The sequence below is a fragment of the Salvelinus alpinus genome, chromosome 35, assembly GCF_045679555.1.
Source record: "Salvelinus alpinus chromosome 35, SLU_Salpinus.1, whole genome shotgun sequence".
Classification (NCBI taxonomy): Eukaryota; Metazoa; Chordata; class Actinopteri; order Salmoniformes; family Salmonidae; genus Salvelinus; species Salvelinus alpinus.
The window spans coordinates 14,312,793-14,434,688 of NC_092120.1; the positions used below are offsets into that span (position 1 = coordinate 14,312,793).

Below are 121,896 nucleotides of genomic sequence, written 5' to 3' on the forward strand. Positions count from 1 at the left end.
CTAACATGACCCCCCATTTTCTCCAAAACACAATACAATATAGGCAGGATACTTGTCCACATGATTAAGCACGTATTTAATGTAGCAAAAATGACATTAACTCATTTTCGACCAAATGAGCAGTTACTTGCTTTTTGCTTGGTAGGGCAGTTTTATTGTCACATACAATGTCAAAGATCAGTGAAGGGGACATTGCCCTGCATAGGGTGCCGTCTTTCAGATGTGACGTTAAAACGGGTGTCCCGACTCTCTGTTGTCACTAAAGATCCCATGGCACTTATTGTAAGAATTTGGGGTGTTAACCCCGGTGTCCTGGCTAAATTCCCAATCTGGCCCTCATACCAACATGGCCACCCAACCATCCCCAGCTTCCAATTGGCTCATTCATCCCCTCTCCTCCCACTGTAACTCTTCCCCAGGTTTTTTTTCCCTTTTCAATTTAACCTTTATTTAACTAGGCAAGTCAGTTAAGAACAAATTCTTATTTACAATGATGGCCTACCCCGGCCAAACCCGATGACGCTATGCCAATTGTGCGCCGCCCTATGTGACTCCCAATCACGGCCGGATGTTTTACAGCCTGGATTCAAACCAGGGACTGTAGTGACACCTTTTGCGCTGAGATGCAGTGCCTTAGACCGCTGCGCCACTCGGGAGCCCAGTTGTTGCTGTAAAAGACAATATGTTCTCAGTCAATTTACCTGGTAAAATAAGGGGAAACTTGAAACTTCGAGAGAGAAAGAGAGATACTGTAAAGCGAAAGGGAGTGAGGCTGCCTGGGCTGGGTGGTGGGGGCCAGCAGGCTGCAGGAATGCTCTGCATGCCTGTCCTCTGAATGACCCCTCCTCCCTGGAGTGTGGGAGATACTGGGTAATTAGCCTCCTTTAACATTGGAGCTATGGTCCCGTGAATGGGGTTAGCAGTGGCATTGAGGAAACTATTAAGTGTATTTACAGTGTAAAACACCCACATTCTAATATTTTTATATTTGTTCTCTCAGTCAACCCCCATCCGGTTTATATTCATTCCCAGTTGATATTTCTGAGTTAATCCCCCACTCCTCCTATTTTCTTTGGTTTCGTTTCCAGTTGATGTACCCTGCAGTTGGTGCTGTTATGTTGAAATTGCTCAGATTTTTTTCTCCCTTTTTCCCCCATCTTGATGGCCTAGTTTATCTCTCCTGCACTAGATTTAATTATGGTGCTCTCTCTCAGTGAATTTGTCTTCCTTATGTCAGGAATGAGAAATGGAAGAAGACATGGATTAAGAAAAATGGAAGCTAAAGAGTATTGATTTTCCAGAGACATGGTAGGTTAGATAACAAAATGCCAATACTGTGACATCCTCCATATTAGTTTAATTTTCGACTCTTGTCATTTTATTGAATTCTGAGTGTCCTTTCAAAAGAGACAATTGAAGTGTCCTTTTCTGACAGTTACAGGTTCTGAATTTGCCTTAACCACCTTTTCGCTTACAAAACCACACATTCTCAGGGAAAATATATGCATAAAAACAACACCACAAATTAGCTTTAAAGTCACACACTGTGAGATGCATAATAATGTAATGGTGTGCCAAATGTGTGTAGTCTTTTTGGTTAGGAAAGGCAGTTGTACTACTCATTGAAGTATTTAACGTGCCATATCTGTTCTTTAAAATCAAGGGGTATACTTCTTCAGTTTAAATTACCGTAAATCTTACAGACTGGGGCTTTAAGGTTCCTTATCTGAGATTGCCTTGTTATTTTAGGTTTTACTTAAAGCAGAGGAATTTTACATATTTCAAATTAGAATCTACATACCTCTACTGACCTTTCCTTTCTATTTCAGTCCAACGCTATCTTTAGCTTAAAGCTCTATCATTTTCTTATCATATGTTTTCTGCTGATGTGAGAGCATAGAGAGTAGCCTTTGAAATCTTTGTTATAACACTGTTCAATCTTTGAACTGCTTATCTATCTCACCCAGCCAAGATGTACACTTACAGAAACATTTAGTAAAATGTTTAAGTATAGATTACACAATTGGCTTTACTGTGGAAAAAGAGTAGGGCCTAGGTCATTAATATTAGGCCTACTTTCCAGATATGAAAGGCAGCCTAACTTCCACTTATTCACAGGCTGAGACTTAGATGATTGCACATGGTTGCTGGATAGCCTACATTTAGAAAAGTATGTTTTTGCAAGTATCTATTTTATATGATTCTGTTCTATTTCATTATATTCTATCGTGTCAGACTTCCCAAATACATGTCATTTCAATAGTCAGTAAAAAGTGTGAAATCAATGAAGAAAGTCAGAATCCTACAACTTCCTCGCACACTGTACCACCATTTGACCTAACATTCTACACAAGCGTGCACAAAATATTGTCGTCCATCTCGTCTGGTGAGGGAATCCTTGTACTTGGTGATGTCAGACAGTGTTTGGGTCATTTGAAGGTTAGCGGCCGCCAAAAAGGTTCATGGAAAGTTCACCCGCATATATTAGGTAATTCAATCGCTCCCTGTGACATAACTAGTATGAAGTGGTTGTGTAGAGACAGCATAACCCATTCGTCAATAAATGGGAGCTACGAACTCCAAAACAAACTTTGTTATGTAAAATAGCCTACTATTCTGTTTTGTCGGGTTTTCACGAGGACTGACTATTTTGCTGTGCCCCCTGCGCGCGATGGACGCAAATATTTTTGAATTAATCCGTCGATGGAAATATTCTCTCGGCGCGGGCAATCAGTAGATATTTTTGCATCGACTCAAATTAATAAAATATATTTTTGGTCAATTTCAAACTTTTAACAAAAATGTCCATCATACGCTTGACTGAGAGGGAAAACAGAATCCTACTTGGGCGTGCGAATTAAGGACAGTTGCATTCCATTTGTTCCATTTTTCCATTTCTTTAGATCCTGACGCATCTTGATAAGGACTCGGCCTTACACTTATGTTATAAAAAAAACATGTTTGACTATATGGATTTTCTCGCAGTTGGTCCAGGGGAAACGCTGGACTTCTATACTGCAAGTCCTTGTATGCTCCAGGAACCATCTCAAACCGCATGCTTCACTGGACTAACAGAAACGGATTGGCAAATTCATCGGTTCGCGCAATGTAGGTGAAGCTTTATTTATATTTGGTCTATTTTACGTAATAATCCCTCAGTTGCCAACTGTTTTACTCTTTACTAAATCGAAATATTTGTTTGAAAGACTGAACGTGGGACTTGACATGATACATCCAGTTGTATCTTCTTCTTACACCTTTGATGCACTGTTTATAATATAGCCTATTCCTGCGTCAATTATTCGTACATTGTAGCCTAAACTGTTCCCTGTTCAGTCCTGTATCATTGCATCTTTAATCCAAAAACAATGTAAACATATTTATTTAGGTCATGTTGTATGGAGGCTACCATCTTTTTTCCAGAGGCTGTAGTTCGATGGCATTTCTTCATATATCTTTCTGAATATGTAATTGATGGCATATCTAGTTCAAATGAACAAAAATGATACAATTATTTCAGATATAGGGCTTACATCAAATTCAATAGTAAAATCAAGCTTAAACAAAAAATAACACACAACAGCATTTATGTAGGCCTACACATGAAAGTTAAAGGTGCGGTCTGCAATATTTACAGATTGTTATGGTCATTTCAATTAATGATACCCATTGAATCTTGAAGAATAACTTATAAATGCCTAATGCGTTCAGTACAAGTGTATTACGCCACTATAACCCAAAATATAAGGTTGCTTTTTTTACTCCATTTGTAAATAATGCCTTTGTAAACAATGTATAGTTCAAAATATGCTTCAAACTATAATGTTGATATAACTGTCAGTCCTTGCATCCATAGCTTCATTGATAATCGGAGAGTGGGTACATTTCTCCAGCCCAATCCCTCAGCTTTATAGCAAACCAAGTGACAGGGCTGCCATTTGGCTGAAAAAAGAAGGACAGATTGTGGCTTTATAGCAAAGGAATAGGGTCAATATTGTTGTTATTTTACATATGCACATTGTTTGCTTTGTTGCAACCGATGATTGCATTAGTTTAATATTGGCAAGCCTACCTCCTAGTTTATGGAATGAATTCACCGTTGTGCAATCAATCAGTATACTTACTTGTTATCCTAAATCAATAATTCATGGATTATTACAGTGAACCCATTGATAATGAATTGGCCATAAAATCTGCACTCTTATTTGACTTGTCACACCTCTGTTGTCACCTACTACATTCACTGTTCCTCTTTATTAAATGTTTTATTTAATCTTTATTTAACTAGGCAAGTCAGTTATTAAGAACAAATTCTTATTTACAATGACGGCCTACCCCCGCCAAACCCTAGCCCGGACGACACTGGGCCAATTGTGCGCCGCCCTATGGGACTCCCAATCACAGCCGGTTGTGATACAGCCTGGAATCAAACCAGGGTCTGTAGTGACTCCTCTAGCACTGAGAAGCAGTGCCTTAGACCGCTGCGCCACTCGGGAGCCCATTTCCTCAGCTAGTTGTTGATATTTACAGATCAGATTAGGAAGTCAAATTCCATTCAGATACCTTTGGTTTCCTCTATCTGATGGTTGATCTAGCTGTCTCTTTGGAGGTTTTAATTTATGCAACACCGGTGTGCTTCTGACAGTCAGTCTCAAGGGCTTCACAGGACATTATGTTCCATATATTCTCTGCGATTTCAAAGGCATTTCGAAGGCAGCACCAAAGCCTGTTACAACATTAGACCTTCTCTGGCAGCGCTCAGTGTTTGTAGTTGGAGCACCATCTCAACCGAAGCACAGCCAATGTGGTCAGTGGTCAGGACGGTCACTGGGGGTCACCGAGGGTTCAGTGGACGGTCACCAACAGGAGGTCAGACGAGACCCAGACTGCTTGGCTTGTCTCACCCACAGCAAAGTAGTTGTTGGGAAACAATAATATATTTACCTCATTCATCACTTTGGCTATTATATGAGTACATTAATGTTGTATGGCCAGCGCTGATATCCTATTGACTATAATTATTGTTCCTGTTTACAGGTGTAATGTTAAGGGTGTTTGGATTTCACTGAGCAATTGGCCTACTCACAACACACAGACATTCCCTCACTACAGATTGCCTTTACTTTAAGCATCCAGCCCTAAAAGTCCCCCAAAAGACCTCAGTGAGAGTGTGATAGCATTGTAAGTCGCTCTGGATAAGAGCGTCTGCTAAATGACTTAAATGTAAATGTGATAGGGCGCGGAGAAAGTGACTTTCCTTTGACATAGTGGAAGCAGATCGTGGCACAAATCTTAAAACGTTACTCTTTACCAGTTTCTTTCTTATTAATAAATGTGGGTGAGCACCTCCCTCCCCCTCCAAATCACTTAGTCTAGCTTAATATTCCACTGCTTCATCAGTCAGTTGATCTTGTGGCATGCTCCACCATTGTTTCGCAGTGGAGAGAATACTTGCTAATGGGTGTGTTCTCTTGTTTGACCCGGCGAGGGTAGGTTCAACTGGAGGCCATGGGTTCAAGGGGATGGATATAAGGACATTTTCTATTTTTGTCCCCTCAATTTGGCTTTTATAGTGATCTGTCACTGATCTGGCACTATGTGCTTTTATGGTGGAGGTGATAAGAAGCCAGCAGGGATGCTTACCCTGTCACAGTGGGGGCTCTCTATAAAACTGAAGAGATGTCTTAAGAGTGTCTGCTGTCGTCATTTCCCCACAAAGTATGGCATTGGAATAGTATGACTGTATCTTGCCTCTTCTTCACCCTTGCACTCTCTGTGAAAAGGACGACACAGAAATCTGAAAAGAAAACCTGAACATTATCTCAGTCAGATATGCCTATCAACACATGGCCTCAACATGTCCACGGGAACACAAGTGGACTTGGCACTGTGGGCTGACATGATCTGTGTTATCAGCTCAGGTACAGTAAATTCGTGAATCGTTTTCCATAGAGATAGTTCTATTGCTGAGTTCTTCAGTACAATGTTTACCAGCCGTAGAAATTAGTACTTGTTCTCCGATAAAAGATGCCCAAGCACTTTTCTGTTATTTGTTTGGTTGAAAAAACAAAAAAATGGTTTGAATGCTATGTTGCGTAGTCACTTTGCAGAATGTTTACTGACCATAGAAATAACTATTGGTCCTCGAATATAAAAGAGGAGGCCCAAAGACATATTCCAATTTGTTTGATATTTCAACAGTTTTTAGGGATTAAATACTGTTTTACTTCAACACGTTACTGTTTGAAGACCATTAAGCTGCATAAATTCGATGTATGACTGCATTTTCAGCAGCTGCATTGGAATTTTCTCCATCTCCCAGCTTTGTCCTAATATTACTTTCCTCTCCTCCTTGTCTCCACGGAAGAGATTTTTGTGGATTAAAGTGACAGTAAAACGATGAAAACTCAGTCACAGTTTATGATAGAAAGACGATAAGGAGGCCATTTCAGAGTTTATGCAGTGGCAGCCCTCATCTCACTCCCAACACTCAGTGCCTGTCTTTCTTCCCAGCACCTCATCATCCCTCTCTCACTCTCTTCCTTTCTACCTCTATCCCTCCTGTGTGTCAGCAGCTGTGGAAACCCAGAGCTCCAGCTCAGAGGACCTGTTCGCCAGTCCTCTCTCACCTCCGCCCCCTCCTCGCACCTACAAACCCTGCTTCGTGTGCCAAGACAAGTCCTCAGGCTACCACTATGGCGTCAGTGCTTGTGAGGGCTGTAAGGTAAGGGACCAGACTGATCATGTACGTATCGCGAAAACCATCTGACTGCTCAAATTATGAATAATTCCACTTTTATTTCTTCAGCGTTTTCAACGTATTCAGCATGTTCATTTCTACTTTGGAGTTCAATCCCAGACCTAATTTACCTGTGATGTGGATATGTAATGCGAGAAACTGCAACAAACACCACACACACACACGATTCCCACTATTCTCTGTGGTTCTCAAATGTCCCCCCTCTATCATCCTTTGATGGTACATGGCAGTGAGCTATAGTGAGTAGGTGTTAACACAATTGTTCATGAAAGCTAGGCCGATTGGCCCTTCGCTCGAGCTGAATGCTCGGGCAACAGAAGGCTCCACAAAGAGAAGGTAAATAATTGATGGGCAGCACTGTGAACAAGACCAAGAGCATGGAGGAGACCATGACTACAGATGACATTCTCTCCTCCTCATCTTTCAGAACAAGATGAAAGGCAATGATCCTAATTATAGATTAAGTGTGAGATCACATCTGTGTTAGAGATGAGAGTGGCGTTAGTTACAGAGTTGTCTCGCTGACTGTTTAAATCAGAAAGTGAGCATGGAGCTTATCTCTCCTGCCCTGGAGGGGGACCTCGTATAAGGAGCTGCGTGAAAGAGATTTGTCGATTGTTCGTTTTCTCAACTGTAGCAGGTCGAAAGTGGAAATGGCATGCTTTAGAAATATCAGTTGGTGTCTGTTGATACACGTATTGGTCAGACCTGGCAGATCTATTTAGATGTCCAAAATAAAAATCAGATTTTATTTTACTCCAAAAGAAATATAGCATATAAATCTATTTACATGTTTTATTTAACCTTTATTTCACTAGGCAAGTCAGTTAAGAACAGATTCTTATTTACAATGACTGCCTACCAAAAGGCAAAAGGCCTCCTGCGGGGACGGGGGCTGGGATTACAAATAAAAAAGAAAACTTCTGTTGCCCAGAAGTAACCAAACTTACAATACAACTATGTAACGTTACTCAACCTACTGTTTTTAACCCTAAAGAGTAGACTCAAGGCCACTAGGGACTGTTTGACTGCCGTGTTTACCCAGAGCAAACACTAGTATCACTAAAGGGCCTGAATCTTGGCCCTGATAAACTGCTCATGTGTCGGGATACTATTGACTGACTATGAACAGGACGCTGCGTCAGACACAACACGTGTGGTGTTACCCTGCTACACCCTATACTATTGACTGACTATGAACAGGACGCTGCTTCAGACACAACACGTGTGGTGTTACCCTGCTACACCCTATACTATTGACTGACTATGAACAGGACGCTGCGTCAGACACAACACGTGTGGTGTTACCCTGCTACACCCTATACTATTGACTGACTATGAACAGGACGCTGCGTCAGACACAACACGTGTGGTGTTACCCTGCTACACCCTATACTATTGACTGACTATGAACAGGACGCTGCGTCAGACACAACACGTGTGGTGTTACCCTGCTACACCCTATACTATTGACTGACTATGAACAGGACGCTGCGTCAGACACAACACGTGTGGTGTTACCCTGCTACACCCTATACTATTGACTGACTATGAACAGGACGCTGCGTCAGACACAACACGTGTGGTGTTACCCTGCTACACCCTATACTATTGACTGACTATGAACAGGACGCTGCGTCAGACACAACACGTGTGGTGTTACCCTGCTACACCCTATACTATTGACTGACTATGAACAGGACGCTGCGTCAGACACAACACGTGTGGTGTTACCCTGCTACACCCTATACTATTGACTGACTATGAACAGGATGCTGCGTCAGACACAACACGTGTGGTGTTACCCTGCTACACCCTATACTATTGACTGACTATGAACAGGACGCTGCGTCAGACACAACACGTGTGGTGTTACCCTGCTACACCCTATACTATTGACTGACTATGAACAGGACGCTGCGTCAGACACAACACGTGTGGTGTTACCCTGCTACACCCTATACTATTGACTGACTATGAACAGGACGCTGCGTCAGACACAACACGTGTGGTGTTACCCTGCTACACCCTATACTATTGACTGACTATGAACAGGACGCTGCGTCAGACACAACACGTGTGGTGTTACCCTGCTACACCCTATACTATTGACGTGTTTCACAACATGATTCTGGTTGCATTTGGCCTGTTGTTTTTTATTTCTCTCATTTCATTGTGATCGTTTGATAACAGTCATTCATTATATATGAAGTATTTAAAAGTAATTTTTTTTCTCTTTGCATATGGAAAACACATGTTGATGTTAAAGGGATACTTGGGGATTTTGGCAATGAGGCCCTTTAGCTACATCTCCGGAGTCAGATGAAATCGTGGATACCAAAATTCCGAAGTGTCCCTTTAAGGTCCTCATTTTAGAAGGATATATGTATTCAGAGGGTGATGTAATAACACTACTACGCCACCTCCAAAGACATTCGAGCTCCTTTCAGACGTCTATAGAATGTTAACTGCTGGTAGCTGAAAGTACAAGGGAGATGTCTTCTCTATTGAAAACATATTATTATCCTTTCCGTTGGTGCCTCCCAGGGTTTCTTCCGTAGAAGTGTCCAGAAGAACATGGTTTACACGTGCCACCGGGACAGTAACTGCATCATCAATAAGATCACCAGGAACCGCTGTCAGTACTGCCGGCTACAGAGGTGCTTCGCCGCGGGCATGTCCAGGGAGTGTAAGTGTCAATAATATTTCAGAATGTCTCCACATTTTGGTGTGTTACAAAGTGGAATTAAAATTGATTGTGACAATATGTAACCTTCTGCATAGTGCAACTTTAATTGTCATTTTTTTGTCAAGGATCTACACAAAATAATGTGAAATGTCAAAGTGTAAGAGAAATTATACTTTTTTTTACTTAATGGAAAATAAAATGCTCGTATATTTTGATGAGATAAGTATTCAACCCCCTGAGTCAATACATGTTAGAATCACCTTTGGCAGCGATTACAGTCTTTCTGGGTAATTTGACTTAAAATCGGCTTGAAAATCTATGGCAAGACTTGAAAATGTCTGTCTAGTAATGATCAACATCCAATTTGACAGATCTTGAAGAATTTTAAAAAGAATAATGTGCAAATATTGTACAATCCAGGTTTGCAAATCTCTTAGAGACCGTTTTGGAATATTTTTCTTCTGTACAGGTTTCCTTCTTTTCACTCTGTCATTTAGGTTAGTATTTTGGAGTAACTACAATGTTGTTGATCCATCCTCAGTTTTCTCCTATCACAGCCTGTAATGGCGTGTGTGTAGGTGGCAGGGAAGTCAGGCGCATGAGAATAGAACTTGGTATAAATGGAGTGGTTTAATAAACTTAACAAAACTACAAAACCAAAATTACAGAATAAATAAAAGTGGGTACAAGAACCCGTCACACACCAACACATAATACACAAACATACAAAAAACTATCTTCGACAAGGACATGATGGGAAACAGAGGGTTAAATACACAACATGTAATTGATGGGATTGGAACCAGGTGTGAAGGAAGACAAGAGAAAACCAATGGAAAATGAAAATGGATCAGTGATGGCTAGAAGATCGGTGACGTCGACCGCCGAACACCGCCCGAACAAGGAGAGGGACCGACTTCGGCGGAAGTCGTGACACAGCCATTTAACTCTGGAACTGGTCTCAAATCCCCATTAGCCTCATTGTGAAATCCCTGAGCGGTTTCCATCCTCTCCGTCAATGCTGCCAAGGACGCCTGTATCTTTGCAGTGACTGGGTGTATTGATTCATCCAAAGTGTAATGATTATTGCACGCAGAGTTAGTTTTAACTCAACAAAATGTGGAAAACGTCAAAGGGTGTGAATTGTTTCTGAAGGCACTGTACCTAAAAACCTGTCTAATCATGTCAATGCTTGCTGCCCGAACGTTTTCCAAGAAAACTAATTCCACCTCCGCTGTCCAACACATGAAAGCACTTCAAACACCATTGCCCAGAAGGCGCACTGACCCAGATACAATCTCTGTTGTGGGTAGGGGGTGGTGTCATGGTGATGGATGCCTGCTATTCTGAATGTCATTCATCTCTTCTACCCAGCATGTCAGCATTACATACATCCATCAGCACACGTATCAGCCTTGTGGCTGGAATGTAACGGCTACTAATATTACTGTATCATTGTCTGCCGTTGTCACTGACTGGTATGTAATGCAGCCCAGAGTGAAGGTTATACACAATGATTGCAGGAAGTAGGGCAGACTAGAGTAGACTATCCATTGACTGCACAGATCTGAGGCATGTGTCTGTCTGAGGAGACCAGGTGCATAAGATGGATCTCTCCCTGAGATCCGGCTTAGTGAAATGAGTGGCCTGTATTGAAAACCAATGGTTGAAGTACGTTGGTGTGATTTATAGATCAGTTGGAAGGTAACGTGACTATTTTACATTACTTAGACACTCATTGGTAAATGTGCATGGCTTGTTTAGAAAAATATGGTCATTTAACAGACTCTTTACTGTTAACACCTACTATATATTCTGCAGGTGTTGCCCACAAGGGAAATCACACCAGAGGTATTGTGTTACAAGCACCATGATCCAACCAACTTAGCTATTGCAACAAATTCAATTTCAAAACTTTTCTTGAGTTAGCTCCGTTCATATTTCATCCTCTCTTCCCAGCTGTCAGGAATGACCGGAGTAAGAGGAAGGAGAAGAAGGAGACTCCCAAGATGACCATCATCGAGACATATGAGCTGACAGCAGAACTGGGCTGTATAGTGGAGAAAATCTGTAGGGCTCATAGAGAGACCTTCCCTTCCCTCTGCCAGTTGGGCAAATACACTACAGTGAGTAACAGCCACTGCCATGTTAGCACTATAGATACAGTTGAAGTCGGAAGTTTACATACACTTAGGTTGGAGTCATTAAAACTCGTTTTTCTACCACTCCACAAATTTCTTGTTAACAAACTATAGTTTTGGCAATTTGGTTAGGACATCTACTTTGTGGATGACACAAGTCATTTTTCCAACAATTGTTTACAGACAGATTATTTCACTTATAATTCACTGTATCACAATTCCAGTGGGTCAGAAGTTTACATACATTAAGTTGACTGTGCTTTAAACAGCTTGGAAAATTCCAGAAAAAAATGTCATGGCTAATTGACATAATTTGAGTCAATTGGAGGTGTACCTGTGGATGTATTTCAAGGCCCACATTCAAACGCAGTGCATCTTTGCTTGACATCATGGGAAAATCAAAATAAATCAGCCAAGACCTCAGAATTTTTTTTGTAGACTTCCACAAGTTCATCCTTGGGAGCAATTTCCAAACACCTGAAGGTGCCACGTTCATCTGTACAAACAATAGCACGCAAGTATTAACACCATGGGACCACGCAGCCGTCGAACCGCTCAGGAAGGAGACGCGTTCGGTCTTCTAGAGATGAACGTACTTTGGTGCGAAAAGTGCAAATCAATCCCAGAACAGCAGCAAAGGACCTTGTGAAGATGCTGGAGGAAACAGGTACAAAAGTATCTATATCCACAGTAAAACGAGTCCTATATCGACATAACCTGAAAGGCCGCTCAGCAAGGAAGAAGCCACTGCTCCAAAACCGCCATAAAAAAGCCAGACTACGGTTTGCAACTGCACATGGTGACAAAGATCGTACTTTTTGGAGAAATGTCCTCTGGTCTGATAAAACAAAAATAGAACTGTTTGGCCATAATGACCATCGTTATGTTTGGAGGAAAAAGAGGGAGGCTTGCAAGCCGAAGAACACCATCCCAACCGTGAAGCACGGGGTGGCAGCATGTTGTAGGGGTGCTTTGCTGCTGGAGGGACTGGTGCACTTCACAAAATAGATGGCATTATGAGGAAAATTATATGGATATATTGTAGCAACATCTCAAGACATCAGTTAGAAAGTTAAAGCTTGGTCGTAAATGGGTCTTCCAAATGGACAATGACCCCAAGCATACTTCCAAAGTTGTGGCAAAATGGCTTAAGGACAACAAAGTCAAGGTATCGGAGTGGCCATCACAAAGCCCTGACCTCAATCCTATAGAGAATTTGTGGGCAGAACTGAAAAAGCGTGTGCGAGCAAGGAGGCCTACAAACCTGACTCAGTTACACCAGCTCTGTCAGGAGGAATGGGGCAAAATTTACCCAACTTACTGTGGGAATCTTGTGGAAGGCTACCCGAAACGTTTGACCCAAGTTAAACAATTTAAAGACAATGCTACCAAATACTAATTGAGTGTATGTAAACTTCTGGCCCACTGGGAATGTGATGAAAGAAATAAAAGCTGAAATAAATAGTTATCTCTACTATTATTCTGACATTTCACATTCTTAAAATATAGTGGTGAGCATAGCTGACCTAAAACAAGGAATTTTTACGAGGATTAAATGTCAGGAATTGTTTAAAAAAAGTATTTGGCTAAGGTGTATGTAAACTTCTGACTTCAACTGTATATATTACATGTATCATGGATAGATTTCCATGTAATTCTGTGGGTAGGCCTGTCTCTGTTGAGGCTCAGAAACACTATCCCTGTACCATAATCTAGTCATCTATGGATCATACTGGTTAATTGTTGAGATAATACTCAGAACTAATTGCTCTCGCTTTCTCTCTCTCTCGCTCTCGCTTTCTCTCCTACTCTCTTGCTCTCTCTCTCTCCTACTCTCTCTCTCTCGCGCTCTCTCTCTCTGTCTCTCTCCTACTCTCTCTCTCTCGCTCTCTCTCTCTGTCTCTCTCTCCTACTCTCTCTCTCGCTCTCTCTCTCAATGTTTCAAGTAATTATCTTTTTAGTTTTCTCATGATTTTCTCTCTCTTCATCCCCATCCCTCTCTTTCCACCCCCCATTCTCTCTCCCTCCATCTATCTATCCCCCCATTCTCTAATCTTTCTTTACCCCCCCCCCTCTCCATGTCCATGTATCTGTAGAACTCAAGCTCAGACACTAGGATCCAGTTGGACCTGGGGCTGTGGGATAAGTTCAGTGAGCTGGCCACCAAATGTATCATCAGGGTTGTGGAGTTTGCCAAACGGGTTCCTGGTTTCACCGGCCTGACTATAACTGACCAGATCACCCTCCTCAAAGCGGCCTGTCTGGACATTCTGGTGAGCTGTGTGTGTGTGTGTGTACGTCCACATCATCATCTCCAAAGCACATCTCACACCTCATCACCTGGTCTGTGTGCAGTTAGAAGGGTTCAGCCTCAGTGTGCTGTTTGGTGCAGACACTATGGATCTGCTGTTACATTGTCTATCAGCCTCAGTGTGCTGTTTGGTGCAGACACTATGGATCTGCTGTTACATTGTCTATCAGCCTCAGTGTGCTGTTTGGTGCAGACACTATGGATCTGCTGTTACATTGTCTATCAGCCTCAGTGTGCTGTTTGGTGCAGACACTATGGATCTGCTGTTACATTGTCTATCAGCCTCAGTGTGCTGTTTGGTGCAGACACTATGGATCTGCTGTTCCATTGTCTATCAGCCTCAGTGTGCTGTTTGGTGCAGACACTATGGATCTGCTGTTACATTGTCTATCAGCCTCAGTGTGCTGTTTGGTGCAGACACTATGGATCTGCTGTTACATTGTCTATCAGCCTCAGTGTGCTGTTTGGTGCAGACACTATGGATCTGCTGTTACATTGTCTATCAGCCTCAGTGTGCTGTTTGGTGCAGACACTATGGATCTGCTGTTACATTGTCTATCAGCCTCAGTGTGCTGTTTGGTGCAGACACTATGGATCTGCTGTTCCATTGTCTATCAGCCTCAGTGTGCTGTTTGGTGCAGACACTATGGATCTGCTGTTCCATTGTCTATCAGCCTCAGTGTGCTGTTTGGTGCAGACACTATGGATCTGCTGTTACATTGTCTATCAGCCTCAGTGTGCTGTTTGGTGCAGACACTATGGATCTGCTGTTCCATTGTCTATCAGCCTCAGTGTGCTGTTTGGTGCAGACACTATGGATCTGCTGTTCCATTGTCTATCAGCCTCAGTGTGCTGTTTGGTGCAGACACTATGGATCTGCTGTTCCATTGTCTATCAGCCTCAGTGTGCTGTTTGGTGCAGACACTATGGATCTGCTGTTCCATTGTCTATCAGCCTCAGTGTGCTGTTTGGTGCAGACACTATGGATCTGCTGTTCCATTGTCTATCAGCCTCAGTGTGCTGTTTGGTGCAGACACTATGGATCTGCTGTTCCATTGTCTATCAGCCTCAGTGTGCTGTTTGGTGCAGACACTATGGATCTGCTGTTCCATTGTCTATCAGCCTCAGTGTGCTGTTTGGTGCAGACACTATGGATCTGCTGTTCCATTGTCTATCAGCCTCAGTGTGCTGTTTGGTGCAGACACTATGGATCTGCTGTTCCATTGTCTATCAGCCTCAGTGTGCTGTTTGGTGCAGACACTATGGATCTGCTGTTCCATTGTCTATCAGCCTCAGTGTGCTGTTTGGTGCAGACACTATGGATCTGCTGTTCCATTGTCTATCAGCCTCAGTGTGCTGTTTGGTGCAGACACTATGGATCTGCTGTTCCATTGTCTATCAGCCTCAGTGTGCTGTTTGGTGCAGACACTATGGATCTGCTGTTACATTGTCTATCAGCCTCAGTGTGCTGTTTGGTGCAGACACTATGGATCTGCTGTTCCATTGTCTATCAGCCTCAGTGTGCTGTTTGGTGCAGACACTATGGATCTGCTGTTCCATTGTCTATCAGCCTCAGTGTGCTGTTTGGTGCAGACACTATGGATCTGCTGTTCCATTGTCTATCAGCCTCAGTGTGCTGTTTGGTGCAGACACTATGGATCTGCTGTTACATTGTCTATCAGCCTCAGTGTGCTGTTTGGTGCAGACACTATGGATCTGCTGTTACATTGTCTATCAGCCTCAGTGTGCTGTTTGGTGCAGACACTATGGATCTGCTGTTACATTGTCTATCAGCCTCAGTGTGCTGTTTGGTGCAGACACTATGGATCTGCTGTTCCATTGTCTATCAGCCTCAGTGTGCTGTTTGGTGCAGACACTATGGATCTGCTGTTCCATTGTCTATCAGCCTCAGTGTGCTGTTTGGTGCAGACACTATGGATCTGCTGTTACATTGTCTATCAGCCTCAGTGTGCTGTTTGGTGCAGACACTATGGATCTGCTGTTCCATTGTCTATCAGCCTCAGTGTGCTGTTTGGTGCAGACACTATGGATCTGCTGTTCCATTGTCTATCAGCCTCAGTGTGCTGTTTGGTGCAGACACTATGGATCTGCTGTTCCATTGTCTATCAGCCTCAGTGTGCTGTTTGGTGCAGACACTATGGATCTGCTGTTCCATTGTCTATCAGCCTCAGTGTGCTGTTTGGTGCAGACACTATGGATCTGCTGTTCCATTGTCTATCAGCCTCAGTGTGCTGTTTGGTGCAGACACTATGGATCTGCTGTTCCATTGTCTATCAGCCTCAGTGTGCTGTTTGGTGCAGACACTATGGATCTGCTGTTCCATTGTCTATCAGCCTCAGTGTGCTGTTTGGTGCAGACACTATGGATCTGCTGTTCCATTGTCTATCAGCCTCAGTGTGCTGTTTGGTGCAGACACTATGGATCTGCTGTTCCATTGTCTATCAGCCTCAGTGTGCTGTTTGGTGCAGACACTATGGATCTGCTGTTCCATTGTCTATCAGCCTCAGTGTGCTGTTTGGTGCAGACACTATGGATCTGCTGTTCCATTGTCTATCAGCCTCAGTGTGCTGTTTGGTGCAGACACTATGGATCTGCTGTTACATTGTCTATCAGCCTCAGTGTGCTGTTTGGTGCAGACACTATGGATCTGCTGTTACATTGTCTATCAGCCTCAGTGTGCTGTTTGGTGCAGACACTATGGATCTGCTGTTACATTGTCTATCAGCCTCAGTGTGCTGTTTGGTGCAGACACTATGGATCTGCTGTTACATTGTCTATCAGCCTCAGTGTGCTGTTTGGTGCAGACACTATGGATCTGCTGTTACATTGTCTATCAGCCTCAGTGTGCTGTTTGGTGCAGACACTATGGATCTGCTGTTACATTGTCTCAGCATACGTTTGTGCTGAAGACAGACACAGTGGTGGTGGGTTGTGACAGAGTGTTACCGCTGAAGGCATGTTTTATTCTCTTTCATCTCCCCATATCTTCTGGTTTTCATTGTCAACTCTGTGCTTCTCCAGCACCATCAAAGGTTGGTAGATTCTCACTAGCTGCACCATGGTGATTCACTCACGGCTCTATTTTCTCAATGGGAACTCTTTAATCTGAAATCAAAGCGTTATCATGTTTATTTTACATTACTGAGGTGGTTTCTAATGAGGCGTGCAGGGATAATTACTGTGCAGATTGATGGTGATTTAGGCCGTTTGTGAAACTTGACTCAGTGCCTTGCTATGATGTAGCATTATTTAAGCTACAAATGTTTTTTAAGGAGTTTTTAAGGAGTCTTTCTCTATCTCTCTCTACCTGATCTGTCTATCTCTGTCTACCTGATCTATCTATCTTTCTCTATCTCTCTCTACCTGATCTGTCCATCTCTATCTCTGATCTCTATCTCTCTCTACCTGATCTGTACATCTCTTTATCTCTCTCTACCTTATGTCTTTCTCTTTATCTCTCTCTACCTTATCTGTCTTTCTCTTTATCTCTCTCTACCTTATCTGTCTTTCTCTTTATCTCTCTCTACCTTATCTGTCTTTCTCTTTATCTCTCTCTACCTTATCTGTCTTTCTCTTTATCTCTCTCTACCTTATCTGTCTTTCTCTTTATCTCTCTCTACCTTATCTGTCTTTCTCTTTATCTCTCTCTACCTTATCTGTCTCTCTCTCTCTCTCTCTCTCTCTCTCTCTACCTTATCTGTCTTTCTCTTTATCTCTCTCTACCTGATCTGTCTTTCTCTCTCTCTCTCTCTACCTGATCTGTCTTTCTCTCTATCTCTCTCTACCTGATCTGTCTTTCTCTTTTTTCTTATGCAGACTCCATGTAGGTTTGTGTTTTACCTCTATACTTCTCTCTCTCTTTTTCTATTTGTCTTTTTTATTTTAATTTCCATCCCCCTCTTCTTGAACATGCATCTCACCATTGCCTTTTTCTATACTGACTATACTGTCCCTTTCTGTATGTCCTATACTACCCCTTATGTCCCCTTATGTCTACTGTAGATTCTGCGGATCTGTACGAGGTACACTCCTGACCAGGACACTATGACCTTCTCAGACGGGCTGACCTTGACCCGTACACAGATCCACAACGCTGGCTTTGGCCCGCTCACAGACCAGGTGTTCACCTTCGCCGGCCAGCTGCTGCCCTTGGAGATGGATGACACAGAAAGTGGCCTGCTCAGCGCCATCTGCCTGGTGTCTGGAGGTACTGCAACTATCCATAGCTTCAGTACAGGCAGAATGTTTCATATGGAACGTGAACTATCTTTTTTTTGTTTTATGAATAGATGTACTTTTAGTACATTTATTTGAAACTATTTACTCCAATAAATTAACCTCACTGTCGTTTTTGTGTATAGAAGTTTCTGTGGGTGTAGTTAAATTATACATATATCAAATCAAATCAAGTGTTATTGGTCACATACACATGGTTAGCAGATGTTAATGTGAGTGTAGCGAAATGCTTGTGCTTCTAGTTCTGACCATGCAGTAATATCTAACAAGTAATCTAACAAATTCACAACAACTACCTAATACACACAAATGTAAAGGGATGAATATGTACATATAAATATATGGATGAGCGATGGCCGTGCGGCTTAGGCAAGATGCAGTAGATGGTATAGAATACAGTATATACATATGAGATGAGTAATGTAGGATATGAAGACATTATTAAAGTGCCGTTATTTAAAGTGACTAGTGATACCTTTATTAAATCAATTTATTTAAGTGGCCAGAGATTTGAGTCAGTATGTCGGCAGCAGCCTCTCTATGTTAGTGATGGCTGTTTAACAGTCTGATGGCTTTGAGAATGAAAGCTGTTTTTCAGTCTCTCGGTCCCTGCTTTGATGCACCTGTACTGACCTCGCCTTCTGGATGATAGCAGGGTGAACAGGCAGTGGCTCAGGTGGTTGTTGTCCTTGATGATCTTTTTGGCCTTCCTGTGACATCGGGTGGTATAGGTGTCCTGGAGGGCAGGTAGTTTGCCCCCGGTGATGCGTTGTGCAGACCTCACTACCCTCTGGAGAGCCATGCGGTTGTAGGTGGTGCAGTTGCCGTACCAGGCGGTGATATAGCCCGACAGGATGCTCTCAATTGTGCATCTGTAAATGTTTGTGAGTGTTTTAGGTGACAAGCCAAATTTCTTCTGCCTCCTGAGGTTGAAGAGGCGCTGTTGTTCTTCACCACGCTGTCTGTGTGGGTGGACCAATTAAGTTTCAGCTTCACTACTGTGCCGTGGATGGGGGGGGGGGGGCTCCCTCTGCTGTTTGCTGAAGTCCACGATCTCCTTTGTTTTTTTTACGTTGAGTGAGAGATTATTTTCCTGACACCACACTCTCCGAGAGCCCTCACCTCCTCCCTGTAGGTCGTCTCGTCGTTGTTGGTAAACAAGCCTACCACTGTAATGTCGTCTGCAAACTTGATGATTGAGTTGGAAGCGTGCGTGGCCATGCAGTCATGGATGAACAGGGAGTACAGGAGAGGGCTGAGAACGCACCCTTGAGGCCCCAGTGTTGAGGATCAGCGGGGTGGAGATGTTTCCTACCTTCACCACCTGGGGGCGCCTGTCAGAAAGTCCAGGACCCAGTTGCAAAGGGCGGGGTCGAGACCCAGGGGCTCGAGCTTAATGACGAGTTTGGAGGGTACTATGGTGTTAAATGCTGAGCTGTAGTCAATGAACAGCATTCTTACATAGGTATTCCTCTGGGGATAGGGTAGTGTGATGGCGATTACGTTGTCTGTGGACCTATTGGGACGGTAAGCAAATTGGAGTGTGTCTAGGGTGTCAGGGAGGGTGGAGGTGATATGATCCTTGACTAGTCTCTCAAAGCGCTTCATGATGACAGAAGTGAGTGCAACGAGGCGATAGTCATTTAGTTCAGTTACCTTAGCTTCCTTGTGTTGGCTTTGTGTTGGCTTTGTAGTGGAGTCACACAAACAAACTAGATATGAGCTGAATTAGCAGATGAATGATGTGCCGGTGTCACACTGACAATGTCTCTCCTGTGTCAGACCGCCAGGACCTGGAGGAGCCGTCGAAGGTGGAGGTCCTGCAAGAGCCCTTACTGGAGGCCTTGAAGATCTACTCCCGTAAACGCCGGCCCAGCATGCCCCTCATGTTCCCCAAGGTCCTCATGAAGATAACCGACCTGCGCAGCATCAGCGCCAAAGGTTAGAGGTCAACTCCCTATCGGCTATGACACTTACTTTGACCTTAGTCTGTTGGCTTGGCTTCATGACTGTTATAACCAGGTGTTATGGCATATTGTGATTTTACAACAGCAGTGCACATCCAACCACATCCAGGGCTAATTTAAGGATGTAGTGTAAAGAGAGAAGTAGAAAATCAGGGGTGACTTGTAGAAGTCGGTGTGGGCAACAAATCTAGTCAGTGTAAAAACCCTTTAAGACATGCTGGGTGGAGGTGGGTTAAATAGGAGAAAATAAAGGAAATCTGCCTCTGATGAGAGTGATATAGTTAAGAGACACTTCGACTACTCTATAAAGTGTCATTGACATTTTCCCTTCTAATTACACAGGAGCTGAGCGCGTGGTGACGTTGAAGATGGAGATCCCAGGTTCCATGCCTCCTCTTATCCAGGAGATGCTGGAGGAGATGGAGAACCTGGAGAAGCAGAAGCAGTCTGAGGAGCAGAGAGCAGACAAGAACATCACACCCACACACTCTCCATGTCCACACAGTACATAGACACTGGCCTGTTTGAAAAATATACCTCCAGTGGGATGTTCCGGGAAGGAAATGATGAGGATGGTCAAATGTGAACGATACCAGTGAAAACAGTGTATTCAGAGTTGAATATATAAAGGGAATTGTAAATAGAATCATGCTACAGTACTTAGTTGTGACGTACATACCGAGAGAAAAAGAGAATACTCATAACTGGACGTGACTGGAGCTATAACAGGACCAGCCTGTGTGTTGGTCAGTATCATAAGGTGCTTAGAAGATGGTTTAAATACATACAGTGCATTGCAGTACTAGAGAGTAGCTTAACATATTAACCTCACACAGAGAGCCTTTCTATACGGATGGGAGTGGAATTCATGTGAATTGTGAATGGACATTCCATTGTGGTGCGACACAGTGGCAAGGCATGACAATGTGCATGATATGGATTCAGTTTAACTCTCAAAAAGGATGCATTTTTCGGAGGTCATTACTGGGTGTGTGTAGGTCACAAATGTACGAGAGATTTTAAAACAGGTACCTACTCTAAAGTAAGGGGGTTCACGTTTCCATTATTTAAAGTCTTGCATGATTGGCTTTGTTAAGTAAGTGCTATTACTCTCGCCATGTCAACACGTATTCTACATACCATTGTATGGTTATGTTTATCCCTATGATGAACGGCATGGTGCTTTTTTTGTGATATTGATTATGATCATATTTCAGATAGTTATTGGTCTATTAAAGTCTTGAAACTATATATACCCTGGGTGTGTCTGACTCATTTATTTTTTATATCTTTACAGGAGCCAGTACTCCATACAAAGGTTGATACTGCTCCTTGTGGTCTTTGTAGAGAATTACACTCATTACTGTATAAACACAATGAGATGACATATTCAAGAGTGGCTCAATAATCTAAAGCCAGGCATACAAAACAGGATTCTCCACAGCAATAGATCTATTTCCCATGTCATGGAAATACATGCAAGAGTTTCTATTAACACACAGACCAGAGTACACGAATACCTGTCTGTTAAAAGTTAAACATAGGTAGAAAGTGCATCAATCTTCATCTGAGATTTCCTCAGAGCATAGCTGTTGAGAAACAAATTAAAATGTACAATTCATAACATTTAACATAGAATATCATCTAGAAGTAGACTATTTAACTGTGCAAAAGTCCTCAACAACAACAAGCAAGTTATTGTATAGAGACATTAGGAACATGCCGTCTGATGCAGGTCAGACAAAACCAGAGATAAAGCTGTAAAATCACTATCCTGAGTCTACTTAGAGTAAAGAAAGTGTAACCTGGGAGAGAGAGCGGTCACAAAATAATCACACAACAGCACCCCACTGAGAAAGACCCTAGAAACGGTATAGATTTGTACATATGATCTACGCATGAGTACATTAGCTCAGTGCAAACACAAAGAAGAAAAACTCCAAGTAACCATACAGTTTCAATGTCTTAGGCCATAAATAGTCTAATATGCATATTGATAGAGAAGTATGACTGGTTTCTTTGACCCGAAATCAGTACTCTGACCCTATTTGTCTCTGTTTGAGCCTGTCGTGAAACACTTCCCCTTTATGTAGACTGTGTATCAAGGTTATCAGCCTCTCAAAGGAATGTAGTGCCAGCCCATTTCGACAGTGTGACTGGAAAACACTAGCATGCTAATAAAGACATGATATATAAAGGATGGAGGTCACTTGTTTGTCCCTGTTGCACCCTGGTCATTCCTCATTGCGTTCTATCCATTCTCCTCCAGAACCTCCTCTATAATGGCCTGAAAGGAATTATCACTTATACCATCCATATTTCCACTTTCTCCGTTTCAGCCAGACATAGACATGTCCAAAAATGTCAACTTCAACAGGCTAACTTACTGTATTTATTTCTATACATTAAAAAAAATCCCAGATACTAACCTACATCTGCTCATAGCTGATTCCCATTTTCCATATCACCTGTAGCACAAAGTTAGACTTGTTAGCAGATACATTTTAGGCTTGTAAACACATAGACAGAGTTATAGCAACCCCCATGGGAGACAACGTGAGTACACAACAATCATGTAGCTGTGGCTGTTGCCTCAGTACTGTTAGATTGCTATGTTAACCAGTATGCACTAGCACTGAGGTTAGCGTACCTTGCTTGGCAGCACCTAGATGGTCTCCTCCAAACGACTGGACCAGAGACCACCAGTCTGAGCCCGACTCCATTGGCTCTGGAGACCCCTAGAGCAGCTGGAAACAAAATGGAGATCAACACATACGGATTTAACCCGTTAGATGAACTAGACTGGTATATAGGCTTACAATGCCACGCTGACTACCGCAGTTCAACTCCAAAGTTGAGGCAGATCGCTCTAACGTTGTTGTAAGTTCCTGGTGTCTTGTACTTACCTTGTTAAGCTCCACCTTGAGACTGTAGGGACTGCTTCCGTAGTGGAACAGGGACATTTTGAATCTCTCAATCGCCCGCCGTTTGACACTGTGCTGAAGAGCTGGGGGAAGCTGAACATAAAATGGTGAAAAACAGTATGATTTTAAATATAATGGTTCAAATGTCTAGACATACTTTATACACCAACAAACTGGTATATCTCATTATATTACCGGAACTCTAAATCGAATGAAAATCTAAAGTACATATAGACCAGGTGATACCAGGAGTTTTTGGATGGGATCATCGATCTGCCGAACCTTCCTCTGAGATACACAGATTCCTGCTGACGCTATGAAACCCACATGTTTATCAGTTGAGTTGAACCCTTTTAACTAAAGAGTTAAAGGAGGAAAGCAGAACATCCTTCAAAATTACCCAATTTAGCTGGTCGGGGTTTTTGGCTTCAGAACAGCAAACTCACCACTGAGGAAAACAGGATGGTTATTTTATCACTTGACTGACAAACTGTTGTCATGACACAAACAGTATAGGCACTCTTCAGATGAAATGATGATATGGGTAATATTCAACAACATATAATATATCAGAGTACGATCATCAGACTCACCCAGCTAAGATTTGTTCATCTGCCACAGAAGCACTGATGCTGCTCTTTACCGGCCCTTTAACAATAACGAAGATCAATTGATTCCAATCCAAACATTTCACTTGGGAATACTCCTAGTAACTGAAAGATCTGAATTCAAGTGCTCACCAGCGTCTTTATACCCCGAGGCAGTGGAGATGTTGGTATGAGAGGGATCTAGATCTCCATCGGAGCCATTATCTATATAAACATATAGATCATAATCAACATGGTAGCAAATGTTTTATGAGAAACATAAATTATGGCCATATAATCCAGGGAAGATTTACCTTGGCGGTGTATTTTTTTGCTTTGGTTTGAGCTGTGGCCTAAAGAGAAGTATGGTACCATGGACTCATCAGTCCTACTAGGGGTTTTCTCCTGGTCTTTAGAGGAGTGGCGGCAGCTGCCCCTGCCCCGATGGCTCTCCAGGAAGTACTTCTGTGCTCGCTTCCTGTCTCGCTCCGCCCTCCTCTCCAAAGCATTCTGGGAGGTGTACAAGCTGTCCATGAACCTCATCATGATGTCAGAGATCTTGGAGCTGACTTCCACGATGTCTGGACGCAAGTCTGCGTCGGTTGTCAGGCACCTGAGGGGTATTATGGGAGTTATTTAGGTAGTAATCAGATAATGTAGCATCTTGTCAAGCACTGTCCATCATTGATTTGTGTGATGCAATGAGAGCCCTTTGCTATCCACATCAAAAATATTTAAGTGAAACATAAATTAATTCACTTTAACATCTTACCATTTAATCATGTCTGTGACTCTCTCTGAGAAAAGGCCTTGCTCCACTGGTTCATAGACTGCCTCCACAATCTACCAACACAAATCACAGTTTAGCAACAATAGCCTTAGGTACATAGAGAACCTATGTGAGTAGTGTGTGTGTATATGTGCGTTTGCGTGTCACCTTGGTGGCGAGGGAGAGCATGTTGCTGTTATAGAACGGAGGCCTCAGTGTAGCCATCTGGTAGAGGATACATCCGCTAGCCCAGACATCAGCCTTCTCCCCATACGCCTCACTCTTCACTATCTCTGGACTACACTCACACATATACACACACACAATAAGGGGCAGTTGTAGAGATCATTCAAATGATATTGGAGTGTCAGTCATGAAGCTTGCTAAAGGCAGTCGTACCTTAGAGACGACCTACTTCATCATCAGGACAGATCTACCTGAAATCTCCCCTGAGTAACTATTATACACAACTCACCAGGAGTACAGTATGGTCCCAACCACTGATGTTAGCTTGCTGTTCTCCTGTTTCTGTTTAGCCAGCTGAAATGGATTCAGGTCAAATGTTTTACCGACACGTATACCTTCAGGCATAAGGACATGATGTACGTAAAATGAATGGTAAGTGGTTTGCTGAAGAATTTGACTCATTCCCGTTTACGTGTGCCTCTGGTTTTAGTAGGAGATGCCATGAGGAGAGAGAAATAGAGCATGAAAAGGACAACTGTGATTGACTGACTGATAGTGACTTTGTCCCTTTCTCCCAGCATGACGTTATTAGGTCTTGGTGGATGATCCTCTTCTCCCTGTGCAGGTACCTTAAAGCCAGACACATCCGAGGAATTTCATCGGGAGAAAAAACCAAACAAGGATATGCACTCTTTAGTAAACAACATCATAGCATTGATTAATTCATTCCTTCATAGTAATTATCCAAGAGAGAATTCACGGTCACAGTAGCTTTGTTGTCAGTGCAAAGCAATGGAGGCCGATACTTACCTGGATGAATATGTCCCAAAGTCTCTCCTCTGTGAATTGCTGCTCCTTCTCTTTCAGAGAGTTGAAATGGTCCCAGAGGGGAACACCTTATATCGACTCCATGACAATGTACAGCCTGTCACCTGAAACAGTGTTCATAGCCATTTATAAAGCTGGTATTTTAATAATGTTAACTCAATATAGTGGTGTGTCTGATACTTACCTTCCAAGAATGTCTTGTGATATTTCACAACATTTGGATGGGTCATTTTCAGGGAACAGAGAAAAAGTGCTCATCATTCAAAAATATCTACTGACTGGTGTGTTGTAGGTAATACTGTATAAAACCACACGGTAGAATATCAACAAACAAAAGCTATGTGTGAGACATGAACTACTGTATCTGGCCGATAGTAAACCAATTCTAACCTGTTCCTTAACGATGGTGAGCTCAGAAACTATCTTCTCCACGTTGCTGTCTCTGGACTTCTTATCTTTGCCAAAGGCAGGGTTGTGGAGATACGCTTCCTTCAGAGCCAGAAGGTTCTGTCCACTCTGTTTCCTCACCTCTCAGCACAACCGCACACAACAATCAAAACCAAACCGGTAGAAAATATACCAGAAAGAATGTTAATGACGTGTGGAGTGATATTACGGTTCGCCCTTTATTTAAAGGGGGAGATCAAGCTGATCCTGACTGTTATAGGCCTATTACTATTTTGCCCTGTTAATCAAAATGTGTTGGAAAAACATGTCAATAATCAACTGACTGGCTTTCTTGATGTCTATAGTATTCTCTCTGGTATGTAATCTGGTTTCCGCTCAGGTTATGGATGTGTCACTGCAACCTTAAAGGTCCTCAATGATGTCACCATTGCTCTTGATTCTAAGCAATATTGTGCTGCTATTTTTATTGACTTGGCCAAAGCTTTTGATACGGAAGACCATTCCATTCTTGTGGGCCGGCTAAGGAGTATTGGTGTCTCAGAGATCTTTGGGCTGGTTTGCTAACTACCTCTCTCAAAGAGTGCGGTGTATAAAGTCAGACAATCTGCTGTCTCAGCCACCACCTGTCACTAAGGAGTACCCCAAGGCTTGATCCTAGGCCACACGCTCTTCTCAATTTACATCAACAATATAGCTCAGGCAGTAGGAAGCTCTCTCATCCATTTATATGCAGATGATACAGTCTTATACTCAGCTGGCCCCTCCCTGGATTTTGTGTTAATTGCTCTACAACAAAGCTTTCTTAGCATCCAACAAGCTTTCTCTACCCTTAACCTTGTTCTGTACACCTCCAAAACAAAGGTAATGTGGTTTGCTAGGAAGAATGCCCCACCTCCCACAGGTGTGATTACTAACTCTGAGGGTTTAGAGCTTGAGGTAGTCACCTCATACAAGTACTTGGGAGTATGGCTAGATAGTACACTGTCCTTGTCTCAGCACATATCAAAGCTGCAGGCTAAAGTTAAATCTAGACATGGTTTCCTCTATCGTAATCGCTCCTCTTTCACCCCACCTGTCAAACTAACCCTGATTCAGATGACCATCCTACCCATGCTAGATTACGAAGACGTAATTTATAGATAGACAGGTAAGGGTGCTCACGAGCGGCTAGATGTTCTTTACCATTCGGCCATCAGATTTGCCACCAATGCTCCTTACAGGACACATTACTGCACTCTATACTCCTCTGTAAACTGGTCATCTTTGTATACCTGTCGCAAGACCCACTGGTTGATGTTTATTTATAAAACCCTCTTAGGCCTCATTCCCCCCTATCTGAGATCTCTACTGCAGCCCTCATTCTCCACATATAACACCCGTTCTGCCAGTCACATTCTGTTAAAGGTCCCCAAAGCATATTATACGGGGCTTTACATTACATTCTAAATGTATTTAACAGGTAAAAGGAGACAGGAGAGGGCCCTTGAATGTACAGCTAACTGCCAAAATAATGAAAACACTTGAGTAAATGAGGGATAAAAAGTATATTGAAAGCAGGTGCTTCCACAATATTGTTACAGACACTTGTAGAATCTATGCCAAGATGCATTGAAGCGGTTTTGGTTTATGGTGGCCCAACAACCTTTTAAGACGCTATATGTTGGTGTTTACCTGTATGTTACGTATAGTCGTTTTTACAGTATAGTAGTTGTCTCACCGTGTAGAGAGAAACTTTTGCTTGAAGTGCCTCATAGACAGTGATGTCTCTCACATAATGTCCAACATCAATGAACATCTCAAATAAATCTGTAGGAAAGAGCCTGAAACAGAAAATGATTTTCATACATTTTCTGAAAGATGTCGGTTACATTCCATGCTGAAGAGGAAACGTAGGTTCCGAAATGCATAGCACTGTCAACATCAACAATAACATAATTACTATCATTGCAGTATAAGGACAAACATGACATGATAATTGTAATTACACCATTATCTAAAGCATGTGTAATACCTGTAGGGATATTGCTTTTGGTCCATTGAGAAAGCGTTGTGGCAGAATCAATTTCGCAATTACCCCATTCTCCTGATGAAGCAAAGAGAACGCATTTCAAAAATGTCCTTTCCACGAACACAATTCTGAATCAATATCATAGTCCTAAATACTGCCCAGTTCATTGACCATTCTAACGGCAGCCAACACTCTGTTTCTGTTTGTGGGTAGGTGCCCTTACCTGAACCACCTGATGTGCAGTGGTGTCATCCAAAACGAGCTCAGTCAGAGCCGCACAGCATGCTGCAATAAAGACAGACATTTACATAAGATTATGTTGGACGTAGATCCATCTGTAGGATCTATAGTCAACATATCCAGGGTACGTTCCTACCTGACTGTAGAGACATGGTGTCGTCCACACCCTCCTGCGGACTGAGCTCCTCACTGATGTGCTGTCTCTGGATGCGTCCTGCTGCATTGGCCTCGATAGAGGAGCGGTCCGAAACGTACGCCCGTTCACTGGAACGGTACATTACATTACAGAAGTCTACTGATCTGGGTTGCTTACCGCTTTCTCATCAACTTCATTTTCTCATGGTTATAATATGCACTAACCAATGTTTCAACCACTGTCTTTGACCCACTAAACTCTTAAGTAACTCTTGATTAATATATGTTCTAAAGTTTGAAATACTATTTTTATCAAGGCACAAGGCGAGACCCAGATGCAGACACAGGAGGCAGATGGTTGGAGTCTTACAGTGTTTATTAATCCAAAGGGGTAGGCAAGAGAATGGTCGTGGACAGGCAAAAAGGTCAAAACCAGATCAGAGTCCAGGAGGTACAGAGTGGCAGACAGGCTCGTGGTCAAGGCAGGCAGAATGGTCAGGCAGGCTGGTCAGGCAGGCGGGTACAGAGTCCAGAAACAGGCAAGGGTCAAAACTGGGAGGACTAGAAAAAGGAGAATAGCAAAAGGAGTATGGGAAAAACACGCTGGTTGACTAAACATAAAAGACAAACTGGCACAGAGAGACAGGAAACACAGAAATATATACACTGGGGGAAATAGGCGACACCCAGAGGGGGAGGAGACAATCACAGGAATAGGTGAAACAGAGACATGGCGTGACATTTTTAGCCTAACCAGAGGTTGCATACCATTTTCTCATAATCACAATTTTCTCAAGGTCATAATATGCACTACCTAGGCCTCACCCAATATACTGCATTTGACCCAGTGAACTCCTGAGTAGTCTATGCTCTCCATGAACTTTTATGATACTTCTTTAGTCTATCCAGAGGCAGCCTCTCACCTGTTGAGGATGTGGAGCAGCTGTTGCACCCCTCCCCAGGTGTGTATCTCGGCGCTGGTGTCTGGCTCCTCACACAGCTGGACCAGGACCCACACTACACTCCACATCAGCTTCAGGTGCTCCCCGGGCAGCAGCCTGAGCAGCACTGGCAGGCCCTCGCACTCCCTCACCTGCTCCCGCACCTGCCACACCGGGGAAAGCAGCCGCAGCAACTCTGCACTCATCCTGAAAGGGACACAAAGAAAAATGGATATGCAAAACACACATCAAAGCAAGACATTGGAAGGTGCATGTTATTGCTACTGATATAGTCGTGCTGTTGATGGGGGTGTAAGGCAAACTGTTTATTTTGAAGCAACTTTATTGCTTAAAGATGAACGCATAGTGTGTGACTGATTAGGGAGGTAGGCACTGTACCTTATGGACAATAAGTCATAATCTTGTAGTATAACAAGAAGATTCTCCACGATTGACAACTCTCCTATCTTCTCCTTGCATTCTGAACAAGGGGATAGATCAAGCGATGTATTTAAGTGTTAGCTACAGTGTATACTCTTACTAAAAGGTATGCATGATGTCCCAAGGTCCCTTTATAAGAGCAGTTACCTCTCAGCCAATGAGGTGAGTGCTAGGAGGGAACCTAGTAACACACTGCTGTCATGTGTTGATAGGAGCTTTACCAGGGTCTGAGCATGAGCATGAAATCTTATATCATTATATGCTCATTAGTTACTACTTTCCCAGACAGAAAGAAACCTATCCACAAGTAATGGGGATCAGACATTGGACTAACAGTCAGTTAGGAGTACAGTTCTTTATTTAACACAATCCTATAGTATATTGTACAAGGCAGTGCAATTTTTACAATTGTTTACCTTATGAGCTCCACTCTCAATAACCCACTGCCTTTGGTCCTCCACTGCAGACAGTTTCTGAAACATATCTATTCAGGAATGAAAAGACAAGGAATGATAAGGATGGACATTGAGGGAAATACAGGCTACTTTTTGGGGGGATTTGATAACTCACATGTCATAGTGACCAACTTCTCCATAGCAAATGTCTGCTTTCCACACTCCAGATAACTGCTGCACATCAACTCCATGTACTGGAGAGGGAGTGAACGGGACAGAAAGCGGCAACTATAAAAAGCAACACAAGCTGTCAGACTTGAAGGTTTTTAAAAATAGATTTAAAGTACATTTACCCTTGCAAGAAGATCAACAGCTTGGAGTTGATGAAAAACTCTCTGAAAAGAGAGGGTATGAAGAGAATTAAAAAATATACCTGAATTCAGAGTGTTGAATTGTCCTGCTTGCTTGTCAGGTTTTTGTCAACAAGTCATAAAAGAAAGGCAGCACAAGTCATATCTATTTTACATCATATGAAGTTGAAGGAAGAAAAGGACCATCATTCGTTTTACATGATAAAGGGGTTCTCTTATAAGCAATTGCAGACAGATGAGCACTCTAAGGACAGACTCAGGTGGTGCATGGTCGACCCAGTCACTACAACGGAAGTACACACACAACTGAGCAACTTTCAAGACCTTCATCAACAACATCAGCTGCACAAAAATTGTTGAAACTGCATGAGACTACATGCACAGTCTGTTCTTGACCAAAGAGGTAAGGATCTCCAAAAAGAGCATATGTTGAGGATGACTGTTGAAACAATGTTGATTTCTGGATGTTGCGGTGTTAGAAGGAAAGATGTGTAAGAAAAGTTAATTATGTGATCAATAATATTTAAGGAATCCTAAATGCATTATTTAGGGATATACCTGAATTTCTCCAGCTCAGGATCTTCAGAGATGATGTGAATCTGACTCCTATTTTTGCATGCATTATTTAGCTGGAGAGTGGTCTGGGATCTTCCTCCACTGTTGCGGACCTTACATGACTGTCTCAATGCTGCCACCTGGAATGTCAGGCAGCAGCTGGGATGTCAGGCAGACAAACCTGATCACATCATATTGTACACAAAATAGAGGGTTTGACATTCATATGAATTGACATGTCCTTACCTGGTGTCTGTGAGCATTAGTTTCAAGCAGGGACAGAAGTTTCCTGAGATCATCTGATTCCCTAAAAAGTGTTACCTTTTGGTCAATCGTTTTATTCCAGTCAAAACAGGATATCAGTTGTGTGCAAATATTTTAGTTGAAAATGTCCCCAAAAAAGTAGGCCTATTTTGACATTATGCATGTGCAGTATCTGAATTGACTGAACCTGAAATGACTTCAATACGACATACTTCTTGTCTGGTCCCTTTAACTTGTGGAGTAGTTTGCCTGCTCTTCTCACCTTTTTAAATGGGTTGGGCATTATACAAACTCCCTTCTGCTTCCATGGGTCATTACCTGAGGTTCAACTTCCGATAATTGACAAAGTATAACAATGCATTCAATATCATGGCATTTGGTACATTGTAACTGCTCTCAATATACAAATAAACATAGTCTGTTTTAGAAACATTAGCCTAGCGGTAGCTAGTAACACTGAACAACAACATGTGCGACATAGTTCGGGAATAATGCAGCCATCCACTACAAGGGAACACAAAACAAAGGACAAACATGTTTCCTTTGAGCCACTGAGCAGTCCCTTACCCTCCTTCACCATGGCAAATATGTAAGATACACCTGTTATTTTATTATTATTTTTCAAGCTTGTTTTCTCCTTCAATGATGCAGTTTATTCATGGGCATATTATGGGAAAGTATGTGCCCGAATTGGAAAAGGTCATACTGAATTTGATGATAGTTTTAACCAATAGGAGGAAGCAACATTATTATGTGGTAGTTTCTATGGATACAACTGACGCCTTTTTTTCACATTCCGTCACCAGATAATTTTGTCTTTGGAATGTAGTTGTTTGTTGTTCCCCTGTTATTATAGTTCAGTGGTTGTTCCAGTTTCACCAAGTGCATAAATAAACATATTAATACTAAATAACTGTATTTAACAAGTAGGTTTATAGCTCTTATTTTGATTAATATTTATTTTTCATAAACTACTAACCTGTGTGCATCGATCTATATGCAAAATAAACTTCCGATTTTGGAAAGTTAAGTAGATGCAGAGTTTCTGTCAGGTTTCTGTTGATGGAAAATACATCAAATTAAAACAGAGATTCTCTTAAGCAAAAATGTAATATTGTTGTCGCGATAGCATGTGGATAACTCAGGCAATGAACAAACTACCGCGAGATATTTGGTCCTTAATTTTTGCTATTCATAATCTCAGTACGCATTGTATCTGGCGTACTCTCCGTCGTTCAGGTGTGAAATTACGTCGGCCATAGTACGTAGGTATGCGCTAGTGGTAAGAAGCGGAATGTCGGGTTGTGAATGATCGGTTTCTGAGCGGCAGCGAACGTCAACATTATGGGTGAGCCTACTTACTGTATCAAAAATGTCCTAAAACTGCTTTGGAAATTACATGTATAGCTTGTTGTATCAGAATGGCTATTTTAAAGTAATGGTTGTTTGTGGCTTTCTAATTGTCTGAGTAACCAACGCCCAGTCGTCCCCCCCACCAGTTGTTGGATGAGTTGCTAGTTTAGCTAGCAGGTTAGCGTTAGCTAAGGCATTTCCTGTGTAGTTATTTTCTACCTCATCACTAATTACTTTCCTAAATGTTTACCTACCTAGTGGTTCATTCCAAAAGCGAATGTCTTATTCTATGTATCTGGTGTTTGTTAAGTAAACTCCATCGAGGTAACGCTAGCTAGCTTTTTTTCCAGTGTGTGGCGATAACGTCATGTTCACCACCTAACGTTAGCCAGCTGGCTTGTTAGCCTACGATTCAGAAAATGCTAACGCCAAGACCCTACCCTTAAATTATTGTCCCAGTATTCACCAAGCAAGCCATTGTTAATGGTTAGCTAGCAAAACAATAATGTCAAGCAATGTATTTACTTCCAGTTATTTCAAACACTTGATTTCCCCATGAGTTCGACACTGAAAAATAGATTGAAGTGTGTGTGACACCCTATAGTGTCGAAAACAGCAAACCAGAGTATGGTCAAGTGTGAAGATGGGGTATCTTTGGGTGTCTGCCTTTTCAAATTGGTTTAGGGTAGGACGAAGTGAAAGTGAGTCAGGTTTTTATTAAAGAAGGCCTATTTAAATTGTGGTGAAGATACACATTTTTCTCATGCAGTCATGAGTGTACACCTCTCACCACTTCCTTCAGTTGACCCGCAAACTGAAACGGAAACCACACTAGCTAGCATAATCGTGAAGAAGGATTTGTTACATTTTTCATGTAACAGTGTAAAGCAGTGGATGCTGTGGGAGGACGGGCTCATTGTGATGGCTGGAATGGAATATATGGAACAGTATCAAACACATGGAAGCCAGGTTTGACACGTTTCTTTTATTCTATCCATTACAATGAGCCCGTCCTCCTATAGCTCCTCCCACCAGCCTCCACTGGTGTACAGATAGTGATCTCACTCATACCATGCATGGACATAAAGAAGACATACAATTTGAACGATCATTTTGCACTGACATAGGCTTTCAATTGAAAATATTTGAACGACAGTCCAAGGCTAAGGGCATCAACAGAGATTGGACTCCGTTATACCCCATGGTGAAGCCAACAACAGTGAATAACATTATCATACTATCCAACTCTGTGATGTTATGCTTGCTAGCCTAAGCACATGTTATTTATCCCCAGGTTTTCCAGTTTGTGAAAATAATTCTGTGTTAGGATTATTGCTGATATTGACTGTTGTCGCGTGTGTTCTCTCCTTTGGCTCTTACCTCACGTTGGACCACATCGCATGATTATTTCCATAAAACAGCTGTAAGTATGGATGGATTGGTCAGTTAGGCCGATGTTGATTTGCCTGTTTATCAGAAGGACTTTATCCTAATTTTAAAGTATCCTAGGCCTGTTACATAACATTGCAAATGCTGTGGTGATGATGTTGTGCTCATATGTTACTTTCCAGCAACAAAAGAATCTGGAGGGGTATGTGGGCTTTGCTAGCCTTCCCAACCAAGTGTACAGAAAATCAGTGAAGAGAGGCTTTGAATTCACCCTGATGGTTGTGGGTAAGAAAATGCTGTTCATATATTGAGGTCATGGTTCAACCGAGTCATGTTTTCAGTCATTTCAGTTTACACAATACAGTTGACCAGGTAAGGCTGTATATGGTAAGTTAAATTTGTAGACAGGAATGTGTGTGTGACCACAGTTATGTGCAAGCAAAGTGTGTGCGTGTGTGTGGTTAACCTCCTCTCAGTCAACCTCTCATTTAACTTTTTTTCACATCTGCCTGCCTATTAAAATAGCTTTGATTTATTAAAAACTGCGCAGTATTATCAAAAATACAAGGGTATTTTTTTTTTTGAAGTACTTGGATGCGGTCGTTGAACTCGGCCAGGACCTTCATTTGCTAATCAGTCACTGTTTGGAGGGAAAATGTTTCTTTGGGTCAAACCATTTCCTGTGGTCGGCATAGCAGAATTTCTCCCTCACTGCTAAGAATAGTTTGTCTCGCAGTTCATCTCAACAACAGCCTCTTTCTGAGCCAGTCATGGGTTTATCATTGATTTTTTTTAATTTTAAGAAGTTAGGCTATACTTGTCAGTAGCCTATCTAAACATGCCTGCCTTGCCAGGCACTCGCATGCAACGGGGTTCCTCTTAAACAAGTCACCATGATTTACCCTGCTGTGTAAAAATATCCTTTAAAGGCAGTGTGTTGGATGGTGCCCAAGTTGGCTGTTGGGGCCCAAAAATGCCTTGACGATTTCGCCAGCCTGATTGCTGCAATGAGAATAATAATACGATTTTTAAAGTCCTATTTCTGCAATATCAGTTTTGTATACTGTTACAAACACACTGCCTCAGCAGTAGGCAGAGCCTGCTCCTCTACCCAGTCTTGAGGAGCTATGAGCCCATGTCACTGGTAATGTCAGAAAGGGCTGGCGTTATCAGCAGTGACTGGCACAGCACACTATGCCTCGCTGAGCGCAGCACGCCAACCTGTCCTGTTACATGGAAAACACTGGTGTGTTGATACAAACTAGCCGTTCATACTCATAGGAGTATGAAGATGGGCATTGAAATGCACGTTGTCAAGTGCAATCGCTCAACACTGAAATGGTAGCGCTCAACTCCCAATACTGTAGCCTGTAAACAGCAGCTCGTTAATGATCGAGGTCAGTGCCAGTGGTCATTTCCACTGCGTTAATGATTCCATTCACCAGGAGCATGGAGACCAGGCACACAATGGCTAGCCATACTAGATAAACGGGACCACACAGCCGGCATAAGGCATTCTCTAGCCACGTTCAGACTAGGAGCTGTTGTCCTAGCCCTTTACACAATCATTCAGATGGATGGTCGTCTTGGACAAATGTCAATGGCCCTCAATCAAAGACATGACCTTTGGGATTTATTGGCTGGGCTTTATTCGATGCTTCTACAGTACCATTGGATGCCTCTAAAGTTGCATGAATAGCTATCACACAGTGGGGTGTACCAGCTTTCAACATGTATGGTTAGCTGTTTATAATGTCAGTGTTCCCTTATATCTTTTAAATGTTGTGTTCTTGCTGGTATAGCTATGTGTTATACTGTGCACACTAGGCCAGTATGGTGATTTGAGTTGCATTGATTCCCTCGTTTTAAAATGACACTGACCCTAATGTAGCAACACTGTCATTAGGCTTTATGATCAAAAATAAATAGATTGTTTTACTGCAACTGTTTTTATTCTTTTTTCTAGGTGAATCGGGATTGGGCAAGTCCACGTTGATCAACTCTCTGTTCCTAACAGATTTGTACTCGTCAGAATACCCTGGGCCTTCGCACAGAGTCAAAAAGACTGTACAGGTAGTTTAAAACACTTCTGCTTAACAGTCCTGTATTCTCTTGTTGAATATCCTTTTTCCACCGATGACCATGTTAGTTTGCCTCAGTGTTGATGCCTTGGAATTTGAAACACATTCTGTGATATAGAGCAGACTAAAGTATTCATACCCCTTGACTTATTCCACATTTTGTGTTACAGCCTGAATTCAAAATGGATGAAAGCAAAAACTATTCGCACACATCTACACACAATAACCCATAATTATGTTTTTTGTTGTTGTACATTTTTGCAAGTGTATTGAAAATTAAATGCATGTTCATACGTTTTCACACCCCTGAGTCTCAGTCGATACTTTGTAGAAGCACATTTGGCAGCGATTACAGCTGTGAGTCTTTCTGGGTAAGTCTCCAAGAGCTTTCCATACCTGGATGGAACATTTGCCTTTTTTATCATTTTAATCATTTTTTAAAGCTTTGTCAAATTGGTTGCTGATCATTACTAGACAACCATTTTCAGGTCTCGCCATAGATTTTCAGTAGATTTAACTCGGCCACTCAGGAACATTCACTGTCTTCTTGGTAAGCAACTCCAGTGTAGATTTGGCCTTTAGGTTACTGCCCTGCTGAAAGATGAATTCATCTCTGTGTCTGGTGGAAAGCGTACTGAACCAGGTTTGCCTCTAGGATTTTGCCTTTGCTTAGCTGTATTCCGTTTCTTTTTTATCCTGAAACTTCCCAGTCCTTAATTAATGAGTACAAGCATACCCATAACATGATTCAGCCACCACTATACTTAAAAATATGGAGAGTGGAATTCGGTAATGTATTGGATTTGCCCCAAACATAACACTTTGTATTCAGGACAAAAAGTTAATTGCTTTGCCACATTTTTTAGCAGTATTACTTTAGTGCCTTGTTGTAAACAGGATGTTTTTGAATATTTGTATTCTGTACATGCTTCCTCTGTCATTTAGGTTAGTGTTGTGGAGTAACTACAATGTTGTTGATCCATCCTCCGTTTTCTCCGATCACAGCCATTTTAAATGCTGCAACTGTTTTAAAGTCACCTCTCCGGCAACTGAGTTAGGAAGGACGCCTGTATCATTTTAGTGACTGGGTGTCATGATACAACATCCAAAGTGTAATTAACAACTTCACCATGCTCAAAGGGCTATTGAATGGCTGCTTTTTCTTCTTCTACCCATCTACCAATAGGTGCCCTTTGCGAGGCATTGGAAAACATCCCTGGTCTTTGTGGTTGAATCTGTGTTTGAAATTCACTGCACGATTCAAGACGTTTCAGCTTTTCGTTTATTTAATCAGTTTGTAAAAAAGAATTGACCAACATTATTCCACTTTGACATTATGGGGTATTGTGTGTAGGCTTGTGACAAAAAAATCTCAAAATAATTATTTTTAAATTCAGGCTGTAACACAACAAAATGGCAAGGGGCGTGAGTACTTTCTGAAGGCACTGCATGTCATTTAGTAGAGAAACTTGGTCTCCAAAACGCAACGTTATCTCCACACAGATGCTCATCTGTTTTTCTGGTTCCTCTACATAGTTAGGTAATAACACAGTGTTAGACTGCATGTTGAAGCATGCAGCTAGAATGAGAGTCACCCACTGTCCTCAATGTGTGCTACACAATTGGGGACAAGGTGTCTTCCTGAGAGGTTGTTTTGGTCCTCTTTCCCTTCATTGGGATTGGCAGTATGCTCATTTCTTCTGTGTTGTTGCAAACACTCTCTTGTGGAGACAGGCGTTTTGCTGAGCGCATTGGGTCTGGCATTGTTAAATAGCCAGAGCTTTATATTCTTACGACAGTTCTTAGGAAAGTTGTATTGTTCACTATCTCACTGTCATACACCAAATATAGTAATAGTATGCATTTAGACAAGACAACTATTGAATGCTAATATAATTCTCTATTTCCCAGGTGGAGCAATCCAAAGTGTTAGTAAAGGAAGGTGGTGTCCAGCTCCTGCTCACAATAGTCGACACCCCAGGATTCGGCGACGCTGTGGACAATAGCAACTGGTACGCAAAGTTTGACAACTCCATTTTGGCTCCAATAAATGCATTGATCTTGACCCATTTGACATAGCTTGTGAACAGGTTTCCAGGAAGTAGTGACCATTTTGGCTCAATGTGTGTGGGTTTGTTTCCTCCCTGTGGCTGTATGTACCACGCAGCTGGCAGCCGGTCATCGACCACATAGACAGCAAGTTTGAGGATTTCCTCAACTGTGAGTCGCGGGTGAACAGACGACTGATGCCCGACAGCAGAGTGCAGTGCTGCCTCTACTTCATCGCCCCCTCGGGACACGGGTGAGTCTAGGTGGTAGGGAGAGAGATCGGACAGTGAATGAATGGCGAGGGCTGCTTAAGATTTATATAAGATTTATATAAGATTTCACAAGTGTAAAGTACACTACCCCATATTAGAAATTCCAATCATTTTTGGCTACTGCCTCTTAAAGGTTTTTTTCTCTCTCTTTAGGGTTGTTTTGCAGTATACATACATAGTTGTGTTTCATATGACTGATAGTGCTAAAGGGAATCGGCTCTGTCAGAGAAGGCTGTGTGTGACGTGGCTGTGGGGTAAATGGGGTGTGTGCATGCGTTCACTGTTCATACTCTGTTCTATGGGACGTTGTCCTTGCAATCCCCCAGTCAGTGTTGAGACAGGCTCTTAGAATGAGCAGCTTATGCTGGCCTCACACACACTGACCCCTCACACGCACACACGCACACACTCCTCACAGCACCAGCTGATATAGCTCACTCACACTCGAGTGCCTTGCAGGGTGACACTGCTAATGAGAAACAGCTGGGGAAAGTGTTCTGGGGACACAGACAATAGTTATTTGTGTTGTCATCGTTGATATTGCTTGTTTGTTTACACTACTAGAGCTCCATTGCAATGTTTCATTAGTTACTAGATTTAAGGAAAGAAATGTGAGCTTCATGGTTTGCTATGAAAATACTGGACTGAATCTGTCCATCAGCACCCCTACCCCACCATTTATGGTACTAATGTTATTATGCCATGTCTCCCTCCAGACTGAAGCCTCTGGATATTGAGTTTATGAAACGGTTGCATGAGAAGGTGAACGTCATCCCACTGATCGCAAAAGCAGACACTCTCACCCCAGAGGAGTGCCAACGGTTCAAGAAGCAGGTCAGTGGGCTCTGTCTGGGGGCTGGGCATCAAGGGTCTACCAACACGAAGACTTGATTGTTGCAGATCGAAATAGACTGTTTGGGCAGAATGGGCCATTTCCTATTCCACATACTGCTCCGACGATGCCTTCAGACTGTATGAATGTACTACCCAGAGGAAATTCCGAAGGGAGTTGATACCACATGATAAAGAACTGTCCCACGTGTCTTTTGGATTGTCATTGGGGTCCTTGTTAATAAAACATACTGAACGGTCCCCCAGATCATGCGGGAAATCCTGGAGCACAAAATCCAGATCTACGAGTTCCCAGAGACGGATGATGAGGAGGAGAACAAACTGGTGAAGAAGATCAAGGTATGACACAAATGTACTGCGAGTAGTTTTAAACACCATGCATGCACCAACGAACTTAGCCATTTAAACTGTGAGGCACTTAGCTACATCAGTCCCGCCTGGATATTGCGATCGCAATTAGTTTTTGCAAAATCAACAATTCCATGCTTATTGTGCGAGAGCGTGCAAATTACCAGTCACTGCACTATTACCACATAAAACACACACAAAAAAAAGAGTGCTGGACATTTTAACCAATAACTAACTTTTACAGCATAAAATGGTTCAATCAAGCAGCACGTCAAACTTTTTTCCAAATTGGTCAAAGTCATCACAAATTGCCGTGCGAAATATCTGAATTGCTGCAGCAAAACCAAATATTTTGGCCCACAACTAGCCTATCACAAAATTCTGGAAGGGCTGTTGCATATACACACACACACTCGTCTCACACGTCATTGTGTTATTTTTCTTGCAGGACCGTCTGCCCCTGGCCGTGGTGGGCAGTAACACCATCATCGAGGTGAACGGGAAGAGGACCAGAGGACGACAGTACCCATGGGGAGTGGCAGAAGGTACCAGGCATGATGGGAGATGTAGTTTGATCAGAGAAGGAAAATCGGTAATAGTAAGAGGCTCCTTCTGGAGAGCGGTTTGAATATGTATTGATTGTCTTTCCTTGCAGTTGAGAACGGAGACCACTGTGATTTCACCATCCTACGAGACATGCTCATCAGGTACAGACTCAAAACATGAAGTTACAACAATTGATAGAAAATGGGGAAATGACAATGCATTTTTTTTGTTACGTTGTCAACAACATTGACCATAGCCTCAACTTGCTAGGTTTCTAAGACTTGTTTTGTCTGTCTTTCTGTGTGCGTACAGAACCCACATGCAGGACCTGAAGGACGTGACCAATAACGTCCACTATGAGAACTACCGCAGCAGGAAGTTGGCGGCTGTCACCTACAACGGACAGGACAACAACAGGGTCAAGGGTCAACAGTCGACCAAGTGAGTCCAACAGCTACCAATGGTTCTCTATTAGGCATAGCCTAACTCTCTTTGTCAATGATCAAAGGCATATTTTACATGACAGATAATCTACTGGACATTTGAAATGTTTTATCATATTGATGTGATATTTAGGCTGTATATAAATGGATGTTATTGTCGTAGTGTTCTTGGAGGTATTTTTCCCCCCAATATAGGTCCATCATTCCAAATGCAGGTATTACAGCTTAAGGGGATACTTCGGGAGTTTGGCAATGAGGGCCTTTATCTACTTCCTCAGTCAGATGAACTCTGGGATACCATTTTTATGTCTCTCGTGCAGTTTAAAGGAAGTTGCTATCTAGCGTAAGCGCAATGACTGGAAGTCTATACCCATAGACTTCCAGTCATTGCGCTAAGGCTAGTTAGCAATTGCGCTTATGCTAGTTAGTATTGCGCTAGATAGCAACTTCCTTCATACTGGACACAGATATATAAAAATGGTATCCACAAATTCATCTGACTCCGGGGAAGTAGAAAAGGGCATGATTGCCAAAATCCATAACGATCCCTTTAAATTCCACACTGTTGCTCTCTTACACCGAAGACCCTGTTATGTACACCAACCACGCTCAGCATCTTAGCTCTTTACTGAGAGACACCCTCACACACTGCGGTTCCTAACGCACAGCTATGCACCAAACACATGCTACTACTGCTACTACACACACCGTTTCATGCCTCTTGAAAAGTGGTTTTGTTTCTTTGTGAACTTTTCCTTGTTTACCGTGAGAAAGTAGATGTTTCGTTCTTAGTCCATGTTTTTTGTTAGTGCGGTCAGTCCGTTTATTTTTTCCCGTTGTCGTAGTGCATGATTTCATCACAGCATGCTAAGTGTGTGTGTGTTTCTGTTTTTTTAGACATGACACAGGTGAAGGCATGTAAGTGGTCAATTTATGTTTCCTTAGATCATTATTATTATTTTTAATATACCTTTTTTCCTCCCCTGTCTGGGTTCTCTTTTTCCCAGTTCAGTTTTCTCTCCGTTCTTCCCCCTTATGTCGGACAATGTCTCAGGAACCCTGTAGATGCCAACATTGAGAAGTCAACTGGGAATTGATAAATATGCATATTACATTGCAAATACTTCAAATGTAATTAGCGTAGTTGGACTGGTGGCTTCTTCTCACTTTCAATTGCGTTTACTAACATTTAGCTAAGCTAACATCCCAAAGCACCACTATTTCACTACAGTTACTCACTAGCCTATGCTAACAGCTTAGCTAACTCAGCTCCGTGATTGCTTGGTGCTGGTCTTTGAGTCCCCTGCTCCAGAGCAAATTGGGGTTCTTCTTCCCTCTGCTTTTCCACATTTCAGTCACCACATTGTTGGGTCCTACCGTTCCTTTCATGCATAGATCCTTGTATGTACCAATTCCCTGCAGGAAAATGGGGGTGGCATTACTGTGCGGATTATTCCAGTGTGATGGAGGTCGGTGCACTGTAGGACTGGTCTGACTGTTTGCATGCATACGTGTGTGTGTGACCCTGCAGGAGCCCCCTAGCTCAGATGGAGGAGGAGCGGAGGGAGCACGTGGCCAAGATGAAGAAGATGGAGATGGAAATGGAACAGGTGTTTGAGATGAAGGTCAAGGAGAAGATCCAGAAGCTGAGAGATTCCGAGGCTGAGGTAACATCAGTCACATTGCCTTACTACACTACTGACCTCTACCGTATGGTTTGACTTCTTACTTCCTGATGCATAAACACTAACTTTTTGGTGGGTGTTGATGCACTGAAAGTCTTAGTGAGACAGTGAGTGGGGTGTGTTTTAATGACGTGTGTGTCACTGCCCCTCTCTGAAGTGTTACATTTCCAAATGCACACTTATTTAACCAGGATAGTCCTCTTAACAACAATTGTCACTTTTTCAGTGAGTCATACAGTTGTGATCATGCCTTTTCAATTTTTTTCTAAATGTCTCTTCTGCAGCTCTCGAGGCGTCATGAGCAGATGAAGAAGAATCTGGAGGCCCAGCACAAGGAGCTGGAGGAGAAGAGACGCCAGTTTGAGGATGACCGGGCCAACTGGGAGACCAATCAGCGCCTGGAGCAACAGAGACTGGATGCCTCCAGGTAACACTATCTGTCACGCACCTGAACTGGTGACTTTGGTTGTTACTAAAGTAGCTCTATTTAGTGTTGTCTGTTGGATAGAGAGAACAACTTAACTGGACACAATGGTCTTTGCAGAATGTAATACCAGCGTGTCCCACTAGATGTCACTGTATAATTATCTCAACCACTGTTTGTAAATGTTTGTCATTTTATTGCCTTATATACTATTCTCCTCTACAGGACTCTGGAAAAAAACAAAAAGAAGGGGAAGATATTTTAGAGACAGTCTGCAGAAACACCAAGTTGTACTTGTTGCCAATGTTGCCAGCTCGGACATCCGTGTGGGGCACCAAACCAACACCAAAGCTCTTGTACAGCCCAGCTGGGTCTGCATGTACTGTCACAATGACCGGAAGAGAGCTGCCTGTGGACTTCTCCAAGGAATGTGTTTACCTTAACCAAACTTACCGTCTTAGACAGGCCAAACCCATATATAACTGAATACTGCCCCCTTCCCCCCAAGGTTGCATTGTCTATTTAACAACTGATGTTTACCGTTTAATGCAGAGCAACAAAAAAAATGAACTGTTATACAATCATGTTTCAGTGGTTTTATTTGTTTACATGCACAAAAGATCTTCCATGATGTGGAAAAGGAAATGGCATTTACAAAATAATTTTTGTTTAGTGAAGTGTAACAGATAAACCTCATACTGAACAGCTCCCCATGCAATGTAGCCTAACACGAAACAACTGTCTTAGTCTCTCAACAGGAGTAATGGGAAATCTGGAGGCAAAAATGCACCTTGGGCTTTTTTATGGCTGAAGCTTTTTCCAAAATGTAACGCTTTCTTCTGATTTTAGCTAATTTCACTAGCCTTGGACCACCATTAACTTCATAAATGTTATATTTCAGTTAGTTTATTTTTATATATACTGAGCCAGCTAAAGTAATGTTTTTTTTGTATGGAGAATTTTTCTGAAGCTTTGACTAGTTTCTGAAGAGGATTGACTGTTTAAAGTACATTCAGTAGTCGTACAAAGAGCAAAAATAAATAAATGAAAGGAATGTTTCTGTAACTCCACATGTCATCAGATTATGTGGGAAAGGAAAGTCAACACCATATTTTGCTTTGGCTATGTACTCATCTGTATTTTTTTATTTGTATTGTACAAAGTCACTTAATAAAAATGTGATAGACTTGTAATGCAATGAATTCTGATAAGAGATGCATGTTGATACTGCATTACTACATTCAGAATACCTTTTATGTAGGCCTACTGAAATTTAAACAGTTTAAATGTGATACTTATTTTGCTCTGTAGTTTAGTATTAATCTGCTTTGTCTGCACCATATCGCCACCTTCATTCAGCGTGTCTCAGTTTAGTGGTTTTACTTTTGATAAGTATTCTGCCACATTACATGCACAATATGAATGTTTTCAGAGCACTAACAGGTTATTTGCCTGAATAGATTTGACATTTCACACCACAGTAATATGCATCTTCCTTAATTGTCTAAAGCAATTTTTGCAAGTACTTTTAATTTGATGCAAAATGTTTTCAAAATATTGGACATCACACTTGACTGAAACAATCATGCAAACACATTTTCAGTGCATCCTGGTACACACTTGATTCTTTTGATTCAAAGTTGTATGTAGCTGCTTTGGAGATTCATTAGAAGTTACCTGCAGGAATAACAGTAATCAACAGTATGTCCTAAGAGAAAAAAAACTCACTCAGAATAGTCAGACACTAAATGCTGGTATTTTACCTTGTTCCTCTGAGCTCCTTTTACCCATCAGTCCAACAAAAGACTCAAATTTCTGCCCTGGAAAAGAGGTGAGTAGGGCTATTTCAGACTGAAAAAAGTATATCTCCCACAGTGATCCCATTTTGACATTACACACCAGAGAGTCTTGCAGGAATTGTATATGAAGACCAGTTCCACCTTAGTGGTGTTCATACCTTTATCATATGTAATTCTATCATGCATTAGACTTTGTTGGCAATGACTATTTCAATAGCATTTAACTGAGGCTACTAGTATGAAGATATCAATGGGATACAAGGCACAGAGATCCTATTAAATGCAACACTTACTTCTTCTTGTTACCTGGGATTTTGCTGCAAAGAGTGGAAGGGAAAAAGCAAAAATACAGATGAGCTTTTGTAGAAAATAATATATGTCCTTTAAAATATTGAATTCTAACTAGAAAGTAGTTAGCATACCAGAGCCTCTTTTCCCCATAAGACCAAAGAATTTGCGTGACTCAGGTTTTCGAGTCATTCTTTTCAGGATTTCTTTGTATTGCTCAGATTGTGGCCATTTGCTCTGAATAAATAAAATACACAATTTAGCTTATTCATTTGAATGTAGCCTAGGCTAATCATGAGATGCAAATTATGAAGCCTATCACTGCCCGTGTCTGCTTCCTAAATAGTCCACATTTCCAAATGTACCGGACAGTGCTGAAACATTTTTTTATCTTAATATCGACAATGACACTAGGCTATAGTCAAATGTTTCAAACATATTTTTGCCAATTTGAGAGAAATGTCCTACCGTTTCATTTTCTTCTCTCCAACTGTCATCAAAATAGATTTTTTGGCTGAGGACAGTTGCCAAAACGAGGGAAAATACCATGATGAGTAGAATTATCTTCATTGTGTTAGCAGGTGTGCTGTGCGTAAAGTTGTTCCTCTTCATGCGTTTATTTTATTTGATGAGAGTAACTTCACTGATAAAACCAGACTAATGGCCTGAATAAATACTGAATTCCTATAATATCAATAGTTCAAAGATGCAGCCTGCTGGTATACCCCATGGAGCAAATTTTAACAGAGAAAGAAGTGCGTCTATCCATTGGCGTGACATTACAATCGGCGCGCCGGCGTTTTTATGCAGAGACAGAGCTGAAGTGGGTGTCAATGTCAAGCAGTTTTGTTGTAACATAATTAGGTCATATTATGAGTCAGTAGGTTTGTCTTTGTGTTTTATTCTGAAGGGGTAAACCACTGTTGCTTCTGTTCAACAGAGGCCTAAAATCTAAATGTCTGGAACAAGGCTAGCCTACTTTTCCTAATGTGCTGGGCTCACAATCAATCAATTCCATCCAGAAGTACAACATATACAAATGCCGTCAAAACGTCATATTTAATACATGGCAGCCTATTTATAGCGCTTTTTAATGACCCAAGGCCGCTTTATATAGTATAAAAGAAACACAAGAAAAGTTAAACAAAAAGTAGGGAGTAGTGCACAATAAAAAGAAAGAGTGTGATGTGTCAGAGTGAGCGAGAAAGCAGGTGTGTGTGTGAGAGAGAGAGCGTGCGTGCGTGTACAGTGAAATCCTTGAAACAAGCATAAGCACACATACAGTAATAATCCTTGCGTCTAAGACTTTTTAGCATTTATGGGCCACCGTACAAGTGCACGCGCCCACTTCATACATCCCTTGGAATAAACAAGGAAGTACTCGTTATTGTACTATCTGTCAACCCCTGGCTCAATGCTGTCAGTTTAAATCGTTTTTTATATTTTTTATACATATTTTGCATTTACACAGCAATGACCTAAGATACTGCTGTGTGCAAATTGATTTAGAAAATTATCGACATACCGCCACCGTTGAGGGAGGAACATATGGCTTGGTTATCATCAACTTTGGTGCTGTGCTGCTTAACAGTAACGTTAGGTCTACATGTAATTCAAATTGATGCAACAGCGAAAATGAGAGGGATGAAGTCAACTCATAATTTAGACCAAGACGAGCGTGCATTCTCACCATCTACATTTGCGCATAGCACCATCAACTTCAGATCCAAAATAACTCTTCAACAAGTCACGGTATTGGAGCCAGGTAACACAGCTCCAGCTTTCAAAGTGGTAACCCTTGATGGAGAATTCGTTTACCCGCCACTTGCAGGGTTGAAAGGGCCATTGATAATTCATGCTTTTACCAACAAGTCTGCCTTTTTGGAGTGCCTGTGGAACTCTGAGTCGTCATTAACCGACTTGGTCCAGAACCTACCCGAGAGCACCCAAGTCCTCTTCGTGTCTCTTGATGACAGCTCTGTCAACGATGCCTTATGGATGAGAGATCAAGTCCTTCGTGTAGCATCGCATAGGTAGCAACACAAATGTTTACTGTTGCTTGTTAATATAGAGGAGACATTGAACTGAACTGACATATTACAACTTTCCCTTCGTGTTTCTGTTCAACAGAAAGAAAGAGGTTTTGTCCAGATTGCACTTCTCCCCTGTTCCTGTATTTTGCTTAGGGAACTGGATTCCCAGTGTGCTGTACTCTTGGGGTTGTTCCGGACACAACTGTGGCCTTTCTCAGGCAATTTTTACCTCTACAGGTAGGGAATACTCTCTATGCACTGTACGACTGGTGCACTCATCAAAGCACCAGTGGAAGTTTCATTGTCCCTTGCATTTAGATCCCAACTGTTTGTGGTCCATTTAACTTTTGTTTTTGACTATTATTATTCTATCCCGGAGGAACATATTATAGTTCAGAGTTCTCAGGTTGTCATCAGTTATTTAATGACAGATGGGCCATGTATTTATTGTTTTCTATGTCCATCTTCTGGAAGTGATGTATTTATTGAAATGTTAATTACATGCAGTGTGGAACATGCCGGTGATTGTCAAGAGACTTGATGCGCGATACGATTGGCTGATGGGCTCCTGGAGCCAGATGAAACACCAGTTGATTGATGCAGGCGATGGATGTGAGCCCGCCCCCTCCGCTGCAAGTGCTGTTGCCTGGGTTTCCGAGGGAAACTGCTCCTTTTTCACCAAGGTCAGTTATGAGACAGAGAGAGGGATAGGTGGAGAGATGCGTGGAAACATTTAACTGCCATTTACCAGCTTTAACAGAAGAGTTGTTATACAGTAGCCCATAGAGTTTGAGAGGTTGTGTAAACACTCACAGACTTTCCATGTGCCTGAACTCGACATGAAGGAACACATTGACATTGTTTGTTTCCGTCCCTAGGTGAAGAACATGGCCAAGTCCAATGCCACAGGTGTCCTTATCCATGCAGGTCCTGGAAACCCGATCCAGGATATGAACTGTGTGGGAGACGAATGTTCTACGCCACTAGGCATACCTGCTGCCATGGTGCATTGCGAGCCCTCTGTAGCCCAGGCCCTTCGGTAACTAACACTGACTGACTCATACAGTGTTAGGTCAAGTTGCCTTCCTCACTTAACTCACTGGAAGCCATGCTTCCTCTAAGGATAATTGTGTTCTCTCAGTAGTCTTAGACGGATTACTCATGGAAATTATCTATCGACTCCTGACCTGATGAGATATGCGTGCAATGGTCAATAGAACCTACTGTGTATGTTATTTTACACTTGTTGATTGTCAAATTCTCAACCATTAATGAATATTGGACCAAATAAAGTTAATAAATGCATGTTTATATTCTGTTCTATGTTTTGTAGGTATGGGCACATGGTGAATGTGTCCTTTCAGAGTACCCCCTCTCCAAACTTCTTCATTGGCATTGACCAGCAGGGGGCACTGTCTGAGATGGGCTGGTTCCTCTACCCCTCCTTCAAGTTTATCAACTGGCAGGCCCAGTGGTAAGCAGTAAGCACACTATGGATTCCCCAGTTTATTACAGTAAACTGAAGACATCAGGAATTCATATTTCAGTATACTGAAGACATCAGGAATTTATATGTCAGTATACTGATGAAGACATCAGGAATTCATATGTCAGTATACTGATGAAGACATCAGGAATTCATATGTCAGTATACTGATGAAGACATCAGGAATTCATATGTCAGTATACTGATGAAGACATCAGGAATTCATATGTCAGTATACTGATGAAGACATCAGGAATTCATATGTCAGTATACTGAAGACATCAGGAATTCATATGTCAGGAGTATGTGAAGAAAGATAAATATTTTCATCTATTTGGTAATTGTAACCGTTCCCTCCTAGGTTTGATTTCTATGAGGGGCTTCAGACTAGACTCCGTGACCCAGCCTGGGTGGTCCCTGTGTTTGAGAAGGTCCAGATGCAAGGACAGAGTGGAGCAGTAGCCACTGTGAACCTGCCTTCTGGTAAAGAGACCTCATTGTATCTACCAGGTCATTTACACATACACTGAGTGTACAAAACATTAGGAACACCTGCTCTTTCCATGACAGGCTGACCATGTGAATCCAGGTGAAAGCTATGATCCCTTATTGATGTCACTTGTTAAATCCACTTCAGTCAGTGTAGATGAAGGGGGAGACAGGTTAAATAATGATTTTTAAGCCTTGGGAAAATTGACACATGGATTGTGTATGTGTGCCATTGAGACGGTGAATGGGCAAGACAAAACATTTAAGTGCCTTTGAACGGGGTATGGTAGGTGCCAAGCACACCAGTTTGAGTGTGTCAAGAACTGCAACGCTGCTGGGTTTTTCACACTCAACATTTTCCTGTGTTTATCAAAATGGTCCACCACCCAAAGGACATCCAACCAACTTGACACAACTATGGGAAGCATTGTAGTCAACATGAGCCAGAACCCCTGTGGAACGCTTTCGATACTTTGTAGTCCATGCCCCAACGAATTGAGGCTGTTCTGATGGCAAAAGGGGTGCAACTCAATATTAGGAAGGTGCTCTTAATGTTTTGTACACTCAGCATTTATGGTCGAGCCATACACTAAGTCGACAATAAATGCATCAGCTTTGGTATAGGTATTTAAAGGGGATCGGAATATTGAATTTTCCATTTCATTGTGTCGGTAGACATGTTGGATTTTGACATGCTGGAGTTGGACGCGTCTCTGTCGTGTCCCAGCGAGAGGGATGACTCCTGCGCCCACTGGGACCACACTGTGCAGCTGTTTGTGTGCTGTGATCATTTCAGTCCCCACTGCAACATGGAGATGGGGCGCTGGATAACAGCCTTCCGCAGGTATAGTCTGTGCATTTGTTGTCACTTGACATGGATACCATGTGACATGAGTCCCCAAAATGCATTTTGATATTTGTTAAGATCACTCAAGAAGGACAAAGCTGTTCCACTTCCATTGATGCAGATGTTTTTTTTAAATCTCCATATCAAATAATTTATGCGTAACAATGATGTACCTTACTGTGATTATTTTCAATTAAAATGGTCAAAAAGAAACCCAAATAGCTTCTTATCAAGAGCATTTCTCAAAAAAAATTGCTCGGAGTGGTCTAAGTGAGGGGCCTAATTGGAGGAGCCTAATGGGAGGGATATGTAACCTGAAAACTAGCTGTTATTGTCAGAGAGGTTTGAAACTCTTTATTGGTCTATTAACTTACACCGCTTGGTGATGTCACCAGGCAGGCCAAAACTCCACCCGTGCACAACAAGAAGAAATCCCAGGCAGTTTTTTCAAACAGCTCTCACACTAAAAGGCCATTATCATCATTTTCACAATTTCACACTATTATTCCTACTTCATAGTGTGGAAATGTACAGTGTCAAGAAAAAGTATGTGAACCCTTTGGAAATACCTGGATTTCTGCATTGGTCATACAATTTGATCTGGTCTTCATCTAGGTCACAACAATAGACTAACACAGCCTGCTTAAACTAATAACTCACAAAAAATTATTCATTTTCATGTCTTTATTGAAAACATAGTGTAAACCTTCACAGTGCAGGGTGGGAAAAGTATGTGAACCCTTGGATTTAATAACTGGTTGACCGTTCTTTGGCAGCAATAACCTTAACCAAATGTTTTCTGTAGTTGCGGATCAGAGCTGCACAACGGTCAGGAGGAATTTTGAACCATTCCTCTTTACAAAACTGTTTCAGTTCAGCAATATTCTTGGGATGTCTGGTGTGAACTGCTCTCTTGAGGTCATGCCACAGCATCTCAATCGGACTGAGGTGAGGACTCTGACTGGGCCACTCCAGAAGGCGTATTTTCTTCTGTTGAAGCCATTCTGTTGTTGATTTACTTCTGTGTTTTGGGTCGTTGTCCTGTTGCATCACCCGACTTCTGTTAAGCTTCAATTGGCGGACAGATAGCCTAACATTCTCCTACAAAATGTCTTGATAAACTTGGGAATTCATTTTTCCGTCGATGATAGCAAGCTGTCCAGGCCCTGAGGCAGCAAAGCAGCCCCAAACCATGATGCTCCCTCCACCATACTTTACAGTGGGGATGAGTTTTTGATGTTGGTGTGCTGTACTTTTTTTTCTCCACATATAGTGTTGTGTGTTCCTTTCAAACAACTCAACTTTAGTTTAATCTGTCCACAGAATATTTTGCCAGTAGCGCTGTGGAACATCCAGGTGCACTTTTGCAAACTTGCAGCAATGTTGTTTTGGACAGCAGTGGCTTCTTCCGTGGTGTCTGTCCATGAACAACATTCTTGTTTAGTGTTTTACGTATCGTGGACTCATCAACAGAGATGTTAGCATGCTCCAGAGATTTCTGTAACTCTTTAGCTGACACTAGGATCCTTCTTAACCTCATTAAGCATTCTGCGCTGTGCTCTTGCAGTCATCTTTGCAGGACGGCCACTCCTAGGGAGAGTAGCAACAGTGCTGAACTTTCCCCATTTATAGACTTTTAGGCTTTTAGAGATACTTTTGTGACACTTTCCAGCTTTATGCAAGTCAACAATTCTTAATCTTAGGTCTTCTGAGATTATGTTCGAGGCATGGTTCACATCAGGCAATGCTTCTTGTGAATAGCAACCTCAAATTTTGTGTGTTTTTTTTATAGGGCAAGGCAGCTCTAACTAACATCTCCAATCTCGTCTCATTAGCCTAGGGGTTCACATACTTTTTCCAACCTACACTGTGAATGTTTAAATGATGTATTCAATATAGACAAGAAACATACAATAATTTGTGTTATTAGTTTAAGCACACTGTGTGACTAAGATGAAGATCAGAACAAATTTGATGACCAATTTATGCCGAAATCCCGGTAACTTTTTCTTGCCACTGTATACTGAACAAAAATATAAACGCAACATGCAATCAATCAGCACATTTGTGGCCTGCTGGAGGTCATTTTGCAGGGCTCTGGCAGTGCTCCTCCTTGCACAAAGGCGGAGGTAGCGGTCCTGCTGCTGGGTTGTTGCCCTCCTACGGCCTCCTCCACGTCTCCTGATGTACTGGCCTGTCTCCTGGTAGCGCCTCCATGCTGTGGACACTACGCTGACAGACACAGCAAACCTTCTTGCCACAGCTCGCATTGATGTGCCATCCTGGATGAGCTGCACTACCTGAGCCACTTGTGTGGGTTGTAGACTCCGTCTCATGCTACCACTAGAGTGAAAGCACCGCCAGCCAGCATTCAAAAGTGACCAAAACATCAGCCAGGAAGCATAGGAACTGAGAAGTGGTCTGTGGTCACCACCTGCAGAACCCCTCCTTTATTGGGGGTGTCTTGCTAATTGCCTATAATTTCCACCTTTTGTCTATTCCATTTGCACAACAGCATGTGAAATGTATTGTCAATCAGTGTTGCCTCCTAAGTGGACAGTTTGATTTCACAGAAGTGTGATTGACTTGGAGTTACATTGTGTTTAAGTGTTCCCTTAATTTTTTTGAGCAGTTTATATATATGTATATAACATAGGAAAATCCCGTTTTTGACTCCACTGGGCCTTTTACCTCTGTGCCTATGGCCTTTACCACTTCAAAGCGATCCCCTTTGGCTTAAAGAAACGCTCCTGCAAATTATTTTAACAATGTTAATGTTCCTCCCCCAGAGGCATTGGGCGCTGGCTCACTGATGTTTCTCCTCTGGTGCCTCTGTTGAACAATGGGAGATGTACCTTCACCATGAAGACTGTGCCTTGGGCCATGCCCTGGGTGGTGTCTCTGAGTCTGAGATTCAGCCACACAAATCACTCAAGTAAGTTATAATGCCTACATAACACGGTCACAGGTGTTAGACCGCTGCGCCACTCGGGAATCCTAAGGCACTGCATCTCGGTGCTAGAGGCATCACTACAGACCCTGGTTTGATTCCAGGCTGTTTCACAACCGGCCATGATTGGGAGTCCATAGGGCGGCGCACAATTGGCCCAGCATCGTCTTTGTTAGGGTTTGGCCGGGGTAGGTCGTCATTGTAAGTGTGGCTCAGTTGGTAAGAGCATGGCGCTTGCAACGCCAGGGTTGTGGGTTCATTCCCCACGGGGGGACCAGGATGAATATGTATGAACTTTCCAATTTGTAAGTCGCTCTGGATAAGAGCGTCTGCTAAATGACTTAAATGTAAATGTAAAATGTAAATAAGAATTTGTTCTTAACTGACTTCCCATAGTCAAATAAAAAAATACAAATAATTACGCCTACATAACACTGTCATAAGACATTCATTCATACTTTACACTTTTTAATTAGTATTTTACTGTTCATTGTGTATCAGAATTCTTCTCTAAAATATATGTATATTTTTTACAGTATAAAAAAATGTTAAGTGATGGTTAGGCAATAGGACTGACTCTTTCGCTTAAAACCCCCAACATTAAATAGGTTTCCAATAGGTGGGTATGCCATTCTGTTGTGTAAAAGTTCTACTAGTGACAAAGCAATGGACAGAAATCACTCTTCTTGAGCAATTTAGACCATTTCTTCCCTCTTTCACACTGTGTAGAAAAATATGTGCACTTCCATCCTAAGCAAAGTGGAGTGTCTTAGAAAATAACAGGATGTTTGCAAATTGTTGCTGGAAAGTTGTCCTGGCAAAGGACAACCCCCCCCTATGAGTCTCGGCCACAACAGAGTAGTCATGGGGAAAAAAGTACTCCAGAATCAGCTTTTTCTCACTGCACAAATGCAATACTCTAAAGACAGTATCATTACAGTATCATGCTGTATTCTTATATGGTAATAAGTAACAGAATGAACTCTTCAAACAGATGTTATAACTAGATTTTGCTCTTGTTACAGCCAATCACTCAGACAAGCTTTACCCCTTTAAGCTGATGTCATTGTACAGTGGAGGCACCTTTGACAAGGAATACAACAAGAGATACCAACCAATCAAATTCACTGTCCCAGCCTCAACAAAAAAGGTATAATGCAGAATTGATATTACTTCTGTTTACATTTACTCATAATAAATGGTAATTGTCATAAACTGCATGTTCTTACATTTTTTAATATGCCTTTGTTTTAGTTAGTGCTTTGTCCATAATGTGGGTAAAAAGCTGCTTTACAAATCAAGTTATTATTGTAATCAGTCATTTTATGTACCATATTGTGTCTTAGGTGGAGTTGTATGCCGTAATCACAGGCCACGGGAGCGACGAGAACGGCTGTGGCGAGTTCTGTGTGACATCACACCACTTCCTCGTCAACGGAGCATTTAATAACACCCGTATTTTTGACTCGGCAGGTGAGAAATGACTAACGTTAGAGTTTGGTCATGCAGATTCATATAATCTTCCCTTAGACTGGGCCATAGTTACATTTGCATGAGGTTGTATTCCTCTGAGGGCAATTAAATTGAACCGCGGGACGATTTCTTTTCTGGATTGGATGGGCTGGGGTGGAACATTATTGTTTTTACACCGTAGGTAAGCCCAAGTAGATATTGTATTTCACAATACCATAATCATTTCATACCTTGATTACATTGAGACACGGTCACATAGGTCTCTTTATGTATTCGTGGGAATACTTGAACAGTTTTCCTAAATTAAAGGAATTAGCTAAATTCCTGGAAATTAGTGTTTTTTGCCCAAGAACAAAAATTATTTGTACAAATATTATTAGTAAAAATTTATTTTTGGGGGCCAAATGAAATCCCTATTAAATCCCTTTCAGCTGAATTTGGCCTGCAAGCTGCCTGTTGCTGACCCCTGTCTTAGGGCATTTGCCTGCTTGTGTCCCTATTCTTGTTTTAGTGAGTCAGGTGTGGTTCTTTTGTCATGCATTCCGTTCCAAATGAATGTAGATACTACCATATCAATGTATTATACTGCATTCACCATGTTTTTAATGCAGCGTTCTTTAACGATCCCATTGTCCTGACTGTTGTTGTTTTACTCTCCAGGTTCAGCCCTGGGGTGTGCCATGCGGGTGGGAGAGGGGGCGGTGCCCAACGAGCATGGCACCTGGCTGTACGGCCGTGGAGGCTGGTGTGATGGGCTACAGGTCAACCCCTGGAGGATTGACATCACCACACAGGTATAGAACTGTCACCAGACCGCGTCATGAATAGTTGCCCTTGCGGTTCGTCATCAGAAACCTCTTTGTTTAGCTAGCGGTGGATACGATCACATGCAACTTCAAATGCAGCTCATGCAAGTTAACAAACACATAATCGGATGGTTATCGTCTGCAACATCACAGATGTCATCAGAGGATTGATTAAATCACAAATAGAGCTAGTTAAAGCCAGAAGAATCATGCAGTTGTTGAACATAGCTATAGCCATCAGTCTTGCATGTTTTCACGGTCATCTCTCAGTCACTGTTAAGTTTGTCTGGGTCCTGACTAGAGGTCGACCGATTATGATTTTTCAACGCCGATACCGATTATTGGAGGACCAAAAAAAGCCAATACCGATTAATTGGTCGATTTTTATATACAGTGGGGAGAACAAGTATTTGATACGCTGCCGATTTTGCAGGTTTTCCTACTTACAAAGCATGTAGAGGTCTGTAATTTTTATCATAGGTACACTTCAACTATGAGAGACGGAATCTAAAACAAAAATCCAGAAAATCACATTGTATGATTTTTAAGTAATTAATTTGCATTTTATTGCATGACATAAGTATTTGATACATCAGAAAAGCAGAACTTAATATTTGGTACAGAAACCTTTGTTTGCAATTACAGAGATCATACGTTTCCTGTAGTTCTTGACTAGGTTTGCACACACTGCAGCAGGGATTTTGGCCCACTCCTCCCTACAGATCTTCTCCAGATCCTTCAGGTTTCGGGGCTGTCGCTGGGCAATACGGACTTTCAGCTCCCTCCAAAGATTTTCTATTGGGTTCAGGTCTGGAGACTGGCTAGGCCACTCCAGGACCTTGAGATGCTTCTTACGGAGCCACTCCTTGGTTGCCATGGCTGTGTGCTTCGTGTCGTTGTCATGCTGGAAGACCCAGCCACGACCCATCTTCAATGCTCTTACTGAGGGAAGGAGGTTGTTGGCCAAGATCTCGCGATACATGGCCCCATCCATCCTCCCCTCAATACGGTGCAGTCGTCCTGTCCCCTTTGCAGAAAAGCATCCCCAAAGAATGATGTTTCCACCTCCATGCTTCACGGTTGGGATGGTGTTCTTGGGGTTGTACTCATACTTCTTCTTCCTCCAAACACGGCGAGTGGAGTTAGACCAAAAAGCGAGCTGGGACCACAGTCTCAAAGAAAACCATTAGTAACACACTACGCCGTCATGGATTAAAATCCTGCAGCGCACGCAAGGTCCCCCTGCTCAAGCCAGCGCATGTCCAGGCCCGTCTGAAGTTTGCCAATGACCATCTGGGTGATCCAGAGGAGAAATGGGAGAAGGTCATGTGGTCTGATGAGACAAAAATAGAGCTTTTTGGTCTAAACTCCACTCGCCGTGTTTGGAGGAAGACGAAGGATGAGTACAACCCCAAGAACACCATCCCAACCCTGAAGCATGGAGGTGGAAACATCATTCTTTGGGGATGCTTTTCTGCAAAGGGGACAGGACGACTGCACCGTATTGAGGGGAGGATGGATGGGGCCATGTATCGCGAGATCTTGGCCAACAACCTCCTTCCCTCAGTAAGAGCATTGAAGATGGGTCGTGGCTGGGTCTTCCAGCATGACAACGACCCGAAACACACAGCCAGGGCAACTAAGGAGTGGCTCCGTAAGAAGCATCTCAAGGTCCTGGAGTGGCCTAGCCAATCTCCAGACCTGAACCCAATAGAAAATCTTTGGAGGGAGCTGAAAGTCCGTATTGCCCAGCGACAGCCCCGAAACCTGAAGGATTTGGAGAAGGTCTGTATGGAGGAGTGGGCCAAAATCCCTGCTGCAGTGTGTGCAAACCTGGTCAAGAACTACAGGAAACGTATGATCTCTGTAATTGCAAACAAAGGTTTCTGTACCAAATATTAAGTTCTGCTTTTCTGATGTATCAAATACTTATGTCATGCAATAAAATGCAAATTAATTACTTAAAAATCATACAATGTGATTTTCTGGATTTTTGTTTTAGATTCCGTCTCTCACAGTTGAAGTGTACCTATGATAAAAAATACAGACCTCTACATGCTTTGTAAGTAGGAAAACCTGCAAAATCGGCAGTGTATCAAATACTTGTTCTCCCCACTGTATATATATGTAATAATTACCTACCTACCACCGCTCAGTCAGACTGCTCTATCAAATATCAAATCATAGACTTAATTATAATATAATAACACACAGAAATACGAGCCTTAGGTCATTAATATGGTCAAATCCGGAAACTATCATTTCGAAAACAAAATGTTTATTCTTTCAGTGAAATACGGAACCGTTCCGTATTTTATCTAACGGGTGGCATCCCTAAGTCTAAATATTGCTGTTACATTGCACAACCTTCAATATTATGTCATAATTATGTACAATTCTGGCAAATTAATTACGGTCTTTGTTAGGAAGAAATGGTCTTCACACAGTTCGCAATGAGCCAGGCGGCCCAAACTGCTGCATATACCCTGACTCTGCTTGCACAGAACGCAAGAGAAGTGACACAATTTCCCTAGATAAAAGAAATTCATGTTAGCAGGCAATATTAACTAAATATGCAGGTTTAAAAATATATACTTGTGTATTGATTTTAAGAAATGCATTGATGTTTATGGTTAGGTGCAATGACAGTGCTTTTTTCGCGAATGTACTTGTTAAATCATCAACCGTTTGGGGAAGTAGGCTGTGATTCGATCATAAATTTACAATTTAACTTGAAATCGGCCCTAATTAATCGGCCATTCCAGTTAATCGGTTGACCTCTAGTCCTGATTTTAGCATTGACTATCGTGCTACAGAGCTTTTTGGTGCATCCCTCGAATGTGACGATTGCTTGTAAACGAAAAATGGCTTTATACGTCCTTTCCATATAAATAGAATTTATCATTAGATCTATCTTAATCATTCTATTTCTATGGTTATTTCATCCTCACCTCATACTGGAATGATATTGAACTATGAAATGATAATGTAACAATGTACAATGTTGTCACCTTCAAGTTCATACTAAAGAGGCATTCCTTCACCATGTAAACAAGACCATAACACATAGTCTTTGTAAATTTGCAAGCCTTTTTTTTGTGTTTTAGCTGCTATTTCTGACATTGAAAGAGATTCAAGACAAAAGTTTTGCTCATCTTCTATCACATTAAACTGCAGGGTTTTTGGTTAAGCATTCAAATTATAGATTTTTTTGCTACAGTAGGCATTTGTGTCCATTAGTTTGCAGTGGAGCGCCCTTCATGAAACTAGCCTATTAGATGAGTACAGCACTTGATCACTCATGAGTCCTTGGAAAGGCACACATGACCCTCTCTTTCCAAAGCTTCAGTTACATTTTATTCATTTGATACACACACATCATGTTCATGACCACTTCATTTAATTACCACAGGCTTCATTTGTAATCCATAGATATTACAGTATTGGGGCTGTTTGATTTACTAAAGTGTTTCTCCTGAGGCCTTGAATTATTTATTGTCTTTCTCAGCTGGACATGAGTGGGATTGAAGCCAATACTCTGCTCTACTTTGGCCTTTACAGTGGACAGGACCCCAATCCGTCTCACGACCCTGGCTACATTGTCATGTTCTCTTATCTGGTGTTCTACAAGTAGTCTTCCTGACAACCAGGTTGTCTTGAATGTGAATTGTAATGACTGTGATTGATGCGAATCATGTTAAAATCTTTATTTTCTTATCAGACTGCCACTTTTATCCAGTAATATTGTATCCTATTCTATGTTTGGGTGTGTCACCAACTTGCACTGTTTTCCCACTCAAAGAGTTTTCACTTAAGTTCGATACAAAGAAGACGTCATATTGAATAGCTCATTTTGCTCTTCAGAAAAGTTGAAGAAGGAGCTATTGTTATCTTGCTACTTAACCTGGTCAATTATGTGTAATTACACAAACTTAGCTTTTAGTGTCAAAATTAAACTTTCAGGTGATGACAAGACGCTTTTCCTGACGCAAGATCAACCACTTTCTGATCCTTCAATTATTCAAGTATCTCTTTTTGAATGGTTTACTTGCAAAGGTTGTAGGAGTGGGGGTTGGTTACATTTGCTACCACAGACATGAATGCATTAAACAGTGTAATCTTTCTTAAAATGTGAAAATATATCTGGATGTTCAAATTAACAACATTCTCTTTGTTCATTTAATTAACTTTAATGAAGGTGTGCAGTATTATAAACTAATATCCAGCAGTCAGTTTTCATACAAATGAGTTACTTATAGAAAAGTTAATCAGGGATAAAGGTTAGTGTTATGAACTTCTGCCACGTTTGTAACATTACTATTTAGTGTTCAACAGTATTTTTGGAAACCAATACGGTTCGCACTGCCCTTATTACTCCATCTTGAACATGAATAAATGGAATGGTTCCCTCACTGTATACTTCTTTCAAAAGCCCTAAGTCTCATTCACTTACAGTTAGCTCCAAGAAATGAGGGAGCTTATGTTAAACCAAAGACACACATATACATAGTTATGTAAATAGCTTATTGCCCCTGAGGGGATTCATTCAATTTAATTCAAGTTAAATTGAAATGGTGCCATGTTACCACCAACAGTTCCAAGACGAGAGAATACAAATCCAAAATAATTGTGATTGAACATTTGGTCCTAAAATTACCTAGTCCTCTCTTCGACAAGTTTTCTATCCCCATGTCAAAGTATTGGTGAAGAGATAAGGCACTGATATTGAAATTGACCCACCTTTGACCCAAATATATCATCTGTCTCATCAATACAATCAGGTAGATTTGTAAGCATTCAAAACAAGTCAACAAACGTGTGTTAGACCTTCACACAGGTTTTTTTGCAGCTCTTCTCCGACTCAAACTGGTTTTGGTTTCCCTGACAACCTCCGAACCAGAACTGGGCACAGGCGTTAGCCGTAGTGTCATAGTACCACTTCACAACATAATTCCTGCAAGGCCCAGGGTCCAGAATCTGTCCACAGCTCTCATCTGGGAAAAGGGAAGAGAAATGGAGGACATTGATTTTACTTGTACTGTAGGAAATATCAGCAAGGTGCTACACAGTAGTTTGAACTCTGGAAAAGCGCTATATCCAATCAATCAAATGACCTGGTATTAAAGCATCCTGGGGCAGAGGTGGAGAGGTTGAGGGGAGCCTGGGTAGCTTTACTACGGGAAGGGGCATCTGGGTGGGGGCCTGGGGGCCTGTCATGACCACACTGTGGGTGGGGTTCTTCATCTCTGACGGAAGAAGGAACTCTGGTAGGCGCTTGAAGGGTTCCCTGTCAAAGGATGGGACCCTGTAGGTCTCCGAGTTATCTCGGTCCCCAGTCTGGGGGCCCTGTGGGATAAAGACTCTGTCTGGCTCTCCTGGTGAACCTGGCTGTTTAAATGAGGGTAAAGAAATGGTTAAATGGATATATGTATTCTGTACATCTGCTATAGTATGTGATTGCACCTGCATAGGCTTGAACCTGAGTTATTGTCTATAATATGTGATTGCAATCAAAATCTTGACACACAGGTCCATGTATGAACGCATGCAAATTAACATGTGCACGTACTCACACTCAATTCATGGCTCATTTAGCGGAAATACAATTTTGGGCCCGAGTTCAGACACTATCCTTATGTGGGGCCTTTTTAGCAATCTTTTGGTTATGGTGAGAGCTTTTCCCAGATGAGAGCTGTGGACAGATTCTGGACCCTGGGCCTTGCAGGAATTATGTTGTGAAGTGGTACTATGACACTACGGCTAACGCCTGTGCCCAGTTCTGGTTCGGAGGTTGTCAGGGAAACCAAAACCAGTTTGAGTCGGAGAAGAGCTGCAAAAAAACCTGTGTGAAGGTCTAACACACGTTTGTTGACTTGTTTTGAATGCTTACAAATCTACCTGATTGTATTGATGAGACAGATGATATATTTGGGTCAAAGGTGGGTCAATTTCAATATCAGTGCCTTATCTCTTCACCAATACTTTGACATGGGGATAGAAAACTTGTCGAAGAGAGGACTAGGTAATTTTAGGACCAAATGTTCAATCACAATTATTTTGGATTTGTATTCTCTCGTCTTGGAACTGTTGGTGGTAACATGGCACCATTTCAATTTAACTCCTAATTTTCTTCACAATATTATGTTTTACAATGACATGATATATTGTACTGCAAAGCTTAGTGAGCTCAGTAAAACTCAGTAAATGTGCAGCCCTATTCTGATCATGACAGAACCATTATGTAAAGTGGAAGTGTTGTCATTCTCACCACCATCTGTGTTTTCTTGAAGTCTCCATTGAAAGTGGGCGTGTCGGTATCAGTCCTCTCTGGGGTTTCCCTGACAATCCCAGCTTGTCCAGGGGTTCCGGGGGAGTATCTGGAGCTGGGGATGGAGCTGAACTGGGCCCCACCGTCACTCTCACAGATCCGACTCAGCAGCTTGCTCTCAAGGGCTGGATGATCCAAGACAAGACAGTACCCTGATATTATTGGGACTAGGCAATAAGACACAGCTATGTAAAACGTACAGATATTTAGGACTATATTTTCTTTGGCTAGTTTTCACAGCACAGGTGTTTCTCTGGCTTTAGAAGTATTTAGTTCTATATTAACTCTTCAGATATAACTGTGGCTTTACAAGATCTTCCTTATAAGGAACATTAACTTCAGTAAGGATGGACATCAGTGAAAGGTACTTCCTGCTTACCAGGAAGTGTTCTGAAGTCATCAATCAGGTACATGTGTTCCCTGTCTGGGTCAGAGGCCATGAGGTGGAGCTCTTTCTTAAACTCCTCGTACAGCGGATCACTCTGGTTCACCACCCCGATGACAAATGTCTCAATGTTACTGTCATTGGCCTCTTTCACCGCTTCCTCCAGCCTCACAGTGTCCCTCTCGTCCGCCTGTCCATCTGTGATCACTATGGCCACTTTCCTCACACCGGGCCTGGCCGCCCGGAACACCTGGTTGGCCTGATGGATGGCGCTGCCCGTAAAGGTGCCTTCGCCCAGGTAGGTCATAGTGCGGACCGCCGCCTTCACCTGGTGGTGATAAATATTTATAAAATCTCTGATGTAGCCTGGTCCCAGATCTGTTTGTGATGACCATAGGAGTTGGCAAGACACCACAAACAGATCTGGGACCAGGCTACTGTATTAGAGAGTAAGATTTTTCATTTTGGACGCTTGAGAGAAAATCACCTTGCATTGAACATTTATGTCATATGAATTGAATGTTATCATTACAGAGGCCTCAAAGTTTTGAGAAATGTAAAACACAGTCTTGACCTGGTCCCGGCTGGCCTGCTGGTGCAGACTGACCACCACCATATTGATGTGGCTGTAGAGGACCACCCCCACGTGAGTGGTCTCCCGGCTCACGGAGGCGCGGCCGACCAGACCGTTCACAAAGTCCTTGACCACGTTGAAGTTGTCGGGGCCAACGCTCTCTGAGCTGTCAATCACAAAGACCATCTCCAGTGGGCTCTCACGGCACTTCACCCCACAACCTGGGGAAAGAGAAAGATTAATTGAAAGTCTCTGTAAACAGCCATTACAGGTATGGTATTGTACCTGATGTGTGAATTACCACACTAACCACATATAGATCTGACCAGTTTGGTGACCTCCTCTCTCTGTAAAAGATGGTAAAACACTTTAGTGCCTAGTCATTGTAATACTACAGTACGGAGGTACAGTGTACAAAACAGACTATACTTACTGTTAGGCCAGGTTCCCCCTTTTCTCCCAGTCTGCCCTGTAATTCAGGAGGTCACTCAATAACAAATATATACATCTGATAATGTCCATGCTTTTTCCAGATTTATAGTAAGACTAGTACCAAAGGTCCAGCAGCTCCTGTCTCTCCAGTCTCTCCCCTGTCCCCCTTTCTGCCTCGTTCACCCACGAACCCCCTGTCTCCCTGTAGGAATGGCAAAACTGCAGAACTTTTCTAGAACTTGGAAAGCATTATAATTTTGTCAAGTTCAAGACCATTTGTGAGACTGGATTTGGTTCTGGCTGCCGAGATTAGAGATTGGATAACATCTCTATATTTATTAAGCTACATGTTATGTTGTTTGTGTGGAGGTTCTTACCTTATCCCCTTGAATACCATGTCCTGGGGGCCCCCTGGGGCCCATGATCCCCTGGAATCCTGACTCCCCCTATCAGACAAAATCAATTCAGCAATTTGACCTGTGGAAACACAGCACTAGTATACTGTATGCCTGGCTGTACTATGACCTAACATGGCATACTAAATGGTCCTTTAACTGTACCTTTGGTCCTTGAATGCCCTCTCCAGGCAGTCCCTGGGGACCCGGTGCTCCAATCTGACCGGCTGACCCCTGCAGAGAGAATCATGTCATCTTGATGCTCCGCCAGTCATACGGTTCCTATCAATCTTTCTCAATCCTGTGTACTCCAATCATGATGGCTCATTTCTCCTCCTACACATTGATAAAATTATTATTATTGGTCTGAATAGGATTCATGACCTTGGGACCCATTAGCCCGACTCCTGGTGCTCCAGCTGGTCCTGTGGGGCCTGGAGTTCCCCGGTCTCCCTGAACAGAAAGATCCTCAGGTTAAATACTCACATATAGATCACAAAACAAACACATTGTTGCCCCTATAATTGGGTTAAGGTTATTTTGTGTCCTAAATAGAGTTTATGCAATCATTATACCGGAAAACTCACCTTAGGACCAGGTAAACCTTTTCCTTCTGGTCCAGTCTCACCTGTCAGTCCTGGTATTCCAGGGGTGCCCTAATAAACATGACAGAACATCCATTCATACAGTATTCAAACTAAATAGTCAGCATAGATCAATGAATATGATCATAATACTAGAGAAAATGGGGATAGTTACTGGAGTTCCAGGGAGGCCTTCCCCTTCAAGCCCAGGTGGACCAATGGGCCCTGGTAGCCCTCTCTCACCCTAAAAAGTGAGAGTGGTTTCACACCAATGGTCTTATGTGGTTCATTGGACATCTGAGAAATACTTGCACCTCCCAAATCAAACTGAAAGAAGCTGAATCAAATGACCTTCGGTCCAGTGATTCCTATTCCGGGTTCACCAACATGTCCGGGTGGGCCTACTGCACCAGGGTCACCCTGGAAACAAAACAACCCAACATAAAATAGAACACTGACATCATCCTTAAGATATGGTAACACTTTAATATCCTAATAAAGTGGTAACCAACAGTGTTGTCAATGTTCCTTCTCACCAGAACATACCTTCATACCGGGTAATCCCCGCCCAGGTGGTCCATTTGTACCTGCTCGTCCAGCACTTCCGGGTTTACCCTGAAACAGGAAACATTTTATAACAGCAGAACCAACCATGCTTTGGGTCAGTAGTGTTGAGCATGACTATTGTGCATGTGCTTACCTTGGCCCCCACAGGCCCCACAGGCCCTACTGCCCCTAGCTGGCCCCTGGAGCCCCGCTCCCCTCGGTCCCCCTGAGAGAATAGTCACAGATTGATTTCAAACACTCTTCCATACATCCTTTGAAATAGTGAAAATGCTTTAAGACTGCTGGTTTGTACCTTTTCTCCAGGGACACCTTTTCCGGGTGACCCATCAGGTCCCCTGGGCCCCTGTAACCCAATGTCACCCTGATACCATGTGAAATAAATACACAATACTGTAAACAATAAACACTGTGAGTCGACAGACTGGCATTAATGTAATGTCCTAGTGGTAATGACATTGCATCACAGCACACTGTGCCCACCTTCTGTCCTATGTCTCCATCCTCTCCAGAGAGGCCCGGAATACCAGGCAACCCCTCCGATCCTGGGTCTCCCTAGAGGAGCATTTACAAATCTCTTTTAACACAGTTTCACTTGATCTGGTTTAAATACTGTCTTACTGAACCATCAGACTTACTTTAGGCCCTGGCTCCCCGACACCTCTCTCCCCTGGGATTCCAGGCTCACCTGAGAAGCCTTGGCTTCCCTGCAGAACAAACAGTATATGTGGCATCATATTTACTAAATGAATATACTGTACGTTTGCGTCTTGCGTTCAGATCCAATACTTTTTTGCCTGACTCGTTTTTGCCTGACATTAGACTTCCTTTGACCATGTGACATTCAACCTTACCTTTTGGCCCATAAGTCCCACACCTGGATTCCCTCTGGGGCCTGGAGGGCCAACTGGCCCTTGGTTCCCCTGAAAAGAAGGGGACATTAGAAGAAAAATAATATGAGTATAAGTATGTGTGAGTATACAGTATGTTTGAGAATAGACAAATTGACATTATACAAAAAGATCTGACTGCAGTTTAATCAGAATGTACCTTTTCTCCTTGAATTCCTGCCCCTGGCATTCCCACCGGTCCTTGTGATCCAAGCTGTCCAGGATTTCCCTGAGAAAAACACAAGACCTCTCGTCAAATGTCATTTCACTGAAGGAATATGGGATCATTCTCAATGGATCATTGATCATTTATCCTCATACGGACCAACATAAGACCTCAACATAGTAATGTCCAATAGTCTTAAACTTGCTTTACCTTATCACCTTTGACCCCAACACCAGTGAGACCACGCTCACCTCTGGGGCCCTCGTAGCCTCGATCCCCCTGAAAAATAGATACTTGAGTCCACATTGATATTTAAAAAATGACATATTAATGGCCCGTTGTACTTACACCAGACTTCATTCTGACTTAAGGATGTGCACAGTTATACCTAACAGTATACATGAAACACTCAAATATTTGCCCACCTTTGGGCCAGGGAGCCCCTCCCCAACAGGTCCCTGGTTACCCTGTGCTCCAGCAAGTCCTGGGGGTCCCTGAAATAAACAAACAGTCTCATTATTTTTGACCCTCAAACAGTTTCAAAATTTACTGTCCAGTAAATGGCAACATTTAGTTTTGTTTTTAGATTACCATTGTCAAATCTGATCATATGAATCAGAGGTAGAAGGATAGGGTCATGTATAACGTTCCCATAGCGATCACTGTTTAGGTATCCAAAGCTGGCATCTACAGTAATACTTACTGGCTGTCCTGGCTCTCCAATTCCAATGGGACCAAGGGTTCCTGGTCTTCCCTGAATTCCTTTGGCCCCCTGAGAACAATGACACATTTCAACATTTATGTTATTTACATAAACTGTAAATGTATAGCATCATCTCTGTAATGGTTATTATTAGGTTACCTTTGGACCTGGGAACCCAATGCCAATGTCACCTGCTGGTCCAGATGCACCGGTGGGTCCTTGGTCCCCCTGTGTTAGAGGTGTACGATCACTGGGTGAATTTGTCAAAACGCCTACTACTTGAAACCCACACCACCAACAAGTTAGTCATAAAACACTTCTATTCCAAGTTCATACTGTAAGAGAAAACCCTTCCCCAGTGCTTCTCCACAGAGGAACTCTATCCATTCCAACAGAAGTCTACGAGGATAGAAAAAAAAGACAAAGGATCTTCATGGGATTTAATAACGCATCTGTCACTTGTTCCTGCTATACTTTATGTTCTTGATTACATCAGAACTTTAATTTAAAAAAATCTAAATAGCTAAATGGCTCTAAATCACTTGATTCCAAGGCCTTCCTTGTTTGAGAGGTCTGGTCAATGTGTGAGAGAAAGTGAAGGATCAGTATTTAAATAGACATGTGTAACGGATGTGAAATGGCTAGCTAGTTAGCGGTGGTGCGCGCTAATAGCGTTTCAATCGGTCACGTCACTCGCTTTGAGACCTTGAAGTAGTGGTTCCCCTTGCTCTGCCTTTGTGGAGCGGTGGGTGACTGTTGTTGATGTGTGCAGAGGGTCCCTGGTTCGCGCCCGTGTCGGGGCGAGGGGACAGTCTAAAGTTAAACTGTTAAATTGATGCTGTTGCTGCGGAAAAGGAGGAGGTCGAAAGGGGGGTGAGTGTAACGGATGTGAAATGGCTAGCTAGTTAGCGGTGGTGCGCGCTAATAGCGTTTCAATCGGTTACGTCACTCGCTTTGAGACCTTGAAGTAGTGGTTCCCCTTGCTCTGCAAGGGCCGCGGCTTTTGTGGAGCGATGCTTCGTGGGTGACTGTTGTTGATGTGTGCAGAGGGTCCCTGGTTCGCGCCCGTGTCGAGGGGACGGACGTAAAGTTATACTGTTACACATGGACAGAATGGTCAACTCAGCTCTCTCAATGACCAAGCAACACACTTTGACAATAGAGATGCTGTGTGAAAATGTGTTTGCATGTAGGAAAGTGTCATACAGTAGCACCCATGACTGTAATTGGCTGATTTCCTAGCAGCCCATGAATGTAATTGGCTGAGAATCAGCATGCCTACTTTAGGTCCTGTTTGGCCCTCCGGACCCTGCTCCCCGGGTGGTCCGTTAACACCCTGTTGAAGAAACCAAAAAAATCCAAAAATTACCTTAATGAATAAAAGCACAATGAAGTTGATTCATATAATGCACTGGTTCCATTGCAGTATCCTAACAGGTCCATGTGAAATGGTTTTGAAATGGCGTCTACAACAGCCTTTTTTCTCACTGTACAATATGTAGCTATTGTTTGTATAGAATTGATAGCCCAGAAAATCTAACTCATCCCTGATATCTGCCAAATCTATATTGTGAGGAGTATTTTACATTTTACAATGTACCAGTTAGTAGTCAATTCTTACAGTTGAACTAATGCAATACAAATGCACAGAACTATACAGAACAGAGCAGTAGTTTTGTTCCATTCTCAGGGCCTGGTGTCAAAACAACACTATCACTGATACCATGCCAGACGAGGGGCTGATAGTGAGGAGGAACAGTGCCACTGTACTGGCAACCCTGTCCTAGCAGCTAATCCTACGACACAAAGTCTGCTCCTGGAAAAGAATAATATCCTGCAAGCCTGGATTCACTGCTTTAGATACTCACATTAGCATCAGGATTAGGCGTAATCCAAAATTCACATTCCATAAGTGCATGGGTGGGAAAACGACAAACTCAACTTCCATTTTCCATGTTTGAGAATGAAAGGGAATAAGGGATGTCTGATTGACTTATATGCAGTCTGTTCTCAATGTCTGTAATCAGGACTCAGGTATTTTCACCCTGTCATCAAACAACATCTTAGTGAAAAAAGTACTCAGCCCTTGCTCTAAAGTGCATCATTCATTGAGAATCAATTAACCTATTCCATATGAACATACTGTATCATATGCAATCATGATTAAAACAAGGTCCTAAAAAGGTAGCGAAATATACCTGTTCATGTATTGAAGGAGTAAAAACAACAATGTTACACTGTACCTGGTCTCCTCTGGGTCCCCGTGGGCCAGGAGGTCCTCCAGGGCCCTGTAATATGACATCATGCTTCAGTTGGCACACACTGTAGAATAGATCACAATGTTGATTGAACCAAAATGGCACAGTAATCATTGTACTTACTTCATCTCCTTTTTCCCCAGGGGTGCCACAGTCTCCTATCTCCCCCTGAAATACAGCACAAGTTCAACCAATCATTGGCAAAACACTTTTAAGCAAGACAGTTGTATTCTGAAATGTCTTGAAAGCAGATGTCCCACCTTGCCACCTTTATAACCAGGACTGCCCTGTAAAGTAAGAACAACCGTGTTCAACACCCAGTACTGAAGGTATCTCAGTCAACTATGGACATGTGGCGGTTAGATGGAAGTTAATTAGAATAGAATGCCTCAGAAAATAATTACAGAATAAAGAAATACATTGTATACCTCAAGACCGTCACTTCCTGGTCGGCCACTGACTCCAGGTTCTCCCTTGTAGAATTGAGACAGTGTTATAAATGTGAGATCAGGATTGTATGTAGAACACTTAAGGTCATTAAAATAGTGAAAATCACTATCTTTTTACGACTTACCCCTGATCCTTTTGGACCAGATGGTCCTTCATATCCTGGATCTCCTTTTTTACCCTTGACGAAACACAATAAGTTAGTATATGGAGTCACTGTTGAATGAGAGTATTCGGTATTTCTTATGTTTTTATTTTGTTTTGTGTGGTGTGTCAGTCATACTGGGTTACTGCATAATCCTCACTGTAGACCTACATGTTCTGTTAAAAAATGTCTAGTGTACTCACTGGGTTTCCAGGAGTGCCTCTCTCCCCTCTTTCACACAAACACACTTTAGCCTGTGGACACTGATACAATGAAAAGAATACAAAATCAATCTTATCACTCCACCGGCTACTTCCAGTGCCAATGTAGGGTTTATTGTTTTGAAGTACTTACCGCCTCAAGCGCTATTGCACCCTGGATGGAAAAAAATACAAGAAGATTGTGTGAGATTTTTACCTAGAAACAATTCCAACTGTACCACTATTGACTGAACATTGTATTGTACCTGAGCAAGCCTTACTGTACATGAACAATGGTACAGATGGTCAAGACATTGTTCTAAGAAAGAATAAAACAACAGATGGGACAGGCGATAGAAGGCTAGATCACTTCCTGTATGTTTTGCTTAATAAAGCTGTTCTCTTTTAAACCTCCGCTAATGATGAATATGAATTAGAAAAACAATGATGGATTTTTGGAAAATGTATAATTCATGCTATTGTCTGTCCATAGACAGGTCTTGACCTCATTTAGACTATCGACAAATCTCTGTGTTATGGAAAATGCATATTAGGGGAAGAATTCCCCACACAGGAACAATTCTGCCATTGAGGTTTGAGCCCCCGCTTAGGACACAGACATGATAACAAGACAAGTTTATCTGAGGAGCTCAGAACTGTTGGACAGGGATGTTGTGCGCCAACTAACTTAGTTTCCCTCACTTTGTACCTTCACAAACCTCTGGAAAAAGCTGTGAAGTTCTCATACTCATATAGAAAAGACAGTGTGGAGGTACTATCATACCCATTTCACACTACAAACTAATGATCCCAAACCATACCGTGCTGGCCTGGTTCAGCATACCAATCATCTTCAACTTGAGTGTAGGGTGACTTTGATGACAGAACACTCACCAACTCTTTCAGTAACTTCTCCTCTAGCTGGGGGTCAGTGAGACTGTGGACGAACTGCTGGGCCGGTGTGCTGGCAATAGCCCGGAGTTTGGCACTGTTCTGGCTCTGGCGGGCCAGGTCCGACAACCCTACAGCAAAGAGCTTCACGCCACTAGCCTTAGCATCCGCCGCTGCTCCGATCACATCAGGGTTCCTCGGATGATCGGCACCGTCGGTCATGAGCACCGCCACCCTGACGCTGTCCTCCTTGGTCTCCTGGGTGAAGAGCTGTGTGGCGTTGGTGATGGCGTAGGTGGAGTAGGTGCCATGGCCAATGTAGGCCATGGAGCTGACTCTGCTGTGGAACACATCCAGGTCCTGCCAGGCAGTGAAGCTGTGCTCTACAGACACGGAGCTGCTGTACTGCAGAGCAGCCATCCGCAGCTTCAGGGTCCATCCAGACACCTGGAGCATGGTGAGACGAGTGCTGAAATGCAGAACAAAGGACTTCTGCTTCTCGAACAGGAAGGTCTTGGCGCTCTCCGAACTGTCCAGAATGAAGGCCACCTCCATGGAACATGTTGTCATGTCTGGGAGAGGGATACATGCATGTGTTTCACATGGAGATCGATTGGATAAACTTCAGGCCAATGTCAAAAGCAAATGAATATCTATACTGAACAGAAATACAGTATAAACGCAACATGCAACAATTTCAAATATTTTTGCTGAGTTACAGTTCATAAGGAAATCAGTCAAATTAAAATAAATAAATTAGGCCCTAATCTATGGATTTCACACAGTGATGTAAAATACTTAAGTAAAAATACTTTAAAGTACTACTTAAGTAGTTTTTTGGGGTATCTGTACTTTACTATTTATATTTTTGACTACTTTTACTTTTACTTCACTACATTCCGAAAGAAAATAATGTACTTTTTACTCCATACATTTTCTCTGACACCCAAAAATATTATTACATTTTGAATGCTTAGCAGGACGGGTGAAATTGTCCAATTCACGCACTTATCAAGACAACACATGGTCCTCCCTTCTGCCTCTGATCTGGCGGACATAGCCCCTGGCTATCCATACATTTTTAAAACAAGAAAAAGGTGCTGCCTGCTTTGCTTAATAGAAGGAATTTGAAATGATTTATACTTTTACTTTTGATACTTGAATTATTAGCAATTACATTTACTTTTGATACTTAAGAATATTTAGAACCAAATACTTTTAGACTTTTACTCAAGTAGTATTTTACTGGGTGACTTTTACTTTAGTAACTTTCTATTAAGGTATCTATACTTTTACAAGTATGACAATTGGGTACTTTTTTCACCACTGATTTCACATGACTGGGCAGGGGCGCAGTCATGGGTGGGCCTGGGGGGGCATAGGCCCATCCACTTGGGAGCCAGGCCCAGCCAATCAGAATTAGTTAGTGTTTCCGTACAAAAGGCTTTATTACAGCACAAGGTGCACCTGTGTAATGACAATGCTGTTTAATCAGCTTCTTGATATGCCACACCTGTCAGGTGGAGGGATTTTCTTGGCAAAGGAGAAATTCTCACTAACAAGGATGTAAACAAATTTGTGCACAACATTTGAAAGAAATAAGCCTTTTGTGCATATGGAAAATGTCTGGGATATTTTATTTCACCTCATGAAACGACCAGCCGCCTCCAACATAGTTTTAGAAATTTGGCAGTACGTCCATTTTTTTGGCAGCCTCACAACCGCAGACAACGTGTATGGCGTTGTGTGGGTGAGCGGTTTGCTGATGTCAACATTGTAAACAGAGTGCCCCATGGGTGGTGATGGGGTTATGTTATGGGCAGGCATAAGCTACGGACAATGAACACAAATTATTTTATTGATGGCAATTTTAATGCACAGAGACACCGTGATGAGATCCTGAGGCCCATTGTCGTGCCATTCATCCGCCGCCATCACCTCATATTTCAGCATGATAATGCACGGCCCTATGTTGCAAGGATCTGTACACATATCCTGGAAGGTGAAAATGTCCCAGTTCTTCCATGGCCTGCATACTCACCAGACATGTCACCCATTGAGCATGTTTGGGATGCTCTGGATTGACGTGTACAATAGCATGTTCAAGTTTCCGCCAATATCCAACAACTTCGCACAGACATTGAAGAGGAGTGGGACAACATTCCACAGGCCACAATCAACAGCCTGATCAGCTCTATGTGAAGGAAATGTGTCGAGCTGCATGAGGCAAATGGTAGTCACACCAGATACTGACTGGTTTTCCGATCCACGCCCCTACTTTAAAAAAAAAACATTTTTTTAGGTATATGTGACCAACAGATGCATATCTGTATTCCCAGTCATGTGAAATCCATAGGTTAGGGCCTAATAATGTTTTTTAAATTCACTGATTTCCTTATCTTTGAAATTGTTGCATGTTGTGTTTATATTTTTGTTCAGTGCATTCGGAAAGAATTCAGACCCCTTGAACTTTTTTTCGCATTTTGTAATATCACAGCCTTAATATAAAATGGATTAAAAATATATATGTTTTCATCAATCTACACACAATACCCCATAATGACAAAGCAAAAACAGAAAAACCTTATTTACATAAGTATTCAGGCCCTTTGCTATGAGAATCGAAATTGAGCTCAGGTCCATCCTGTTACCATTGATCATCCTTGAGATGTTTCTTCAAGTTGATTGGAGTCCACCTGTAGTAAATTCAATTGATTGGACATGATTTGGATAGGCACACAAATATTTATTTAAGGTCCCACAGTTGACAGTGCATGTCAGAGCAAAAACCAAGCTATGAGGTCGAAGGAATTGTCCATAGCGCTCCGAGACAGGATTGTGTCGAGGCACAGATCTGGGGAAGGGTACCTAAACATTTCTGCAGCATTGAAGGTCCCCAAGAACACAGTGGCCACCATGACTCTTAAATGGAAGAAGTTTGGAACCACCAAGACTCTTCCTAGAGTTGGCGCCCAGTCAAACTGAGCAATCAGGGGAGAAGGGAGGTGACCAAGAACCCGATGGTCACTCTGACAGAGCTCCAGAGTTCCTCTGTGGAGATGGGAGAACCTTCCAGAAGGACAACCATCTCTGCAGCATTCCACCAATAAGGCATTTATGGTAGAGTGGCCAGATGGAAGCCACTCCTCAGTAAAAGGCACATGACATATTTAAGTCATTTAGCAGACGCTCTTATCCAGAGCGACTTACAAATTGGTGCATTCACCTTATGATATCCAGTGGAACAACCACTTTACAATAGTGCATCTAACTCTTTTAAGGGGGGGGGGGGGTTAGAAGGATTACTTTATCCTATCCTAGGTATTCCTTAAAGAGGTGGGGTTTCAGGTGTCTCCGGAAGGTGGTGATTGACTCCGCTGACCTGGCGTCGTGAGGGAGTTTGTTCCACCATTGGGGTGCCAGAGCAGCGAACAGTTTTGACTGGGCTGAGCGGGAACTGTACTTCCTCAGAGGTAGGGAGGCGAGCAGGCCAGAGGTGGATGAACGCAGTGCCCTTGTTTGGGTGTAGGGCCTGATCAGAGCCTGAAGGTACGGAGGTGCCGTTCCCCTCACAGCTCCGTAGGCAAGCACCATGGTCTTGTAGCGGATGCGAGCTTCAACTGGAAGCCAGTGGAGAGAGCGGAGGAGCGGGGTGACGTGAGAGAACTAAAGAAGTGAAGACATGCCACTTGGAGTTTGCCAAAAGGCACCTAAAGACTCTCAGACCATGAGAAACAAGATGATCTGGTCTAATGAAACCAAGATTGAACTCTTTGGCCTGAATGCTAAGCGTCACGTCTGGAGGAAACCTGGCACCATCCCTACAGTGAAGCATGGTGGTCGTAGCATCATGCTGTGGGGATGTTTTTCAGCGGCAGGGACTGAAAGACTACTCAGGATCGAGGGAAAGATGAACAGAGCAAAGTACAGAGAGATCTTTGATGAAAACCTGCTCCAGAGCGCTCAGGACCTGACTGGGGCGAAGGTTCACCTTCCAACAGGACAACGACCCTAAGCACACAGCCAAAACAACGCAGGAGTGGCTTCGGGACAAGTCTCTGAAAGTCCTTGAGTGGGCCTGCCAGAGCCCGGACTTGAACCTGGTAGAACATCTCTGGAGAGACCTGAAAATAGCTGTGCAGCAACGCTCCACATCCAACCTGACAGAGCTTAAGAGGATCTGCAGAGAAGAATGGGAGAAACTCTCCAAATACAGGTGTGCCAAGCTTGTAGCATCAGACCCATGAAGACTCAAGGCTGTAATCGTTGCCAACGGTGCTTCAACAAAGTACTGAGTAAAGGGTCTGAATAATCATGTAAATGTAATATTTCATTTGCAAAAAAATCCAAAAAACTGTTTTTGCTTTGTCATTATGGGGTATTGTGTGTAGATTGATTAGGGAAAAAAACTATTTAAACAATTTTTTTGAATAATGCTGTAACAAACAACATTTGGAAAAAGTCAAGGGGTCTGAATACTTTCCGAATGCACTGTACATCTACTTAGAATAAATCACAGTTACAATGATTTAGACATTGATAAATTAAAATGTTCCTGTTGGCTGAGAAAGTTATTTGACTTCTCCAGCAGATTGTGCACCCTTTTTATTTTTTTTTTACAAAAGACAGAAACACCTTAAAGAGCAACTGAACGTAATAAGCTACTTTTCCTTTTGAAAACGGCCTGTGTGGCATCGATATGAGAAACATGTATTCAAGTGTAAATAGGATAATTTTAGACATAAAGTCAGTCCAAAACTTAGATTTGCGAGCTAATTAGGAAAAACACGGTATGTCACGGAACGAAGGTTGACTGTTATTTTCAGTCGCATATCCTAATGAGAATTGAAACCGAGGCTAAATCAGGAAGTTCAGCCCCCCTTTAACATGCACGGGGTGTTTAGATGTAATGTAGCCATATAGATAAAAAATAATAATGGATAAGCCACAGTGACTGACCATCCTCACTAACATGTGGACTTCATTTACCATTTCCTCCATCTCTGAGGACACTGTACTTTCCTTTTCTTCTTCTCTGACCTATGGCCTCGTGAAGAAGTGCCAACAGTAGAAGGAACAGAGCCACTCCTTTCCCCATGTTGTTCTTTCTCAACATTCACACCCTACACATAAAGAAAAAAAACATGTCGTATTCAAGTGTGACATCATTCTCTATGGCAGGTGTGGATGCGATCTCCTCCTCAATCACGATCATTGTTGATTCTCACCCCAATTGTTGGTGCACAGAATCAATGTACAGTACATGGGCCATGCAGAGTCACTGTATCAACTATGGGCTGAAGCTGGCAACATAAATGTACTTTATGAATTCCTGTAATGTTGTCAAATATTTATACAGAGCAATAAAAAAACGAAATGTTCAACTAAAACAACATGCCACATAATTTATGCTAATTTGTGCCTAGAAAACAAAGTCAGTGTAATCTATTTTTCATCTTTTACATCCCACAAGACAAAATAATTGGCCAACTACTCAAAAAGTTGTCATTTGATTTGAAAATGTGGATTTTTATCATCTTACCTTAGTTCTCATTTAAATACAGCCGCCGATTTAGGTATAATCATCTGGAGTGGTTTAGGAAGCAGCATCTCGTCCTGATCACCAGTTAGGACTAGTCCACGACATGAAGTGCGATGTCGCATAGGGATGGACAGCGCTCGGTTCCTCTGCAAGAATGTGTAGATTATTGTGCGCTACATGTCACTATGTATTATCTTTATGAAATTTCAGTTTTACAAACTCACAGATACTGAATAAATTGTAGTCACTCATAGGACGTGTATGTGACCAATACAATTTGATTTAGTAGCGCGCGTAATATTGTAGCTCTGACATTAATTCCTTATAACGTATTATGCTTAATTAAGCATTATAGAGGTGTAAAAAGCTGAGGATAAAAAGTTAAAACACGTTGTGGTTTCTTTAAACATTTCTCTTTCCCCACAGTCTACGTTTGAATCACGTTATTTGCTATTTAGAACTGTTTGTAACCTTTCTGCATGGTGATTATTTGGATGTTGTACATAAAAGTACCAACTGATACATGTTATGACGATTTTACTCTTCGCCACTTGCACACCTGCTAACTTGAAAAACAGGCATGATGTTTTTTTTCAATAGATAGAACAGGCTCCCCCGCATGTTCAAAAATCATTTAACGCCCACGTGGAATGATACTTAATTTGATTTGCAGTAGGATAAGACCAACCTGCCAGTACTACCTTGGGCTAACTTATGTCCCAACTTGTGTTCTGCATGTTTGATAAAACAAATGTATAATTTTTTGAAAATTAAGAGTGGTCTATTTGTTTCTCCTTCTCTAACTTTTCCGCGGACTCCCGGGGTCTGGGGACCCCAGTTTGAAAACCCTTGATCATCTAACAGATGTAAAAGCCTATTAAACATGCATATCTACTATTACAATATAATATAAATGTAGTCGTATCCCAATATCATACATCTTTGTTTGTAGCGCCACCTTCAGGAATTGACAGTGCCGTGTTCCTCAAAATTCTAACGGGTTTGTGCGTAACCGGACCACTCGAATAGCAATATGTTTTTCCGGGGAAATATTTTGGTGTAACATGAAAACAAGCACGGCTTTGGTTTGTGGTCGTCACTAGTTACCACAGCCACAAAATCATAAAGCCCGCCCATTTCTACAATTTATCTTCTTGAACTGTGATTTTAAACCTAACCACATTGCTACCTTTATGCCTAACCTTAAATTAAGACCAAAAAGCTAATGTTTGTTTTTATGAAATTTTACGATATAGGCAATTTTGACTTTGTGGCTGTGGTAACTAGTGGACACCCAGTTTTGTCCATGTTGACATGTCTAGCAATTTGTAAGTTTTTTTCAATAATTTGTTATCTTTATTAGTAGAAACACAATTTACGAATGTTTATTTGCGGTTGATCTGTTTTCTTGATACTGGTACTTCGGGAAGCTAATCTTGCGATGTCAAAACAATTGTAGCTAGCACTGCAGCTAGACAGATAACGTTAGCTACCTACTGTAGCTCGCTAAGATAGCAGACGTTCATATTTTTTGCTAACAAATCTGCTACAAAGTATCCTATATCCACATTTTGTTTAACTATTTCGCTAGATACAATGTTGCATTAACATCTTGTAATTTTAATGCAATTTAGGCCTATCGTTATTTTACGCCTTGGGATTGCTAACTAAATCGTCTGTTAGCTGTGCCACTTTTCACTAGCTAGCAGTTAGCGACCTAATATGTTGCTCCCGTGCTGCACATAATGGTAGTTAACTACATTGTGACAACATTTGTACAATAACTTCAGCTAAGTTTATAGAAAGTAGGCTCAACATATTCGTTTATAGAAAGTAGGCTAAACATATTAGTTTGCTCACTAGTAGACTACTTCCTAGATGTCAGTTGGTAACTTTCAGCTGTACTGTAAATGCTGTTTTCCCCCAGTATACCTAGTTGTAAAAAGCAAGAAGCTCTTCCTTTGAACAATGAGTGGCTCAAAGCCAGACATTCTGTGGTCTCCCCACCACGCCGACCGCTATGTCATCTGTGACTCAGAGCTTGGACTGTACCGCATCGGACCTGTGGGGAGCGGCGAGACCAAAGCCGGAGCTCTCCCCCTCTCTGAGGAGACCGCTGCTACCCTATTAGCGATCAACTCTGACACCCCCTACATGAAATGTGTGGCCTGGTACCCAAAGCACGAGCCTGAATGTCTGCTAGCAGTTGGACAGGCTAACGGCAGGGTAGTCCTCACTAGCCTAGGCCAGAGCCACAACTCCAAGTGCAAGGAGCTAATGGGGAAAGAGTTTGTGCCCAAGCATGCACGTCAATGCAACACCCTAGCCTGGAACCCTGTAGACAGCAACTGGCTAGCCGCCGGGCTGGACAAGCACAGAGCAGACTTCTCAGTGCTCATATGGGACATTAGCAGTAAGTTCTCCCCAGAGGCTAGTGTAGCCACCGAAAAGATCCGTCTCTCGTCAGGAGACACAGACTCTGGCCTAGTGGTGACCAAGCCCCTGTATGAGCTAGGCCAGAACGATGCTTGCCTGTCCCTCTGCTGGCTGCCCCGTGACCAGAAGCTGCTCTTGGCTGGCATGCACCGCAACCTGGCCATCTTCGACCTGCGCAACACCAGCCAGAAGACCTTCGTCAACACCAAGGCCATCCAGGGTGTGACAGTGGACCCCCACTTCCCAGACCGCGTGGCCTCCTTCTTTGAAGGCCAGGTGGCCATCTGGGACCTGCGCAAGTTTGAGAAGCCAGTGCTCACGCTTACCGAGCAGCCCAAGCCACTCACCAAGGTAACTTACTGGTATGCTTTTTTGGTCTGTTGTGAAATTGTTGTCCCCTGCCATCCAGTGTACAATCGACTTGCACATATCAGGAGTATACTTTTTGTGTGATAGCGTAATGCATAATTGTGCTATAGCCTACATGTTTTGGATGTAAGGATGTACAATTCACTTTCATTCCCAGGTGGCCTGGTGCCCCACGCGTATGGGCCTGTTGGCCACGCTGACACGCGACAGCAACATCATCCGCCTTTACGACATGCAGCACACGCCCACGCCCATCGGCGACGAGACAGAGCCCACGATCATCGAGCGCAGCGTGCAGCCCAGCAACAGCCTCATTGGCAGCTTCGACTGGCACCCCACTTCCCAGAACCGCATGGTGGTGGTTTCGGCCGCCAACCGCACCATGACCGACTTCACTGTGTTCGAACGTATCTCTTTAGCCTGGAGCTCCACCACTTCGCTCATGTGGGCCTGCGGGAGACACCTCTATGAGTGTGCCGAGGAGGGGGGCGTGGGAGGGGAGGGTACTGTAGAGAAGGACATAGCCACTAAGATGAGGCAGAGGGCCCAGTCCAGGTACGGTCATGATACGGTCCAGGTGTGGAAGAACCATTTGCTGGCCGGAGGGGACGACCCCCAGCTCAAGTCCCTGTGGTACACTCTGTTCTATATCCTTTATTATAAACTGGGTGGTTTCAGCCTTGAATTCTTATAGGCTGAAGGCCATTGTATATCAGACCGTATACCACGGGTATGACAACATTTCGTTTTACTGCTCTAATTACATTGGTAACCAGTTTATAATAGCAATAAGGCTCCTCTGGGGTTTGTGATATATGGCCAATATACCACGGCTATGGGCTGTGTCCAGGCACTCCGCGTTGCGTTGTGCATAAGAACAACCGTTAGCCGCGGTATATTGGCCATATACCACACCTCCTTGGGCCTTATTGCTTAATTACACTCAATCTCAACTGGACCTCGAAGCCAGCTTCACTGTCTTTTTTCATTGTTCGCCTCTAATCAAGGACTGATTTAGACCTGGGACACCAGGTGGGTACAATTAATTATCAGGTAGAACAGAAAACCATCAGGCTCTGGACCTTGTAGGGTAAGAGTTGAATACCCCTGGTTTATTACATTACTGGTGGTTACTAATTTCTAAACATATCTAGCTTTGCGTGATGATTCATGTGCTGTTTATTACATTTTTTGTTCTGTTTATTTTTAAGTAGACACTGTCCTTGTGTGAGAGACATGCCTGGCGTTCTGCTTGCACTGTAGTGATTCATTGAATTATCATTTGTCTTTGTGTTCTTACACCTGACATACTGGATACAATGTACATAGACTAAGTTTCTATATTGTATGTCACTGTTTGTACTGTGGTTCTTATGATGTCTCAGCGTTCCATTTCCTATGTAAGTATCACTCATGAAGCAGTACACTGAAGACATGGAGCAGAAACAGCAGGGGAACAAACAGGCCCTGGTCTATTCAGGCATCAAGAACATAGTCAAGTCCAGCTCAGGTAAGCAACCTAAAGATCTAGATCATCTTTAGGTCTATATCTAGGCTAAATATACAGGCTGAACCCTTGACAGTATTATGTAACATTCTACATAGGTACTGTAAGTTATACTACTCTTTTTCAGTGTTTCCCCTAGGTTTTTCTTCAAATTGGAGCAAAAAAGCCCCTGAAGTAACATTTGTATATCTGTTTCTCTCTACTCCACCAGGCACTACAGAGAACAGACGGTGCTGGAGCGGCTCAGACCGCCAGACGGACGTCCCCAGGTTCCACAGCGAGGAGCGCAGCCTTGCCCTGCGTCTGTGCGGCTGGATCAACCGAGGCCCCGACATCAACGTGGAGCCCTTCCTGCGCTCCCTGGAGGGGGAGGGCGAGTGGGAGCGTGCGGCCGCCGTGGCCCTCTTCAACCTGGACATCCGCAGGGCCATCCAGATCCTCAACAAGGGAGCCTCCGCTGAGAGAGGTACTGGCATGGAGTCATCTGGGACAGGGCTATGTAATGCATTTTTGAAGATTCTTTGTAAGGGCTCAAGAACTTGTTTGCAATATACACTGTATGTACTGTACACAGCATAAAGTATGCTACTAATTACTGCCTGGTCACAGACTGACAGAGAGACTAATTAGATATTGAGTGTTAACAGTACATGCATTGCCCTACTGTGCTCTTGCTGCTTGAAGTGTCACTTCCATCACAGCAAAAGTACTATAACATACTGCTAGGATTTCACCACTGTAAACAAAAGCAGTATACAGTCAGAAAGTATACCCACCAATATTAGATTTGGCTATAGTGTACAGTGGAAGCTCATAAACCAAGATAATAAACCAAGCTATCCAAGCGAAATAAACCAATCTTCCCCACCCTTCCTTCCTTGCAGGGGACCTGAACCTAAACGTGGTTGCCATGGCGTTGTCAGGTTACACGGACGAGAAGAGTTCCCTGTGGAGGGAGATGTGCAGCTCTCTGAGGCTGCAACTCAAGAACCCCTACCTGTGTGTCATGTTTGCCTTCCTCACCAGTGAGCCTGGCACATACGATGGAGTACTGGTACGCAGGGAAGGCGGTAAACCATTGATATAAACTGGGTTGCCAGATTTTTATGTGCATGATCCAATCCTTTATAACATTCATTATCATGTTAGGCTGAAGTACAAAGGGCTATAGTACCTGAATTGTCAAAAGGGGCTAGGGACCACGAGGGGGCCTCAGTGAGTTTTCAGGAAAACTACAAATGAATCCTAAATATCAGCAGCAGCATGAAGAGGGCAGTGTTTGATATAGTAGTTTGAAGATTCCAACGTAAGAAAAAAGTACAACTTAGTCATACAAACCTTGTTGTGTTTCCCTCCTTAGTATGAGAGTAGTGTGGCTATAACGGACCGAGTGGCCTTTGCATGCATGTTCCTAAACGACGCACAGGTAAGACCTCCTCCAGCAAACGCACGACAACATACACTAAATAGATAATAATCATGTTTTTTTTCACCGATTACCTGGTTCTATCTATTGAAAGGAATGTTTCATTTTCTCTGTGTGTTGTTATGTAGCTGCCTCGCTACATGGAGAAGCTGACCAGTGAGATGAAGGAGGTGGGGAACCTGGAGGGGATCCTGCTGACGGGGCTGACCAAAGACGGAGTGGACCTGATGGAGAGCTACGTGGACCGGACCGGAGACGTCCAGACCGCCAGCTTCTGCATGCTCAAGGTATGGTCAGAGCAGGGGCTGAATAGTCTTGCACAGCTCGACATCACACCGTAGAACGGTTGTAGTCGAGGCAACGGGCTGACTGACCTTGTGGTTCATACTACGATCACCTGTCCCATGTTGGCTAGAATTAGATACGTTTTGCTCAAGATCGATTGTTGGATCTTTTATCCAAGGTTTTTCCCACATTCAGGCTTATAGATTTGTTGAATCTTTAAGATTTGCTGGAGTTCAAATGCTTAATGATAAAACGAAAAACAACTGTAAAAGTGACAATACAAATATCATAGAAGCTATGCTGATGATGTGAGACTAACACAGTAACGGGAGCCCACTTCCATTCTGTTTCAAACTCAAATACCTTTGTCACTGTAAGGGGAGCTTCATGACCTAGTGTCCTTCCCTCCCAGGGTTCCCCAGGGGAGGTGGTGAAGGACCCGCGTGTCCAGTGCTGGATCGAGAACTACCGTAACCTGCTGGACGCATGGAGGTTCTGGCACAAACGGGCTGAGTTTGACATCCACAGGAGCAAGCTGGACCCCAGCTCCAAACCACTGGCACAGGCAAGGAAAGGGAACACTGCACTAAGAGATGGACAGTTGTTCATAGTTATTAATGTCTCTGTCTTTTGGTTTATCTGTTCATAAATCTTCACATGGAGGATGTGACTGAGTGACTAACTTGCTTGCAGGTTTTACATAAACTTAAAACACAATAATCAATATGATTATCCTGATTAATAAGTGATGCTAGTTGTTTATTTGTTATTGGTCAGCTAGATAATGATACACTGTATTGGACGAGTACATGAATCTCTAGCTTCATAAGCTTAACAAGGATCTCGATGCTATAACCTATTCATGTTGGCTTCTGCTAGCTCTAATTTAACCTGCCAGTCCTTATCACACTTGACCTTTGTGTTGTTGCCTGCTGCAGGTGTTTGTGAGCTGTAACTTCTGTGGGAAGTCCATATCGTACAGCTGCTCGGCCATGCCCCACCAGGGCCGCGGCTTCAGCCAGTACGGGGTCAGCGGCTCGCCCACCAAGTCAAAGGTCACCAGCTGCCCTGGCTGCAGGAAGCCCCTCCCCCGGTGTGCCCTCTGCCTCATGAACATGGGCACGCCTGTGTCCAACTGCCCAGGTACTGGACATGGTATATTCCACAGATAGGCTCTGGTGGAAGTTGCCTGTAGCCACAGATCTAGGATCTGTTTACCTTCCCCTAATCCTAACCATAAACATTATGGGGAGAGAATGAAAAACTGGTCATGGATCAGTGTCAAAGTTCAACTTTACCCTACTGTCACAGTTCTGCAGCCAGTCTAACTTCCTCATTACACACCCTATTATTTAAATAGGAATGCATACACACACTTCAGGGTAATTGAGTGAGAGAAATGCATACATACAGTATATTAGCTAGTGATACAATGTTGTTGTATCACTAACTAATACAAATCACACAGAAAATAAATAAAGCAGATCATTAATGTGATAATGATTGTAGATACTGATCTGTACTTTAGTTGGCTTATAAAACATCAACCAGATTATTAATAGTAATTTAGTTAACCTGTATAGCTCTTCATCACAGAAAATAATCTCAAAGCACATAAAAAGCAAAACAAACATTTGCATTTTATGGTTTATATTAGATGTGTGTAGTCATACAGCTGTTGTTTTTTTCCAGGCACGGGGAAGTCAGACGAGAAGGTGGATCTGGCCAGAGAGAACAAACTGGCCCAGTTCAACAACTGGTTCACCTGGTGCCACAACTGCCGACATGGCGGCCACGCAGGTCACATACTCAGCTGGTTTAGGTAAGAACATTACCGGAACGTTCAGATAACATTTTCTGTATCCGAGTAGTTTTGTCAACGGAATGCATCATAGGTCTTGTACGACGACCTCTCCTCAATGAAAGACAAAGGAGCTGATCGTGAACTACAGGAAAATGCGGGCCGAACAGTCCCCCAATAACATCGACGGGGCTGTAGTGGAGCGGGTCGTAAGGTTCAAGTTCCTTGGTGTCCACATCACCAACGAACTATCATGGTCCAAACACACCAAGACAGTTCTGAAGAGGGTATGACAATACCTTTTCCCCCTCAGGAGACTGAAAAGATTTGGCATGGGACCCCAGATCCTCAAAAGGTTCTACAGCTGCACCATCAAGAGCATCCTGACCAGTTGCATCACTGCTTGGTATGGCAACTGCTCGGCATCTGACTGTAAGCATGGGCCCATGCTTCCTGCCATCCAGGACCTATATACTAGGTGGTGTCAGAGGATGGCCCCAAAAATTGTCAAAGACTCCAGTCACCCAAGTCATAGACTGTTCTCTCTGCTACCGCACGGCAAGCGGTACCGGAGCGCTAAGTCTAGGTCCAAAAGGCTCCTTAACAGCTTCTACCCCCAAGCCATCAGACTGCTGAACAATTAATCAAATGGCCACCTGGACTATTTACATATACCCTCCCTTTGTTTTTCCACTGTTGCTACTCGCTGTTTATTGTCTATGCATAGTCACTTTACCCCTGTCTATATATACAAATTACCTCGACTAACCTGACTAACATTGTTGGTTAAGGGCTTGTAACTAAGCATTTGACGTTAAGGTCTACACCGGGGCATGTGACAAATAACATTTGATTTGATTTGGTAGCATTGTGAGAAGTCACATTTTCGGTGGTTTGTGCATTTTAATGGTTGTTTATTGATTTAACCTTTGGTTGTCCTCTCTGTTCCCCATAGGGACCATACAGAGTGTCCAGTGTCGGCCTGCACCTGTAAGTGTATGCAGCTGGACACCACAGGAAACCTGGTGCCTTCAGACAGCCACTAGAGGGGCCTCTGGTAGGGTCCATAGCCTAACCACCAGCCTAAAACCTGCCTGTGCACTCTGACTTCACTACGGCACCTACCAGTCGACACACCCCAGACTAAGCCAGGTTGCTGGGTACTGTTCTGGACAGGCTGCTTGAATAGTGTTAACACTGGGTGATAGCTTGAGTTGAATAAAAACTTAACATCTTTTCATAATCATATGGTAAAAGAGGCTAGATGTGTTACTGATGAATCAATGAATGTCTTGAAGGATTGTGACTTGATGCTTACTAATGATATTAAGGAGATCCTTAAAGGGATATATTATAAAGGTTGTGTTATAAACGGCCTCCTTTAACCAAACCTGAATCAGGATGATCCTTTAATTCCTATCATTAGCATATAGCCTTCATTTCCCCTATGCCTCAAATAAGCCAGCAGGTAAAGGATGTGATTGTGTGCCAATATATTGTAGCTATGTTTTAAGACTTACATTTTTTCAAGCTTTCTTTCTGGGTCACAATCAGACTGAGATATCTTGAAAAACATTGACAAAGTGATGAAATAAGGAAGTTAGTTACCCCAGGCAACAGAAAGAGAACAAATTGACAATGCTTTCTCTTCTGGTTACCCTGGCCTGTGCCACTCTTCATTTCACATTGTATGTCAGGGTTTACAGTGCAGGGGCAGGGAGGGGGGAAGTTGTCTGTGTATTCGCCTCCTCACTCCAGGCCTGTATCTTGTGAAAAGAGGCAGAGAAAAAAACAGCAGCTGCTCGGCACTCCGACAAGACCCTCCAGATTGTTCTCTTCATAAAGAACTTCAGCTGCTGGAACACCACTGAACACCATTGACTCAAAGAGGGCGAGAGCTGGAGCGCGAGAAGGCCCTCGGTTCTCTCTCCCCTGGACAAAATCGCGCACTAAATATGCATACACATATCAATCCGGGATGGGTGTCCAGACTCCACAGGGACGGCGATGTGTAAGATGCATTGTAAATGTGTTTTTCTTTCTCTGCCGCTTCCCCAATAGACTCTACTGCTTCGACTCGGGGAACCATTGTAAACGTGAGGGGCCTGCACCCGAGCTGGCTAATTAACTTGGTCATGGGGTAGGGAGGGGGCATGCGAGCTACTGTATTCTGTTTTTCACCACGGTCTCAGCGTCGGATATTTTATGGCGTACCCTTTTGTGAACCATAATGGAGTGGGGTTCACACATTTGGTAGGCGTGTACCGTTCTGAATAAAAAGTTACTTGAACTCAAGTCTCCAAAAATAGTTTTTGCATTTGCCTTTTGAAAACGGAATCATAGTAACGAATTGCTTCAATCTTTGGTGAAAATGTATGCCCTTTTAATTATAACTTTAGGCCTAAATCTTTGGTGTTCTCGATCATGTATGATGCAACCGTTACCGTTTTGTCTCATATTTAAAGTTGTCTAAAGGAAATAAAATACACAATGACTACCCAGTAATTATATAGCGGGTATACTTTAACTTGCCTGGTTAAATAAATACGTATATACATATAGCTTAGTCCTGGGACTATGCAAATTTGGTTTAAAAACTGAGGATCATATTTCATCAAATCGTGTCTGTCCTAGAATCAGGTTTGTCCAACAACATTTCGTCCATATGAATTAATGTCATTACATCACACATTATGTATTTAATTGTACAGGTAATTACACAAATATTGTAAAGTACATTTTTAAAACGAAGGTTTTGAGAAAGAAATTGGTCCAATCCTTATAATACATCGATGAAGTTATTGGCTGAAAGTACAGTCGATAGACAACATTGGACCAATGAGTAATGTTACTGTATAATTTAGCTGTCCAACCACATGATCAGAATTAAAGAGTGCAGCCCGCCCAGGTTTATCAGCCAGTAGTCTTGCGGATACAACTGTCATTTACAGTGGACATGGGGACGGTAGGGAATCGCCAAATATTAGGGAATATGTTTAGCTAACTGTACAAATTAAGTTTTTAAAACATATATTTAAAGTTCTCGACAAACATGCCCAAATAATACTTGTTTTAGTGTTCTTCGGGTAAGTTATTGCAGTAGAATTCGCCTTTTCAAGATGCAAGATAACTGCGAGATTGCTGCAAAATGAGCTCGAGCAGCATACGAGCTAAAATTAAAGGAAGTTAATCCTGTGTTTTCCAGAAGCGGATATCTTGGCGAAATTTTTCCTGAAAGTGATACGAAGCAGCAGAATGTCAGTTCCCACCAACTCGCTTCAACAACAGTCCACAGTCAGACGTAGCAATGCAGGGTCCCCCAGTTTTTCCAACAGCTGCCGTTTGCACCCCATCCGTGCTACCGTGCCCTACCAGCTCATACGCGGGGGCCAGAGCAGCCCGACACGCTCTCTGCCTCTCTCTGTTGGAGGCAACAATGGACAGACAAATAGCCGCGGGTCATCTCCCGGGTCATCTCCCCCAAGTGCGAATCTGAATCTTGGAGTAAATTGCACTGGCGCCACGAGACAGAGACTGTCTCCTGAAAATAGGGTCTCGCACTCACCTGACCGGGGTCCAAACTCACCCGTTTGTAGAGGTAAAATATTGTTATATTATCCACCTACCACATGCTACAATATCGATGTATGCAGGAAAAATGCTCCATTTTGCTTGCTCTTGGTGATGGTCAAGAGATTGTAGGCCTTTTGTATTCTTGTAATACAGTGTTTGCTATGCATTTTATAGCCTAATTAATTTTTACAATATTGATGGATTAGTGAGACTGACTGGGCCCTATTCAGTCACCTTGACACTGAATAGGGCCCTAGGTTTCTAAGGTAAGTCAAACACATGATTTGTCTTGTGCTGATTAAGGAAGCATATTAGGTTTTGATTGAATATATGGCCCCAGAGTTAGACAAAAGGGGAAGTAGGCCCATACGAAGGCCTACTACTACAGTACATCACATCGCTAATAAGGAAGCTTATAGTGTCCTCTCTTACACTCCTGCTGCTTATGGACTATTGACAGAAAAAGGGAGGAGATAATTGGCAGCAAGACATGTTTAAGGGTTGTAAGGGGGCCGTAGACCCTGAGAATCGTTGTTGCACAAACAGTCAGGTTACAGGTGTATGACCTACTCCCTTTCAACTGTACTGTATTGTACACATCGGGAACATATTGTGAGCCCTATGTTATGGAGAATGGAAGTGAGTGGTGTGACATTTCATGTCTCTTGGTTCAGCCTGAGCCGTTATTCCTTTCAGGAGGGTGGACTGAAGGGGGAGATGGGAGACTAGAACACTCTAAATCCTGTTTCTGAGACAGGCTCTCCTGTCAAATATTGATGTTGCCGCGGGTATTGAGACTGATTATATTTATCTTCCCCAACAAAAAAACTTCTGGAATTGGTGTATTTCACAGCAGTAAAATGCAAGACACACAAAGCATCCAGTTAATGTCTGCTTGCCTTTGTGAAGGCGAAATCTCTGAATACAGTTAGCTTTTCTGTCACAGCTTGGAGACTGCGTCGAACCTGCTGTGTGACTCCAAATCTGCATCCAGGACAATGTTGTACTCAATACGCAACCAAGTATTTTTACTACAATGACCTTCTGCACTTTACGAGTGCAGGTCATGAATCACCATGGTTTAACCAGTGACAGCCATGACGCTCCAGCTGTCTTGACGCCCTCCTACATCAGTGGAGTATAATGGCGTCCGCCTTACCTTTCCCAAGATGGCAGCCTCCTTGTCTTTGAGCTGCATTGCGGTTATTGTGGGGTTGGTAACTCAATGTTCGGGAAAATGACATGACGTGCCTTGCATTCCCTGGTCCTCAGAATGAGATGACCTTCAACCCTGAGCAGTGTCCAGTCACATATGTTGTGATGGAGACCCGCTGTTGGACGGCAGTGACCTCCCAGTCGAAACAAGGCTAGTTTGTTTCATGTGATGTCATCTGCTAGCTAGGGGTAGGAGGTGCATTGCATTGCGACAAGTGGAATTGGGATACCACTGGGAAGTGCACAGGGATGGAAATGGAAATATGTAGATGTATTGTTCATCTTTCATTGTCAAACGGAAATATGGAGCTATTTTTATTTGACCGTTTCCTCAGAATTGCAGGCTATTTGCAGCAAACACACTGAAGTGAATTTGTGGTTTTATCTTTCGAGGCATCTGACAAATTAAGGTTAAACATTAAAGTGGACAATACATTGTGTCCTTGTCAGCCATGCAGCTTTGTGATTGGAACATTGGAGAAGTTAATTAGTGGACATCTTCCTTTCAGTCAGTCAGCGTGTTCATTCGCATCACCCATCTCATCTGAGCTAGGTGGTGGGGAAAGGGTCGCAAGGACAACAGGTCAGGGTGAAGGCAATGGAAAAGGGTGACATTCCACCACATGATCTTTAGGTTCACACTATGACATCAGCCCCACACCAGGCCTTCCCAATGGTCTCAACAAAGAAACTCCCCCTCCCTGTCAAAGTGCCAGCTGTGCTGAAATGGCCTGCCTCATTGTCGCACGTCCCCAAACTGCAGAGTAAGAGTAAATTGGAAAACAAGCTTGTTGTTAAACCTAGAACCCAGCCCAAAATCTGTCAACTTTGGGAGAAAGTGCACTATTTTTGAAAAGGTTGATTAGAAAATTGTGAAAGGGACCGTATGCATACTAAAAGCCAGGAAATGATCTGACTTTATTTTGCTCTTGAGAGCCTAAATTTAGCAAAGTGGAGAGACAGTGGAAAATCACTCGGGCTAAATTTTCATGCTGTGTTTGGAGAACTTTGGCTACAACAATATTGATGGAAATCCACTCCCTTTTCCTCAGATAGTTTACCCTAAGTCATTGGGTTTACTTACTTAGCCAACATATTTTGGTTGATATGCTCAGACTTGGCTGATCATCTAGGCCCTAGAGCCCAGGTGGTGTGTAGTGGTATCGAAAAGGAACACTGCATATACACTTAGACAAGGAACAGATTGAATGAAGAATGTGTACCCTGGTCACCTCCTTCACCCCCTCAGAAGCTCTTTGATATGGAAAGCAAGGAGCTCTCATTGACTTTCAACAATCACAAAGCATAATACTGCTTACTAGCCTATGCGTTCACCCATTTCCTCTTTCATGTCTCCCTGCTTTAGAAAAACAGCACATTTCTGTGTTTGGGTTACTGCAGGAGGAATGTTGAGTGAATGCAGGCCATATTGCTGTTAATTGTGGTGTGGTTGTTAATGAGTTCTTATGTGGGTGGTGTGTGTTTAACTACTTTGGCTGAGAGAAGGCAGCTCCCATAACATCAGACCTAGCTTCAACACATCCAGATTCGTTAGGCCTAGTATATATCACTGTAGAGCACTGATAGTCAATAAGGTTAGCAATAGAGCCGTTTTATGGAAACAACAAGACGTTGCTGGCCAATTGTTCAGTATGACAGTGTGGGTGTGTCCTATACTGACCCTTGCTCTCCCCTCGCTCCTGTAGGAGAGAGGTCCAAACTGCAGGTGCGTAGCTCCAGTGCTATCCGTCGGACATCTTCCCTGGACGCCATTATGGGCCCGTACCTCACAGGCCAGTGGCCTCGTGACTCCCATGGACCCTACCCTTCCTGCATGAAAGACAAAGCCACACAGGTAACTGTAGGCCAAAGGACCCATAAAAGCTAATGATGCACATAATCATTTATTTAAAATGTTTTCTAAATCAAGTTTCTCTTCAGAAAAACACGTACTGGGTGTATTTTGACTACAATTTTCCTGGGTAGCAGCCCACACATCAGCACTCACTATTCTGGTCAAAGTGATTAACCGTTCCATGCAGTTTGAGAATGGGCAGATTTTTGTGGTTATGAACCCATATTGAATATGTATGATGATGGCAGGGCCATTGACCATGGCTGCGCTGTCCGTCCTAATAGAATCCTTTCATGTGGACTGAATGAGTTCCGCCCAGCCTCATTTACATGGCTTCTTCCCTGTAAACCTTCATTCACCTTGGGGCTCTTTGTTTAGTCTTTGGAAGTGGTGAGTGGGCCTCCAGGTTCAAGTAGCTACATATAGAATCAACGTTCCCCTAATGATGGTGTGGACTGCTTCACTTAAACCACTTCGATTAGGAAAAGCACAAACTCCCCAAGTACAGTCACAGACTAGCTACTTCCTGTTAACAAGATCTCTCCCATTACCCCAAATCGCCTGTAACACTGCAACAGCAAAAAAACTGGGACATAAAGTCTTTGTTGTAGCACACAATCTAGAGACGGGCTCTTTTCAGAGCTGGAATGTAGCTGTCTGTGGAGGTGAAGTTGTTTGCACCTGTCCCTCAGGCGATGGTTGGGGCGAGGAGAGGAATCCCACTGCTTACCACCTGGCCCTTGTGGCTGGCCCGTCTGCCTTTGTGTGGGAGTGAGGAGCGGAGGGCCATACATATGCTAATCACTGTTCCGGGATAGATCTGTCTGCCCCAGGCCCTGTGGTTACAGAACACAGAGAATGTTTGTATGAAGATTAAACAGACACACACACACACACACACAGGCATACCCACAAGCACACACAGACAGACAGAATGTATTGATTTAGTCTGGTGTGTGCACACACACACACCAGACTAAAGGCTGTCTTAATCTTCGTTTTTAGAATTGTGTTACACAGGCAGGATGTGGACAGTCTATTATCGATGACTATCAACTCGGCATCTTTTACTTATGAGTCGTTTAAAGTCAGCAGTTATGCACTACTGCTCTTTCCTTGTTCTTCAAGAAGCTTGAATCCATAATGAGCGTTTTATCTATTCTCGAAAAAATGTTCCTCATGTTTTAGACGTGCAAGATATCTGTAGATGAGAAGACCTACAAGGTCACAGAACCAGAATGTAATACCCTCATCAACTCAAATCAGACCAAATGATAGCTGTGGCATTCTATACTCTTACCTCAGCATGTAAACTAAACAAACCAACTTCAATTCCATTGGAAATCCATTGACGTTCAGTATCCCTGCTGGGAAATCAAATAGGATTTTAAGTGGGGTGAGAGTCATTTAACATGAGCTGTAGACTATGGGAAAGTAAAGTACCCTACCTTTATCTCACCAGAGCATTATCTGGCACAACACCTGGCAAACAACCCCACAAAACACACAAGACAGGCCAGGAAGTGCAAAAACTAAGTCGATAAAAGAGGCTTGAGGTAAACAAAGCTGGGAGCTCTGTGAACAGACACTTCATTTGTTATAAAAAATAAACATTTAAATTGTTATTACAATGATGATGGAGATAAGTAGCCAATGGTGTAAGCATTGCTATGTTCTTGTACCCTTCGAACTATTTGCTGAATGGTAGGCTTTAGTAGTACTGGAGAACTAGGCTACAAGTTAATAATACCCATATTACTTAACATCTCAATATAACTTTTTGCAAAGTTTGCACTTAGCATTGGAAACTTTCCTTTCACTATTCATTCAGCCCTCAATGTTTGGCTCTAGCATCAAACACCACAGCAATACCATAGCCATGTTCAACATGTTACTCTAAACGCTAGCACATCTGCCATCCAGCATAGTGGCCTCTTTATTGGCGCACAAGCACCCGTTTAAACCGTTTGTCCTTTCTGAAGAGCAATGTGCCAGTAGCCATAATGCATCACTAGTGTTCTTCATATTGCATATCATAGAGTGGGTCTTTTGTGTAACGTTGTGCGTTATAGAGGATGTTTTGTTTTTCGACAAGGGTCAAACGTAAGGCAGTACGAGGACATTGACATTTAAGATGCTTCACTCTACTGTACTGACCACGACTCCTTGGAGGACCAATGTCACTGTTGATATGCATAATCGAGGGGAAGTGCATCATGGTTGCAAACATGCTTTTGAAACATCCTGTCTCTTTTTGCATGTATTTTACATAAGTTAACCGTTTCGTTATTTATGTAAAGGTTGCATTCTTGTAGACACTAGAGCACTTTTCTCTATCTGCTGTAGTGGAGAAAGAGCAGACATTTCCCACAGACTTACCAGCTAGTAGTTAGTATGTAGTATGTCAGTCACCAACCACAAAGTAGCCTTTGGCAATCTGTCCTAATGTGGATTGTCATTAAAACTGTGAGAATACAACTTTAAGTAGTAGCTATCACACATATTATTACTGTTTTGTGCCTGCATCCTTCTTTATCCCACAAAGACAATTTTTGACTCATTTGATTGATTCCAGATGTGTGCATCTCTGGCGAAGGCACAGGGGTGATGATTGATTTCACCCACCTCTCTCTTGTCTGTTCATCTCAGGGAATTCCGGAGTCTTGTCTCTCAGTCCTGAATTCCATACAAAGGATGGGGATTGATGTGGGTGTATTTGTTTATCCACTGCTTAAGAGTATGCATATTTATATCTGTGTGTGTGTGTGTGTGTGTGTGTGTGTGTGTGTGTGTGTGTGTGTGTGTGTGTGTGTGTGTGTGTGTGTGTGTGTGTGTGTGTTTCAGACTCCTGGTCTGTGGATAGAGGAGGGAGGAGGGGAGCAGGGAAGCCCACACCAGCGGTCAGCCTCCTGGGGTAGTGCAGACCATCTGAAAGAGGTAGGTGCCACACTCAACCTTCCTAGCATATATAGCCTAGCCTACACACTCTCTGCATGACCTATGTCCCTAGCCAAAACAACTGTAAGGAGCGCTATCCTATTATTTGTAATCGAATACTGTAACCGATTTCAACACCATAACTCTCTGAGGAGTTTAATGTTAGACCAGAATAGCTGGTCTGTCACAAAACATCCAGCAAGAGTTGTAGTGTTGACATTATTGGAGCTGCACTGTATGTGCATAATCAAATATACTTCCAACAAGTTTTTGTCAGGGCTTTGAGGTTCAGCCATTACTTGAGATGTGTTTTATTTGTCAGGATATGAGGTTCAGTTAAATATTATTCTCCTGAAGGTTGGTTTCCGTGCGCGTAGCCTGGCTGAGTTAGTGGCTAGTTGGAGACCACATTGAGTTATTAGTTCTCTAGCTCTTCCAGACCACAGTCTTTATTTAACCTTCCTTTCCCTCTGTAGTCTAGTCCGTCGCATCTCGTTGGAGCTGGTTGTTTTGAGAGGGGAAGCAGGCACTGAACTTGTCTGCAGGGTGTAACAGCCATATCATTTCTCTCTCAGCTTGGCCCTGTTGATACTCTAGTGACAAGGATGAGCCTTATCTATCTCCATAAAGGCCTAGTCCTCCTGCAAACAACACATATATAAGCGTGTTACAGTCTGCTGGCTTTTGCTCAAGAGCAAATCAGCAAAACAATGGTATTGAGGCTTTTGAAATGGGCTGACTTACATAAGATAGGCCTGTTGTTAGATGAGCGATAAACACTAAATGGATGGAATGTTCTCTCACTATGTTGAGATGTTTCTTTTTGTTCTTGACATGATTATGATGATATGCTACTGTACTGTATGTACATGTAGTAACATATAGCAACATATAGTACATGTTTCTAAAGATACTAATAATCTAAGTTTATCTAAGTCGCCCGTTGTAGCATATAAAAGTAGCAATAGGTACATTTGGATTTGACATGTAGTCTTACATATATATTTTAGCTGACCCAGTCATATATAGCCAAAGGACAAATCTTCCCACCCAACGGTGAGTGGTACTATACAGTAGAGATGGGGGGAGAGGGAATCAATACAGTAAGAAGGGCTATTAAAATCTTACCCTACAAGGTCTGGATTTTTCTGTTCTACCTGATAATGAATTGCACCCATCTGATGTGCCAGGTCTAAATCAGTCCCTCATTAGAGGGGGGAGAAAACGCAGTGGAACTGGTTTCCAGGTCCACAGTTGAGTTTCAAGGCAGTAGAGTATCGCAATATTGTTTTTGTCGATTTTATATCGATACCGTTGACTCAAAGTATTGATTAAAAAAAATCAAAAATACAAGATAGCGTTAGCTAGCGCTAGTCAGGTGTTCCTGCGCCAAAACTCTGGTATTTATCATCCTATAGCAAGTTCTTCATCTTTTTAATTGTTTTTAATGATGAGCCAACATGTTTTGAGCACTTTTACCTCCAAAACTAATTTTGTCATGGTTTTCTCTTATCCGTCTGCAGCAGACATATAGTGAGCAACATGTTTGGAACCAATTTTTCATTTTTTCCCCATCGCAATAAAACCGCAGTATCCAATCGCAATACATATAGAATCATGATACATATAGAATCGCAATACATATCGTATCGCTCACCTAAGTATCGTGATAATATCATATTCTGAGGTCCAGCCCTTTAATACACTGAGCTTTACACTGCCCTGTTTGTCCTCATCTTCAGAAACCTCATATGGATTGCCTTGGCACTATTGCCTCCTATTCTGTACTCTCAAAGCAAGTCAATCCAGACAAACCACACTGTACCCTTCTATAATAACCACTGTGGATGACATGGTACTGTTCGAAAATAACCACTGTGGATGACATGGTACTGTTCAAAAAGAACCTCTATGGATGACATGGTACTGTTTAAAAAGAACCTCTATGGATGACATGGTACTGTTCAAAAATAACCTCTATGGATGACATGGTACTGTTCAAAAAGAACCTCTATGGATGACATGGTACTGTTCTATAATAACCTCTATGGATGACATGGTACTGTTCAAAAAGAACCTCTATGGATGACATGGTACTGTTCAAAAAGAACCTCTATGGATGACATGGTACTGTTCAAAAAGAACCTCTATGGATGACATGGTACTGTACTATAATAACCTATATGGATGACATGGTACTGTTCTATAATAACCTCTATGGATGACATGGTACTGTTCAAAAATAACCTCTATGGATGACATGGTACTGTTCAAAAAGAACCTCTATGGATGACATGGTACTGTTCAAAAAGAACCTCTATGGATGACATGGTACTGTTCAAAAATAACCTCTATGGATGACATGGTACTGTTCAAAAATAACCTCTATGGATGACATGGTACTGTTTAAAAAGAACCTCTATGGATGACATGGTACTGTTTAAAAATAACCTCTATGGATGACATGGTACTGTTTAAAAAGAACCTCTATGGATGACATGGTACTGTACTATAATAACCTATATGGATGACATGGAACTGTTGTAAAATATCCTCTATGGATGTAATAACCTATATCGATGACTTTATAATAACCTATATCGATGACTTGCAGGGCAGTACATCCTATAGAGTAGACATACTCTTTCTGTGTACTGTATAGCCAGGATTATAAGATCAGCATTAAAAGACCTCGCCTTAGTCTGCATTATACAACTGATTATGTTATGATTATATAACCAGTACAGAAACATAATAACCTTTTGACTTCACTTATGTTTGATCGTAGCTATATCCATAAAAGCCCTCTCTTTACAGATTTTTTTCAAATTCATTCTGAATCTGTGGACAAATCACTCTGAATGCTGGAGAAATGCTGTTCTGAGGAAAACAACAAAAAACAATGGAAATCCGAGGAAGCTCGTGGCACAACTTCCACATCGTGCATAATTTTCCATTGAACGCATTGCTCCTCGTTGATTATCCCTTATGTATTGCTTTGTACCTTTTCTAAGTGCATATTCTATTGAATTATACCTCAAATATAGCCTGGTGGTCCAGTCTATTTGTGCTTTAGCCAACTCCTCTCTGCCATGTATGGCATGAAACAACAGAAGTGTTGGCTACACAGCACATGCAGTATGTAACCACCAGGCTACCTTGAATGTCCATTGAGAACCATTCATTTTCTCTGAGGTAAACCCCCTGTCTTTCTCCAGCAGATTGCTAAACTCAGGCTGCAGCTCCAGCGCAGTAAACAGGTCAGCCGCCAGAGCAAAGACAGAGATCAGCAGCTGGGACTACACACCAGCACCACATGCCATCTCCAGGTGAGTTATACCCTACTGCTGCCTCCCTGTGTCTGCCACCCAGATCACAGGGCATGGTAGCATGGAACTAGTATGGTGTCTGCCCCAATGCTGTATTCACAGTGGGAGTGTCACTGTACCATGTACAACCTTAAATAAATGCAGTACTTATTATGGATAATACTTGATTGTAAATGTATAGACTAGGGTTTTGGTAGCCTGGCCAGGCTGTTTCTGCTTCAGGCAACATGTGTTTCCAAAACAACAATGTGGCTTTGCTGTAGTGCAGAATTGTTCAGTCACAATTCAGGCAATTGTTCAGGCATGTTTCCCGTCATATGAATGTGGTCAGACCACTTAAAATATATATATATATTTGATTTAAAGAGCTCTAGTTCACGAGTCCCTATTCTGACCAGACAGATGAAAAAGAGGAAGAGGAGGAGACGTGTCTGGGCATGCCCAGTTCCCAGTACTCTCTGTGTTTGTGGTTCATTCATTAATGGATCCTGAGCAACTGTAAACAAAGCACTGGGGAAAAGAACATAAACTAACTTTGACATGGTATGACTTTCACCTGTGGTAGATCAGTCACAGCCTATATTATTTTTGACCTCACTTTAACGTAAATCACATTCCATAGCAATATCATACACTGGAATACTGGGGAGAGCATACAATTGACGAGATGTCTGTTTAAAATGATCATAGAAAAGCTACATAACATTTCTACCACCACCCTTGGTTTGCCATGTTTTCCAGAATAAGGTGGTTTCCACAGCCCTGTCGAACATCCCAGTGCCAAAGTCCCTCATATCGAGAGTGCCTAGCAGCGTGGAGGGCATCAACCACGAGCTGGAGAATGTGTTCATCAGAGAGGACTGGAAGCAGGGAATACAGGTGGGAACACACACACACACACACACACACACACACACACACACACACACACACACACACACACACACACACACACACACACACACACACACACACACACACACACACACACACACACACACTATATTCTCACTCACACTGATTTAAATTGCTGAGAGTTGAGTAGAGCTGTAAATTGTGTGTGAATTAGGGCAGTAAACCTTGACAGGTTAGTGAAATGGCTCTCCCTGAAGCGTGTACATGGGTGCCCGCACGCACGCACACACACACACATATTTACGACCTGCAGCGCAGCAAGTCTTCTTCTGCTCAGAATCAGCTGTACTCTACAGCACAAGCAGAAGGGCTCTGAACATTTTCATACTGTATCATGCATTATCATCTGCTCTGGTATTCGCTTTTCTGCTTGTCATTCAAATACATCCACACATACTGGAGTTTACACGCAGTGTGATAATACTGAAATTAACTGAATGCATTGAATTGACTTACAGTGGGGAGAACAAGTATTTGATACACTGCCGATTTTGCAGGTTTTCCTACTTACAAAGCATGTAGAGGTCTGTCATTTTTATCATAGGTACACTTCAACTGTGAGAGACGGAATCTAAAACAAAAATCCAGAAAATCACATTGTATGATTTTTAAATAATTAATTTGCATTTTATTGCATGACATAAGTATTTGATCACCTACCAACCAGTAAGAATTCCATCTCTCACAGACCTGTTAGTTTTTCTTTAAGAAGCCCTCCTGTTCTCCACTCATTACCTGTATTAACTGCACCTGTTTGAACTCGTTACCTGTATAAAAGACACCTGTCCACACACTCAATCAAACAGATTCCAACCTCTCCACAATAGCCAAGACCAGAAAGCTGTGTAAGGACATCAGGGATACAATTGTAGACCTGCACAAGGCTGGGATGGGCTACAGGACAATAGGCAAGCAGCTTGGTGAGAAGGAAACAACTGTTGGCGCAATTATTAGAAAATGGAAGAAGTTCAAGATGACGGTCAATCACCCTCGGTCTGGGGCTCCATGCAAGATTTCACCTCGTGGGGCATCAATGATCATGAGGAAGGTGAGGGATCAGCCCAGAACTACACGGCAGGACCTGGTCAATGACCTGAAGAGAGCTGGGACCACAGTCTCAAAGAAAACCATTAGTAACACACTACGCCGTCATGGATTAAAATCCTGCAGCGCACGCAAGGTCCCCCTGCTTAAGCCAGTGCATGTCCAGGCCCGTCTGAAGTTTGCCAATGACCATCTGGATGATCCAGAGGAGGAATGGGAGAAGGTCATGTGGTCTGATGAGACAAAAATAGAGCTTTTTGGTCTAACTCCACTCGCCGTGTTTGGAGGAAGAAGAAGTATGAGTACAACCCCAAGAACACCATCCCAACCGTGAAGCATGGAGGTGGAAACATCATTCTTTGGGGATGCTTTTCTGCAAAGGGGACAGGACGACTGCACCGTATTGAGGGGAGGATGGATGGGGCCATGTATCGCGAGATCTTGGCCAACAACCTCCTTCCCTCAGTAAGAGCATTGAAGATGGGTCGTGGCTGGGTCTTCCAGCATGACAACGACACGAAGCACACAGCCATGGCAACTAAGGAGTGGCTCCGTAAGAAGCATCTCAAGGTCCTGGAGTGGCCTAGCCAGTCTCCAGACCTGAACCCAATAGAAAATCTTTGGAGGGAGCTGAAAGTCCGTATTGCCCAGCGACAGCCCCGAAACCTGAAGGATTCGGAGAAGATCTGTAGGGAGGAGTGGGCCAAAATCCCTGCTGCAGTGTGTGCAAACCTAGTCAAGAACTACAGGAAACGTATGATCTCTGTAATTGCAAACAAAGGTTTCTGTACCAAATATTAAGTTCTGCTTTTCTGATGTATCAAATACTTATGTCATGCAATAAAATGCAAATTAATTACTTAAAAATCATACAATGTGATTTTCTGGATTTTTGTTTTAGATTCCGTCTCTCATAGTTGAAGTGTACCTATGATAAAAATTACAGACCTCTACATGCTTTGTAAGTAGGAAAACCTGCAAAATCGGCAGTGTAACAAATACTTGTTCTCCCCACTGTATGTATGATGATCAATAACAACTGGGAATTATATAGTGCCCTGCTGTGGTTCTTGCACTCCTCGCATCCCTTCATCCTTCCCTCCATCTCCACCTCTGACCTCTCAGGCTTTGGACGTGTTGGACGGCCGCCGCGCCCCGTTTCAGCCTCATCGCTACGGCAATGGCGGTGACACACGTGACACGGACACCCAGGCCCCCTCTAGTGGCGGTTCCAGCCCCTGCCCCTTCACCCCTGACCCCCTCCAGTCCCCAGAAGGCAGCCCCTGCTCTACAGAAGAGCTTGACAAAGGTACTCCATTCAGATGTATTTTCTGACTTGCATGATCTATTACTGTAGTTCAATGCACACATTCAACAGTCTCCAGCCATTGCATGTCTCAGGAACATAGTTGAGCGATTGGAAATCCCGCTCACCGCCTCATGTCCTTTCCTACTGCTCCGCAAAAAAAAACGCTCTACGCTCACAGGAAAAAAAATCCAGCTCCAAATTCACCTCATTCATCAAAATCACAATTTAACCAACACCCATCTATTTTTGTGAATAACTGGACCTACCAATTGGTTTTTAAGTATTGAAACCAAACCATAAGGATTTGAATGTTAAACAGCATATAAACACTCTAAATAGACCAGGAGCCAGACAGGGAGCCTAAGAAGGAACAAATTATTTAGGCTATATTATTTCACGGCTACAGCCTACAAAGAAGTACATTGTGAAGCATTTGCGAATTTGACACAATAGGCTGGTAGGGACATAAAGCGAGCAGCATTTAAACAACATTTCGTTGTATTAAATCATTAAAGTCTATAAATTGCGCATTTAGGCTTTGAATTAAATACAAATTCAATGAAAAATTACTTGTTAGTGCCTTTGAATACATTTTTAGAAACAGGAGTTTGGCCAGTCTGTGGGTTCAGGCTCATGTGATGGTGCCTGGAGAGACAGCCAGCAGTGGAGAATATCCTCTCCACACTTGCAGAGCCACTGGGGGTGCTAAACACCCTTTAGGCCACTTGCCAGGCTGGGCAGAGATGCAGAGTTGTTTTTTTATTTATTTTTATAAGTAGGCCTAAAAGTTTTTAGGCAAAATAACCCAATCAAAACGGAAAGCTCCTTGAACGTTGGAATATGCCAGGCCTATTGGGCCAAAATCAATGATGGCCTATTGTATAGATAATAGAACAAAAATGAACGAAACGTTTAAGAGATCTGATTTTTAGTTCATAAATACTTTCTATAATGACGCACATAGTTATCTACCCACCTCATTCCTTTCTTTTAGCATGTGCACGTAGTAAGTACACCATCATACTTTTGGGATAAGTGTCTTTTCAGATTCCACAATCGTTAAGGACACTATATCACCACACTCCCTGTCTTGCTATTGGTCCTCATAAGTCACCTTGATTTAGTACCTGTGTGTTTTATCAGTTTCTTTATGAAAATATTTAGTGAACTCCATAACAGTAGCTAAAGCAAGTGGCTATTAGCAGCACACAAGTAGACTACAAATGCATGCTGGGGCGGGCATGCCCTGAGCTCCTGAAGTGATCTCTACTGGGGCGAAATTGGAGCGGGCGAGAAGGCCGACGCTCCAGCCTTTGGGAATCTTGCCACACGTTCCAATCAAATTGGGCATGCTCCGCTCACATCCTCTGTTCAGGAGTCCATTGATCAGGATTTGCTTAATGATAAATGGCTCACGCTGTATTAGTACTGTGCCGTATTAAATTAATCATCTCATTGTCTTTTATAGACAACAGATCTCTAACACACGTTCCTTTATAGGAACATAAGATCACCACACTGACCTGCTTATATGTTTCATTCTGTTTTCAGACAGCGGCTGCAGCTCTCCCCTTCCCAAGTTTGCCACCTCTCCCAAACCCAACAACAGCTACATGTTCAAACGGGAGCCTCCGGAGGGGTGTGAGAGGGTCAAAGTGTTTGAAGAGATGGTGTAAGTCTTCTTCACTACGTTGAGGGGTATTTCTAATTCGAATGCTTCTCAACTTCATAGTGTTACATGTTTTGGTTTCTTTTTTTAAATTGGTCTGATAGTGTATGTCCTTGTGCCACTGTACAGATGTAGGATCTTCATTTAGTTCTCCTGCAACGGCACGATCAAATTAAGATCCTACATCTGTAGGACTCTCTCACTGTAGGTGTTTCATATACACACTTTGGTATGTGATGATAAAAAGATGAAGACATTCTCCCTCACTTTTCCTCCCCAGGTCTGGTGTCTCCAAAGGCTTCCCTCTTTTTTCATGCCCAGACAAAAACAAGGTGAACTTCATCCCCAGGGGCTCCGCCTTCTGTCCCGTCAAACTCCTCTGCTCCTCCCACTTCACCACAACCTCACCCAGCCCTGGTCTCCATGGAAAAGGCAGCACATGGCCCGAGGACGCCATGACACCCAGTAGTTCCACTACTCTGGCCTCCACTAACTGGAGCTCGTCTATAGGCACAGACATGGTCAGTAGCTCAGACACAGGCGTAGGCATTGACACAAGCACAGATAACAGCACAGACAGTCTGAGCCCAGACATAGGCCCTAACACAGACGAACCGACAAGCACAGCAATGGTCCCAGACGGCCTGTCACCAGATTCCTGCTCCACTACACACATCCTTCTTACCAGCTAGTTCTCAGGTACAGTCCAGCTGCTGAGCATTAGCCTGGTCCCATGTCAGTTTGAGCTGTCTCGCTAACTCCTAGGGTCGCAATGACCATAGGAGGTGGCAAAACAGCACAACAGACCTGGGACCAGACTAGCTGAGAAGGCCTCTAGCTGAGTATAGCTCTTTAACACAACATTAGCCAGCAAGGAGGGCCTATCCTTACTAACCTAGCCTTCTCTTCTGAAAGGTGTGGCAGGCAACATCCTCCAGAAAGACTTGTTTTCTATTCAGAGGGTAGATTCAATTGTTTCATGTATTGTGTTCTGTAGCAATCAGCTTTATCAAAATCAATTAAAGAAATTGAGAAAAAAATAAGGGAATTAAGCAATGGGCAAGAGAATAACATGTATTTTATTGAATTTTGAAAATGTTTATCTAACCAGCTTATTTAGCTGTTCTGTGTTGCTAGTCAATATTACAGCATGGATAAGCTTTTTAATATAAAATATCATGCCTGTTTATATTGAAAACCCTATTGGGATGTCCTACAGTTATAATACAATGCTCCACCTTTCCCTGAATGTTTACAATTATTTCAGGTTTCAATCCAGTTTATGTAAACGCATGACAAAAAGCTGAAGACGATCTGAAAGTGACCAAACAGCCAGCTACAAAGCACAGTGTCCCCACATAGCCTTGTTTCAGGTCCCCTGAATAACCAATGAACTCAGGTCATTTGGAATGTACTACTACTCAAGCATGAACTTTGACGTTGCCTTTTATGGTTCATTCACGACATTACTCCAAAGACATTCCATAGTCTTTATACAAGTGCTGATTCTAATCTTTCAACACGACATATTAAAGGATTTCCATCGTTAGAAATGATAACTTGGTGCATGGGAAATCTGTAAAGATAGTTTCAAGTGCTTAAGAGACATTCAGGAGGTTATTATATTGTAGCTCCAAGATATCATCAGTATTATCTTTCACAGCCTGTTCAACCTCCCTAGTGATGAAATTGATTAAATTGATTAAAAATGAGCTATGACATTTAACCAATAAAATTGATCAAAATAAGGCCTAGATTCAATCGGATTAAGCGTTAACCAGCGGTGCTTTGAGTTTTGGCGGTGTCAGTTGTTACTGCGTTGAAGTTGTCAAATCAGTGAACAGCTGCTTCTGTGATCACTGCCACACCCGTCTCTCTGGCATTAGAAGTTCAGAAAGAGAAAGTGTAGGCTAAATAGAAATAATGACGCTCTAATTGAAAATCATTCAACAAAATGAGGACTTCTATTAGCCTAATCGAGGTATAGATTACGTCTCACATTCCAGTGTTCGAACTTGTAAACAAGGCTACATGGGATTTCTCGTAATGCTTCTCCATGCAGCCAATGGCCATGTCCACTTCAGGTATAATGCCACTGCGGGTGTTGGCTAGTGCGCATCTGATAGAATCTAGCCCCAAATTTTTTCCCCAGCATCAACAAAAAAAGAAATGAGCAAAAAACCAAAGCCGAAAGTGACTTTTTTTAAATACGAAATAGATAAGCAATCAACAAACACTTATAATTCTGTCAAATTCAGAATTAACATTGAGGCTAATGAGATATTTTCAAAGCACTTAATTCCAGGCGTGATAATAATCACTATATAATATTACACAGTACTATATAAAATGTAAAGCAAATACAAACTATGAGTATCCTAGTGTTTGATTTGACGTTCAATATGGAGTAAAATATTTCATGAAACTACAGGGCTGCATTCAATCCTTGTCGTGGAAGTACCGCGGGAATTATTGCCTTTGAATTTAAATCGAGCTATAACGTGGACCTCCCCCAATACTTCTACGATACGGATTGAATCCATTCCCTAAGTGTATTATGTATCTTCAGTACATTACGTTAAAACCCCTTGGCAATAATATCAAAAAAACTATGAAAGTAATTTTCAAGTAAAAACAGACAAAACCATTTGCAAAACAAACACAAACATATGCAACACAATCCACTCAAACCTAGATGTATATTTTGTCGGTAAAGATGACCGCTGCTCGATGACTAGTTTGAAATGATACTAACATTATTTTCAAAGTTCAGCAAGGCTTGCCATGTTCAGCACTAATATTTCATGCCTGTGTATTTCATGTTTTATGTAGACCTTGTGTTTTTACAATAAAGTAAGCAATAAAATCACTTGATGTTTGTCTTTTTTTTTAAAGCACTAGCTTTAAGCCCAGGCTTACTTAAGCCCAGGCTTCCAACAAGACAGGATTTTGGAAGGCTGGCCACTCGAGACTAGGCGCTCGATTCAGTCCTTATTGCCGAAGTTCAGAGCTATAGCACAAATGTAATTTAACGGCAACGTTCCTGCGTTCGTGGAGACTGCATTCACAGTAAACGCTGCATATGTCGTCTCAGTCCGACATTTCAAAGGGTGCTATAGCGCTGAACTTCAACGATACGGATTTAATCGAGCCCTAGAACCCCTTAAAACCTGGCTTATTAGTTCAGTTTTATGGTTCAGAGGAAGCCTACAGTGACAGCATATGCCTCAGGGATTCAGTGAGATAGAAATTCTGTCAGTTGAGAGAATGCACATATTCCACTATCTATTCAAAGCTAATAAACCAAAGAGGAAAAATAGTCTTGTGGTGGTTGTAACCTGACAATAGAGGAACAATAGCATAGCTTTGCAGCATTCAAATAAAGCAACAATACATAAGATAACAGGAATAAACAAGGCTTTAATGTAAACAATGGCAATAGTTGAATTCTAATAAGTTAGTCTCATTTAGCACATTTTTACTGACAAAATCAAAATGCACACTTCAGCACTCCACAAATAAAATATAATTCTAATAATTTTGTTTACAAGCTTAAAACCAGTCACCAATTACAACATATGTATTTTATGCAGGTTAGAATGTGTTATGCACATTTCTCACTCTTCCATAGGTTGCTCTCCAAGCAATAGAATACAGATTGTGTACTTGAAAGTGCAGCTAGTTAATAAATGTATACCTAGGCTGGGATGCAATCTGAGGCGTGTTATAGAACAGCGCACCAGAACAGACTAAGGTAATTTACGCTGGAGCCGACATGTGCAGTGGTTACCGTGAATAGGATTTCCACAAACATCTGAGGAAATGCCTTTTAAAAAGGTGCATTGTCAGCTGTCTAGTGCGCTGCTCTATAACACACCTTGAATTTATTCCAGGCCATCTCAAACAAATCAAATGTTAGATATGTTATTGTCAACAGTAACATATCGTGAGTACAATCACAATCAAATAAGGATTACACAAAACATGCAATAAATGTATGATCTATCAGACAAAACTGATACATATTTTACCCTTTCATACTGTATACTGATTTTCCTATTGTTGAGATGGGTGTAAAGGCCTCATCATTGTCACCACCAGAAACCTTACAGGTATACCCAAATGACAAGGCAATAATTCTGAAAAAGCTAATCATGAATCCTTCGTACATCCTTTGGTTGTTGAAAGCATCTACCCGCTCTGACAACTTAACTTATAAACATTGATAAATCATGTTAAACAAAGACACAAATAACATTTGTTTTCTTTTGGAATTCACGATTTCAAGCTCAATTGATTGATACCATTGAATACTTGTACAGTAAATGCCTCTCAGGGTCAGGGTAAAATTGTTGTTTAACTCAATGGTAAGGAGTAGGACGGGGGTTGAGAAAGAGATGACCCTAGAACAGATGTTAACAGCAAAATAACCATAACCTTGTTGTGCATTATGCTAACTTATAGCGTAGGAGCTTGCCCTGGATGTGAATCAGGTCGCAGGTCTATGCGTTGTGAAGCTCATGCTCCTGCCCACTCCTGCCTACTGCGTCTGGGTTCGACAGAGGGTCCAAGTCGGCGAACAGGTTGAACCAGGCTGAGAGGTCTTTGGCAGTCTCTGGAGTCTCTGGACAATCAGAACCAGAGGTAAAACATCTCACACAGTAAACTTGGATGTTGAATAGTAATGTCTTGTTTAATACAGGGCTTCATCTGACTCAGACATTGTGCTATTTATACCCAACAAGTACTCCGAAAGCATTCAAACACAGGTTCTTGTTGGAAACACAGCTTTTTTTTTTATGAGCTAAACCCTTTCAATTCTATTCATAGGTTTTACTCGTTTGGCCCAATCCTACCTCTCACTGCTGTTGGCCTAGAGGGGTTCTGATTGGCTCCAGATGATTGCTCTGTTGCCTGGGAGATGGGCTGTGGAATGCTCGTGGCCCAATCTGGAAGGGAGAGGCAGATTTAGACCCATCTTGAGGGGATACACATCGTTGCTTGATCCAGGAGACAATAAATTACTTTCACACAGAACTTTTGACTTTGTGCAATAGACAAGAATATTGCAATTATTGAACACTGCATGTCTTCACCAAATCCATGTATGTTCTCCAAAATACAATTGTCAGTCCATAACCATTTCAAAGGTCAAATAAGGGGTACTTATTTATATTTGTCCTGTTTCACGCATGCACAAGTATGTATGTACCCTGTACAAGTGTGGTGTGAAATGGAAACTTATTTAATAATACATTTAGATCCACATGAGGTTAAAAGATTATATTTCAGTATGACTGTTCACTTCACTAGCCCCCATGTGAATATAGACAAACACAAAAACAGATGAGGGACTACTGTAGTAGTCGCTGCCAGACCCAGAGAGAAATGGAATGGAAAGAGATGAGCAATTAGCTATGGGTAAGCGATTCAAATAGCCAGTGTCAAATAGCCAGTGCCTATTACTTACACAACTGTAGTAAAAAAATGTAGGGCCATTTTCTCGCAGCGTGGAAATAGTTAAGCTTGGTGAAAAAGAGGTTTATTTGTTGAAGTACTTATTCTGAGAGAAGAAACAAACTGGCCAACTGCACAGCCCTAATTATGTCATTTCTGGGCTCATCCATAAAATCTAACCAACCACAGGGTTGAATTGAATTACACTAATAATACAAATTGATTCAATTGTTTCATGCTTCATACTCTGGTCAGGGATTTCTCCTCAATTTAATCAAGGATGATCTTGTACATGCTCTCTCTCCACAAAATCCTGTGTTTTGGAAGAACTACACGGTGATGCTTCACATGGTTTGTTTTTCAATGAAGAGCAATGCATAAATATGCACAACAGTCTTGTATGATCTACAGTATTTGACCTCTGACCTGAGAGAGAAGATTGGAGGTTGTTCCTGTTCTGGTCCAGGAGGTGAGATGGGAGGAAGATGGAGGAGTCTTCCTCCTGCTGGGGTTCCACTAGGCCCCCTCTACTAGTGGCTCCGCTCCCCTGGTCCCCCTTACCAAACACCTCCTGCCACTCCTGTGAGAACTCGCCCTCATCCAGAGACGTGCTGCCCAGGATCTCATTCAACAAGGCCATGCTGTCCCTCTCTCCACCCTCCTCCTGCTCCTGACGAGAGAAGGCTGAGAGAAGATCCTCAGGCCCTGGAATAACCAATCGAATACTGTGTTATTTAGAGGTGGGCAGTGGGGCCTAATAATGGGTAGTTGATATGTTTTTGGGGGTAAAATAAGAAATAATTTCACATGATCTGTTCATATATTTTTCTCTGGTATTCATTTAGGACACACGTTGAGGTGGTGCTTCTGTATATTACCTGTCATTTGTCTATTAAGGTCAATGTCTTCAAAGAATTGTCCAGAAGGTGTCTTGGTTTGAGCTGCACAGGATGATAATGAAAAGTGCATGGTAACTTAATTTAAGGCCTAGATTCAATCAAATTTAGCGTTAACCCGGACTCCATGCAGCCAATGGCAATGTCCATGATAGGTATAATGCCGGCAGCCGCTTGTGGATTTGACAGCTCTAACACAGTTCCACCTCAGACACTGTCAACACAACAGCTATGCAGGTGTTGGGAATCTGATTTAATCTAGCCTTAAATCCATCAATATAGAACAAGTGTGCGTTACAATGGCACTATGGTTCTTTACCTTCTTCATTGGACTCTTCATTGGGATCTATTGAGATAAGTCTATGGATAACAACAAACAGCATGTTACATGTAGTGTACAGTATAGGATCCTGTGAAGCCTAATGTAAGACTTTAAATTAATTCTGTCACGTTGTATGGATTTCCACTTACTGGCCATCTGCAGTCTCCTCAAGATCGGTCTTTGTTTTGACTTTCTTCTCCCTCTTTTTCTTCGATCCCTGAGATGACAGTTTATCCATGGGGTCTTGGAGGCTCTGGAAGTAGAAGAATGACATACTGACAATGTCACAAGACATGACGCTAACAACGACACCTTGTGCTGTCATCTAAGTGAGGCCTTGTAGTGAAACACACAGTTCCTTCTTAATGTAAAGTACAACACTGTACGGACACATTTTGAGTATATCATAGATATAAAACAGACTATTCACCGATTCCAAAATCCTGACAAAGATGATACAGTTTATAGAGGGATTGGGCTCCAGAGTGGCACAGCGGTCTAAGGCACTGCATCTCAGTGCTAGAGACGTCACTACAGACCCTGGTTCGATTCCAGGCTGTATCACAACCGGCCGTGATTGGGAGTCCCATAGGGCGGCGCAGAATTGACCCAGCATCGTTGGGGTTAGGGTTTGGCCGGGGTAGGCAGTCATTGTAAATAAGAATTTGTTCTTAACTGAATTGCCTAGTTAAAAAAATAAAATAATCTAAGATATGATAGAGGCCTCCCTCACCTTGATTGTAGAGAACTCATAGTGCTGACAGCCCTTAAAGCTCTCATGAATGGCAGCCATAGTGTGAGACGTCTTCTCCCAGAAGTGCAACAGGGTGGTCTGAAACACACAAATACATATTAGCACCAGGCTGTAGCCAACAATTACTATTATGCAATACTTGCTATTTTACTTTCTGTGCATACACCACTCCTTGATATTCTGGTGTACCTGGTATGTGGTTAAAACATGAGAAAGCAGATTGCAGCGGCTGGCTCCTAATAAATCGACTTTTTGGCAGACATCATTCTTCAGTTTGTCAAAGCTTGTTTTAGTGGATCGCACCTGCACTTGAACCTGAGATGGAGAGAAGAGATATTAAATATTGCCCAACTGAAGACAGGATCATAACTTAGGCACGTAACATTGCACGGAATAATGATCATCACACATGAGAATACACAGATGTTGCAGGTGCAACTGAAGTCTTTCTCACTCAAGATAACCCCTGAGTGCAACCAACACAAAACAGAAGAAAACATGCCTTTCCCCTAGTTCCCATGAATCAGCTCCATATTAAAGTACACCATTTTACAGTAAATTGCACCATCTAGTGGTAAATATAACAATTCTATTTTCTGTTTGATTCTATGAAATTTAGATGTAATTCTTTGTACAGAAACAGGTACAAATGCTTAATCAATCTGGCCCACAGACTGCTTTCATACTGTTTAAACAGTCCTTCATCCTGATATGACTGAGACCAATATCTAAAGAGAGTATCCAAACCTTGCGGAATTTCTCCATCTGTTTGTGTGTGTCTGGATCGAGCTCCTGGGATACATCCTTCATCCAGAGCAGTGCTCCACGGTATTCCGTCCTGGACTGTTCCATGCGGTTCACCGTCAGCCAGGTGTCAGAGATGGCCCGGTATCGGAAAGTCTCCACCTCCTGGTAGAGGCGAGACAAAGGACTACGCAGAGACAGCCTGAGGGGGACAAAAGACTCATCAACAGAGAACAAATCCACTCATCCAAATGAAGTGCAGCTGACACAATGTGGATGAGTGAAGCGCAGCAGCTGGACGAAAAGATACATTTAGAAAGATGATTGTCTGTTCACCTTTTTTTCGGCTCCTGAAACTTTTTGACTGGGTTATTGGTCACTAAAGCTTAAAGATGGAGCAGCAAACAATGAGTAAAAATTAACCTATGAACCATTACCGAAACAACATGGATTACCATAGCACTCTCTCAATTATGAGTCATCAGTTTCTATTCAAACACTCTGGGTACGGTGTTGATACTAGAGGTTGACCGATTATGATTTTTCAACGCTGATACCGATACCGATTATTGGAGGACCAAAAAAAGCCGATACCGATTAATCGGACGATTTTTAAAATGTATTTGTAATAATGACAATTACCACAATACTGAATGAACACTTATTTTAACTTAATATAATACATCAATAAAATCAATTTAGCCTCAAATAAATAATAAAACATGTCCAATTTGGTTTAAATAATGCAAAAACAAAGTGTTGTAGAATAAAGTAAAAGTGCAATATGTGCCATGTAAGAAAGCTAACGTTTAAGTTCCTTGCTCAGAACATGAGAACATATGAAAGCTGGTGGTTCCTTTTAACATGAGTCTTCAATATTCCCAGGTAAGAAGTTTTAGGTTGTAGTTATTATAGGACTATTTCTCTCTATACGATTTGTATTTCATATCCCTTTGACTATTGGATGTTCTTATAGGCACTTTAGTATTGCCAGTGTAACAGTATAGCTTCCATCCCTCTCCTCGCCGCTACCTGGGCTCGAACCAGGAACACATCGACAACAGCCACCCTCGAAGCAGCGTTACCCATGCAGAGCAAGGGGAACAAGTACTCCAAGTCACAGAGAGAGTGACGTTTGAAACGCTATTAGCGCGCACCCCGCTAACTAGCTAGCCATTTCACATAGGTTACACCAGCCTAATCTCGGGAGTTGATAGGCTTGAATTCATAAACAGCAAAGTTGCTGGCATAACACACGAAAGTGCTGTTTGAATGAATGCTTACGAGCCTGCTGGTGCCTACCATCGCTCAGTCATACTGCTCTATCAAATCATGGACTTAATTATAACATAATAACACACAGAAATACGAGCCTTAGGTCATTAATATGGTCGAATCCGGAAACTATCACCTCGAAAACAAAACATTTATTCTTTCAGTGAAATACGGAACCGTTCCGTATTTTATCTAACGGGTGGCATCCATCAGTCTAAATATTCCTGTTACATTGCACAACCTTCAATGTTATGTCATAATTACGTAAAATTGTGGCAAATTAGTTCGCAATGAGCCAGGCGGCCCAAACTGTTGCATATACCCTGACTCTGCATGCAATGAACGCAAGAGAAGTGACACAATTTCACCTGGTTAATATTGCCTGCTAACCTGGATTTCTTTTAGCTAAATATGCAGTTTTAAAAATATATACTTCTGTGTATTGATTTTAAGAAAGGCATTGATGTTTATGGTTAGGTACACGTTGGAGCAACGACAGTCCTTTTCGCAAATGCGCACTGCATCGATTATATGCAACGCAGGACACGCTAGATAAACTAGTAATATCATCAACCATGTGTAGTTATAACTAGTGATTATGATTGATTGATTGTTTTTTATAAGATAAGTTTAATGCTAGCTAGCAACTTACCATGGCTTCTTACTGCATTCGCGTAACGGGCTCCTTGTGAGGCAGGTGGTTAGAGCGTTGGACTAGTTAACCGTAAGGTTGCAAGATTGAATCCCTGAGCTGACAAGGTAAAAATCTGTTGTTCTGCCCCTGAACAAGGCAGTTAACCCACCGTTCCTAGGCCATTATTGAAAATAAGAATGTGTTCTTAACTGACTTGCCTAGTTAAATAAAGGTGTAAAAAAAAATATATATATTTTTTTTAATCGGCGTCCAAAATTGGCGTCCAAAATTACCGATTGTTATGAAAACTTGAAATCGGCCCTAATTAAATTGGCTATTCCAATTAATCGGTCGACCTCTAGTTGATACAGTACAGGCCTATGTCTGTCATAATACAAAGCTCTCACTGTATGCGGTTTTCTTTCTTGCCTCTATACACAGCAGACTCCTAGCCTGCCCCTTAGGAGCCAATTGACGCAATTTTCTATCTTCTCTGTAAGAGGGAGACTACCATCATAGGCAGCGTGTGAGTTTCAAGTTTGAGGAAGCTACTTTTCACCATAGAACTGTACCTTTATAAGTGTAGCATTCCATGCATCATCACATTTGCAGACTTATGCAAGATAGCCTACTATTCATAATGTGATGAGTAGATTGGATAGTCCTGATTTAGGCTAATAATATAACTCAATCACTGTTTGCAAAAAAAGACTGTTCAATGCATGGCTGACTGCGTAGTGACGTAGAGCTATAGGCTATATTAGATATGTTTCTTCTCCTTTCTTTGCACGGGAAAAATGTGGCCTTTTATAAACACATTTCATGAAATTCTACTACACTTTATATGACCGGAGACATAAACAGAATCTTTTTTATAAATACGACAAAAATTACAAGGTAACCTACTCTGCTGAGAACGACAAACAGATTTTAAAAAATGGTCTCCCCTTCTCCTAGGCCTAATATACGAGAAGGAGACACACAAATACTTACAATATGACGTCAATCTAACCCGGAAGAGGAAATTATTGTCCAAAAACAAACTTTCAAGTGGCCCTGATCAGTGAACGTGCACTCACTGGTGATATATAGCTGATGATCTCAGCTGGTGCTGATACGTTTGTTCGCTCAATTAAGTTGAGAATTTTGATAACTAAAAGACAGTCTTTTCATCGTCTTCTCTTTACAGCAATAGCCATTTGCTTTCAAAACTATGTTTACCCGCGATTGTATTTTCAAATATTGCAATATGCCTGGCTGGGCCGCTACTTTTCACTGACAGTCGCAACTCAACAATCATCTATTTGGTATTTGCCGCACACGCTGCAGAAATTCCGACTGAAGGCAATGCAATTTAAAACAATCCACAGCTAATCTTTTTTATATATTTTTACATTTAGAAGATGCTCTTATCCAAAGCGATTTACAGGTGCAATTAGGGTAAAGTGCCATGCTCAAGGGTACTAAACACATTTTTCACCTAGTCGGCTCAAGGATTCAAACCAGCGACCTTTCAGTTACTGGCTCAACACTCTTAACCGCTAGTCTATCTGCCACCCATTTTAAAGAAGCTAATGATCCTCTGTGGCCAAATCATGCTTTCTGGTGTAGTAGCCTATGTTGAAGGATTTGTATAGACAGGAGTAGGCTAATTAGGCTATATAATTTTGGCAATTAAATTCCCTTAGCCTTATGGACACACCGCCAAAAACTACTATCCTACATGTCCGTCTTGCTACACTAGTAGTCTGTCTCGTCTCCTCTGGTAGAGTGAGAGACTACTATCCTGCATGTCTGTCTCTCTATCTACACTGCAATATCCAGTCTGTCTGTCCTCTGGTAGTGTGGTCCAGGTACAAACCTCTGCTGGGAGGAGAAGCAGAGGGCCTTCCCGGTAGCCTGCATGATCTTCCCAGCCCTGGTCCGGTCCTGGGAGCCCTGTGAGCGCAGGAACCGCCCCAACTCATTCTCCTCCTGGGATAGAACTGAAGAGGAGGGATAGAGCCACATGGTAGAACTCAGAGGATTGAACAGGGCTTCAGAATCCGGGTCCAGAAGAACCTTGGGTATCCTGATGTAACTGGGTCCGAGATGGAAGTGGGTGCCAGATGTGAGGGTGAAAAGACTCACAGCAGATTCTTCTCTGGTACTGCTCGATCACCTTCAATAGCTCCATGCACGTTCTCTGGACAGAGTGAAACACCTACAACGCCATGGAAAAATGACTTCTGCCAGTCAACAAATATATGCATTTTATACAAATCTTTAACAGTCATCTGCCTGTGTTGTGTGTGAGATGAACAAAGGTTGATACTTGATATTGTCCGCTCAGGTCTTTGGTAATTGGAGCAACAGTTGTCTGTGTATCTATGACAATGTATTCATGGCACAGTAACAAAACAGATTTGAAGCATTTGATCTGTGAAGCTAACCTCCAGTTTGCCATCCAGGTCTGCGTCTGACGCCACGACATGTTCGTCCTCTTTCTTTCCTGTGACCTTGATGATCTTCTGTTTGGTTTTCCAGTACTTTTGCTGGAACTTGTTCACAACAGATGAGTCTTGGCTTTCAATAAAGCGGTCAAAATACTCCCGGGAGTAGCCACCACTGCAATGACATCCGAAACAGTCAGTCTTGTTACTTTATCAACCATATGGCAAAAAACAAGTACATTTGTGATGTTAATTCAAAGAATATGGTGAGTGTTTTTGTACTCACTAATTTCCCCTCTCCATTTTGTCAGGTTACCTGTAACATAGGTTACATGTTATGTCATGGCTTTGCAGGCCAACTTCAACTCCCTTCACCAGGTCGGTCTGGACCAATGGTGTTGACAGTGGACTAAAACTGTATGAGTTTCTACCTGCCCATTGGTTGAGGTCAAATATTAACCAGAAGTAGCTACTGTGAAAACAAAGTTGACATCAACACCATTATGAAAAGTGCACCTGCTGCCCCGCCTGTTATCCTAGACAGTCATGGGGAAATGATTGGGAGAATGGTCAATTTATTAGCCCAATCCTTATGTTATTTTCATGCATGAATGGATTTTTTTTTTATATACACACTACCATTCAAAAGTTTAGGGTCACTTAGAAATGTCCTTGTTTTTGAAAGGAAAGCACATTTTTGTCCATTAAAATAACATCAAATTGATTAGAAATACAGTGTAGACATTGTTAATTTTGTAAATGGCTATTGTAGCTGGAAACGTCAGCTTTTTTATGGAATATCTACATAGGTGTACAGAAGCCCATTATCAGCAACCATCACTCTTGTGTTCCAATGGCACGTTGTGTTAGCTAATCCAAGTTTATCATTTTAAAAGGCTAATTGATCATTAGAAAACCCTTTATGCAATTATGTTAGCACAGCTGAAAACTGTTGTTCTGATCAAAGCAGCAATAAAACTGGCCTTCTTTAGACTAGTTGAGTATCTGGGACATCAGCATTTGTGGGTTCGATTACAGGCTCAAAATGTCCCGAAACTGCCTAGAAGGCCAGCATCCTGGAGTCGCCTCTTCACTGTTGACGTTGAGACTGGTGTTTCGCGGGTACAATTTAATGAAGCTGCAAGTTGAGGACTTGTGAGGTGTCTGTTTCTCCAATTAGACACTCTAATGTACTTGTCCTCTTGCGCAGTTGTGAGCCAGTTTGCGCTGTTCTGTGAAGGGAGTAGTACAGGCGTTGTACGAGATATTCAGTTTCTTGGCAATTTCTCGCATGGAATAGCCTTCATTTCTCTGAACAAGAATAGACTGATGAGTTTCAGAAGAAAGTTATTTGTTTCTGTCCATTTTGAGCCTGTAATTGAACCCACAAATGCTGATGCTAAAGATACTCAACTAGTCTAAAGAAGGCCAGTTGTTTTGCTTATTTAAATCAGAACAACAGTTTTCAACTGTGCTAACATAATTGCATAAAGGGTTTTCTAATGATCAATTAGCCTTTTAAAATTATAAACTTGGATTAGCTAACAACGTGCCATTGGAACACAGGAGTGATGGTTGCTGATAATGGGCCTCTGTACGCCTATGTAGATATTCCATTTAAAAAACTAAATCGGACGTTTCCAGCTACAATAGTCATTTACAAAATTAACAATGTCTACACTGTATTTCTGATCAATTTGATGTCATTTTAATGGACTTAAAAATATATATATATTTCAAAAACAAGGACCCCAAACTTTTGAACAGTAGTGTACCTTTAAAAAAAAAACATGTATATAAAATGTATCATGTTTGGGGACTCGATCTTGCTCGATACAGTTGAAAACAAAAAATTAATTATTCATTGAGAAATACGTAAGCTATATATTTTTTGATATTCAATAACCTTTAACAAAATGAAACAAGGCTCAACCCATCATGCTAGTCTAGTCTGTTGGCTAACAGTCCACACCCGAAAGGGCCTGGCAATACTCTGTCACGATTCAGCAGCCTCTGATAATAAGGTGCCTGGTTTTAGGCCTCTCGCTGAGAAGGCAAGCACGCACCTTGTTCAAGACATTCTCATCGGATAGCCAAGGATAATGCCATAACATAAGCCTTATAATAAATTGATTCCTGCATGTGAGTGAATGAATGTAATGTCCGGCTATATTCGGCCGCCGTACCAGAATAAACACAGAACGCTTCACATCATCAGCGTATGTGAACCAGACTGCCCTCTCCATATTCTTGTAGCCGCCAATAAACACCTATTGACCAAAGCAATTAATTTACATTGAAAATCAAGACCACATACCTTGCTGTGTTGATAGCCTACCATTCAGCTATAGCCAACGTCCATACATTTATTCTACTATTATTGACTGTAGGCTATACAGCGTAACCAGCTGCTCATTCTGTTGAATACAATCCTTGCGCAGAATGGTTGATGACGTCATGTAAAACGCACCAAACTCGCTCCCATAAAAAAGGGTGCAGTCGCGTTTGTTGATCAAATATTTGGGATTAGCAAATAAAGCTGCAGAATATCCTCCCTGCGTTACATAAGTGTTTGTCGTGAAAAAAACGTTACAAATAATTTTGGGGGTAAAAAATGATATACATGTTTTATTGTAGGCCTATGCGAACTGTAGTGGCCTTAATTAAGGACTCGGTTGATAGTAAATATGAAAAATTACATTAAATGGGGACAGTAGGTAAAAATAGTGCTTCTTGATGCCGACTACAGAGGACATTTACAAACAATCTTCTATTTAATGTGGAAAAATAATAATATTACACTGCTCTGAAAACTCACCTAACTATTCCTGAGATATGTACCTGTTAAGCTCCGTTTATACCTGGTTCTAACTTGCATCCTTTGTCTTGTCGACATTCTGATTGTGCCCTCATTTTCAGACAGGTGTAGACGATTACAAGAAGCATTGTGCTCGGACCTTGCAGACCTAGGTTGTAGTCAGGCACGCATTGGTCGCGATCCCCTGCTCCGACGTTGCATGGGCATCAACCAATGGTTGTGTGACACGTCATCGACTGACAGATCGCTATAACATATGTGGTTAGTTGATACCTAAAATACATATTCTGTCGTTGTAAAATCTGGCAGCAGTCAGCAACGCCTGCCGATTTGGACAGTGAAACCATTTAAATCATCATGATCCCGCCTCCTAATCATTGCCAGGTGGCACGATTGACTTATGACATCAATATCTGTCTTCAAATAAATAAATACATATTATTGAAGAAGGCACAGTGATACCGAAACGTTGGTGTTTTACTCAATACATTACTGGGAGTTTATATATATGAAATGTGCGACTCTATTTATTTTTCTAGGTTACAGTTTATTCGCCGTTAGTCAGCACCTCCACACAAAACAATTTTATCTGGGTGTGCTCCAACTATGCTTTTTATTGGATCAATATCTGTTTTAAAATAAATACATATTATTTTGAAAGAATAGCTGCCAAATACTTTTTATACAGGGAGGGACCAGGAAATCTGGTCACAATGCGGACACGGTGGACTGATATGAGACACATTTTAATACCATGGTTTCCATGTGTTTGATATCATTCCATTTGCTCTGTTCCACCCATTATTATGAGCCGTCCTCCCCTCAGCAGCCTCCACTGGAGTAAACATATTTCTGAAAATGTGGGCACAATCAGAATGTGAACAAGATCAGGGTCTGGATTCGCAAAACATTACTTACGAAAAAACTTAAGAAGGTGCTTAAGACAAAAAATAAGTTCATAAGATAGTTTGTAAATGCAATTCCTCAAAATGTTCTTAGGAACTCGTAGTTTTCTTAGGAACTTTGTAAATATCTTTCTTAAGAACTTCGTAAATATCTTCTTATGTGGCATTGACATTAGTGACGTGCTTGAAACTAATAAATAAGCCTATGTGACAGGGATGATAGGATTTGGCCCACTATAATAAAATGTTGATATTTACATTTTATTACATTTATTTTTTTGCTTTATGTCTCGAGAATAAAAATGTTTTAGTTGGCTCGCGGACCCTTTACACACACACACACACACACACACACACACACACACACACACACACACACACACACACACACACACACACACACACACACACACACACACACACACACACACACACACACACACACACACACTATAGCCAGACTGACGTTAGCTACTGTACATCAAAATAAAAAATGGATAACCAAGGAAAGCGGAATAAAAACTTCAGCAAACAATAGCTTGAAGTGATGGTGGAGGAAATAGCAGCCAGGAAATGATTGCTGTTGGGGAGACTTGAAAACTGTGGGGTCACTGCAGACACCAAAAAGAGAGGATAGGCAAGAGTGGCCAAGTCTGTCTCTGCCATCGGGGGTATGGCAAAGGACAGAGACTCCGTAAAAAAGAAGTGGTCCGACATCAAGTCGGCTGCTAACATGCTGCCCAGACCGGACACGTCGCGTGCGCGAGCGTCGCAAAATAAATGTAGAAATCCATGTTATTCAATTATTGCACCCACTCTGCTCGCGCGCACCAACGAGCGTCTGCGATGCCAAGGGCTAAAATAGAACTCCTTTCTATTTCTGACGCAGATCGCGCTGCAAGTCCTGCCTCTCTCATCTCCTCATTGGTTTATAGCACCAGGTACCCACGCGCTATCTCCTCATTGGTTATACCCACGTGGGTGACTGAAAGACGAACAAGGTCAGTGGCGGTAATCGCAATATAAAGTCAAGAGAAGAAAAAGCCTGGAAGGAAGAGAGATGACTAGAAACGATTCGGTTGACCGTTTTATGTGTGGATTAATTGGCCGAGTAGAGGACCTTGTGCATTTCAGGTGAAATAACGACTCAATGTTTATATCCCAGGACAAATTAGCTAGAAACAGCAAGCTAGCTAAATAGGACAAATTAGCTAGCAAGTGCAAGCTAACTAGCTAAATTGCCATAAATGTTTAATGCTTTTCGACCTGTCCCCAAATTAATATAATTGGTTCAGAGTTTGTTTTGATATTTTAACCTGCGTGTCATGATCGCGTTTGGTGTGGGGGGACAAAATACATTTATGCACGATGGAGCACGCACGCAGCCGGTTTGGGTTCCGTGTTAGTTAACCAACACGTCCCGACATTATAGCCAACAACATAGCTAACGACGTTAACGTTAGGTAAGTTAGCCAAGTTCTTCTTTGCAAATTGACGAGATAACGCTAGCTATTTAACACTTATAGAATATTGTAATATATTGTTAATAACTAGGTAGCTAGATAATGCACGTTTAATTTGATTTCTTGCTGTATTTAAATATCCGGTAGCCAACTGTGTCTGTGGTGCAAGAAAACGTTCATGCTTACAAAAGTATCCATTCGTCTCAAGACAAGGGTTTAGCTGTCCTAAAGTTAAGTACATTTCCAAGAATAAATCCTAAAGCATTATTTTCAAGAATTTCTTCTTAACTTTTTTCTTAGGAAGAAATTTAGGAAAAACCTTAAGAACATTTCCAAGAACTTTATTGAGGAATAGCAACTTTGCTTAACTTTCGTCTTAAGTCTATAGTTAAGGAAAAAATTGCAGTTAAGAAGAAATTTCTTAAGAAGGTTTTGTGAATCTGGCCCCAGGACAAATGATGCATTACAGCACCAGGTAATTACACAATTACAAACACTTACCATAAGATGTGCTAATTGTGATGGTACCATTTAGATGAACCAAAAATAACAAATTATCAAGGTGACACATGTGATATCATTGAAAAGCCCAGAATGTCCTCTCAAATGTAAACCAGGACCTAACACAGTGGCATGTATGGCCTTAAAGCTAAGGAACAAATATTAATGTCCATTAGAGAGGACAAAAATGAATTGTTGGGTCTCAGGAGGATATGACATCATGGCCTTATGATGAATTGATTAACAAATAAATACAAAATATAGTCAAGGGACAGCCCTTTGAAAGAGATGGAGAGAGAGCGCGAGAGAGAGATATGAAGAATGCAAAAACCTTGGAAAGAAATTGAGAAACCTATCCAACCAAAAACACAGAGACCCAGAAAACCTTAACTTATGCCTTTATGGGGAAACACTGAAACAGTACATAAGTACCCTAAGAAAAAATAAGGAACAGCATGTCAGAAAACAGCTCAATGTGATTGAAGAATGCATAGAATCAAATCACTTCTGGGAAATTGGAACACACTAAACAAACAACACAAAGAGCTATCTATCCAAAACCACTTCTCCAGCCTTTTCATCATATAACAAAGAACCAAGAACAAAAACATGATCATTTACAAAACTTAGAATCAGCTATTAAAGACCACCAGAACCCATGGGCTTCTCCAATTACATTGGATGAGCTACAGGACAAAATACAAACCCTCCATCCCAAAAAGGCCTGTGGTGTTGATGGTATACTAAAGGAAATAATCAAATATGCAGACCATAAATTAAAATGGGCTATTCTTAAACTCTTTACAATGATCCTCAGCTCTGGTATCTTCCCCAATATTTGGAACCAACATCTGGTCACCTCAATCCACAGAAGTGGAGACAAATTTGACCCCAATAATTACTGTGGAATCTGCGTCAGGAAAAATCCTCTGCAGTATCATCAACAGCCGACTCCAACATTTCCTCAGTGAAAACAATGTTCTGAGCAAATGTCAAATTGGCTTCTTACCAAAATATCGTACAACCAATCACGCATACACTTATTGACAAACAAGCAAAACAAAAGCAAAGTCTTCTCATGCTTTGTTGATTTCAACAAAGCTTTTGACAAAATTTGGCATGATGGCCTGCTACACACATTGATGGAAAGCGGTGTTGGGGGAAAAACATATGACATTATAAAATCAATGTGCACAAACAACAAGCGTGCAGTTGAAATTGGCAATAAACACACATATTTATTTCCTCTGGGCTGTGGGTGAGACAGGATTGCAGCTTGAGCTCCACCCTCTTCAACATACTATATACAGTATATCAACAAATTGGCGAGGGCACTAGAACAGTCTGCAGCACCCGGCCTCACCCTACTGTACTCAGAAATCAAATGTTTGCAGATGATCTGGTGCTTCTGTCCCCAACCAAGGAGGACTTACAGCAGCACCTAGATCTGCTGCACAGATTCTGTCAGACCAGGGCCCTGACAGTGAATGTCAGTAAGACGAAAAGAATGGTGTTCCAAAAAAGATCCGGTTGCCAGGACAACAAATACATATTCTATCTAGACACCGTTGCCCTTGAGCACACAAATCATTTTACCTACTGTACCTTGGCCTATGTATCACCACCACAGGTAACTTCCACAAGGCTATGAACGATCTGAGAGACAAGGCAAGAAGGTCCTTCTATGCCATCAAAAGAAACATAAAACTCAACATCCCAATTAGGATCAGTCTAAAAATACTTCAATCTCGACTTTGTTTCGGGCCTAACAAAACTTGTGCCATTATATCCTCCAAACACCGGCTTCTCGGGCATTATCACTTAAATAGAATGCCTCTATGGTTGTAAGGTCTGGGGTCCACTCACCAACCAATAATTCACAAAATGGGACAAACACCTAATTGAGACGGTCTGCAGAATTCTGCAAAAATATACTTTGTGTACAACTCAAAACCCCAACCAATGCATGCAGACTTAGGACTATACCCGCTACTTGTAAAAATCCAGAAAAGAGATGTTAAATTCTACAACCACCTAAAAAGAAGCAATGCCCACACTTCCACCACAAAGCACTCACCTACAGATAGATGAACCTAGAGAAGAGTACCCTCAGCCAACAGGGGCTCTGTTCACAAACACGAAGAGACCACAGAGCCCCAGGAAAGCAACACAATTGACCCAATCAAATTGTGATAAAGGAAAAAGATAACTATTTTACACACTGGAAAGAATCAACCAAAAAACAGAGCAAAATGGAATGCTATCTGGCCCTAAACAGAGAGTACACAGTGGCAGAATACCTGACCACTGTGACTGACCCAAAATGAAGAAAATCCTTGGCTGTGTACAGACTCAGTGAGCATAGCCTTGCTATTGAGAGAGGACACCTCACTCTCAAGAGAAGACAGGATATGTGCCCACTGTCCACAAAATTTGGTGGAAACTGAGCTGCACTTCCTAACCTCCTGCCAAAGGTATGACCATATTAGAGACACATATTTCCCACAAAGAATTTGAAATCAAATCAAACTTTGATCAACTCCCATATCTATTAGGTGAAATATCGCAATGTGCAATCACAGCAGCAAGATTTGTGTCCAGTTGCCATAAGAAAAGAGCAACCAGTGGAGCACAAACAACATTGTAAATACTTATTTATCTCCCCCCCCCCCACTCTTCGTACTACAACTATTTGCACATTGTTAAAAACTCTGTACATAGCTGATAATAA

At 42.2% G+C, this 121,896-nt stretch overlaps 8 protein-coding genes and 1 pseudogene across 17 annotated transcripts; 5 read left to right on the top strand and 4 right to left on the bottom strand.

Moving 5' to 3' along the window:
- The first annotated feature begins 2,504 nt into the window (after nt 1-2,504).
- Nucleotides 2,505-21,380, top strand: LOC139564392 (retinoic acid receptor beta-like). Of its 2 annotated transcripts, XM_071383881.1 has the most exons (9): nt 2,505-3,108; nt 6,576-6,724; nt 9,308-9,449; nt 11,271-11,300; nt 11,409-11,575; nt 13,687-13,863; nt 17,925-18,129; nt 19,941-20,099; nt 20,468-21,380. In XM_071383881.1, exons 1-9 carry the CDS (start codon nt 2,958-2,960, stop codon nt 20,635-20,637), a joined length of 1,350 nt encoding a protein of 449 aa, XP_071239982.1. In that variant the 5' UTR covers nt 2,505-2,957; the 3' UTR covers nt 20,638-21,380. The 2 variants fall into 2 exon arrangements, with proteins under 2 accessions (XP_071239982.1, XP_071239983.1); XM_071383882.1 differs by lacking the exon at nt 11,271-11,300 and having other exon boundaries at nt 2,506-3,108.
- A 951-nt stretch (nt 21,381-22,331) lies between these two features.
- On the bottom strand, nt 22,332-31,288 carry LOC139564101 (serine/threonine-protein kinase Nek10-like; annotated as a pseudogene).
- Nucleotides 31,289-34,059: 2,771 nt separating this feature from the next.
- On the top strand, nt 34,060-43,812 carry LOC139564671 (septin-7-like). Of its 2 annotated transcripts, XM_071384406.1 has the most exons (13): nt 34,060-34,204; nt 35,886-35,992; nt 37,912-38,012; nt 38,168-38,302; nt 39,038-39,155; nt 39,420-39,512; nt 39,970-40,066; nt 40,177-40,228; nt 40,380-40,508; nt 41,408-41,428; nt 42,042-42,177; nt 42,480-42,622; nt 42,845-43,812. In XM_071384406.1, the coding sequence occupies exons 1-13, from the start codon at nt 34,072-34,074 to the stop codon at nt 42,882-42,884; spliced, it is 1,305 nt and encodes a 434-aa protein (XP_071240507.1). In that variant the 5' UTR covers nt 34,060-34,071; the 3' UTR covers nt 42,885-43,812. The 2 variants fall into 2 exon arrangements, with proteins under 2 accessions (XP_071240507.1, XP_071240508.1); XM_071384407.1 differs by lacking the exon at nt 41,408-41,428.
- LOC139564672 (protachykinin-like) lies at nt 43,731-45,485 on the bottom strand. Its single transcript, XM_071384408.1, has 5 exons — nt 45,175-45,485; nt 44,841-44,943; nt 44,712-44,735; nt 44,383-44,439; nt 43,731-44,296 (listed from the first exon to the last, which is right to left on the bottom strand). The coding sequence occupies exons 1-5, from the start codon at nt 45,316-45,318 to the stop codon at nt 44,286-44,288; spliced, it is 339 nt and encodes a 112-aa protein (XP_071240509.1). The 5' UTR covers nt 45,319-45,485; the 3' UTR covers nt 43,731-44,285.
- Nucleotides 45,486-46,048: 563 nt separating this feature from the next.
- Nucleotides 46,049-59,207, top strand: LOC139564402 (uncharacterized). Its single transcript, XM_071383896.1, has 12 exons — nt 46,049-46,739; nt 46,837-46,976; nt 47,247-47,422; nt 47,618-47,778; nt 48,073-48,213; nt 48,587-48,708; nt 49,390-49,558; nt 52,351-52,496; nt 53,537-53,661; nt 53,858-53,984; nt 54,645-54,778; nt 58,299-59,207. The coding sequence occupies exons 1-12, from the start codon at nt 46,255-46,257 to the stop codon at nt 58,422-58,424; spliced, it is 2,052 nt and encodes a 683-aa protein (XP_071239997.1). The 5' UTR covers nt 46,049-46,254; the 3' UTR covers nt 58,425-59,207.
- Nucleotides 59,208-59,382: 175 nt separating this feature from the next.
- On the bottom strand, nt 59,383-77,335 carry LOC139564406 (collagen alpha-1(XXVIII) chain-like). Its single transcript, XM_071383906.1, has 37 exons — nt 77,227-77,335; nt 75,295-75,440; nt 74,742-74,875; nt 69,756-70,324; nt 69,016-69,036; nt 68,865-68,924; nt 68,644-68,697; nt 68,498-68,542; nt 68,330-68,356; nt 68,193-68,237; nt 68,055-68,099; nt 67,094-67,147; nt 65,971-66,039; nt 65,812-65,880; nt 65,534-65,602; nt 65,319-65,387; nt 65,103-65,171; nt 64,907-64,975; nt 64,691-64,759; nt 64,536-64,607; nt 64,348-64,416; nt 64,189-64,260; nt 64,035-64,103; nt 63,840-63,908; nt 63,664-63,732; nt 63,492-63,560; nt 63,289-63,357; nt 63,070-63,138; nt 62,887-62,955; nt 62,631-62,711; nt 62,511-62,546; nt 62,388-62,424; nt 62,078-62,298; nt 61,498-61,831; nt 61,059-61,243; nt 59,905-60,178; nt 59,383-59,784 (listed from the first exon to the last, which is right to left on the bottom strand). The coding sequence occupies exons 3-37, from the start codon at nt 74,866-74,868 to the stop codon at nt 59,612-59,614; spliced, it is 3,567 nt and encodes a 1,188-aa protein (XP_071240007.1). The 5' UTR covers nt 74,869-74,875; nt 75,295-75,440; nt 77,227-77,335; the 3' UTR covers nt 59,383-59,611.
- LOC139564400 (GATOR2 complex protein MIOS) lies at nt 77,263-85,408 on the top strand. The gene is made up of 11 exons (XM_071383894.1): nt 77,263-78,081; nt 78,257-78,746; nt 79,511-79,609; nt 79,818-80,072; nt 80,491-80,660; nt 80,967-81,032; nt 81,161-81,319; nt 81,730-81,882; nt 82,256-82,460; nt 83,010-83,139; nt 84,074-85,408. Exons 1-11 carry the CDS (start codon nt 77,263-77,265, stop codon nt 84,162-84,164), a joined length of 2,637 nt encoding a protein of 878 aa, XP_071239995.1. The 3' UTR covers nt 84,165-85,408.
- A 633-nt stretch (nt 85,409-86,041) lies between these two features.
- Nucleotides 86,042-103,833, top strand: LOC139564403 (glucocorticoid-induced transcript 1 protein-like). 3 transcript variants are annotated; one of them, XM_071383898.1, is made up of 9 exons: nt 86,045-86,204; nt 86,324-86,716; nt 89,613-89,761; nt 92,606-92,698; nt 95,917-96,027; nt 96,769-96,906; nt 99,112-99,295; nt 100,847-100,967; nt 101,245-103,833. In XM_071383898.1, exons 2-9 carry the CDS (start codon nt 86,374-86,376, stop codon nt 101,654-101,656), a joined length of 1,551 nt encoding a protein of 516 aa, XP_071239999.1. In that variant the 5' UTR covers nt 86,045-86,204; nt 86,324-86,373; the 3' UTR covers nt 101,657-103,833. The 3 variants fall into 3 exon arrangements, with proteins under 3 accessions (XP_071239998.1, XP_071240000.1, XP_071239999.1); XM_071383897.1 differs by having other exon boundaries at nt 86,042-86,716; XM_071383899.1 differs by having other exon boundaries at nt 86,042-86,716; nt 95,920-96,027.
- Nucleotides 103,834-104,364: 531 nt separating this feature from the next.
- On the bottom strand, nt 104,365-116,451 carry LOC139564404 (islet cell autoantigen 1-like). 6 transcript variants are annotated; one of them, XM_071383903.1, is made up of 14 exons: nt 116,340-116,451; nt 113,765-113,794; nt 113,479-113,653; nt 113,177-113,249; nt 112,908-113,031; nt 109,141-109,339; nt 108,583-108,708; nt 108,373-108,471; nt 107,789-107,892; nt 107,637-107,677; nt 107,300-107,362; nt 106,848-107,126; nt 105,821-105,913; nt 104,365-105,588 (listed from the first exon to the last, which is right to left on the bottom strand). In XM_071383903.1, the coding sequence occupies exons 2-14, from the start codon at nt 113,779-113,781 to the stop codon at nt 105,467-105,469; spliced, it is 1,515 nt and encodes a 504-aa protein (XP_071240004.1). In that variant the 5' UTR covers nt 113,782-113,794; nt 116,340-116,451; the 3' UTR covers nt 104,365-105,466. The 6 variants fall into 6 exon arrangements, with proteins under 6 accessions (XP_071240004.1, XP_071240002.1, XP_071240003.1 ...); XM_071383901.1 differs by having other exon boundaries at nt 116,320-116,444; XM_071383902.1 differs by having other exon boundaries at nt 116,297-116,433.
- Nucleotides 116,452-121,896: the final 5,445 nt, after the last annotated feature.

What these genes read in the sequence shown, in the direction of transcription:
- LOC139564392 (XM_071383881.1), top strand. Translation starts at nt 2,958, where the DNA reads ATGTTTGACTATATGGATTTTCTCGCAGTTGGTCCAGGGGAAACGCTG. An exon ending in CAAGGGAAATCACACCAGAG is followed by an intron (nt 11,301 to 11,408) that starts GTATTGTGTTAC and finishes CTCTCTTCCCAG; the next exon opens with CTGTCAGGAATGACCGGAGT. An exon ending in GCGCAGCATCAGCGCCAAAG is followed by an intron (nt 20,100 to 20,467) that starts GTTAGAGGTCAA and finishes CTAATTACACAG; the next exon opens with GAGCTGAGCGCGTGGTGACG.
- LOC139564671 (XM_071384406.1), top strand. Translation starts at nt 34,072, where the DNA reads ATGATGTTGTGCTCATATGTTACTTTCCAGCAACAAAAGAATCTGGAG. An exon ending in GAGTCAAAAAGACTGTACAG is followed by an intron (nt 35,993 to 37,911) that starts GTAGTTTAAAAC and finishes TCTATTTCCCAG; the next exon opens with GTGGAGCAATCCAAAGTGTT. An exon ending in CCCATGGGGAGTGGCAGAAG is followed by an intron (nt 40,067 to 40,176) that starts GTACCAGGCATG and finishes CTTTCCTTGCAG; the next exon opens with TTGAGAACGGAGACCACTGT.
- LOC139564672 (XM_071384408.1), bottom strand. Translation starts at nt 45,318, where the DNA reads ATGAAGAGGAACAACTTTACGCACAGCACACCTGCTAACACAATGAAG. An exon ending in GGAGAGAAGAAAATGAAACG is followed by an intron (nt 44,944 to 45,174) that starts GTAGGACATTTC and finishes TTATTTATTCAG; the next exon opens with AGCAAATGGCCACAATCTGA. An exon ending in ATCCCAGGTAACAAGAAGAA is followed by an intron (nt 44,440 to 44,711) that starts GTAAGTGTTGCA and finishes CCTCTTTTCCAG; the next exon opens with GGCAGAAATTTGAGTCTTTT.
- LOC139564402 (XM_071383896.1), top strand. Translation starts at nt 46,255, where the DNA reads ATGGCTTGGTTATCATCAACTTTGGTGCTGTGCTGCTTAACAGTAACG. An exon ending in CTTCGTGTAGCATCGCATAG is followed by an intron (nt 46,740 to 46,836) that starts GTAGCAACACAA and finishes TCTGTTCAACAG; the next exon opens with AAAGAAAGAGGTTTTGTCCA. An exon ending in CAGCCACACAAATCACTCAA is followed by an intron (nt 52,497 to 53,536) that starts GTAAGTTATAAT and finishes CTCTTGTTACAG; the next exon opens with CCAATCACTCAGACAAGCTT.
- LOC139564406 (XM_071383906.1), bottom strand. Translation starts at nt 74,868, where the DNA reads ATGTTGAGAAAGAACAACATGGGGAAAGGAGTGGCTCTGTTCCTTCTA. An exon ending in CTGGTTATAAAGGTGGCAAG is followed by an intron (nt 68,238 to 68,329) that starts GTGGGACATCTG and finishes GCTGTATTTCAG; the next exon opens with GGGGAGATAGGAGACTGTGG. An exon ending in GGGGATTACCCGGTATGAAG is followed by an intron (nt 63,909 to 64,034) that starts GTATGTTCTGGT and finishes TTTTGTTTCCAG; the next exon opens with GGTGACCCTGGTGCAGTAGG.
- LOC139564400 (XM_071383894.1), top strand. Translation starts at nt 77,263, where the DNA reads ATGAGTGGCTCAAAGCCAGACATTCTGTGGTCTCCCCACCACGCCGAC. An exon ending in GCTCCAAACCACTGGCACAG is followed by an intron (nt 81,883 to 82,255) that starts GCAAGGAAAGGG and finishes TGCCTGCTGCAG; the next exon opens with GTGTTTGTGAGCTGTAACTT. An exon ending in CACATACTCAGCTGGTTTAG is followed by an intron (nt 83,140 to 84,073) that starts GTAAGAACATTA and finishes TGTTCCCCATAG; the next exon opens with GGACCATACAGAGTGTCCAG.
- LOC139564403 (XM_071383897.1), top strand. Translation starts at nt 86,374, where the DNA reads ATGTCAGTTCCCACCAACTCGCTTCAACAACAGTCCACAGTCAGACGT. An exon ending in AAACTCACCCGTTTGTAGAG is followed by an intron (nt 86,717 to 89,612) that starts GTAAAATATTGT and finishes TCGCTCCTGTAG; the next exon opens with GAGAGAGGTCCAAACTGCAG. An exon ending in ACTGGAAGCAGGGAATACAG is followed by an intron (nt 96,907 to 99,111) that starts GTGGGAACACAC and finishes CTGACCTCTCAG; the next exon opens with GCTTTGGACGTGTTGGACGG.
- LOC139564404 (XM_071383903.1), bottom strand. An exon ending in ACCTGGATGGCAAACTGGAG is followed by an intron (nt 113,250 to 113,478) that starts GTTAGCTTCACA and finishes ATGGCGTTGTAG; the next exon opens with GTGTTTCACTCTGTCCAGAG. An exon ending in ATGAGTTCTCTACAATCAAG is followed by an intron (nt 107,893 to 108,372) that starts GTGAGGGAGGCC and finishes TTCTACTTCCAG; the next exon opens with AGCCTCCAAGACCCCATGGA.